The sequence below is a fragment of the Geotrypetes seraphini genome, chromosome 3 (genome assembly GCF_902459505.1).
Source record: "Geotrypetes seraphini chromosome 3, aGeoSer1.1, whole genome shotgun sequence".
Taxonomy (NCBI): domain Eukaryota; kingdom Metazoa; phylum Chordata; class Amphibia; order Gymnophiona; family Dermophiidae; genus Geotrypetes; species Geotrypetes seraphini.
Window position 1 is genome coordinate 198,445,757 of NC_047086.1, and position 144,179 is coordinate 198,589,935.

The window sequence follows — 144,179 nt, forward strand, 5'->3', positions numbered from 1 at the left end:
TCGCGTTGCATTTACGCATGCTCAGAGGCCCTCCAGACATGGCCCCGAGTTTGGGAGAGGAGAGGAGGGGGCTGGGCTAGGAGCAGAATGGGGTGGAGCTTGAGGCAAAATAGGAAGGGGCTGGAAGTGGAACGGGAAGGGACCATGTTTTCTCTGGAGAAATCTGGTAACCCTACCTTAACCCTTTCAGGACCAAGGGACATATTTGTCCCATAACTTTAAAATCCTATAAATTTTGATTGGGATAGTCTACAGTTCTAAATTTGATATGTACGGATTCCATATGATACTGCCTTTATGTAAACAAACTGGTTCTGACATTCATTCATTAGCGTCGTTGCTAGATTGACGAGAAGATTCACTTGCCACACTGTCCATAAGCCAGAAGTTTGATTAAAAAAAAAAAAAAATAATGATATTTCACAAAAAAAATCAATTTTTTGGCATCTGCAAGCCCTTTTTACCATAAAAATGTCGTCAAAACCACAAAAATTGGCATACGATCCTTATGGTCCTGAAAGGGTTAATCCCTAAACAGAAAAGTTAGCACATCATAACAGCCTCAACCTATCTATGAAACCACAGTGTTATAAATATTGCACTGAGCCCCAGAGCATTGATATATCTGCTGCTGGACAACTGAACTGTTATACATTCCTACACAGACACTACACGCTAGCAGAATCCTTCACCTCAGACACACATGCTGAACCTGGACAGACCCTCAAGTAATACAAAATAGGGAACCGCAATAAAACACACACATAAAAAAATGACATAGAGATCACCTCAAGAAAGCTATTTATTTATTTATTCAGTTTTCTATACCATTCTCTCAGGGGAGCTCAAAATGGTTTATATGAATTTATTCAGGTACTCAAGCATTTTTCCTTGTCTGTCCTGGAGGGCTCACAATCTCTCTAAGGCACCTGGGGCAACAGGGGGGCTTAACGGATCCTTTTACTAAGGTGCGCTAGCGGTTTTAGCGCCCACTTAGCGCGTGCTAAACGCTAAAGCCTCCATAGAGCTTGCCCTAGTATTTTTCGCTTAGTGCATGGTTAGCGTGTGCTAAAAACGCTAGCGCACCTTAGTAAAAGGAGCCCTAAGTGACTTGCCCAGGAGCGGCGTGGGTTTGAACCCACAACCTCAGAGTGCTGAGACTGTAGCTTTAACCAGTGCACCACACAAAAACTGGTAAAAGCGAAACAGAAATGCATTTTCTCTTGTATTCTGCAAATACAAATATAGAGAAAATGTACATTTCACAAAACAGGCACATCTTAGTCCTTAAAAATCATTAAATAAAAATATTTCTTTCTTTGTCGGTCTTCTCCTAAATTCTTTTCCAAGTTGGCTTTTCCATTTCTTTTCTCCTCTTGTCTTCTTCCTTTTCTTCTCTACATCTGTCACCGATCTTTCGTTTTATATTTTTTCTCACTTTTCTCTCCTTTGCATTTACCTCCCTTTCTCTCATCTTTTAGTCCCTAGTCTCCATTTCACTTCTGATTTTTACCATGTTTATTATTAGGATTTTATATACCGCCTATCAAGGTTATCTAAGCGGTTTTTACAATCAGGTACTCAAGTATTTTCCCCTCTCTGTCCCGGTGGGCTCACAATCTATCTAATGTACCTGGGGCTATGGAGGATTAGGTGACTTGCCCAGGGTCACAAGGAGCAGCGCGGGGTTTGAACCCACAACCCCAGGGTGCTGAGGCTGTAGATCCAACCACTGCGCCACACACTCCTACCATCTTCTCATTTCCTCTCCAGCACTCCCATTGTCCCTTCTGTCTCTCTCTTGCCCAACCTCCTCATCGGCGTCGGGCCTTCCTCTCTGCCGGGTCCCACCTACTTCCTGTTTATGCAAAGGCAGGACCTGGCAGAGAGGAAGGCTCGACGCCGGCAAGAACAGTGAATTGTGGACGTTGCACTTCCAACTGCAAGGTGACAAAGGGAGGGAGGGAGGGGGAGGGAAATGCTGCACCTGATTGGGGAGAGGGAGGGAGAAGGAAGACCAGGGAAGAGGAGATGAAAGAGAGATGCCAGACCATGGGGAAGGGAAAAAAGGAGATGCCAGGCCATGGAGGGTGCAGCTCTTAGGGGGTGCTCCTCTAATCCCTTTTTCTTAAACTATGATCACCCCCAGTTGTCACATACCCTAGGTACCCACTGGTATCCCAGATGTGATGAAAAACCAATGTATGATAGAGTAAACACTTTCAACACTGAATGTGAAGATGTCCAAAAATGCAAGACAGGAACAGCATAGACCTAACAATCCAAAAAATGAAGGAAAAAGCCTCAGAAAGGGCCCTCCCACCTCACCAAAATGGCTCAAAGAGGTGGTCGAGCATTCACCTCACTGGAATAAAACCTTCATTATGTGATAAAGTCTTATGCTGTGCTGTAATGTGCCAACGAAAATTAAATAATAGAGGAAATATTCCACTTATCTTCACTGATCGGTACACCAACGGTGGCCAGCGTTTCACAAATTCATGCTGCCTCAGGGTGTATCCCGACTGATCAGGTTTCTTTCAGAACAGGATGCCAAACCGCCTCTTGCTTCTGAAGCAAGAGGCGGTTTGGCGTTGGTGAGGTGGGAGGGCCCTTTCTGAGGCTTTTTCCTTCATTTTTTGGATTGAGTTAGGTCTATGCTGTTCCTGTCTTACATTTTTGGACATCTTCACATTCAGTGTTGAAAGTGTTTACTCTATCATACATTGGTTTTTCATCACATCTGTGGTACCAGTGGGTACCTAGGGTATGTGACAACCGGGGGTGATTATTGTTTAAGAATCCTGTATAAAAAGGGATTAGGTATGCCACTGCTCAGACTCCACTAACTTGGAACATGGGGATGTTGCTGGCTAGTCTTGTGGATGATATCCTGCAGGTGGGATGGTCGGATAGGCTGGAGAGAGCTTGGACAGGCAACTTCAGCATTTGGAGCCTAGGACAATGCCAGGTGGACTTTGCAATCTGTTTTCCGGGCGTATCAAAGAAGAGACAAGTTAATTTAATCATGGATTTTTGATGGGTATGACTGGTGGGCAGACTGGATGGACCGTTCAGGTCTTTTATCTGCCGTCATTTACTATGCTATTGTTCAACACCCAGCTAGTCTGATTTTGTAATAACATGCATAAGTACTCTATAAAATGCTAATAAGGTGCCTACTTTTTCATTGTGCAAATCCTAATAGGTGCAGTTATAGAATAAGCACAGGCTGATATGTTCATATGTGGGGAGAGTGTGGTACAGCCCCAGCACCTGGGGTTGTGGGTTCAAATCCAACCCTGCTTCTGGTGACCCTGGGCAAGTCACTTAATCCATGTCAAAAATACTCTCTGCACTGAAAATTTTATGTTTAAACCTTATTGTGGCATTGACATCGGTATAACAACACAATTGCTGGATTGGAAGGAAAACCTTAGGTCCCAGTTTGCCATAGCTATTTTAACCTAGCTTGCAAACCATAATGGGAGTATCCTCATTGGTTAAAGCCTTCCCCTTGCCATCTAACTTTTAATCTGCCATTTGGCTTTTAACATCTAAACTCTTAAAAAAGTGGTCTAATACTTAGCTTTAGCTTTCATGCTGGACTTTTGTCCTTAGTGTAAAGTTAGTACTTCTTAGTCAGCTGTCCATTGCTGATGCATTTCGCTTTGCTGTGTCAGGGAATTGGACAGAACGAACTAACTGAAACAGAGAACAAAGAATAACATTAAATCCCTGCTTCATGAAAGCGTAAAGTAATTTGTTATCCCCATGTGAATACTGCTTACCGTACTTCTAATCGGCAGCTATCCCTCTCTGCTGCAGCTGCCTCGTTACAAACTGGATGACATCTCTCAATTCAAACCACCTTATTGATGCTAACAAATGTGTCGATATGTGCACAAATTCCCAAATGCTTTATATCTAAAGCTTTTCTATACCTATTATGGTTTCTCAAAAAAACTTTTTTTATATTGATTTTATGTTTTTATATTTTTTAAAATATTTTTATGTTCATTTTTATGTTTAATTTTGTACTTTTTGTTTTGTTTAATTTAATTTTGTTTTGTTTTGTGACGCCATATTTATACTCATTCATATACTAGATCTTGTACTCGACCTATGTTCTCCTTGTCGTGCCCACCAGGACAGATAGGGAAAAATGCTTGCGTCCCTGAATAATCTGTAATCCACATAGAATTGTAGAATATGCAGAATATAAATAAATTTATTTATTTTTTAATTAAAAAATTTATATTCTGCTGTATCAACATTTCTAGGTGGATTACAACAAACATTCATAATTTAAAACAAATAAATACATTAAAACAGCAATTACTTAACATACTTTAAAACACTTGCTAAGAAAAAAAACCCCAACCTAGAAAATCAGCATGGATATGCCTACCGAAACAAAACGTTTTCAACAAAATCTTGAACCAGTCAACATCACCAAGCTCTCACCGTTGCTCGGGTAATTAGTTCCGTAACTGTGGTCCATGCACGTAGATTTCCTATGTTCTTCGTGGTGAATTTCACGAACAGATGGGCCACCAGAGCATTACTCAGAGGGTGTTGGATGCCTGGAATGCACTTCCAGAGGAGGTGGTAGAGCAGAGTACGATTTCGGGTTTCAAGAAGGGGTTGGACAGGTTCCTGAAGGAAAAGGGGATTGAGGGATATAGATAGAGGGGGTACTATACAGGTCAAAATGTCTTCAAAAGAGGATCATTTGCAGGTCACTGACCTGGGGGGCCGCCGCGAGAGCGGACTGCTGGGCACGATGGACCTGTGGTCTGACTCGGCAGAGGCGATGCTTATGTTCTTATGTTCTTATTACCGTTCAAGGAATGTAAGTTCTTTGTTTGTCGAGAAATGTAAAGGGAGTCAAACAAAACTGGAGATTTCCTGCCAGCCAATGTTTTAAAATAAAGTAGCAATAATTTATAACAAACATGATACTCGGCAACCAGTGCAATTCTTTAAGAATTGGCAACTATTGGCTCCGATTAAGCCTATTATTCAATGTAGTTAAGCACCTATATTGACTAGGCAAGCCAATGTAGGTGCCTGGCTTTAGGTGGGCTTTATAGAATCTAGGGGTTAGTGCAGGGGTAGGAAACTCCGATCCTCGAGAACCGTATCCCAGTCAGGTTTTCAGGATTTCCCCAATGAATATGCATGAGATCTATTTGCATGCATTGCTTTCAATGCATATTCATTGGGGAAATCCTGAAAACCCGACTGGAATACGGCTCTCGAGGACCGGAGTTCCCTACCCCCTGGGTTAGTGTGAAGGAAAACACTGAAGATGTTTTTATTCCATAAATATGTTTGGGGTTTTGGTTTTTGGTTTTTTTAATTAGTTATGTGTGGTAGATGTTTTGTAATTCCTATAAAATATGTACTGTATATCTAACTTCTTAAACCTGTGTAATCCGCAACTGAAGGTATCTGTGGAACTGAAGTTTGGTGTAACATAACATAATTCTGTCTGTTATTTGCTGCATTTTTCATCATTTTGATATTATTTATTTAATTCATTCATTCATTTTCTATCCCATTCTCCCCGGTTCACGGAAGTTTCGCCCCCCACATTTCGCCCCCAGCAATTCGCCCCTCACATTTCGCCCCCGCACATTTCGCCCCCCGGATGTTTCGCCCCCACACATTTCGCCCCCGCACATTTCGCCCCCCGGATGTTTCGCCCCCACACATTTCGCCCCCGCACATTTCGCCCCTGATTATGTGTACTGCACATTTCGCATTGGGCTAGTTTAGCGCTGGCCACTGCGGTATTAGCTCCAACGCTCATAGGGGAGCCAGAGAGAGAGAGTCGGGGAGGCAGAGAGCAGGTCACGGCAGAGAGCCGGGGAGCCAGAGAGAGAGAGTCGCACCCACCCCGACTCTCCCTTGTTGAGCCGCGGCCTGCCAGAGCCCGCCGAGACGCTCCCTTGGTTCCTGCGGGAGGGCCGCCGCACACGCCACGGGAGGGAGGGGTTGTGCGTCGCCGGAGGCCCAGTACCTTATCGCCGGGTGGGAAGGGGTGGTGTGGCTGCCGCCGTCTCATCTGCTCAGCGTGGCTGGCGTCTCATGTAAGCCGAGCACCTGCGGTTTCCTACTCTGGAGATGTAAGGGCTTGCGATAGAGGCAGGAGGAAGGAAGAGAGAATCCTTTGCCTCTTTGACTGTTCTAAGCAACCTGGTACAGTGGTGTAAAATCCACCCCACGCCGCCCTCACTTTGTGGGAGGTGGGGGCCGTGAACCCTGCACCACAGTGGCCGAGGTAGAGCCCTGCAAATGCGTCCTTCCCCTCCATGGGCGGCCCGGCTGTGTGGGAGGGGGGATTGGGGTTTCCGACCCTGGCGGCCGCGTCGCTGTCTCCCAGCCGCCCTGCTCCGGCCCCGGGCAGGGCGCGATGCACTGGAGAGCCGGGGAGCCAGATAGAGAGTTGGGGGAGGCAGAGAGCAGGTTGATTTCAGGGCTGCAGGGCTGGCAGGACAGTCGGAAAGGGTCTCCCCCCCAGGGCCTAACTAGGTACTGGATCCAGTGGGGGGGGGGGCCTTCATGGTAGGAGTACAGCACTCTCACTTCTGCCTTCTAAAATGGCTGTTGTCCTCTTGCAGCAGCTAATGGTATTAACAGGAAGTGCCGTGAGCAGCTGCGAAAGGTCATGGCAGCCATTTGGGAAGGCAGGAGCGAGAGGGCCATGCTCCTGCCACAAAGATCAATGCTGGACTGCTAGGTACTTTGATAGGTCTCAGGGGGAGGAGGGGGGGCATGGGACATGTGGCTCACAAGCTGTATGTTGCCGACCCTATCTTAGACGCAGAAAGGGGAGGTGGGAAGGGAGACAAAGTTAGAGTGAGAGAGAGAGAACGGAGGAACGCTCAGGGGCGAAATGTACAGTACACATAATCAGGGGCGAAATGTGCGGGGGTGAAATGTGCGGGGGCGAAATGTGTGGGGGCAAAACATCCGGGGGGCGAAATGTGTGGGGGCGAAATGTGTGGGGGTGAAATGTGTGGGGGCGAAATGTGTCTGGGGGCGAAATGTGGGGGGCGAAATGTGAGGGGCGAATTGCTGGGGGCGAAATGTGGGGGGCGAACCTTCCGGATCCCACCCCCCCCCCTAAAGAGCTCAGATCGAGTTACAGGTTAACATACATAATATACAGTTAACAGGTACAATTTGCCATAGTTACAGCGCAAGATTTATCAATACAAGTTTATATCCTAATGCAGCATATACTGTACACTTCTCCCTCCATATTCGCAGTTTCGGCACTCGCGGTTTTGCATATTCGCGATTTTTCGTTGGGTGACTCTGCCCCCCAAAAATTACATCATGATTAAAGTTCCTTTACTTTTGCTGTACTGTAAAAAAAAGTTTAGTGTTTACCAACATTCACTCTGCTTCTATGCTTTTTCCTACAAAATCGAAGTTTCAAAACTTTTACCCTAAAAATCGCTGGTTCACAATTATCTGCTTCGTCTCCTCCTCCTGCGGGAGTTGTACTGGACGATGAGGATGAAGACACTGCCTAATTATTGTACTGTACAGTTATTCCAATATTGAACTTTGAGTATTGAACATTTCTTTTTTTTCCTTGTTGAGAAAGAAGTGCTGTACTGTATTGAACTTTTTTGTTTACCCTGAGATTATTACTTGTATTGCTCAATAAATATTGCTACAGTATTCAATAATAATAGTACTGTATCGTTATTCCACCAACAATGTGAATATTTAGTAGTAGTCCTTTCACAAAACTGTGAATAACTATTGTATGTGTTATTCGCGGTTTTAATAACAAAACCGCTATCTTTTACGAAAAACCGCAAATAACATATACAATAGTTATTCGCGGTTTTTCCATATTCGCGGCTATAGCTGGATCGTATCCACCGTTAATACAGACGGAGAAGTGTATATCACTTTATTTATTGTTAATTCTACTGTGAAAACTACAAACTAACCCCCTCCCCCCTTTTTACAAAACTGTGCAAAATGTTTTTAGCATTGGCCGGCACGCTGAATGCTCTGTGCTGCTGGCTGGCGCTAAAAACCTCTAGTGCAGTTTTGTAAAAAGGGGGAGGGGTGCTAAATCAAACAATTTTCTGACTGGTTGCCATGTGTACTGTCAATTAATATCTTCTGCCAAGGGCAGGGCCAGAATAAGGCACTAGTTTTTTATGTGCCTTATTCTGGCCCTGCCCTTGGCAAGGCCAGAATAAGTTCTACAGGGCTTTGCCAGAGGTATTCAGGATTCATGGGGGTCAGGATTAACAACTGTCTGACTTTCCTGATTCCACAGATGGCTAACATGTCTGGACATTTTACAGAGTTAAAAACCTTTATCTGCAGATCCTCCAGTTCTCCTCCTTACATGAACCAGACTGCTCTGATTGCTTTCAAATATGTAACATAGATTATGGGTAGCAGCCAGCCAATGCAAAATTACTAAGGCAGGAACAGTAGAAGACAGCAACACGTATAAGCACATGTAGCCGCACAAACATGCCAGCCAACACACATACGAAAAGGGTTAGCAGCACATTTGAGAGAGGTTCATTCTCGTGGCATGCATATACAGTAAGTAACCCATTGGGAGAAATTGCAGAGACAAACATACGAGATGCACGGACACAAAACGGATAAACAATAAAGAGATATGCACATAAACACAGATAATGCAGATACAAACTCAGAAAAGTGTGTGTGATTGTACATACTCATGCAGAACTGCAAAGAATTCCATGAGCCATGCTCTGCAGGCTGTCACCACTTTTTCAGATGTATGGACCTAAATGTATGGTTTTTCTACCTAGATACAGTATTCTAAACATGGGACACTGCCTGGGAATACCAGGTGCTGTAGGCTGAGGGAGGGGCCTATGTTGGGCAACAGCGACATAGTGGAGCCACACACTGCGCGGGAGAAGGCAATGGCAAACCACTCCTGTACCCTGCCGTGAAACATCAGAGGCTGGATTCCTCACTGTGCGTGTTGCCATGAGTCGGTGGCTGACTCGGTGACATGATCCATCCATCATTTTAAACATGCTTATTCTCCCTATTATTGCTAAATTACTACTACTTATCATTTCTATAGCATTGCTAGACATATACAGCGTTATATATTAAACATGTAAGAGACAATGCCTACTCAGTAGAGCTTACAATCTAATAAAACAGACAAACAGGATAAGTAAGGGTTAAGAAATTTCTCACAGATGGAATTATAAGACAGACATGGGTACTTTATAAGTGAGTGGGCGTTAGGAATTAAGCCTGGTTTATAAAAACAGATCACTCTAGAATGAAAAGTAGTCATTTTCTTTTGTTTTTGATCATAGCTGCTTTGTTCATCCATCACAGAGCCGTGCTACAAGGTCTCTCATACTATGATGGGTTTAGCGCCTGCAGGGTTTCTACTAAAATGTTGCCAGTCAAGAAATACCAAACCGTTTGCCTCAGACTTTTATCCTACACTAACTGACCAGCCTGATTCTGTCCTTTGAAAACTACCAATGAGCTCTCCTGCCACAGGAGAACTGACTGTATGACCAGAAGGCATTCTACCGACCACAGGGACCTGTTTGACCTCTCTGGCAACTTTGCTTTTCAGAAATGTCAAAGTGAAACGAGACAAATTCAATGCATGCTACAAGGCAGGTAAAATTATATGCACTTGGTAAAGATTTGCAAAGAAAGTTATGCATATTGAATAGATTTTTGTGGTGAAAATATGTCATACTCTTGCATTCGATAAGAAGCAAAGTAACGAAGACAAAGATTAGAGCAAATCCATGAAGAGTTCAATGGCATATTTACTAATCTGCACCACACAAAGGTATGATTAATAACACCACCATTCTCTTTCTTTAAAATGAATCTTGAAATCAAACACATTTTTTATTTCATACTTTCTAGAGGTGTGTTAGCAGGCTGCTCAGTTTGCTAGAAGGCATGCCAAGCCCATAAGTGTAAGTTGATCTCCATAATCCATTGAGACCAAGCCCAGTTTTTCGAGCAAATAAAAGGAGAAGCCCGGGCACTTTTGGAGGGGTTTAGTCTCCTTCATTCTTTGCTCTGATCCTGCTTACCACAGCTTTTCTTATCTTTCTTTTTTAGTTTCTCGTCTTCCTGGGAAAACTCCTAACAACACAATGAATAGATCCAAGGGCTTTAGTTCTAGTTCCAGTGTAGCGGTTGGGGGCCGCTCTGGCTTTGGTTCAGGTGCTTCTATATCTCGGGGTGGAACTAAATTTAGTCAAGGGAATGTTAGCTCTTGGAGCCTCCATGATCTAGGGGGATCCAAAAAAATTTCTGTTGCTGTGGCTGGTAATGCCCCAAGTGGATTTGCTAATAGAGGGTCCAGTTACGGTGCAGGTAGCGGGTTTGGTGCTGGCGGATTTGGTGGAGCAGGTGGAGCTGGTGGATTTGGGTTTGGGGGAGGACTTGGGTTTGGAGGTGGTCCTGGGTTTCCAGTTTGTCCACCTGGTGGTATCCAAGAAGTTACCATCAACCAGAGTTTACTGGTACCTCTCAACTTGGAGATAGATCCCGCAGTCCAGAAGGTGAAACTTGAAGAGAGAGAACAAATCAAGACTCTCAACAATAAGTTTGCCTCTTTCATTGATAAGGTAAGTTTCTGAACCTAAGTAGTCCATGGCAAGAAGTGTTATGCGATGATATATCTTATTGTATGACATTTCATCTTTTAATAAATGGGGCAAAAACTGATTGATTTTGCATTCTCCAACATATCTTTTATGCTATGCAAATGTTCCTCCTTTGCAAGTGCTAATTTAACTCGTATCAATAACATAGAAAGCTATCTCAGGTGTGTCTTGTAAATATTATTTTTAAAATATAGCTTCTTTGTATGTTGTAATGTCTAACATTGAACTAGTGGGAATTATCAAACATTGTGTATTTGAGCTTCGTAGGTCCCTTCTATGGATCTCATGAACTAGAGACCTAAAGTCTCAGAAACCCAAATATAATAGTCTCTTGTAAAAAATATTATAACCTGCAGGTTTAAAAAATCCCAGGTTCTCCAAGACTAGCATGACTAGTGGCATTCTGTCAATTTTAAATTGGGAGGTATCCATGTCGAGTTTAGCCTATTCAAGTCCTCTCGTCAAGGTCATTCTATGAATGGAATAATGAAATGGGCGTGTCGCTCATCTTACAAACGACTGGGTGCGTTAGGACGGAAAAAAGAACTGTGATGTTTTACGGGTCCTTTTACTAAGGTGCAGGAGCCGATTTAACATGCGCTAATCGATGTAGCGTGCGCTAAACGCTAACACGTCCATAGAATACGATGGGCGCGTTAGCATTTAGTGCGCGCTAAATCGATTAGCGTGCCTTTGTAAAAGAAGGGGTTAGTGTTATAAATAAACTTTGCTCCATTTCTGTTACTTTTAAAACCAGCTGGCAATTAGAACTTGTAGTAAGAAAGAACAGCAAAATTGGGTTTTTTTTAAACTCTAAAGGTATCCATGAAGAAGCGTCTCTGCATCTGTCTTTCAATGTTCTCTTGGGTTTGAAAACTTTAGGAGAGTTTTCTTTCTGATGAGTGACAACCCGTAATCAGGAGATCAGAAGCGTTTATTATTTTATGCAATCAGTGCTCCTGCAAATATAATTTAGGGAACCTTCTCCCAAAGTTCCTTAAGATTTGCAGTTAACATGGCATAATGTGGAATGTTACATGGTGTTAACCGCATATGTATTGCAGCAATTAGTGGAGGTTGTTTAGAGCAGTGTTCTTCAATGTTTTGACACCTGTGGACTGGCGGAAATAAAATAATTATTTTGTGGACCGGCACCGGTCCATGAACTGGTGGTTGAACACTGGACTAAGTCGTGGGCCAGACCCCGCCCATCTCCACCCCAGACCTCATCCCCATAATAGTACTAATTGTAACACCATTTTTTCCATTCATTTTTCATATATACGCACAATATAATCTTATTAACAATACATAATGGTTAACCACAAAATTAAACTACACAAAGCACACTGTATGCTTCTCAACATTCATTCCTACCAGAACACAGATAACCCCTATGCAAATACAGGACCAAAAACTAAAAGTACTAATATATACAAACAAACCCTAAGATGCAAGACTCTGAACTCTAGAGAAATAGAAACAAATGCATTTCTTCCTGAACAGTACAAAATACAGACAGCAGATTTAAATCCTCAACAATGACACAATTCAATCACTAAATTCAAAACTAAAATCATTCCCCCCTACCTTTGTTGTCTCCCTCCCTCCATGCTGTACCTTAGCTTCTGGCCTGCTCCCGCCTGATCGTTTTATGCCGCCCCCGATATTATCTTCGGGCCGGCTCCCTCTTCCTCATTGCCGCAGTACACAAAGCTCCGGGCAGCGGCTCCTTGCGTGTCCCGCGCCTCATTTGGAAGCCTTCCTTCTGACGTTGCAATGTCAGAGAGAAGGCTTCCGGTTCAGGTGTAGGACGCGTGTAGGAGCCGCTGCCCTTGGCTTTATGCACTGCGGCACTGAGAAAGAGGGAGCCGGCACGAAGATAACACCATAAGCATAAGAACATAAGCAGTGCTTCTGCTGGGTCAGACCAGAGGTCCATCATGCCCAGCAGTCCGCTCCCGCGGCGACCCATCAGGTCCATGACCTGTAAGCGATTCTTTATATCCTTCCATCCCTTTTATCCTTCTTTATCCATATCCTTCTACTGTACCCTTCTTTATCCTATATCCCTACATCGATCACACCATGGACCGGCGGCTGAAGAAGACTATCTCGAGCCCGATGTATGTGCCTGCCCTGTGGACCAGCAGGAAATTTCTGCAGACTGGCACCGGTCCACAGACTGGCGGTTGAAGAACATTGGTTTATAGCTTTGTCTTCATTAATCTCAGTTCCCATTAATGAGCGGTACCCTCTTCCAGTTAATGCAGGAGCACTTACCACCTCCTATTTAGGAAGAACTAAACATCCTCTGTCTGCCCATGTCCTCTCTCCGCCCAAATTGCCACCTGAGTGAAAAATTCTGAAAAATTCGCTAATGCATGGTTTAAGAAGCATAAATGGGCAAACTACCACAAAACGTCTTAATGAGGTCACATACTAGCCTATTTCCATGCCTTAACTTCATGTTAAGTGCTTAAGTAGTTTAGTAAAAGACCCCTTAAGTAACCGAAGCATTATTTTGTCTATGGGATGTTTTTCTTCCAGGTTCGATTCCTTGAGCAACAGAACAAGGTACTTGAGACCAAATGGAACTTGTTGAAAGAACAGGGGGGTCAGACAACTACCTCCAGCAGGAACAAGCTCGAGCCCATCTTTGAGGCTTACATAGCCAACTTGCGAAAGCAACTGGATTGTCTACACAGTGACAAAAATCGCTTGGATGGAGAACTGAGGAACATGCAGGATCTCGTTGAGGATTTCAAGACCAAGTATGTGAAAATCCAAAGTGTGTAGAACTCTGTATTGCTTAAAATACTAGCACATGAAATCCAAACAATTTAGATTCCTAAAGAAACTACATGATGCGTTTGCTACATTAACTGTGGTACCCCAAAGTATCACAGGGTGAAATTAAGTGCAATTACTACTATTACTATTAATTATTTCCAGAGTGTTATTAGACGTATGTAGCACTATACAGAGGCACGAAGGAGACAGTCGATGCTCAAAATAGCTTACAATCTAAACAGTCAAGACAGACAAACAGGATTCCAAGTTTGGGGTACAATTAGGAGGATGGTTAATCTGCTGGCTAGGGTGGTGAGCAGAGGGCAATGGGGAGTAGGGTTATGAAGTGAAGGCTATCTCAAAAAGGTGTGTTTTCAGCCTACCTGTGAACAAGGGAAGGGGCATGAAGTATGGCTTGGATAGTTTATTCTAGGCATACAGGGCAGCGAGATGAAAAGAACAAAGTCTGCAATTGGCAGTGGAGGAGTAGGGTACTGATAAAGCAATTTCTCTGAGGAACGGAGTTCTCAGGGAGGTGTATAAGGAGAGATGAGAGATACTGAGGGGCTACAGAATGAGCACACTTGTAGGTAAGGAATAGGAGTTTGAATTGTATGTGAAGGCGGATAGGAAGCCAGTGAAGCGATTTGAGGAGAGAGGTAACATGAATGTAGCAAGGTTGGCAAAAGATAAGTCGTGCAGCAGAGTTTTGCACAGATTGCAGGGGGGGAGAGGTGGTTCAATGGGAGACCTGTTAGAAGTAAATTGCAGTAGTCTTACGTGTGAGGTTACAAGGATGTGAACAAGGGTCCGGCTAGTGTGCTCAGAGAGGAAGAGGTAAATTTTGGTGATGTGTACAGATAGAAGCAACAGGCTTTGGCAGTCTGTTGGATGTGTGTAAAAAATGAGAGGTCGGAGTCAAAGAGAGGTTTTAGGAAGAAAGAAGAGCAGCTCAGTCTTGGACATGTTTAGTTTCAGGACTTCCAGGCAGCAATGTCAGCCAAACAGACTGAAGCTTTTTCTGGGATTTTAGGTGAAATCTTGGGTGTAGATAGGTATATCTGGGAATCATAAGCCTACTGGAAGCCGTAGGAGGAGATCAGGGCACCAAGGGAAAATATGTAGAGAAAAACAAGGTCCTAAAACAGAACCCTGCTAGTGGAATAGCAGCAGCCAGCAGAGGAGGATCCACCAGTGCATACACTAAAGGTGTGACGGGAGAGGTAGGAGGCAAACCAGGAGAGGACAGATTCACGGAATCCAAGCAAGGACAGTGCATCAAGGAGTAAGCAGTGATTAACAGTAAAGCAGCAGACAGGTCAAGAAGGACGAGGACTGAGTAAAGGCCCTTAGTTCTGGCCAGGAAAAGGTCACTGCAGAGTTTGGTATGGGCAGTCTCTGTGGAGTGCAGTGGGCAAAAGTCAGATTGTAGAGCACAGGTGTCAAAGTCGGTCCTCGAGGGCCAGAATCCAGTCGGGTTTTCAGGATTTCCCCAATGAATCTGCATGAGATCTATTTGCATTCACTGCTTTCAATGCATATTCATTGGGGAAATCCAGAAAACCCGACTGGATTCCGGCCCTCGAGGAGGGACTTTGACACCCCTGTTGTAGAGGATCAAGAGTCAGTTGAGATGAAAGGAAGTCAAGGCAGCGATGGAGGACAGCATGCTAGAGGGAGATAGGGTGATGGTTGGAGAGGAAGGTGGGGTCCAGCGAGGATTTTTGAGAAGTGGCTTGACCAATGCATGTTTGAAGGCATTGGCGACAGTTGCAGTGGAAATGGATAGGTTGAGGATATGACAGATATCAGGGATAACAGTATATGAGATGGGGTGAAGTAGAGGGGTGGGAATATAACTTGGTCAATGAGCTGTGAGAAAGGTGTGCTGTGCTTTGTTTAGAATCTTTTCTAAAGATGGCCAAAATGATCTCAGTTTAGGGTCACAGTCCTAAGGCCAGCTCATCATGCTGAAATTTCCTACTAAATAAGGTTTGTTGGTTTACAACTGTGGCTTGAGTTAAATAAGTTGCATATATTGTACAAAAATTAGAATGCCCTAATTCCAGCCACTTGGTTCTTCTTAATGAACATGTATGAGCCGGTTAATATCATGCATTTTCATTTTCAAAAGGCATTTGGCAAAGTACCTCATGAAAGACTTCTGAGGAAATTAGAAAGTCATGGGGTAGGAGGTAATATCCTATTATGGATTCAGAACTGGTTGAAAGAGAGAAAACAGAAAGTAGGTTTAAATCAGGGGTAGGGAACTCCAGTCCTCGAGAGCCGTAGTCCAGTTGGGTTTTCAGGATTTCCCCAATGAATATGCATGAGATCTATTTGCATGCACTGCTTTCAATGCATATTCATTGGGGAAATCCTGAAAACCCAACTGGAATACGGCTCTCGAGGACCGAAGTTCCCTACCCCTGGTTTAAATGGTTAATATTCACAAAGAAGAAGGGTAAATAGTGGGGTTCTATAATTACTCTAAATAACCTCTGCACAGCTAGAAATCATATATCCATTCAAACCAAGCTGTGAATAAATCACTAGACTCAAACTGGCAGCGTGTAACAATCGTTAGATGAGGAAAAGCCTCAGAACCCCATTAGGGAAGAACTCTTCTCTAACTAGAGAGGGTAAGTAATGTCATCGGCTCAAAAACCTCCTCTCTCCTGTGTTATAGCTGATGTTTGAATATACATTGATGAGACAACTTCTTTAGTATTGTTAGTTGCTGAACTTTGCTTTTGCTAACAGCAACTAAATATGGTCCTTGGGGCCACAGTCTGTTCAGGTTTTCCACAATGAATATGCATGAGATCTATTTGCATAAAATGAAGGCAGGAAACATAAATAGATCTCATTTAAACATGAGACAGCACTCCCTAGCAATTCAGCATCAGTGACAAATCTTGCCATTGTGTCAACTGAGAACTAATGTTTCACAAACCCTCAATAGAACACAACCCAAGAAGGATCAGGCAGGAGCTCACTGCACAAGAAAGAATATTTTCCAGACTGGAACATCTTAATCCACAGTGAAAAAGGAAACACTAGACCACACTTAGACAAAATATTAGATTATTTTTAACACACCAGACAGCTATTTCCAACCCTGTCCTGGAGGACCACCAGCCAATCAGGTTTTCAGGATAGCCCTAATAAATATCCATGGGGTAGATATGCATGCAAATCTCTCTCATGCATATTCATTACGGCTATCCTGAAAACCTGACTGGCTGGTGGTCCTCTAGGACAAGGTTAGGAACCACTGATTTATGGAATCCATCTCTTGAAGAGACAAACAATAACCAAACACTATCTCCCATTTCTCGAAAGATATGAAGATGAGATCAATAAGAGAACAACTGCCGAGAACGAGTTTGTGTTGCTGAAGAAGGTGAGTTCTGTTGATATAAATGATAAATACAATCATTAATCAAGCATAATAAATCAAACCAAATGCAATCATTATAAATACAACTGAAAGTACAGTAAACGATTGTACACACACAGAAAAGAAGAATGCCTGGATTATAAAGCTAACTGATTAACTATACTGCTTATTTCTTCCATAAAGAGAACAGAGAACTTACACAGCTCTGTATTAATGTCTATGTTTCAGGATGTGGATGCAGCCTACATGAACAAAGTGGAACTGGAGGGAAAGCTGGACGCCCTGACAGATGAAATCAACTTCTTAACATCTCTCTATCAATATGTAAATACTTTCTTTATGCTAATAAATATCATTAAAACTTGTGCTTCAGGAATGTACATGTGATGTCAACTACATTACTACCATGACTAGAGTTAACAATTTTTGATAAAGAGAATCCTTCTACCTGGTCTTCCCCTTACCTCTCTCTCACCTTTCCCCCTACCCTTACTAGCCTTTCCCCTGCATGGTTTCTTCAGTAGGTGGAAAAAAATATGCGCAATGTTGAACACCATGCGTACTTTCACCTACAGACAGGATAGTCAAAAATCAAAATCTCAGTTTCCTCTAATGTTGTTTTACCTGAAGCTATGGTCTTTGATTATTGTCATAGTTAAAACCAAGCCTAAATGATATAGCTGGAGTGAGCTTTGACATCAGTTTCAGAGGTTAGGAAGTTAGGCCAATGCCAGGCAGACGCCTATGATCTGGGTCCTGGAAATAGCATAAAACAGATCAGGCTCAAGGCTGGAGGGGCTTCAGTGGCAGCTCCAGTAGTGGAGAAGTAGGCAGACTTCTATAGTCTGTGCCCCAAAATTGGCAGGGAGAGATAGAAATTAAGTATACCAGTGTTTGATCGCAATGAACTTGAACCTGTACGGAGTGCCAGTTCCAATTCTGGCCACTTTGTTGGACTGACTCAAGTCAGGGGCATAGCCACAGGACAGCAGCGGGAGTAACGTTAATTGCACACCATTTCCTGCTACACGACCAGTATCATGACATGTCATGTTAATACCGTAACAGCAGGAGATAAACTGCAAATAAATGCTTCTGCTGTTGGCGTGAGAGGGGGGAGTGGCCAGAAGGAGGAGATATCGCAGTAAAATGACTCCCAAACCCTTAGATTATATTGGATGTACTGTTAGGTGGGAATTTTTTTGTATTAGTTGAATATTTCCCTATTTTGTTTATATACCCTTGATCTTAAATAAAATGGATCTTATTTTATCAGAACTTGAACCTACAATGATGTATTGGAAGGTGTGGCTCATTGGTAGAGCTACTGCCTCTGTACCCAGAGGTTGTGAGGTCAAAACCCAGAGATTGTGAGATCAAATCCCACTGCTTTGAATGCCAAAGGCAGTATTCAAGTCCCTTTCCTCATCTTTAGAAAATATTACTCTTAATAGACTAAAAAAGCATAATCCATGCTACTGTCCCTTCATAACATTTGCCATGCTCTAAAACATTAGAATATATACAATTGTTAAAAGTTTGGGATTTTTCAGCAAATGTTTATTTGCAACAAAAAGCTGTTAAGAGATGAGGGAGCCTAGCAAATACATATAATGGTATATTTGTGTGTGATTTGCAGGAACTTGGAAACTTGCAGAACCAAATTGCCGATACATCTGTCATTCTTTCAATGGACAACAACCGCGCCCTGGATCTGGATAGTATTATCGACGAGGTCAGGGTTCAGTATGAGGAGATCGCGAAGAGAAGTCGGGCTGAAGCCCAAGATCTATACCAAAACAAGGTAACTAGGAGGACAAGTAAAGAAAGTTCTCTCACACACACATTCATACTCACACTCACACTCTGCTGGCTTACAGAGTACTCTGCCACAGCAAATGAACACTGCAATTTTATCAAGCTGTGCTAAAGGTTTTTAGCAAAAGTCGGCATGGTAAATGCTCCGACGCTAATAGAACTCCTCACTGGCCCACGCTAAAAACCTGTAGCACAGCTTGATAAGGGAGGGGGGAGGGGTAAATTAAGTATTAATTCAATAAAAAGATATCCCCTGATATTATTTTTCATTTCTTGACTTTATTTCTAGAGTAATCATGACAAAGATGTATTTTACAGCTGAATTAATATATAATAATTTAATAATATATAATATAGGAAATTATAATATAATATAGGAAATTATAATATAATATAGGAAATTATAATATAATAATATAGGAAATTATCCAAGAACCCAGATTTCTAAATGAATTAAGGATGATACCTGGGAATAAGCAACAGGATCCGAGGGATATTTCCAAATGCCCTAGACTGGAAACTATCAGCTAGGATGCTGGATGCCATTGAAAACATCCCACTCTCCATAGCAAGTTTTATGTCCTTAATACATAAGGCGGAAACAGTACAGCCTAAGAATTTATACACATTAACACAGTGATGACATCAGAAAATAACTTTCTATTCCTCTTTGAACACTCAAAATATCTATATGCTATTTAATACGCAATTTATATATAAAAATTGAGAGCCTTAAATTTCCTACAATATACCTCCATATAGTCCAGCTGCAACTAATTGCAAAATGATTTACAAGCTGTGGTAGAGGTTTCTTCCGAGGGGCGGTGAGGCAAATGCTCTGACGCTCACGGAATTCCTATGAGCCTTGGAGAATTTACCTCTACCAAGGCTTTGTAAAAAGGAGCCCTTAGGTATTTGCTGGAGATCATCAAAGGCCTGTAGGTGCAACATGTGAGAAGTTCAAACAATGGGGGAAATTCTATAAAGTGGTACTTAAATGTAGACAAAAAAGCATGCTTAGCGCCAGTTCTGTAACAGCATTAAGGTGCACCTCATCTGTTAGAATAGTAGCACAAAGCTTTTTAGACATGCCAAAATGTAGGCATAGTAGTTTATGCCAGGCATAAGCTGATGTGCCTAAGCTCATCTTGCGATATGCACATATCATGCTATCTGTGCATTGGTAGGTGGAACACCCATGACAACACACCCTGGTACAGGCCCATTTGCAGTCATGTACCATGGGGCTCATTTTCAAAAAAGATAGACGTCCAAAAGACAGCATAAACTGGCACTTGGACGTCTTACTAGTCAAGACGTCCAAGTGGGCATTTTCAAAACCGACTTTCTGGACATCTAGCTGGACTTCTTAGCCACTGCACATCCAGAGTAGAAATGGGCATTGGTAAGCATGCCATGGGCAGGGAATGGGTGGGCTTGGCCTTGGATGTCCTGCAGCTACAATCAAACCTTTCCCAGGATGTCCTTCCTAGATGGAACTTAGATGTTTTCAACTAGACCTGTTTGAGAAGCATCTAAGTGCCAAAAGGGTACCCAAACTGACCAGCTGACCACTGGGGGATTAAGTAATGAGCCCCATACACCCCCACAGTGGTCACTGACCCCCTCCCACTCCAAAAAATTTGAATGAGACAGTAAATACCTGGCTTTAGAACAGCAGCACTTGGTATGGGAAAGCCTTGTAGAGCATCACACAAGTGTCTTAAGTAATCAGGTGGGTAGGCTAGTGAACCAGAGAGGAGGAGCCAGGCCCATAAGAAACTCTAACCACAATATTAATAGCGGAAAGTGTGAGCCCACCAAAACCCTACTATACTGCCAGTAACAAGGGAGAATATGTGATAGAGGAGAGAATCCTACAAAACAGACCTGGACACACTTTGCAAGGGAACAGAAAAGTTTTACTTATTGGTACACAAGCCCTGCCTGTTCCTCACAGTCACAGGGAACAAAATAAATGTCTTATGGTTAGCAGCTGGCATGCCCCAAACGCAAAGTCAACAGTCTTATATCTTACAGCCAGGGCTGGTTCTAGCCAGACCCTGGAATCAAATTCATAACTCCATAGTAGATTATTTCAGCCAGCCATTTACCGAAGGTATGTCACACCAAGGTTTCTTTCTCAGCAACCCATTCCGGAAGGTGAGGACTTCCCAAGGCTTGTATCAGCCTACAGCTAGGGAAGCTTGCTATCTCTCTCAGGGACCGCTCTTCTTAGTGAATCAGTCTAGGTAGAAATACCTCCTTCGTGTGAGTCCCACCCGTGTGACTCAGCACTAAGCTCCATGGTCCAGTACATGCTAGGACCTGTAGTTCCACATTTGATTAGCGCCTCCGGCTAGCCAGTGGCATGTTTGCTGTATTATTGGGGGAAAACCCCTTACTCTTTCACACTGTTGTATAGGTGCCACCTGCAGCCATAAGGGCTATTGGGATGATGGACAAGGGAGCTTGGGGGGGAATTTTGGAGAGCTCACTATACATTATAAGGGGGTTATGGTGAGATATGTGAAGTTCACAGTACTTCTGGCACTGTTTATGCTAAGTTCACCCAATGTTCTGTTGGCATGTCTGAGTGGCCAGTCCATTAGAAAGTTGGCCCCTCCCAAATGGGTTTCATTTGGACGTTTTCAATGTGGATGGTATTGTGTTTGAAAATGGGGAATAAAGTTAGACGTCCTGACATCCAACTAGGAGATTAAAAAATTAAAAATAAAAAAATTGGACATCCAGCATTTTCGACAATGGACTCTTCTGGAAGTCCAATTTTGGACATTTTGTGGGAAACATCCAAAGTCGGACTTAGACTTCCTATCAAAAATGCCCCCGCATGCAACTAGCATGCCAATATCATATAACAGCACCTAGCACATACATGCATAAATGTCAATTTATGATGTCATACACATGCCTATTCTATAGATTAGTCTGCACAATTGGCCCCAGATTCTGTAAACATCATCTATATTGGCTAGTGCCTATAAAACGGTGCCGGCAGTGTGTTAACCACATTGAGCAGAATTCTAGTTACCAGCGCCCAAGAAAAAACGTAGGTGCCGGTAATGTAGGCCAGGGTTTTAAAAGGCCTACATTTCTGGCGCCCGTTTTTTTTTTTTGAGAATCGTGCATAGTGGCTCCTAGTGACGCCTGAGGTAATTTCTGCCCTAAATACCCCTACTTTGATCTTAGATGCCGCTAGGCGTCATGCTATGGACGCGATCCCAGTGTCTACCCTGGTAGGTGCCTGCCAGCACTTACTGTTTTTTAATAAGTTTGGAATCAATTTTAAATGGCACGGTCATTTACCACACTGATTAGAGCTGATTAATGCAATTAAGTTAGACACTGGCAGGGGCCTACTGGTGCCTAACTTTCAGCACTGTTAGTGCCTACATTTAAGCCCTCTATGTGTTTAAAATATGACTCTAAAAACAGGTAAACAGACTTCTAGGAAGTGCTTAAATAAGTCAGGGGTTGGAGGAGAGAAAACAGTGGATGAGATGAGGCGTGGGGGGTCTGCGATGTTGTTATCATTATCAGGGTCAAGCGTATTTTTAGGTGTTAACACGGGGCTGTGTTGGATAAATATTTGAGGAGCATTGCCTTAAAGCTATCACCTCATTCTTGCGCTTTAGCAGATGAGAAATTGCATCCTTGAACTAAGAAGAAGAGTTGTGGCTACAAAGTTGACAAGTAGGTTGGATGCATATTTTCATGCCTACCATGATGTTTCTTTCTGTCTCGTTTGCGACCACCAGTTCCAGGAATTGCAGCTACAAGCCGGGCATCATGGGGACAGTCTGAAGAACACCAAGACTGAGATTGCAGAGCTCAACCGCACGATCCAGAGGCTGCGGGCTGAGATCGAAAATGTGAAAAAACAGGTAATGTATGCCTTTTCCGTGTTCACAAAGGATATGTAAAAACTCAATTTTTTGCTTTGGGGTGCTCTTTCCCTGTCTCACAAACTCTTCCTTGTTAATTCTATAGCAAGAAGGGACTAAATTCAATGAAAGTTTTCAAGAACCATGGTGAATTCCTGCAAGAAAATAAAATGCACTTACCCCTCCCTTTTACTAAGCCGTGGTAGAGGTTTCTACCGTGGCCTGGAGTGCTAAATGCTTCGATGCTCATAGAATTCCTAGGAGTATCAGAGTATTTAGACCCCACCCATCCCCCCCGGGCCGCAGTAGAACCCTCTATCATGTCTTAGTAAAAGAGGACCTTAATGGCAAATTGTAGTGCTATTTAACAAGCATACAATGTGAAACCAGCAAGTCACTGAAATAATCTGTCTTAGTAAACTTAAAAAAGACTAAGGCTCCTTTTATTAAGGTGTGCTAGTAGTTTTAGCGCGCGCTTAGCGCATGCTACAATGCCGCACACGCTAACTCCTCCATAGAGCTTGCGTTAGTATTTTTTGTTTAGCGCGTGGTTTGCGCGCTAAAAACGCCAGTGTACTTTAGTAAAAGGAGCCCTAAGAAGTGGGGAAATGTATCAAACTTTAGCTCTAGCACACAGGTGTCGAAGTCGGTCCTCGAGGGCCGCAATCCAGTCGGGTTTTCAGAATTTCCCCAATGAATATGCATTGAAAGCAGTGCATGCACATAGATCTCATGCATATTCATTGGGGAAATCCTGAAAACCCGACTGGATTGCGGCCCTCGAGGATCGACTTTGACACCCCTGTCTAGCACATTGTCTCTAGTTTTACCCATGAATAAAATTCCAGAATTTTCAAAGATCAAAGTGCTGGGGTATTTTTTTTCTAGAACAAAAACTTTGATCGATGTGTTACAGAAAGTAAGTCTATTTGTGAACAATCCACAAGAATGTAAACGCTGCTGTTCTCCTTGGGAGCCATTTACAGTAAATGGGTTGCAGTTTCAAATGAGGTAAAGCTCTTCTTTGAATCCAAACTACCCTGATAATATACAACTTCGGTCAAGGTTTTTTAAACAGCAGCAGCAGTAGGTAAAAAAAATCCATATGTTCAGTGCTGGTATCTGGATACTAGTGCTGCCCGATTCAGGTAAAAATATTTCGATTCGATTTGGCCTATTGAACTGATTTTTCGATTTGATTCACTTTTCCTGCCCATTCGGGCATTTTTTTTTTCAAATGGCCTGGTGGGTTTATTTTTGCAGCCTCTTCACCTACCCTACTCCATTTGCTCTCTCCAACACCATACCAGTGCTGTGGTGTAAACAAAACAAAACAAAAAAAGGCTTTTTCTCTTTCTGTTAGGTCCTAGCTCATGGTCGCTATCTAACACCAGCTCTGGCAGGATACACATTTCAAATCTGACATATTGTAATCAAAATACAGAAAGTAAAATTATTTTTTTCTACCTTTTGTTGTCTGGTCATTTTATTATTCAAATCATTTTGGTCCCAGGCTCTGGTTTCTGTTTGTCTGCTGTTAATTCACTCACCAAGGTCTCCTGCCTATTTGATGCTTTCTTCTTTCTCCATGCTCACCATTCATGTTTCGTCTCTGTACCTTCTCTTCCCCTGAACTTCGGTCTGACACTAAGGACTCCTTTTACAAAGGTGTGCTAGCATTTTTAACGCACGCACTGGATTAGCGCTCACTAGCCGAAAATTTACTGCCTACTCAAAAGGAGGCGGTAGCGGCTAGCGCACGTGGCAATTTAGCACGTGCTATTCCACATGTTAAGGCCCTAGCGCGGCTTAGTAAAAGGAGCCCTAAGTGAGACAGCCATTGTCATCTTGCTTACCTGTATATGGATTTTATTGTTGGTTTGTTGTAATCATTTGGGACTCCTGATGCGGACACTTTAGCCGAAACATGGTCCGTGTCACATCCATGATTTGAACCTATGAGTCCATGATTTGAACCTATTATATGCCATATGTATGTGTGACTGTTTAAGACTACGGATTTTATTTGTTATTAATAAAGAGGATTTTGAAGACCAGGCATGCTCTGCTCCCTCTCTTGGATTTTTCTTCTCTTCCTCTGCCATATCCAACATTTCTATTTCTTTCCCACTGTCTACCATCTCCATCTCTCTCTCTCTCTGCCTTGTGTCCTGGGTCATACCTCTCTATTTTCCTCCATGCAACATCTCTCCCTTCCTCCCCTCCATTATCATGTGCACCATCTCTTCCTGCCCTCCACGCTATATCCAACATGTTTCTCTATCTCTTCTCCATGCATGTATCCTTCCCCTCCACCATATGCAAGATTTCTCCCTCTCACTCCCTTCTACCTCTTTGTAGCATCTCTCATTTAATCTTCTCTACCTCATGTTCAACAGTTCTTCCTTTCTCCTGTCTCCCTTCATGTGCAGAACCTTTCCATTGAGATCATCAAGTTTGCAGATGACACAAAGCTATGCCGGGCAATCAGATCACAGAAGGATAGCAAGGAACTCCAGAGTGACTTGTGTCAGTTAGAGAAATGGGCGGAGAAATGGCAGATGAAGTTTAATGTAGAAAAGTGCAAAGTAATGCATTTAGGCAGAAAGAACAAGTAACACGAGTATAGAATGTCAGGTGCAACTCTGGGTAAGAGCGAATAAGAAAAGGACCTGGGTGTACTGATAGATAGGACCCTGAAACCGTCAGCACAATGTGCGGCGGCGGAAAAGAAAGCAAATAGAATGTTGGGCATGATAAAGAAGGGAATCATGAGTAGATCGGAGAAAGTTATAATGCCGCTTTATAGGGCAATGGTCAAACCACACTTGGAATACTGTGTCCAACATTGGTCTCCCAACCTAAAGAAGAATATAAAACTGCTGGAGAGAGTGCAGAGACGAGCAACGAAGCTAATAAAAGGTATGGAGAACTTGGAATACGAGGAATGACTTAAGAGACTGGGATTGTTCTCCCTTGAGAAAAGGAGACTGCAAGGGGATATGATCGAGACTTTCAAAATATTGAAAGGAATCGACAAAATAGAACAGGAAAAAAAAATTATTTACAATGTCCAATGTGACACGGACAAGAGGACATGGACTGAAGCTAAGGGGGGGACAAGTCCAGGACAAATATCAGGAAGTTCTGCTTCACGCAACGAGTGGTGGACACCTGGAATGCCCTCCCAGAGAAGGTTATTGCGGAATCCATCGTTCTAGGATTTAAAAGCAAACTAGATGCACATCTCCTTACGAGAGGCATAGAGGGATATGGGTGACTAAAATTACGCCAGGTGTACACCTGGCTGGGCCTCCACATGTGCGGATCGCCGGACTTGATGGACCGAAGGTTTGTTCCGGAGATGGCAGTTCTTATATTCTTATCCCTCCTATCCCTATGTACAGCAGCTTTCCATCCCTCTCTCCCATCCCCCTGTGCAGTAGTTTTCCATCCCTCCCATCCCCCTGTGCAGCAGCCTTCCATTCCTCCTATCTCCCTGTGCAGCACTTCCTGATCCACACTTACCCCCATAAAACCTCAACTTTTGGGCCTCCTAAAACATCAGCAGTGGTGAAGAGGTTGCTCGCAGCCTGCCTGCCAGGGCTTCCTTCTGCCGCATCATCAGTGACGCAGCAGAGGGAAGTCCCTGGTGGGGCAGGCCAGGAGCAGCCTGTTCTCCACCTGCCTGTACCCGCCAGCCTCTGCTGCTTTAGGAGACCTGGCGTATGTCAGGAGACTCAGGACTCATTGAATCGGTGGTAATGTTTAGCCAGAAATTTTCTTAGACCAGTCTTTTTGCCTCTCTCCTTCCCTGCGGCTTGTCAGGCTATCCCCAAGTAATGTGTGTTATTTACCTATTTATCTATGTTTGCATACATTAGAGGTAGTACATGCAAATATATTTCTTGCATATTCATTAGAGATATAGAACCTGAGTCATTTGAATGGAGTCCAAGGACTGGTTTGGAGTCCAAGAACTGGTTTGAGCATTAAAAGTACAATGCTAGAAATTGGTGCCCCAGTCTTGACACCTCAATGCAGGACACCTAGGCCTGAATTCTCTAAACAGCCAATGTTTGCGGCCGCCTTAAAAGTGGCTGCTGATAGCATGTCAGTCATGCAATGGCGCCATTTAAAAAATTGCACCTCCAGCATAGGTAGGCGCCAGAAATGTAGGCCAGGGTTTTCAAGGCCTATATTTCTGGCTCCTACCTTTGATGTGAATCACACCTACATAGGTGCTTTATGGCACCTAATGCCACTTCTGGCGTTAGCCATCCTACAGTGGCCTATGAAGGCACAGTTCCAGCACCAGTTTTTTTAGGTGCCAATGAACACCTTGAAAATCATTTTAAATTTATGGATGTTTGGGAGCTATTGAAAATTCTGTAAGGAGTGATTGTTGATTTTGCCCTTTGATCATATATGTCCAGGATGGGTGGGGAGATACTTTTAATTAGAGTGCAATTGTTGGATATGTATAAAGGGGGGATGATATATGTACCTGGGCCATGGAAGAAGACGTGGCTTGTCCAAGGACAAAAGGAGTATCAGTGAGAAAAGGAGCAGGATTTGAACCCCAGTTCTCAGCCTGCTGTTTTACCTCAAGGCTACCTCTCCATTCTAGAATGGATAGAACTTCAATATATTTTCAACCAAATAAATCATGCTGTAATTCCTAACCTACTGTAAATAGGATTGCCAGATGTCTGGATTTACCTGGACATGTGCTTTTTTTTAGAGGACTGTCCAGGTGTCCGGACAGCTTTTCAAAACCTGGCACTTTGTCTGGGTTTTGAAAAGCTATGAGCTCAGGGTTGCATCTGGAGAGCATCTGCGCATGTGATGCAGTGATGTCACATTCATGTGCACATATATGTGACAACATAACATCACACCTATGCATGCTCGGGGGCCCTCCCAATGTAGCTCCGAGCTCAAGAAGAGGAGGTTTGGGAGGTGGGGCTGGAGTGAAATGAGGTGTAACTTGGGCAGGGCTAGGTGGAACTGGGCGGGGCTGAAGGGCAGGGCCACGCATTCAGATTTTACTCATGTAAAATCTGGTACCCCTAGCTTTAAAGGATGTTACATATATATTTACCAAATGTTAATAGTAGGGAGAAACTGCACAGATAACAGCATAAATGAAGTTCATTCAAGTGACTGCAATTAAGAGCATTTTTCTTGTTATTTCCAGTGCGCCAATCTGCAAAATTCTATTGTCAAAGCTGAAGAGCGTGGGGAGCTTGCACTGACAGACGCAAAAGCAAAACTGAAAGATCTAGAGGTTGCCTTGAGGAAGGCTAAAGAAGGCATGGCAAAACAGCTCAAGGAGTACCAGGAGCTGATGACTGTCAAGCTGGCTCTGGACATTGAGATCGCCACCTACAGGAAGCTGCTAGAAGGAGAAGAATCCAGGTTAGTTTGTGATGAAATAAATATCCAATGAGAAACCACTCTTTCTAGAGCAATCTGGTAGAAGTTCCACAATGAGTGACAGACTCACAGGTATCTTAAAGGTATCTACATACAGCTTTGCAGCTATGTAGATCAGTCTTATAGTAGGATGGGAGCAGAGGGAGAACTCATAACAAAAACTAAAATAGACATGTGAAGATGAGTCGCATCTAGTGGGAAAGTGCACAAAAAGTGCACAAAAAGGATGGAGGAATAGCGCTATATATAAAGGATTCCATACCTTCAACCAGGATGGAAACAACAGCAAGGGCGGATGACTTGGAATCACTATGGGTTAAGCTATCCGGAGGAACTGGAGCAGACATAAAATTGGGTCTGTACTATCGCCCACCGGGACAAACGGAAGAAATCGACCAGGATCTGGAGGCTGAACTGGGGCAGGTATGCAAAAGCGGAAATATGGTGGTGATGGGGGACTTCAACTACCTGGGAATAGACTGGAGTATAGGGCACTCAAACTGTATGAGGGAGACCAAATTCCTGGAGGTCACGAGGGACTGTTTCATGGAACAGCTGGTCATGGAACCAACATGGGGAGATGCCACTCTTGACCTAATCTTCACCGGACTAAGGAGACCCGCTAAAGAGGTGGCGGTACTAGCCCCACTAGGAAACAGCGATCACAACACGATCCAGTACAGGCTAGAAATTAGACCATCAAAGGTGAAAAGAACTACAACGATAGCACTGAACTTCAGAAAAGGGAATTATGATGCCATGAGGAATATGGTGGGAAAGAAACTCAACGACACCGCAAGGAATATGGAGTCCGTAGAAAAAGCCTGGACCTTACTCAAGGGCACGGTGCACGAAGCACAAAACCTGTGCGTCCCCAAGTTCAGGAAAGGGTGCAAAAAAAATAGAGCAAAAAACCCAGTGTGGATAACAAATGCAGTGAAAAAGGCGATAAGTGACAAGAAGGCATCATTCAAAAAATGGAAAAAGGAACAGTCAGAGGACAATCAAAAGGAGCACAAAAAACACCAAAAGGAGTGTCACCGAGTGGTTAGGAAAGCAAAAAGAGAATATGAAGAGAGATTGGCGGGGGAAGCAACAAACTTCAAATCATTCTTCAGGTACGTCAAGGGGAAGCAACCAGCAAGGGATGAAGTGGGACCCTTGGATGATAGAGACAGAAAGGGAGTGATAAAAGAGGAAAAGGAGATAGCTGACAGGTTAAACGAGTTCTTCACTTCAGTTTTCACGAGGGAGGACACAGCCAACATTCCGGAACCGGAAGAGATCGTAAAAGGAGATCAGGATGAAAATCTGGTCCAACTAGAGGTGAGCAAGGTGGATGTCCTCAGGCAGATAGACAGGCTAAAGAGTGACAAATCGCCGGGTCCGGACGGCATTCACCCAAGGGTACTCAAGGAACTAAGGAATGAAATAGCGGAGCCACTTCGACAAATATGCAACCTATCCTTAAAAACTGGAGAGATTCCGGAAGACTGGAAAATAGCAAATGTCACGCCCATCTTCAAGAAAGGCTCAAGGGAAGACCCAGGAAACTACAGGCCGGTGAACTTGACCTCGGTCCCGGGAAAGATGATGGAAGCGCTGATTAAGGACAGCATCTGGGAACACATTGAAAACACTGGGCAGCTAAAGCAGAGCCAGCATGGCTTCTGCAAGGGCAGGTCATGCCTCACAAACTTATTATACGTCTTTGAGGGGGTAAACAGCCAGGTGGATAAAGGGGAATCTATAGACATCATTTACCTTGACTTCCAAAAAACCTTCGACAAGGTACCACACGAAAGACTGCTAAGGAAGCTATGGAATCACGGGGTACAAGGGGAGGTCCACCGATGGATCAAAAACTGGCTGGCGGACAGGAAACAGAGGGTTGGAGTAAAGGGCCATTACTCAGACTGGCAATGGGTCATGAGCGGAGTTCCGCAGGGGTCGGTGCTGGGACCGCTCCTGTTCAATATATTTATTAACGACCTGGAGGCAGGAACAAAATGTGAGGTTATTAAATTTGCGGATGACACCAAACTATACAGCAGGGTTGAAAACACGGAGGACTGCAAAGATCTCCAAAAAGTCCTGACAGCGCTGGAAGAGTGGGCCAAAAAGTGGCAAATGAGCTTCAACATAGGGAAATGCAAGGTCATGCATGTAGGGAAAAAGAACCCGATGTTTACTTACAAAATGGGGGGATCACCGCTAGGGGTGAGTAACCTTGAAAGAGACCTGGGAGTGATGGTAGACACATCATTGAAGGCGTCGGCGCAGTGCGCCACAGCCTCAAGGAAGGCAAACAAAATGTTGGGCATCATTAAGAAGGGTATCACGTCCAGGACGAAGGAAGTCATCCTGCCACTGTACCGTGCAATGGTGCGCCCGCACCTGGAGTACTGCGTCCAGTACTGGTCGCCGTACCTCAAGAAGGACATGGCAGTACTTGAGAGAGTCCAGAGAAGAGCAACTAAGCTAATAAAGGGTATGGAGGACCTCTCACATACTGACAGACTGAAGAAGCTGGGGCTTTTCTCCCTGGAAAAGCGGAGACTTAGAGGGGACATGATAGAAACCTTCAAGATCATGAAGGGCATAGAAAGAGTAGACAGGGACAGATTTTTTAAATTATGGGGAACCACAAGTACAAGGGGGCACTCAGAGAAATTGAAAGGGGGAAGGTTTAGAACAAACGCCAGGATGTTCTTTTTCACCCAGAGGGTGGTGGATACATGGAACGCGCTACCGGAGGATGTGATAAGCAGGAGCACGCTACAGGGCTTCAAAGAAGGTTTGGATAGGTACCTGGAGGACAAAGGGATTAAGGGGTACGGATAGGAGTAGAGGTAGGTTATAGGGATAGGATTGGAGGATTAGAGGCAGTTAGAAAATTAGTCAGGGGCACTGTACAGGCAATTAGGCCTGATGGGCCGCCGCGGGTGCGGACCGCTGGGCAAGATGGACCACTGGTCTGCCTCAGCGGAGGCAACTTCTTATGTTCTTACCTGTAATATAGGTTCTCCATGGACAGCAGGATAAGTCAGCCACGTATGGGTAATGTCCCCAACAGCTCCTATTGGCCAGATAAGCTCTCCAATAACTCAGAGAGTTTTTTTTCTGAGCTTGTGAGTTGCTGGGTAAAGAATGACACGGGGACAAAATTTTCCCCATCCCCTTGGGAACTAATTTTCCCGGCCCATCCCCACAAGGTTATTTCCTGTCTCCACCCCATTCCTGCAAGCTCCTTCCTCATCTGCACAAGCCTCAAACACTTTAAAATCATAAATGTTCGAGGCTTGTGCGGTTAAGGCGGAGCTTACAGGATTGGGACAGCGACGGCGACAAAACTCACAGGGACGGGGTGGGGAAATTGAGTTCCTGCAGGGATAGGGACAAATTTGTCCCCATGTCATTCTTTATTGCTGGGACCCCTCTGGGTGTACCCAAGCAGATCCCCTTACCTTCTTCCTTCCCCCTCCTTCCTCAGGTTGTTCCTAGCTAAGACCAGTTCGGCCTTTAGGGGAGGAGGGTGGGCAATGTGGCTGACTTATCTTGCTGTCCACAGAGAACCTACGTTACAGGTAAGTAACTGCACTTTCTCCTAGGACAAGCATAATGAATCAGCCACAAATGGGCAACTCCCTAGCCATGGAATGCACGGCATGAACTTGATGCATTTTCACTCTGCATTCCTCACCCGGCTGTGGTAGGTTGAGCTGGTTAGAGTAAAAGGAGGGCATTATCAAGATGCAGGTAATCACTCTTAATTTTCTTGAGGCAGCATAGGTAAGGTAGAATAACATCCCTCTAAAAGGTAAACAACTAGTTCAGCCAAAAGGGGCCATAATGGTGTTTACTTCACACCCCGTATTATGTGTTAAGCATCTTAAACATTTTCTTTCTTTTGGTGGGTTTTTTTGTTGTTGTTGAGGTGGCCCTAGCTACTCCCAGGGTTTAGCCCTCTTACTCAAATCTGCCATGTCTCTTAAATGTCCAGCACGCTCTGGTTGTGTTCACACCCATTTGGTCCGGATGCTACTCCTGTGTTAGGGCAGGTTGTAGCAGTGGTTTGTCCGAATGTGTTGGGGGTCAGGAAGACTCTGTCCAGGCAATCATATCTGGCAAAGGTATGGGTCGGGTGCCCACAGGGTCGCATTGCAGATATCCTCTATTGCTGTGTGATGGGCATGGACCAAGGTGGTGGCTATGGCCCTGAGTTAGTGAGCATGGGACCCCAGGGGGGGACCATGTTGTGCTCTATTGTAGGTGAAGGATATGCATTGGGTTATCCAGTGTGAGAGCATGCTTTTGGTGACCAGGAGGCCAGGTCTGTTGGAGTAGTAAGAGACGAACAGTTGTGAGGTTTGCCTGACCTGTTGTGTCCTGTTCAGGTGGGTGCATAGGGCCCACAGACAGTCAAGGGTGTGTCTCTGACAGGGTTCTGTGCTCTCCCTTGGTTTGATGTAGAGTGCAGGGAGGATGACTGATTGGTTTAGACCACCATAGGTAGGAGTCTAGGCTGGGCCCTGAGCACCGCCTGGTCATAGAAGAGTAGTGTGTAGGGAGAGTGGTGGACCAATGCTTGAATTTTGCTGATGTGCCTGGCAGAGGCGATCATGGTGAGGAATAGTGTTTTCCATTTGAGGAATCTGAAGTCTGCCTCCCCTAGTGGTTCGAAAGGGGGTAGAGTGATTTGCTGTAGTACAAGGTAGAGTTCCCATGTGGGCGGTGGTGGTCTGACTGATGAGTAGAGTAGGCCTTTCATGAATCGTGATAGTACAGGGTGGCCAGATATGGGTTTATTGTCCACATGGTCATGATAGGCCATAATTGCGCTTAGGTGGACCTTGATGGATATTGGTTTGAATAGAAGATACTGGAGGATATTTGGGATGGAGCAAGCATAGAGCTCGAAGTGGGTGGTGGAGCACCAGAAGTGGAAACATTTCCATTTCAGTGTATACGCTTTCCTGGTTCTGGCCACCATTGGAACTTGGGAGATGCATTCTTTAGATAAGACATTCTTGCCTGGACCCCTTTTCTCCATTGCCAACTCCAGACTACATTTGTTTGAAGATAAAACACAAAAACAAAACTCCCTAGAGTACTGAATATGACTATAATGTTGAATTATTAAAATATTTTATGTGTGAGGAGATATGAGTAAATAATAGTGCATACCCAGCATTTTCGAATGACAAATCCATGCCAGAAACCAACTTTACTGTCACTACTAGTTCACATCATATGGCTCTTGTATATTTTTAATTCCATGAAAACTGTAGCGTGGTTTTTAGCGCCAGCCGTGGAGGTAACAACTCCGACACTCATAGAATTCCTATGAGCGTCGGAGCTGTTACTGCCATGGTCGGCGCTAAAAAACACACTACGCTTTGGCAAAAGGGAGATAAGTGACCCTTCTTCTAAATGTGAAAAAAATAAACTTTAAATTGGTTATATATCATTCAACCTAATCACCACTCATATCCGGAGAATAATGCTCAAAGCTGTCTCAATATAAAGGCTATGCCCCAAAATAAGGTTGAATTCATAACTTATCTGTGAAAATTCTTAAGTAAAAATCTGGCCTAATATTAAAAAAATGACTACGCTTGTTTCCAACCGCCAACCCCTCAGGATGGTGTCATTTCAGATTGAGCTACCGATGAGGTCTTTCTTTCGCTCTCTTCATCGGGGATTTTGCGTCTGAATCCTTGGCATCAGTGTTGTGTCTGACTTAACTAACTAACTTTATATGTCTAACTTTGGCTCCTCAGCTTTTAAATAAAGAGACAGGATTTTATTAATGGAGAGCCACCTTGGGGTGCGAATGAAGAAGCCCAGAATACTTAATCAGTTTGTTTTCATTCCCTAGCAGCTCTAGATCAGGGCTGCCCAAGTCCGGTCCTCGAGATCTACTGGCAGGCCAGGTTTTCAGGATATCCACAATGAACATGCATGAGAGAGATTTGCATACCAAGAAGGCATTGCAGGCAAATCTCTCTCATGCATATTCATTGTGGATATCCTGAAAACCTGGCCTGCCATTAGATCTTGAGGACTGAACTTGGGCAGCCCTGGTCTAGATTATCTATTACAGTGGTCTCAAACTCAAACCCTTTGCGGGGCCATATTTTAGATTTGTAGGTACTCGGAGGACTTCAGAAAAATTAGTTAATGTCTTATTAAAGAAATGATAATTTTGCATGAGGTCAAACTCTTTATAGTTTACAAATCTTTCCTTTTGGCTAAGTCTTAATAATAATATTGTAATTTATAGCTAAAGAGACACATGATCAAGAAACTGTTTTATTTTACTTTTGTGATTATGATAAACATACCGAGGGCCTCAAAATAGTACCTGGCGGGCCGCATGTGGCCCCCGGGCCGCGTGTTTGAGACCACTGCTCTAGAGCTAGTGAAAACTGTCTACTTTATTTTCCTATATTCTCAGGAGTCCATTACAAGAGACATTAGAGAATTCAGTTTACCAGGCTATCCAAACGTGGGGCGCCTTTTATCAAGCTGCCCTAGCCGGGTTAACGCGCGCGCCTTTTCATTACGCGTTAACCCCTGCACTGGCAGTAGCGGCTAGCGTGTCCGGCGGTTTAGCACACGCTATTACGTGTGTTAAACCGCTAGCGTGGCTTGATAAAAGGAGCCCTTGGTGTTCTAAACCCTGACTTATTATTCTTTTCAAAAACATTTGAAAACGCATTTGTTCAATAAATATTTATTATCATAATCTTTCATTGTATTTGGGGTTTTTCATACTTTAACATTCAACTTGATTGTACTCTGCTTTGAGCCTTTACTGGGAGTTTATTTATTTATTTATTCATTCAATTTCTATACTATTCTAAGAAAGCTTAGAATGTTTTGTATGAGTTTATTCAGGTACTCAAGCATTTTTCCCCGTCTGTCCTGGTGGGCTCACAATCTATCTAATGTACCTGGGGCAATGAGAGAATTAAGTGACTTGCCCAGGAGCAGTATGGATTTGAACCACAACCCCAGGGAGCAGAGGCTAAATCTTTAACCACTGCACCACGCTCTTGACAGAATGCAAATGCTACATTACATAACATTACAACAGATTTCCTGGGTCAGTGTCATCATGTTCCATCTCTGCCCTGGACAAATCCAGGCTAAAAGCCCACCTTTGTAAGGCTTCTTTTAAAGGTTAATCCCTTATTCACCTAACACCTCTACTTTTTATATCATTTCCACAATAAATTAAACTTCTTAGGGGGGGGAGGAGTTATCAACATAGGCTACCATGGGTTATATGTTAATGAAAAATGGAAGTACACAGACTGTATCTAACATAATTTAACTCCAACATGAGGGAGAAAAAAGCCTCAGAACCTCATTAGGAGCACATACCCATTTTCTGACTAGAGAGAATGATGACTTCATAGGCTCAAAAAAATCCTCTTTTTCTGGAACAAAACAAAAACTTAGGGCCTATTTTATAAAGCTATAGTAGTGATTCTCCCTTGGCAAATGCGCCAAAGCCCGTTCGATTCCTATGGGTTTTGGTGCATTTGCAAGCAGAGAATTGCTAGTGCAACTTTGCTATAGGGGCCCTTAAACTTCCACTTTAATGCCGCTGTTTTATTTTTATTTTTTTATTCTTTTGCTTTTTGCATAAATTTTTTTTTTTTTTTTTAATTTTAAGTTCCACCACAAAACGTAATGGATAATTAATAAATACGTGCAAGGACTTATCTTTTTTTCCCCATATATATATTTATTACATTTTCAAAAATACATAATATATATCAATCAAATGATCAAAGCTAATACAATAAAAACTAAACATTAGTTGGAAGATGCTTTAATAGTAACAATCACAAAATAATTTAATTTCAATAGTTAAGCAAAGATTCACATATTTTATTATATTTCCTCAAATTGCCACACTTAACTGCAAGAATTTTTTCATATTTTGCATATAAACACACCATATTCCACCAATTATTATAATCCAGCTTGAAAGAGTCTTTACAATGAAAAAGAATTAATTTAATAGTTATCATGACTAACCCCCCTCTTCTACAAAGCTGCACTAGTGGCTGCCGCAGTAACTACCCCGAAGCCCATAGAGATTTAAAGGGCTTCGGGGCTGTTGCTACGCGGCAGCCACTGGCGCGGCTTTGTAGAAGAGGGGGTAAATTTCTTAGAAGTTATCTTTTCAACTTCAGAGCATTTGTTGACTTGGTCCTGTCAACGGTGGTCAGCGCTTTGCTATCTGCTTCATCAGGGAAAAATTAGGACCACATTGATGCTGGCACCATTACAACGTGCTCAAGGATCTGCCGACATTATAATGGTGCCGACATCAGTGTTTAAACTCCACTCAGTGGGCCATCCCCAGATACTCAGTGGATTGAGATCAAGACACTTTGATTTTTTTAAAGGAGTAAACGATAAAGAGTCCGACAGTGTCCAGTTCGCTACTTCATTTTTACCAGCTGCACCGAGACTTGGGTTCTGCGAATCAGATGCGGCTGGAACTTCCAGTGAATGTGGTGAGATTAGCTAGAATTCGGCAGTCCATGGTGACCGTTCAAGGTGTACTGTTATGGAATTCGTTACCTATTGAGATCAAGCAGACTGCTAGTAGTTTAGAAAGGGTGTAAATACATTTTTATTTGAGAGAGAGTTCTCATAGTTAACTCAATTTAAATATGATAGTAGGGTATTTAACTGGGTAGTTATAATTTGAAGAGAGAATATTTATAGATGTTTTGATTTATGCTTGAGAGTGGGTTTTAACAGATATTTTGTATGCATGTTAATGTATACAACTGTGTTTGTTGTGAACCACACAGAACTGTGGGATGTCGCGGGATATGTTTTTTAAAATAAATACATTTAACTGCGTGGGATTGCTGAGTACTCCTCTGCTATGGCACTGTGCGGTTAGGGCTGTGGCAGTCCAGGGGTAGAGTCAGAGAGGAGCTGGCAGTTATACAGGCACCGGCCAGAATCAGTGCTGGTGCCCACATAGCAGACAGGGTCAACAACAAACACCAAAGGCAGCCCTATCCTTGTCTGCTTAGTTTCAAATTCGAGTTTCTTTATTTTTGATAAACAAAATGTCTAGACGGTGTACAATATAAAAAGATTGTAAGAAACAATTAAAATAGGTAAGTAAAAGCAATATTTTATCAAATATTACAAATACTGGACAAATTCAGATTAACGTACATGAAACGGAAGAAAAGTAGGGGAGGGAAAGGTTGTTTAAAATACATCGAAGTAAAATTAATGAAAAAAGGATGGGGTAAATGGGGAGTGGCAAAAACATTAGGAGGGGAATCATTTCAAAAGAAGCATTAGATGTTTCAAATCTTCACAAGCGCTGATTATTGGCCAGCTGCCGCATACCTTCTGGGTTGGCATCTGACTCAGATATTCGATGCTGGTGAGGGACACCCCGCCTCCCCCCTTCCCCTCCCCCGGGCACTCAATATCCAGGTTAGATTCAGTCCATAGCAGGCAGTGTCTTTTTTTATTTCAGAGTATACTTTTGTACCGGCCTTCAATGAATCTCTTCAGACAGTTAATAAATCCAAATACATTAATATAAAGGAGCTCTTAGCTGGCACTTGTTGTACCTGTTTCTGAGCAGATAGAAAAACGAATATCAGTTTACTTCTACGTATGTATATATTGCTGTTGTAAAATCAGAAGTACATTGATCATTTTCTGGACTGCCCATAACCCACCCACTTGAAAACTGTAAGTGCTGTGGCTTCTGTGATGGCACTTTTCCCTCCCTATTGTTTCCTCCATATATGGTTCTCCTCTGTACTTTAAAACACTGAAGGCTCCTTTTACAAAGGTGCGCTAGCGTTTTTAGCGCACACACCGGATTAGTGCATGCTACCCGAAAAACTACCGCCTGCTCAAGAGGAGGCGGTAGCGGCTAGCGTGCGTGGCATTTTAGCGCGCGTTAAGGCCCAAACGCACCTTTGTAAAAGGAGCCCTGAATTGTAGTTCTGTTCCCTCATACCTTGTGTATTAGTCGGTCTGTCAGTCTATTTGTCTAAGCCATTATTCTAAATTTTTTAATTGTATGTCTAAATATATGTTTATATTTTTATCAATTTTGTACCTCGCTTAGTAAAACTAAATAAGCGATTCATCAAACCAAAATAAAACTTGAAACTTGTCAAAGCAGCTTTCTAATTAGCTTGTGTGATGATTTTACCTGTATCGCTTTTCTTTTTTTCCTAGGATGTCTGGAGAGACTGCCATCCCTGTCAACGTTTGTAAGTGTCTCAAGTATTTGCTTCATTAAAAAATGTTTCTAATGGAAGGTGACTTGCCCAAGCTAATAGTAATTCATTCTCATCTACATACACACACTCTCTCTGGTTTTCATTTATATTTGTTCCCTGTTCATCTCTCAGCTTTTATTTAATATTAGAAAACGTTCTTCTAATATTTCCTTTGATTACTATCTCCTTGTTGAGGCGCTATTTCTGGATTAACTGTATAAATATAATATGGCTGGATGCTTCAAAACCACTCAATACCCTTCTTTGGTCTTAGAAGATGTTACGAGCTTTCTTCTCTATCATTCCCTCGGCTTCTCCCATTCTACTGCTGTACTTCAAGTCCTACACTGGCTCCCTTTCAAACAGTATAAAATTATTCTGCATTTCTATTTGTTTTTATGGCTGTGCACCTCCTTATTCATTGCATCATCCCGCCTTTCAAGCTATGCCCTCTCCTGCTTATTCTGCTCTGTAAACTGAACATTCCTTATTGTACTGTACTCTAGATATGATCTGTACTGTACTCTAGATACTGTACTCTAGATAAGATCCTTCCTATTTCTGGACCTTTTCTCTACCCCTCAAAATGGGGCGAGTTGTGCCCTAGAACAGTGTTCTTCAACCGCCGGTCCGCAGACTGGTGCCAGTCCACAGAAATATCCTGCCGTTACACAGGGCCTGCACATGCATCGGGCTCGAGACAGTGTTCTTCAGCTGCCGGTCTGCGGTGTAATCAATACGGCGTTATCTTTGGGCCAGCTCCCTCTTCCTCACTGCCGCAGTGCACAAAGCCACATCCGGCATCTGAACTGGAAGCCTTCTCTCTGACGTCGCAACGTCAGAGGGAACGCTTCCAGATGAAGTGCAGGACACGCGAGGTTATCTGTTTTCCAGTAGAAATGAATTTTGAGAAGCATACAATGTGCTTTGTGTAGTTTAATTTTGTGGTTATCTATTATGTGTTGTTAATAAGATTATATTGTGTGTGTGTGTGTGTGTATGTATATATGAAAAATGAATGGAAAAAATGGTATTACAATTAGTACTATTATAGGGGCGGGGTCTGGGGCAGAGATTGGGTAGAGATGGGCAGGGTCTTAGCCCAGTGTTCTTCAACCAGTGCCGGTCCACAAAATAATTTCCGCCAGTCCATAGATGTCAAAAGGTTGAAGAACACTGCCCTAGAAGACATTTATGAGACTTGTGGACATACAGGCACATTCTTCGGGGCTTTGCTGCTTAATTGGCTGCCCCTATTCATATGAGTCTTTTTTTAAATGCCTTGTAGTAGAAGCAATATCTGAAGGCTGTCCAGAAATTCATGTGACCATGCTGTTTCCTTTTTTTCACAGCTGTTCTCAGTAGTGGCGGCAGCACTGGCGGTGGGGCTATCTCAGGAGGAGGATATGGTGGAGGATTCGGTGTTGGTGGAATGGGCAGTGGTGGTGGCGTTAGTATTGGATTCAGAGGAGGTAGCGCAAGCGCTTCAGGTGGATTTGGTTCCAGAGGTGGGAGCGGCGGCAGCGGTGTAAAAATTATATCAAAATCTTCTTCAAGTTCCTACAGCCAGAGGTTGCACTAAAATCTAAAGCAAACATACCTTACCTTTTTTTTACCAAATGAATGTTTCACTGCTAGCTGACAGCATCATTAGCGTCCAAAAGTCACTTTGGATATGCAGTTATGGAACAGATATGTACGGCCTTAAATCCATTTCAGATTTGTGAAAACATTCAAATTTCATCTAAAGTTTCTTATATACTAGGTTTTATGAACTGTTTTACTGGCTAGTGAGAGCTAAGTTGGCCTATTCTACAATTTTTCTTACACACAAAAATCTCTCTCTCTTCTTTGTAAAACTCCTTTTTGAACTTGATTTCATTACTCACCTTTCCAAATTCAGGCGGCAAGTGAGTTAGAGTAGATATTTCCATGATCCAGAGGCTTTACAGTTTAAGCTTGAACCTGAGACAAAAGATGGTGATGTGAACTCCCTAAAATCACAAGAAGCATGAGAGGGCAAAGTAGGAATTAAACCCTGCCTTCCCTGTTTCTTAATCTGCTGCTGTAGTCATTAGATTACTTCTCTGCTTCTCTTGCAGATGGGAAAAAGGCATGCTTCTTGTTGCTCTAATAAAGCTTTCTCTGTGATGCCCCTTCTTCTCTGAGTTTTTCCAACAACATGGATTGTAATGTTTTAACGAATATATAGGTTGCCTAAGAATGCATTAGGTCAGCATGCATTGTCAATAGAAACTAAAAAGATACATGAATTGAGCTAAACACTATTTGGAAAATAAAAATGCATATCAGTTTCTATAACGGGTTATTGTGTTTGGTTTGTGTTTGTGTTTGGTTGGGGGGGGGGGCGACTCGTAACACAATGCCAGGAATTGGGGGTTGATAAATTCTAGTCGAGTACAAGCAAAAGGAAGAAGAAACTACCAGGATATGTTCTAAATATAAGTAAAAATCGATTATCAAGTTCAAGTTCAAGTTTATTATTTGATGAATCGCCTATATAAAACATTCTAAGCGATGAACAAATTTAAAAACAGCTTGTGAGGTAACAGACAATGTTAGAACAGTTTTCAAACAACAATTTTAGACAACAGATGTTATTAAGACACAAGTAAAAAGTCAAAATACTTATAAATTTTCTTAGCACATGTGGCTTAGTGACAAACATAATTTAAAAGGGAAGAGGGAAAAAAGTTACAATTTTATCAATCAGAAAAACAAAAAGTGATTGTTATTTAAATTCCTGGTGGCAAGGGACTGTCAGGTACTATGATGGTCCTTAAACCAGGCAGGTGGTCTGAGCACCTCACTAGGGAACTAGCATTGTTTGTTGCAGTTTATTAGCATATGAAATGTCAAATCCTGTGAAGATTTTGTGTGCATGGTTTCAAGCATAGACATTATATTGTAAGAGTTCCAATTTAAAAATATCCACGCTCTCTCATGTAAAGAGTCACTATTCTGAACATACCAAAAGAAATTAAAGCCAAAAGTGAAATTGCCAAAATCATATTTAGAGGAAGCAACTCATGAGTTAGGGTATATGCCATGACTCTAACATGCATTTATACCTATGCAGACTCACTAACTGATATATACAACCCCCCCTTTTTTTTTTATGAAGCCGTGTTAGTCCTTTTTATTGCCAGCCACAGCATTATTAGCTCCGATGCTCATAGAATTCTTATGAGCATTGAAGGTAATACTGCTGCGGCCGCTGATAAAAAAAACCTAACGTGGCGTTGGAAAAGGGAGGGGGGAGGCTAATTTCCTCATTAGCACCTGTCTGTGGTCATAGCAGAAACAAACAACTTTTGGATTTCTGACTAATGTTTCTGACTAATGTCCAATAAAATTCTTATAAACCGTAGACTGTTGCACACTAATTTATCTCAAAGATGGGTGAGAAATAATTTTTAAAAATATTTCCAAAATAAAATCGTTTTATCCATGGACTTGGTCTTTTTTTTCAACAATTTTATTGGTGACAGGGTACAAGAAATACAAGCAGCACATTAATATGCAATGGTCAAGTCATAACTGACACTGTTCTGCATCCATTTTATGTGAGCATTTTCTTAGTTCTTGTATAAATCAAGTATATAAGTGTTTATGCTAAGATGTGTAATTAAAGTGTGCTCTGTGGACTCAAATCCCCAGTAAGCTTTGCTTCTCCTAGAGTGCCAAGTTGCTACCAGACAGCTTAAGCCTGCCCTTCTTTAGCTTCTGGGAGAGAACAGAATCCATTTTGTAGACCGCATGGCTGCATGAATACTTGGGTCTAGCTTTGTCCTCTCACCAGGTTTTCACCCTTTATTTCTGCTAGCTTAATACTTCTTAGGGTCAATCTCTAGCACAGTGTTATTTCCCACAAGATTTGTGGACACACTGTCAGCTTTCCTTTGAATAGAATGTGCTGGTAGAGTAAGAAGGTTCTGTACACTGCCTTGACTGCCTTGAAATCTTCAAATTGTACGTGTTTATTGTTTACTTCAAGTTATTAAAGAAAGTTGTTCAAAGAACTATAGCATCTGGCTGATAACACTAAGGTTACAGAAGTAAGGGTTAACTGAAAGAGATTCTCAGAGAAGTGCCAATCTAATGCAGTGAGTTCTGCAGTGCATGGCCATGAGGAGTTCCTGCTTTTCAGTACAAAACCTGAGGAGATTTCAGCAAAATCTATGGTAAGACTGTTCAGTGAATCTGTAAGCTGCACCGAAAAACTTGGACCCAGCATAGACACAGAAACAATAACAAAAAGTACCATTATCAATTATTTTTCAAATCCCCCCAAACCTTCCCACCTCCCCACAAACCCTTGTCTTGTCAAATATATTCCAGAACTTGAGGTCTCTTATAACTTCTGTTCTGACAATGAAAGCAGGATAAACTTACCCATCTATTCCTCCTCACCTTCTCCCAATTAACACCACACATTGAGGTCTGCATTTCTCATATCCAAAATTTTCTCCTGCCCTCATTATAAGATACTCAAAATCAAACTGTACACTCTTTGGAGCAGTGACTGTAGATATGAGTCCCATACGAACAAAAGCCTATTTTTTTCGCTTGTAGGTGAGGCTTGCATCTCTAGCCTCCCATCCCACCAGCTGACAAATCTGTTCGCCGCTTCCAAATGATGGCGAATCTGCAGAGGTCCATTCCTGCAAGATGCATTTCTTCCTAAAAAGTCCCCATTTTCAGCCTGGATCCCTTCCCTAGGATATGATTAGATACAGGTAGCTCTAGCAGCAAAGTTGCAGGAGTACAATTGACCCTTTGGCCAACCAGCTGAGATGCCTAAGCAGAAGGACTGTATTGCTGAGCAGCTTCAAAAGGTATGAAATATCCATTACTGCAAACATCTGTTGTTTGTAAAAAAAAAAAAAAAAAAAGCAACTATCCAACTTTAAAGAGCAGCAAAGATGTAAAACAGGCCCTATGCACAGTTCTGAAATAACATTCGTGTAACGGTGCACTATGAACCACTTGAGGTGTGCCCCTGATACTTGCATCCATATCCCAACCCACCAGTGAAGTTCCCAAATCCTCTTCCCTTCTTTGTTTTACAACACCAGAATCCTTCCTCCTAGCCACAAAAAGCAATGCTCCGTGGATCCCTGAAATAGACACCTTATCCGGGGCTAGTCCATCAAAAAAAGTGAATGTTTTTTACCTAAATGGAGTTGCAAACTATCTTTATCTAAAGATAACAAGTAATGTAATGTAATGTAATTTATTTCTTATATACCGCTACATCCGTTAGGTTCTAAGTGGTTTACAGAAAATATACATTAAGATTAGAAATAAGAAAGGTACTTGAAAAATTCCCTTACTGTCCCGAAGGCTCACAATCTAACTAAAGTACCTGGAGGGTAATAGAGAAGTGAAAAGTAGAGTTAGAGGAAAAATAAAAATAAAATAAACATTTTAACAAGACAGCATTGATCTAAATACTTTGGAAGGTAGAAGAGAGGAGAGAAAGGAATAGAAGCAGAAGGGGGAGCCGTTGAACAGTAGAATTCTGGAGAAATTTAAATGATAGAAATAGAACAAAACAAAGACAAAAGGCAAAACAATAGATAAGATTAAAGATAAATCATAAGCTGGAAAGAAAAATAAAATAAAACTTTGTCTTCAATCCACGGTTTCAGCGTCAGTGATGAAGTGGAGCAAGTAAGTTTAGGAGGAGCGATTGACGTTTCCAGAAAGGGCTTCTTCAGGGAAGAGACTTGGCAGACAGTCCCAGGATGCCTCTATGTCTCCTCCCCTGCGATGTTCTCCCATCCATGCATTCCCTCCCAGACACACTGCCCGTGCCCCAGCCGCTCCAAGGAGGCTGCCCCAGATGAGGCCCACGGTGAATGCAGGATTCTCTCCTCTGCGGGAAAGCCGCCCGGAGCCGACAGTCGATCTTCTTAGCGGATTGCATGGGGGGAAGAGTTCACACTCTTGGTAGGATCGGGTCTGTGTGCTCTCGGTGGTTGTGGCTGGTCTCGTTGCTGCTTAGGTGTAAAAGCAGTTGATCTCCACTGCTGCTGATATTTAAAAGCAGGCAGATTGATCTCTCCAATGGACTGCAGGGGGAGGAGTTCACACTCCTGGCAGGATCGGGTCTGTGGGCTCTTGGTGGTTGCGGTAGGTCTCGCTGCTGCTTGTATGTAAAAGTAATGTTGCATTTGGCAATTTGCATATTGGTCAGCCCATCTGGTTGAGACCCTAGTACTGAATTCAGGGTGCGTGAGCAAATTCTCGTATGCATCTAATAGACGTTCCAGTAATAAAAGTCCCTCTGCCTCCCTAAGTGAAAAAAAGACTTGTTATCTGAATTCAACATTGCCTCAGATGGGTAATGGATCAGAGATTTTAACATCACTGCCCCAGTTGACAAACAGAAATCCCCAGGCCTTTCTCAACAAGTGAACAAGCACACTGCCACAAATACGCAGGTAACAATCTCAGAGGAACTCTTAGCAAAGAGCTAATATGATAGGGGGGTTAAGAATGTCACCTCAAAAAATAATTGGGGTATATGCTTGTTGATCCCTCAGCCAATCACTAATGTGGCAAAGGAGATCGACATAATTATAAATCTTCATATACGGCAACCCCAAGCCACTAGAATGCCAATTACCGTACAAAATTTATTTATTTCATTTGTTTTCTATCCCATTCTCCCCAAAGAGCTCAGAACAGATTACAGGTTAAGGGTACCTGTGTCCTTGGTTTCTTTTCTGCCCAACAAAATTTCAAAAGCATCTTTATTCAGTTAGGCTATGGGCTCCTTTTACAAAGGTGCGCTAGGGCTTTAACGCACGGGATAGCGCGTGCTGCATTGCCGCGTGCGCTAGACCTTAACGCCAGCATTGAGCTGGCATTAGTTCTAGAAGCGTAGCATGCGGTAATTACCTGCATGCGCTAAAAACGCTGCGCACCTTAGTAAAAGGAGCCCTATGTCTTTGGCTTTGGGTTTTAGAGGGAGAATTTGGAGGATATACAGCCATTTTGGAAATATTATAATTTGGAAGAAACTATTCTGCCTGGTAGAGATAATGGAAGCATCTGCCACACTTCTAGTTTCTGTTTTGTTACCTCAAGCAGATGTTTAAGGTTACTACTACTTCTACTAATCATATGCAGTACTGTACATCAAAACATAGAAGAGCAGTCCCTGCTCCAAAGAGCTTACAGACAAACTGGACAAGAAAGTGCATCTATACACTCTGCTCAGGTGGGGGAATTACAGAGGAAATGGTAAGACAGATACTGGTGCTTAGTAGGAAGGTTGGAGTTTGGACTTTAAAGCATCCTCAAAGAACTGGGCTTTGAGTCTGGATTTGAATACTGCCAGAGACGGAGCTTGACATATCAAGTCAGGCAGTTTGTTAAAGGCAGCAAAGGAGGGGTTGGAAGTGGGGAGACCTTGAGAAAGGAGTTCAGTGTGGCAAAGAGGCTGCGAATCTTGAAACCAAGAGAGTTAAGCGTGTGTAGTAATCTTCTTTGGCAAATGACAGAGCAGATTGGAAGGAGGTCAGCAGGAATCTGAAATGAATGAACTCAGCTTGAGTATGGGATTTGAGCCAGAGATGTTCAGCAGACCTGGCACAGGAGCCTAAGTAGTGGATTTTACAGTTTAGCCAGGGCTGGGTTTTGAGGCGCCTTGAAAAGCATGGGGAAGGGAAAGTGAGGGTATTTAGAACAGAGGAGAGAGTAGTGTTATAGGAGAAGACAGCCTTGTTTACAGACTTATGTAGCACAGTGTTAGAGAGGAGGGGTGAAACGATGGTGGAGAGAGTGCCAGTGTCAATGGCCTGAAGATTCCTAAATGTACAGGTGGAGATTGGCTGGGTCTGGAGGGAAGGGTGATGGATTGTGAAAGTTATCAGATGATGGTCACAGAGGGGAAGGACTTCTTTTTAAAGAAGCCTTTGACTGACAGTTTACTTTTACAATAATATCAGTTAATTTCTTTTCCCTTAAATATTGACTATAAACACTCATTCTTATGACCTTTCTTGGTCTCTTATTTTTTCCCCTTATTTCCCTAATTTGTTTCCCTTTTATGTACCTTTTTAACAAATATTGTATTTCTTCCCCGCTTTCCCATTGTCTCCAGTTTTCTTCTTGTCTAAAGGATGTAACCCTTGTTCGTTTAGTAGAATATTATGTATAAGTGAGTCCATTTTAAATTCTGTTTTATTTTATGTAAAACGCTTTGTAATTGGAAAAGCGTTTAATCAAACAATTTAATAAACTTGAAACTTGACTGCCATGGAGAAATTTGTGATAGAGCAATTGGAGAAGAAGTGGATAGGGGTGATGGTGGGGGTGGCACAAGATGAGAGGTGGCTGTGGGCCTATGAGAGTGCTGTATCCTTTCACTTCAGTAATTATTTTGCGGGTGGGTGGGTAGGGGTGATGGAGCATAGCTGAAGATCAAATAAGGATGTTAGGGCTAGAAGCATAAGAGTCAGAGGGGTTGATAGCATGAATGTTGAAATCACCAAGGATGATGGAGGAAGATGAATGTTCAAGAAAGAGGGAAAGCCAGGAGTCGAAGTTAGTGAGGAATGAAGAGAGAGACTTATCAGGGGGTTGGTAAAAGCTACGTGGAGGGGTAGAGATGCAAAAAGATGGATAGATTGGACTTCAAAGGAATAGAAGTGTTGAGACAGAGGTAGAATAAGGGGTTGAAATCTGCAAGGGATGAGAACAGTAGCCCAACACCACCTCCTAACCAGCTGGGCGATGCATATGGAAGAACAGGTAGTCTCCATGACTCAGGATGGCAGACAAAGTAGAGTCATCCAAGCAAATCCAGGTCTTAGTCAGTGCAAGCAGATGGAAAGATTGAGAGATGATAAGGTTATGGACATAGGCAAGCTAATTGGAGACAGAGTGGGCATTCCACAGAGTACATGAGAAGGGCAAAGAAGAAGGGGGAAGGGGGGGGACAGAAATAAGATTGGTGACATTGCAGTGTGATCTGCATGAATAGGGTGGGAGTTGTGAGGACCGGAGTTGGGGTTGATAATCCCAGCAGAGAGAAAAAGAAGGAGCAAGAAGATACGGGTGAGAGAGGGGGGAAGTGAAGGGGGACTTGCTGCATCGCAGGCAAAATGCTCACAGGGAGAATGGGGATGGCTGAATGAGAGGGAGAAGTGTTGAAGTTTTAGGGCTGAGAGAATGGTGATGGACAAAAGAGAAGGTGTGGTAATGGGTTCAAAAAGTGAGTGATGTGGTATTGAGGAGTTCATTGGTTTGGGGTGAAGAGAGATGTTGGGGAAAGTCAGTATCAGGAAGAAGGAGATAGAGGAACAATGGGAAAAAACAGGCTATGAGCTAATCTCTAAACCATGAAGGTAAGAAGGTGGTAACTTACCAGGAAGATTCACGTGCAAAAGGCATGGTTATGTCAGTGTCACAGGAATGCTATTAGAAATGAATTAGAGCAGTGATGTGTTTCTTTTTAAATCACCTCATCATGTGATCACTTGAGGGTCCTTTTATCAAGCCGCGCTAGCGGGGTTAGCGCGTTGGACATTTCATCACGCGCTAACCCCTGCGGCCGGCTAAAAAACTAACGCCTGCTCAATGCAGGCGTTAGCGGCTAGCATAGCAGGTGGTTTAACGCGCGGTATTACGCACGTTAAACCCCTACCGCAGCTTGATAAAAGGACCCCTTAAGCACAGTGCCCAGGAAAAGAAGAAGGAGAATCAAGCAATTCAGTTCACTCGGGCTATTTAGGAGAGGGGAATAGAAGAGGTTAATCGAGTACAATTTTTGGATATTCCCAGGAGCTATATATCTAAATATCTGAAGGAACTCTATGTTTAGAGGAAGGATGAGTTTTGTGATTATACAGTATACAGGAAATTTTGGGGAGGGAAATAGTATAGGGAACATCAATTATCTGTTTTTTTCCTAGCTTAGAAAGTATTTTAGGCAACCGTGGGGTTATTAGATTTAGGATAGGGTTTTTCTTATTGATTTAGTTTTAGTTAGAGTAGTAGGTTGGTTCCAGGGAGAGAGAGATCTACTAGCAACAGCGCGCCAACGTGGTACCCCTACACAGAAAGGACAGAAAGCTTCCAATACACTAACCCAGGGGTCCCCAAAGTCCTTCCTTGAGGGCCGTAATCCAGTCGGGTTTTCAGGATTTCTCCAATCAATATGCATGAGATCTATGTGCATGCACTGCTTTCAATGCATATTCATTAGGGAAATCCTGAAAACCCGACTGGATTCGGCCCTCAAGGAGGGACTTTGGGGACCCCTGCACTAACCCGAGGAAAAAGGAGAATTCGGAGAAGCTGGAGGCTGCAAGATAAATTATTTAGTTCTTAGACCCTTCAGTTAGTCATTTCTGTTGGTGATCGAATCAAAAGAAAATTTTATTGGAACATTTGGAGAACTGTTTAGGAAGTGAAGCTGAAGCTGAATTTCATTACCTAGGGTTGGTATACAGTATCTGGTTATTAAATTTTATTTCTATATTCAATTTAGAGTCCTTAGTGCTTATTTTTATCTATTTTATATTATGCTTAATTAATATTTTTATTTTCAAGGTTATATTTCCAAAAAAATTTTTTTAATGTAATTCACTCCTTCTCCTGGGGAAAGGTTTCAATTTAACCCTCCGTGTTCACAACTACGAACTAATTTTGTTTCAAGAGGGATACTTTTTACCTCAGTCTGAGAAAGAGGGGTTTACAGTAATATAGTCTGGCTGCTAGATATTGTGGTTCCAAGAGATGAACGATTTTGTGTCAGCAACAAGATCTTGAATTGCGCTCTGCTTTCAATTGGGAGCCAGTGTAACTCTTTCAGTAGCGACAGTGGCATAGCGAGGGTGAGTTGTGCCCCTCCCCCACCCTCCCACTCCTTCCCACCCCCCCCTCCCCTCGCCATGCGCACGCCCTCTTCCCTTCCCCTGCACCTTTTTAATTTTCCAGGCATGAGCAACATTACAAACTTGCTGCCTGCGTTTTGTCGGCTATCCCTCGGACGTCACTCTCTAGGTGCAGAGCAGCAAGTTCGTCATGCGCAGGGAAAATTAAAGCAGTATGAGGGAAGGGAAGGGGCACACATGCGTGGCAGGGGGGGGGTCAAAAAGAAGCAAGGGGGGGGCGGAGAGGAGGATGGGTGCCAGCGCTCCTACCAAGACCATGCCTTCCCCCCTTACTACGCCCCTGAGTAGGGAAGTGGCACACGTCTGTCTCAAGTTTCCCAGCTGAAATCTTGCTGCTGAGTTTTGTACCATTTGAATCTGCCTGATCACATACTTTGTAATGCCTAGCAGTAGTCAAAGATTGAGAGTACCAGGGTTAGTGTTACGTTGGACATTGATTGGTGGGTGAGCTAGGGTTTAAATCCTCTAACCCATAAGCATTTTCCATAAGCATTTTTCATGATGTGTTTGATCTATAATGTCATGTCTAGGTGTGGGTTCAACCATACCCCTAGGTTCATCACCCCTTCCGTGGATGATTTTATTGCGGTTCAGAGTTAGTTAGTATCTTGAGCTATTTCGTCCCCATTTGTTAAGATGGATGTTTCTAGCTGTAGCTCTGGTAGAATCTGAAAGGCTGTAAATAGTCTGCATTTTGATGCGCCTCAAACATCAATGACCCCTTGCTACTTCCCAAGTTGTATTGGCTCTGGTGTGGGTATGTGCACACACAGACCTGCATATGTTCAACTCTTGTTTAAATACAAGGATGTCAGGAACATAACTACCATTGAGCAAGCCCAACAGAATGCCCAGAGCTGCCTAATGTTAGAGGCCACCTGCTGTTGCTAGCTTCCAAACAGGTTTTGCAAGACCAGCATTTCTCTCCTTTTCTCTCTCTCCCCCCCCCCCAGTATCCTCCTGTGACCTTCAGAACCCATGGCAGGTACGAGGGAAGGGGCACACATGCACGGCAGGGGGTCAAGAGCAGCAAAGGGGAGGCAGGGCAGCAAGGTAGACGGGCACCACTAGGACTTTTCCACTGCCACATCTCGCACCTCTGATGCCACTTCCTGTGGGCAGAATATACCAGAGACCCTGGTAGCATTAGCCAGAGGTAGTCTGTCTACTGCTGCCTCTGCTTGCCATGGATTTCAAGGGCCATGGGAAGGTAGAGAGAAAAGAGAGGTTAGGAATATGGCAGGACCTGTGGGGCTGGGAACAGTATTGGACCTGGGGGAGAGAGGAGGAGAAATGCCAGGAATTTCTGGGGGGTTAGAAGGGAACAGATGCTGGGACCTGGGGAGGGGGGGGGGGAGCAGAAAAAGTAGATGATAAACAGATGCCAGACCATAGGGGGTGGAGGCAGAAGAAGAGAGGGATTCCAGGACCTGCGTGGGTAGTGGTGAGAGAGGGGGATAGATACCAGGACCTGCGTGGAGGGACGAGGACTCAAGGCAAAGGAAAAAGAGATACACCTAGGGAAGAAAAGATGAAAGATGATGCTGGATCTAAGGGGCTGAGTGGAGGGGGAGAGAGATACATTGGACCAATGGAGAGAGAGTGTGATGCCTGATTGTGGAGGGAGAGGGAAGGGAAAGAGAGGGAGAAATGCTGGGCCTAGAGTGGAGGATATGGAAGGAGAAGAAGAGATAGTTGCCAAGCTGGACAAGTGAAGAAATGCTGAATGTGGAGGGATCATAGAGACAGGGACACAGAAAAGTGATGCTAGACACTAAGAGGGATAGAAACATTGAGGGGGGGGGTAGATGCTGAACATGGAGGGAGGGTGGATAGAGACAGGGATAGGGGCACAAACGGTAGATGATGGAATAGGGAAGCAGAGGAAAGATGGATAGCAGAAATAAAGGGAGAAGTGTCAAAAGGACAGAAGACCCTGAAAAGAGATTTAAGAAAAGAAAACCAGACAAAAGCTGAAGAGACCAAAAAGGTAGAAAAAAAAGTCTTGTTTTCTAAATGTATTAATTGTAATGTGTCAGCTTTGGGAAACGTGCCACTCAGATATCTTGCATTTCTGTTTCTATTTCTGTTACTATGGCAAGTTTTCTATATAGAGTACAGCTTAAATGTATTTGCCTGTTGCAAGGCTTGTATACTGGAGCTCCGAAGAGATTCCTCCTCTTCCCCTTCCCCTTCCCTTAAGTTCCCCTTTTTTGGGAGAGTGTTATTGTAAGGGGCCCACCCAGTTCTAGCTACACCACTGGTAGAAGTTATGTAAATTTATTATCTCTGACTACTATTGTTAAATGTCTTGTAGAGTCTAGTTTATAAAGCAAGACCGTTCCAGAAAGAAAAGTAGGGATTTTTTGTTTGTTTGTTTTAATATCTACTTTATACCTTTGGTGCATTTTTTTCCACCACAGTCATGTTGTACAGTCACTCATCCAAAGATGAGTTTAGTGCCTGTGGGGTTTCTATTAAAATGTTGCCAGTCAAGAAATACGAAACCATTGGCTTCAGACCTTTCCGCTTTACTATCTGCTCCCTTACCAGCCTGATTCCATCCTTTGCAGAAATACCAAACAGGAAGAAATGAACACTCCTGACACGGGAGGTACTGACTGCATGACCAGAAGATGTTCTATTGACCACAGGGGAAAGGAGGGGATTTGGGATTTTACCTTCTGCCTCTCTGATACTCTCATTTGATCTCTTAAGCACTTTGCTTTACAAAAATGCTCAAGTGAAGCAAGTTACATTCAAAGCATATTTCACATGCATTTATATTAAGTTGGTGAAGATTTGCAAAGCGCTAGGCACATTGAATAGATATTTATAGCAAAATGTGTCATACTCTTGAATCTGATGAGAAGCAAAGTAATGTAGACACAAAGATTAGAGCAAATCCATGCAGATTTAAATGGCAAGTCTAATAACCTGCTCCATACAAAAGGCATGAATGAAAACACCATTTTCTTTCATTACAGTTAATCTTTGGTTTTCATACTTTCTAGAGGTGTGTTTAGCAAGATGCACATCTAGATTGCTGAAAGGCATGCCAAGCCCATAAGTGTAAGTTGATCTCCATACACTGCTGAGACCAAGCCCAGTTCTCCAAGCAGATAAAATGAGAAGCCCAAGCAATTTCGGAGGGGTTTAGTTTCCTTCAGGCTTTGCTCTGCTTCTGCATACCACAGCTTTGCAACTTTTATTTTTTATTTCTTATCTTCCTAGGGAATACACACAACAACAATGAATAGATCCAAGGGCTTTAGTTCTAGTTCCAGTGTAGCGGTTGGGGGCCGCTCTGGCTTTGGTTCAGGTGCTTCTATATCTCGGGGTGGAACTAAATTTAGTCAAGGGAATGTTAGCTCTTGGAGCCTCCATGATCTAGGTGGATCCAAAAAAATTTCTGTTGCTGTGGCTGGTAATGCTCCAAGTGGATTTGCTAATAGGGGTTTCAGTTACGGTGTAGGTAGCGGGTTTGGTGCTGGTGGAGCAGGTGGAGCTGGTGGATTTGGGTTTGGGGGAGGTCTTGGGTTTGGAGGTGGTCCTGGGTTTCCAGTTTGTCCACCTGGTGGTATCCAAGAAGTTACCATCAACCAGAGTTTACTGGTACCTCTCAACTTGGAGATAGATCCCGCAGTCCAGAAGGTGAAACTTGAAGAGAGAGAACAGATCAAGACTCTCAACAATAAGTTTGCCTCTTTCATTGATAAGGTAAGTTTCTGAACCTAAGTATGCTGATCTATGTCAAGAAGTGTTATACATAAAGATATGAGGGACCGCTGAAAAGTTCTCAGCTCAACCAACAAAGTTGGGGCAGTCTCCATAGAGGGCTATACACTCACGTCCAGTGATTTTCCACCTTTTTTGTTCTGTATTTTTCCGACATAATGAAAAAAGTGGCAAATCACTGGACTAAGTGCATAGCCCTCGATGGAGACTGCCCCAATTTTCTTGGTTGGGCTGAGAACTTTTCAGCAGCCCCTCGAATAACTTCTTTGTAGGTTGTGATATCTAACATTGCACTAATAGGAATTATTCAAAGTTGTCTGCTCAAGCTCGGTAGGTCCCTTCTTTAGATCTCATGAACTAGAGACCCTAATGCCTAAGAAACTCAAAAACAAAAATTTTGATAAGTTTACCAAATTAAAAAAAAATATTACAACCTGCAAATTAAAAAAAAAAAAAAAGATTACAGTTTTCTCCAAGACAAGTATGACTAATGGCAATCAGTCTTTTTCAAATTATAAGAAATCCATGTAGAATTTAGCCTATTCAAGTCCTTTCAGCAAGGTCATTCTGTGAATGGAATGATGGAGGAATGGGTGTGTCACTCGCTTAAAAACTTGACTGGGTGCTTTAGAACAGGACAATGAATCTGTGATACCTCTGTGTTATGAAAAAATATATATTCCATAAGAACATAAGAAACGCCTTCGCCAGATCAGACCTAGGTCCATCTAGTCCGGCGATCCGCACACGCGGAGGCCCATTTAGGTACTCCTTTATGGAGACCCGGATTTCCCGTATCCCTCAATATGATTAGCAAGAAGGTATGCATCCAACTTGCATTTGAAACCCAGAACAGAAGTTTCCATCACAACCTCCTCCGGGAGAGCATTCCATGCTCCCACCACTTGCTGTGCGAAACAGAACTTCTCGACATTAGTCCTGAACCTGCTACCACTCAGTTTCAGGCTATGACCTCTTGTCCTTGTCACATTCCATTTCTATTACTCTTAAAATCAGCTATTGATAAGTACCTGTAGTAAGAAAAATAGCCAAACGCTTTTAACTCTGAAGGTATTCGTGAAGAAACATCTGCGTGTCTAACATCAATTTGAAAACTCTAAGAGAGTTTTATTTCTAAAGAGTGACAACACATAATCAAGAGATCAGAAGCACTAATGATTTTTTTTGCAGTGTTCCTGCATATAATTCAAGTAGCTGAAGCATTATTTTGTCTATGGGATGCTTTTTGTTTCAGGTTCGATTCCTTGAGCAACAGAACAAGGTACTTGAGACCAAATGGAACTTGTTGCACGAGCAGGGGGGTCAGACAACTAACTCCCACAGGAATAGGCTTGAGCCCATCTTTGAGGCTTACATAGCCAACTTGCGAAAGCAACTGGATTGTCTACACAGTGACAAAAATCGCTTGGATGGAGAACTGAGGAACATGCAGGATCTTGTTGAGGACTTTAAGAACAAGTATGTGAAAATCCAAAGTATGTAGAACTCTGTATTGCTTAAAACTTGGTTCTTCTGCTTCTCCAGTTCTACTGAACCCCCCTCAACATTAATTATCCTTGTGGTAAGAGGGATTTGCGATGAGTAGCAATAACTTAACCTAACTGTATCTTGCTAATTAAGGACTTCAGTAGAGTCAAACAAAAAGGATTGCTGTTTAAAAATCTGCTCCAAAGGATACAGGAATCCCATATCATGTTTCTGTCTTTGTATGGTTTTCTCTTCTTTCACTCTGTTGTAATATATTGTAAATCTGTAAATGTAGCAAGATGGAAACTAGAGGTATAAAGGGTGTGCAATCCCTTACATCAGGGGTGTCAGAGTCCCTCCTCGAGGGCCGCAATCCAGTCGGGATTTCCCCAATGAATATGCATGAGATCTATTAGCATACAATGAAAGCAGTGCATGCAAATAGATCTCATGCATATTCATTGGGGAAATCCTGAAATCCCGACTGGATTGCGGCCCTCGAGGAGGGACTTTGACACCCATGCCCTACATCATCACCATATTATGAAAATGAAAACCTCCGAGGCCAGATTTTGGGGATTAGCAAAAGGCATGGTACAAACCATGTAGAAAGCCTGCTAGTCAGTTTGTTTAGCCAAGTCTGAAATAGCACATCTTTTATGTAAGATCCTGAAATTCCTGTAGCAGAAAAAAATTCTAACCATATAATAAAATACCCCTGTTGAAGTCAACTGTGTTCTAATAGTGCGCCTCAAATTAACCCTTGGGAACTCAGAGTCCCATAGTGCTTATGGCACAGTTCTCTCTTCCATTATTTGCGTAATTTTCTTTCGTGAAATTCCTGGTTCGGAAAAGATAGCGCTATCAAAGAATTGCTGCTTTTGATGGTAGAGGACATGGAGATAGTCTATGTTCATTCAAGTGCTAACAGAAATTTGTCTTCCTAGCATATGCAATTAACTGTGCCAAACTATACCAAGAAGCTGTACATGGGGGGTTCCCTAAATTCAGTCCTTGGGGTCTCAATCGTTCAGGTTTCCACAGTGAATAGGAGGGGCCGCTGAAAAGTTCTCAGCCCAGCCAACAAAGCTGGGGCAGTCTCCATTAAGGGCTATACACTTAGGGCTCCTTTTACAAAGGTGCGTTAGTGGTTATAGCGCACACTATCCGCTACCGCCTCCTTTTAAGCAGGCGGTAATTTTTCGGCTAGCGTGCGCTAAAAATGCTAGCGCACCTTAGTAAAAGGAGCCCTTAGTCCAGTGATTTGCTACTTTTGTTTCATTCAGAAAAATGCAGAATGAAAAAAGTGGAAAATTGCTGGACTAATCCCCACTTTTACGAAGCCGCATTAGTCTTTTCTTTTTTTTTTTTTTTTATCACCGGCAATGACGGTATTAGCTCTGACGCACATAGAATTCCTGTACCTAATATCTAATACCTGTAGCTAATACTGCCGTGGCCGGAAATAAAAAAGCCCAACGCGGCTTCGTAAAAGGGGAGGTAAGTGTATAGCCCTTGACGGAGATTGCCCCAACTTTGTTGGCTGGACTGAGAACTTTTCAGCAGTCCCTCATATGCATGAGATCTATTTGCGTAAATTAAAGGCAGAAAACATAAATAGATCTGATGCGTACTCATTGTGAAAAACAGCCTGGATTATGAGCCTTGAGGACAAGGCTTGGGGAGCTCCGCTGTACACGCCGTGTGCAATGCTGCCAGACCATATTCAGACTTCAGACAATGCTCCTTGGAAATTTGGCATCAGTTGTGACCTTTGCCATTGTCTCGACTTAGGACTAATGGTTTCCAAACCCTGAATAGACTGCATCACAAGAAGAATCAGGCAAAAAGATATGCTTGAGCTCACCACACAAGAAAGAATATTTTCCAGGTTGGAACATCTTAAGTCTACAGTGAAAAAGGAAAAATAGTACAGTACAGAACACTAGGCTACATTTAGAAAGAGCATTTCATTTTTTTAAATACACCAGACTGTGATAACTTTTCTTTAGTGACTATTTATCGAATCCTTTCCTTGAAGAGACAAGCAGTAACCAATCACCATCTCCCATTTTTCAAAAGATATGAAAATGAGATCAATAAGAGAACAGATGCAGAGAACGAGTTTGTGGTGCTGAAGAAGGTGAGTTCTGTTTTTATAAATAATAAACACAATCATTAATCAAGCATAATAAATTACACCAAACACAATCATTATAAATAGAAATCAAAGTAAAAGATCGTATTTACATAGAACAGATGTATGCTTGAATAATAAAGCTAACTGAATAGCTATACTTCTTTTTTTCCAAAAAAAAGAGCAGAAGTTTTCACAGCTAATGTGTTTGTCATTAGAACATAAGAATAGCTTTACTGGGTCAGACCAATGGTCCATCAAGCCCAGTAGCCTGTTCTCACGGTGGCCAATCCAGGTGACTAGTACCTGGCCAAAACCCAAAGAGTAGCAACATTCCATGCTACTGATCCAGGGCAAGCAGAGGCTTCCCCCATGTCTTAATAACAGACTATGGACTTTTCCTCCAGGAATTTGTCCAAACCTTTCTTAAAACCAGCTACGCTCTCCGCTTTTACCACAACCTCTGGCAACGCGTTCCAGAGCTCAACTATTCTCTGAGTGAAAAAATATTTCCTCCTATTGGTTTCAATAGTATTTCCCTGCAATTTTATCAAGTGTCCCCCTAGTCTTTGTAATTTTTGATGGAGTGAAAAATCGATTCACTTGTACCCGTTCTACTGCACTCAGGATTTTTGTAGACTTCAACCATATCTCCCCTCTAAGGATGACTCGTTACAACAAGCTGTTTGTCCACGTCTGTGTTTTAGGATGTTGATGCAGCCTACTTGAACAAGGTTGAACTGCAGGCAAAGGCAGATGCCCTGACCGATGAACTCAACTTCCTGAAAACTCTTTACGAACAAGTAAGCACATTCTTTGTGTTAATAAGATATTACTGGATGTAAATCAGAACCCAGGAGGTCAGCTTTTTTAAACACCAGCTGCTGTAGGTAAAATTCCAGATGTTAAGAGTAGAGAGTGACGTAGGGACAAATTTGTCCCTGTCCCCGCAGGAACTTCATTTCCCCGTCCCATCCCCGTGAGTTTTGTCGCTGTCTCTGTCCCTACCCTATGTCTGTAAGCTCTGCGTTAACTGCACAAACCTCGAACACTTATGATTTTAAAGTGAAAGGAAAATATCCACTGTACCTGAATGTGAACCACCTCAATTGCCTTCAGGTTTGCAGGTGTCTTTAATATTTAGCTACAATGGGACTGATATTGAGACCAGCAGTCAGCACTGAGCCTAGATATTCAATGCCGGTCCAATGCTATTTCCAGTGACCGGCATTGACTATTCAGTTTATTTTTGACCACTATAAACGTAGCCATGTGATATTCAGTGCTGGCCAGTTAAGTTTCTGGCCAGATGATATTCAGTGCTGGCCAGTTAAGACACGCTTCGGACTGTCAGGTACTATAAAGTACTGTCAAGCTCTATTAGTTACTGCAGTGTCATACCAAACTCATAACATCACCACCCCATGCTGTATGAGGTCTTCTACTGTCATAGCCTATTAAGTATTTTTGAATACTGTCATGCTCCTATATGTACTGTCCTATCACGTCATGACCTACAATGTACTTGCATGCTCTACATTACTACCGGTATACCCTGTGACGTTCTATTATTAAGGTTATCAGATTTTCCGTTTGGAAAATCCGGACTCCTAGACCCGACCCCCCCAGGCCTGTCCAGTTCCACCCATATCCTCCCCATCACACCCCGGTCCCCTCCCCCAATCCCAGTCCCGCCTTCCCCCCACGCACACTGCCTGCCCTCGTTGGGCAGGACATCTGCGCATGCACGGATGCCCTCCTGCCCGACTAATGTGGAGAAAAGCTTTTCAAAACCCAGACAAAATGCCGGCTTTTGAAAAGCCATCCGGACACCCGGACAAGTCCTCAAAAGGAGGACCTGTCCGGGGAAATCCTGATGTCTGTTAACCCTATTTATTATGTATGTAAACTTGTAACCTGTTTTGAACTCTTCTATGAGAACAAGATATAAATCCAAATAAATAAATAGGCCAGTTATTTTACGTGGACCCAATTTGGCCGCAAAATTTAACCAGCCACTAGGAACTAATATTCAACAGCTATCTCCCGCTGAATATATTAGTGCTTAGCCACCTAAGTGTTATTTAACTAGCCAGGAGCTGTTCATGACTGGTTAAATAACACTGAATATCAGCTGGTATAGGTATATCTCTGTTTCGGAAGGGCTCACAATTTAAAGGTTTAAAAAAAAAAAAAAAAGAGTCAGCCTAGAATTTGAACCTGGGTCCTCTGGTATAAAGCCCATTGAACAGGCGACTAGGCCATCCATCAGACTTGTATTCAAAATGCTCATGATACCAGATGTTGTCAGGGAGCCAAGTTTCCCTTTCCGGTGTCACTTTCAGGTATGAGGTAGGGGACAGTAATCACTGGGGAATTAAGGAGGGGTCATACCTTAATCTCTCCAGGGTTTAACTACTCCTTTTTATACACTGGGCATGACTGAAACAGGTTTAACTTAGGATGCCCTTCTTTTTTTGACTTGAACGTTTCTTCCTGTTCAATTACTGGTCTTGGTTGTCCTAAATTTAGACCCTCCCTAGTCCTCGCCTAAACATGCCCCTTTGCCTACCAGCTGAGTGTAAGACATCAATATGTGGCTTTTCAAAAATTACGATTGGGAATTAAATTGGCCGAGAGATGTTCTTTTCTCATCTAGAAGCTGACCATAAAAACACAATCCTTGCTATTTATTCATTCATAAAATTTGCCATGCATTAGAATATGGACAACTATTAAATTTGGAATTTTTCAGCAAATACGAATATCTGCAACAAAAAGCCATTAAGAGGAGAGGGAGACTAACAACCATATCAGTAAATGGTGCATTTGTGTGTGATTTGCAGGAACTTGGAAACTTGCAGAACCAAATTGCCGATACATCTGTCATTCTTTCAATGGACAACAACCGCGCCCTGGATCTGGATAGTATTATCGATGAGGTCAGGGTTCAGTATGAGGAGATCGCGAACAGAAGTCGGGCTGAAGCCCAAGATCTATACCAAAACAAGGTAACTAGGAGGACAAGTAAAGAAAGTTCTCTTACACACTGCATGCACAGCATACCCCCAACTCACACTCACAAACACACTCTCACTCTGCTGGCTTACAGAGTACTCTGCCACCGCAAATGAACACTGCAATTTTGTTAACCCACTAGGAATTTGTGACCATCTTTGAGGAAACATAAAGTCGCGGATCCAAAACTGAAAATGGCTGATTTTCATGTCTTGGATCCAAATCAAAGTTGACTACTAAGTTCTGCACTCGGGCCCTGATTCTATAAACAGTGTCTAATGCCTAGATGCCATTCGGCGCAGTTGTCAATTATCCACTAGATGCTATTTATAGAATCATGGCTAGCTCCAGGTGGTGATGGTTTCACTGTAGAGTTTTACAAGTCATTTCAAAATACTCTATTACCTCATCTATTAAAATTATATCAGGCTCAACTGACTAAAGAATGCATTACAGTTACTATGGCAGAATATGCCAAAGCCAAATAAAGATCCCACATTGGTATCAAATTACAGGCCTATTTCTTTGATAAATGTAGATGGAAAATTATTGGCTAAATCACTGGCTTTGAGACTGGCCAAGGCTCTCCCTTATATCGTGGGTATGCATCAAACGGGGTTTTTTGCTCAAAGACATTCTTCAAATAATACCAGATTGGCTTTTCATATGTTAAATTTAACAAAAGCCATGGAAGAACCGACCTTCTCTGTATCCTTGGATGCAGAGAAGGCCTTTGATCATGTGGAATAGACCTTTATGTATCAAGCAATGGATTGGTTTGGTATTGGTTCTGGATTTATACAAATGATTCAAAACTTGTACAGTTCCCCTTCTGCTAGATTATATATTAATAATAATTTTTCAGAACACTTTAGTCTGGAGAGGGGAGTTAGACAAAGGATGTCCTTTGTTGTTAGATATTGTACTGGAACCCTTATTATTGGCTATTCAACAAGCAAAGGAGATCCAAGATATTCCTTATACAGGTCGGGAATATAAAGCCTCTGCGTATGCAGATGATATTCTGCTTCATTTGAGAAATCCTGAAACTATCATTCCACATCTACTGGATTTGATTAATAAATTTGGGAAATTTTCAGGTTATAAAATAAATTGGAGCAAATCAGAGATTCTTTCGTTAAATGTTCATTGTCAAAAAGGGTTATTTGATTCATTCTCCTTTCTATGGAAGGAAGAGGGTATCAAATATTTAGGCATTTGGATTCATAAAACTTTGGAAGAGTCGATGACGGTAAATGAAAAATCTTTGTTGCTAAAGGTCATGGAAATGTGTGAGCAATGGAATTCTTTATATTTGTTTTGGTGGGGGAGAGTACAAACTGTCAAAATGATGATCTTGCCTGTCGTTTGTTATCAAATGGATATGTTGCCAGTTTTTTTTCTGGGGTCATTTTACAAGAAATTAAATAGTATTTTAACTAAATTTATTTGGTTAGGCAAAGCAGCGAGAATTGCCTTAGTATCTTTACAAAAACCAATTGCGGAGGGAGGGGTAAATTTTCCTAATTTTTATAGGTATCATCAATCCTATATTATGCGTCAAGGTATGTACTGGATCCTCCCGGAGCTCATGGAAAATCTTCCAGATTGGTTGTGGCTGGAATGGCAATTCATGTCTCCTTTGAGATTATGTCATATTTTGAGTCTCAAAATGCCTACGTTATATAAGGACAATAGAATTTTAGTAGGTACCTGGAAGACATTAAAATTTATTGATAATTTAACACCTATTCCAATTCATAAGTCAAATTGTCAGTCCCTTTGGCTGAACTCCAAGATTCAAATTGGCGGGTTTAAGATCATCTGGAAGCATTGGATGACATACACACTTTGGAGGATGTCATATCAGATGGTAAACTGCTGGACTTTTCACAATTGCAACATAAATTTGGTCTTTATAAATCACAAAGTTTTAGGTGGTTGCAATTGAAGCAGGCCATCAGGAGGGGTTCCCTGACTGGAAAAATCTTAAAACTCAATGCCGTTCCTGTGCTTCCAGACAGATTTCCTGGGTCACCAGGCAGCTCAGTGATATAAATTAATGTCTGGATTTTTAAATAAGAAACCAAAAAATGGTCTTCGTGATATTTGGAACATTGAGATAAAACATCAGATTAATGCGTCTCAATGGCCGCGAATCTGGACTTGGAGGATGAGATGTACGTTGTCGGCATCTATGAGACAAACTTGTTTTTTCTTGTTGCATAGAGCATTCTGGACCCCAGTTTGTTTACAAAAATTAGATAGCTTTAAGTCTAATAGATGCTGGCATTGTCATCTTGAAGCTGGGACATTAGATCATTTACTATTCTATTGTCCATTGATACATAGTTTTGGGATTCCATTTGGAGTCAAGTAAATAATTTATTAGACAATCCGGTGGCATTATCATATGATACGGTATTATTTAGCACATCAATGAGAGCGAAGAGCCAAATATTGTCTAATAATAATAAATTACTACTTATCATGGCATGGGTTGCCATACAGCACATTACAAAAAATTGGAAAAATTGGGATCAGCTAAGTCACAGATTTGGGTGGAATTCTTTATGCCACATCTTTAAAATAGCTATTCAACAGGGGCATTTTAAGAAATTTGAGGATGTTTGGGAGCCATTAACTAATTACTGTAAAGAATGAATATTACTTTTTCCCTTTGAATATACACGTCTGAGAGGGGGATGGGGGTGGGGATGATTTTTTGTTTTCTTATAATTGAAGTTAATTGTTTGGGCATTAGGGGGGTGGGATACTTGATTTGAATTAGTTTCTGATAGAATATTAAGTGATCTTAAAGAATAAAATGTTTTTATCTTATATTGTACTTATTGAAAGTTTTAAAAATGAATAAAAACTTTAAAAAAAAAAAAAAGAATCACGGCTAGCGACCCCTAAACTTTCATAGGCAACAGTAGGCACTGACGGGCAAATTCTATAAGAAGCGCCCAAAAGTTAGGTGCCAAAATAGGCACTGTTCAGCGTGATTCAAGTAAAATTGGGTGCTGTTTAATGAATCACGCTGAGCAGCACCGCTCTTTCTTGATAGGCGCCTATGTTTCAATTTTTGTTGATTAAAAAGCTTAATTGAGCTTATTAATCAATTTAGATAGGCGCCTGTCTAGATGGGCGCCTCCAAAATAAGTGCCTAACATTAGGTGCTTGTTACAGAATTTGGGCCTGAATTCTTAGGTGCAATGCCATTTAGGCCAGAATTTTCTTAGTTTAAATGAGTGCACCTAAGTCAATCCACACCCAAACTCTGCTCCAAATCCACCCTGCTCTGTCCCTAATCATGCCCACTTGCCAGCAGGTGCCACATTGAAGTGATAGACACCTACCGAGTTAGACACGTGGGCCCAAATTCTCTATAGTGCGTCGTACGTTAGATGGCGGTAGGCGCCCTACCACGACTACTACTGCTATTATTTCTATAGCGCTACCAGATGCACGCAGCGCTGTACATTAAAAATGCAAGGGACGGTCCCTGCTCGAGAGAGCTTACAGTTGAATTATGAGAGACACACAGGACAAAGGGTGAATCAATATATGCTGCTCATGAAGGGAAATATAAAGGGATGAAGAGGTAGGGAGAGTAGGGGCTACAGAGAGAATGAGAAACAGATATAGTATATTACAAGTTGGAATGGTTAGAACCTAAACACAGATTCGAAAAAGTGGGCTTTGAGCCTGAATTTGAATATCGCCAGACATGGAGCCTGGCATACTGATTCAGGCAGGTTGATCCAGGCATACAGCGCAGCAAGGCAGAAGGGGCAGAGTCGGGAGTTGGCAGTAGAGGAAAAGGGTACTGCAGACAAGAGAGTCTTACCCGAAGAAAGGAGTTCCCGGGGGGAGGGGGGGGAGGAAGATATAAAAGAGGAGAGATATTGAGCAGCCGCAGACTGCTGCCTAACTTGTTTTAATTAGTGATAAACAGCGCAGTAATTGACCGTGTCATTTAAAACCAATTAAAATTTAATTTAAAAATGTAGGCGCGCGCGAGTGCCTACAAACGACGCTTATCAGTGCCGGAAGTGCCGGAAGTGGAAAGTAGGCGCCGGAAATGTAAAACTTTGGCCTACATTTCAGGCGCTTACTTTCAATGTGGCCGTGATACTCTAAACGGCGCTGTCGTATGATTGACATGCAATCGGCACTGCTTTTGCAAGCAGCCACCGTTAAGGGTATCATTTACAGAATCCTGCCCTTACCGGATCATTGATTTTTTTAAATGTTTTTTTAATTGATTTTTAATAGTGCTTTCAATGATCAGTGCATAATTAAGCCATTTGAAAAAAAAAATGAAGTGTTTAGACTGGCTAGATGCGCAGATCTGGGCACCTAACCTCCAGCGCTGTTTATAGAATCTGGACTTACAAAGCCTAAGGGCAGTGCCACATTTGCCGCACTGGGATCCACTACTGTGGCTTTTGTAAAAGAAGGCCTTAGCTCAGGGATTCTTAACCTGGGGTCTTTAGACCCCCCCCCATAGTGGGTCCATGGATGGGTTTCAGGGGATCTGTGAGGGTCAGATAAAAATGAACATTTATATTCACTATACAATCCGGTACTGTTGATTTTTCTCACGTGAACTGTGGTAGTAGAAAATGTAGTAGCAGATCTGTTTTAATTAGCACAAGAGGATTGTATTTCATAATTATAACAAACGGCCAGTACTTTTTGCATAAAAAGAGAAGTTTTTTAGATTGTTTACTTTAAAGTTTATTAATACTTTCTGTATGTCATATATGTATGAGACAATCAAATCTCAATAAATAAAGTAGATTATATTCATTGCATGCAAAGTTGTGTTCATGTGAATATTTCTGGGGAAGGGATCCATAGCTTTAATCAGATTCTTAAAGGGGTCCATGACTCAAAAAAAGGATAGGAATTAGAGAATGACACGGTGACAAAATTCATCACCGTTCCCGTCCCCGCGGATAACTGCGGGAAACCATCTTCATGTCATTCTTTAAGGAAAGAGGGAAGAATCAGAGTATGAATGGCAACAACCACTGACCCGCTAGCTTTGCTTTGAATAATTCTGGTGAAGGACAGAGGACGAAATAGACACAAGAAAATGACATGGGTTTATTTCCCGCGATTATCCGCGGGGACGGGGACGGTGATGAATTTTGTCACCGTGTCATTCTCTAATAGGAATCACTGCCTAACCTCCCCCCTCCCCCCTTTTTACAAAACTGCAAAAGCAGTTTTTAGTATAGGGCCGGCAAGCTGAATGCTCTGCGCTGCTCCCGATGCTCATAGGAACTCTATGAGTGTCGGGAACAGCACAGAGCATTCAGTGCGCTGGCCTGCACTAAAAAGTGCTTTTGCGGTTTTGTAAAAGGGGAAGGGGTGAGTTTGTTATCAAAACTGTGATTTTTATTTATTTATTTATTTATTTTTTACCTCATGTATAATATAAAGGAACTCAAGTGTTTTTATGAAGTACTTGTGGAGAAGCTGTTCCGGTCATGTTTTTCCAGAGGCAATCACGTTTTTAAAAAAAGCTTGATTATAAGTTTCTAGACCATTTATCTTCAGTTTCTTTATAACATTGCCTAAATTCATGTATTAAGTAAATCTGATAATAGTGTCAACATTATTTTAGGGCTCCTTTTACTAAACAGAGGTAGAGGTTTCTACCTTGGGCTGGAGAGGTAAATGCTTTGACGTATAGGAACTCTATGAGCATTGGTGCACTTACCTCTACCAAATAATTTAAACCTAGAATAATGTATTGTGCTGAATGATAAATCAGTGAATTAAGGGTGGACCCTAGGAATAAGCAACAGGAAACAAGTCTCCCCTAGGGATCTGCTGGATATTTCCAATTGACCTAGACTGGCCACTAACTACTAGGAGCTGGATGTGATGGAAAATGTCTAAACCTACATGGCACTTCTTATGTTCTTTTTTTTTAATAATCTTTATTCATTTTAAAATAATTTCAATAAGTGAAGAACAATAAATAAAACATTTACACTATAGACATCACATAAAATATTACAATATTCTTACAGACCAATAACCCTCCCACCCAAATTATTCTTTATCATTCAAGAATCTATAGATCTATCATAATTCACTACATATTTTAAACATAAAATTACACATTTATCCACTTAGACATATTTTAAACTTATAAACCACCCTGCTCCCATTATGTTCTTAATATACTTGTATATGAAAAAGAAGAAATAGTACAATCTAGGAATTTATACATAACACTACAATGATGACATTAGAAATAACCTCCTATTATAATCTGAAAACTGTAAATATATGTATGCCATTTAATATACAATTTATATGATGCAAGACCTTTAAGTTTGCTATAATATGCTTCCACATAGGGCTCCTTTTACTAAGGTGCGTTAGCGTTTTTAGCACACGCAGGATATTACCACGCGCTACACCACATGCTATGTGGCTAGAACTAACCCCAGCTCAATGCTGGCATTAAGGTCTAGCGTCATGGCAATTCAGCGCGCACTATTCCACGCATTAATGCCCTAACGCAGCTTAGTAAAAGGAGCACATAGTCCAGCTTCAACTAATTATAAAATGACTTAGATATTTGCTGGAGATCATCAAAGGCCTGCAGGTGAAAGTGAACATGTGGAAAGTTCAAAATATGTGGTTTATGGTTTTTATTTATATCCCGCTTTATACAAAGCGGGTTCCAAAAACACATACATAATATAAAACACAAAACACGCATTACAAAACACATATATACAAGCACGGACTTGCCGTAACGGCCTTGTCCTACATAAAAAATACATCAAAAACAATCCACCCCACCCTCACATACAATACTCACCCACCCGCCACAAATACCCACCCCTGTCTCATGGTATCATTTATACATTCAAGTTATAAAACTGTATTGTCTTATCGCTTAGCACCCATATTTCATCTGACAGAACAAATAATGACTAATCTTAAAACCTTTCTATTTAAAGATGCCTACGCCAAATCTTAATCTTTTTGTCCACTTGTTTATCCCTTTTTTTATATCTAATCTTTATCTTCAGCGCATTTCACTCATATCATGCACCCCCGCCCTCTATGTTATATCCCTTCCCTCTATCTCATTTCTGCTAAGATTATGTAACTTTTTCCCTACCTCCCCATTTACCCTCACTGTCAGGTCCGTTCGTATGTCTTATATGTTGTTATCTTTCCCACTAATCTTCCTAAAACTCCATTAAATATTTCATTTCTTCCTATTTAAATTTTATTGTCAGATATCATTGGCCCCCTTCTGTCTCCCCTCCCCCAAGCAAAGCTGTCTGCCTCCCAACACACCCCTCCCCCCAAAGCAGCCTCCTTTCCCTCTCGGCCTCCAGTTCCTCCCTGACTGTCTCTCCATGGCCCCCCCTTCTGTCTTCCCACCAAGCAAAGCTGTCTGCCTCCCAGCACACCCCTCCCCCAAAGCAGCCCCCTTTCCCTCTCCCCCTCCAGTTCCTCCCTGACTGTCTCTCCGTGGCCCCCCTTCTGTCTCCCCCCAAGCAAAGCTATCTGTCTCCCAGCACACCCCTCCCCCAAAGCAGCCTCCTTTCCCTCTCCCCCTCCAGTTCCTCCCTGACTGTCTCTCCGTGGCCCCCCTTCTGTCTTCCCCCCAAGCAAAGGTGTCTGCCTCCCAGCACACCTCTCCCCCAAAGCAGCCCCCTTTCCCTATCCCTGACAATAAAAATTAACCGGTCAGATATTTGTTTTATGGTCGGGATATAAAAAACCAATAAACTAAACTATAAACAAATGTTTAAATGAAGTGAGATTCCCTTGCTGATGGATATGTTTAAATGTGTTTGAAATATGACTCTCACAATAGGCAAACAAACTCATAGGAAATGCTTAAATATCTCTGACATCCTCTGTAAACTATGTCAGTGAGGATGGAGGCTGTGAGTCAAAGAATGTTCACAGATCATATACCTAATATGACCATTAATTTTTTTCCTCAGAACAGGACAGGACCCCCCCCCCCCCTCCCCGGTACCTTTTTTTAATCCCAGCAGCTGCCTCCTGTCCTGATGTTTTCCGGCAGTGACAGAGCGGCACTCAAGGCAGGCGCAAGCTTTTCACGTGCCTGCCTGGTCCAGGCGCCGCTCACTGAATGGCTGCTATCGGTTCTCGCAGGACTCGTGAGAACTGACTGCAGCCATTCAGTGAGCGGCGCAGGACTAGGCAGGCACGCCGCTCTGCTGCTGCTGGAGGACATCAGGACAGGAGGCAGCCGCTGGGATTTAAAAAAGGTACTGCGGGGGGGGGGGAGAGGGGGGCTGTATTCGCTATAGTACTTGTTTCTTCAGCCATTCAGTGAGCGGCGCAGGAATAGGCAGGCACGCCGCTCTGCTGCTGCTGGAGGACATCAGGACAGGAGGCAGCTGCTGGGATTTAAAAAAGGTACTGGGGGGGGAGAGGGGACAGGATTCGCTAAAGTAGTTTCTTCAGCGGGCCCCTGAAAACAGGACATTTCGGTGTCCCGAAGCTGTGCTTGGGGACAACAGGACAGGCTACCTAAAAACAGGATGGTACTGTTCAAAATGGGACGTAGGGTCACATTAGTCATTCTCCCCCCCCCTTCTAGGATTAGCTTCCTGTCAGACTCAAAATTCATACAGACCACTAGGGTCAGTGAGCATTAGGGACAGGATCGGCTTATGAGACTGTGGTGCTCTGAGCCAACCTTTGCATCAGCGCCCCCCCCAACCCATGATCCAGTAGTTCCCCTCTCCTATCTAGAACTTCCACACCCCCTCCACTGCTGGTGATAAAGAGAAACAAAGTCCGGCACCCAATCTGGCATCTCAGGGAAGAGAAAGGGAGAGATGCCACCAAGGGGGAGTAGGGGGCGGTCCACCCCGGGTGCATGCCCCAAGGGTTTTCACAGCCGGCCACCCTCCCTATTCTACCACTGCTGCTTTCCTTAACCAGCAGCAGCGGCAGTAAACAGAGGTGTCCGCGGGTGCTCACTCCAGCGTTGTACAACTTCTGGCCGGCTCCCCTGCTCAAAGCCGCAGGCGTCAGCAGCTCGCGCGATCCACAGCTGTGTCTGAAGCGTTCCTTCTGAAGTCATGACGTCAGAGAGAAGGCTACCGACGCAGCCACGGATCGCGTGAAGTGTAGATGCCTACTTCTTTGAGCAGGGGAACCAGCCAGACATGCTGGGCAGGGAAGACAAATGTTGCTGCTGCACAGGGAAGGGGGGTGTAGAAATGTTGCCGCTGCATAGGAAAGGGGGAGGATAGAAATGCTGCACAGGGAAGGGGGGAAGGTAGAAATACTGCACAGGCAAGTGGGAAGAAATGCTGCAAAGGCAAGGGGGAGACATGCTGCTGCACAGGGAAGGGGGGAGGGTAGAAATACTGCACAGGCAAGGGGGAGAAATGCTACTGCTGCTGCACAGGGAAGGGGGTGAGTAGAAATACTTCACAGGCAAGGGGGGAGAAATGCTGCAAAGGCAAGGGGGGAGATATGCTGCTGCTGCTGCACAAGGAAGGGGGGAGGGTAGAAATGCTGCACAGGGAAGGGGAGGGTAGAAATACTGCATAGGCAAGGGGGGGAGAAATGCTGCAAAGGCAAGGGGGGGGAATGCTGTTGCTGCTGCACAGGGAAGGGGGAGGGTAGAAATACTGCACAGGCAAGGGGGAGAAATACTGCTGCTGTTGCACAGGGAAAGGGGGAGGGTAGAAATACTGCACAGGCAAGGGGGGAGAAATGTTGCAAAGGCAAAAGGGGAGACATGCTGCTGCTGCTGCACAGAGAAGGGGGAGGGTAGAAATACTGCACAGGCAAGGGGGGAAATGTTGAAAAGGCAAGGAGAGAGAGACATGCTGCTGCTGCTGTATAGGGAAGGGGGAGAAATGCTGCTGCTGCACAGGGAAGGGGGGAGAAATGCTGCTGCTGCAGCACCCAATTGGGGAGAGAGAGAGAAGAAGGGAGAAGGAAGACAAGGGAGAGGAACCAGAGATGCCAAGTCCAAGAGAGAGAGGGAAAGGATAAAGGAAAGGAGATACCAGACCATGGAGGGGGAGGAAGAGATGCCATGGCATGGGGGGAGGAAAGGAGATAAAGATACCACACCATGGTGTGGAGTGGGAAGGAAGGAAAGGAGAAGAGAAAGAGAGAGATGCCAAAACATAGGGGAGGGGGTGGAGATAGAAAAATGGAGAGGGGGTGAAGCTGAAATGAATCATGTGCAAAGGAGAGAAGGAACCCCGGATATACAGTTTGTTGAAGGGACATAGAAAGAGGGAAGATGCCATATGGAAGAGAGAGAGGGTGGACAGTAGATGGAAGGGGCAGAGAGAGTGTGGGCAGTAGGTGGAAGGAGTAGAGAGAGAGGGCAGAAGCTGGGTGGAAGGGGCAAAGAGAGGGCAGATGTTGCATGGAAGGGAGAGAGGAAAATGCTGTATAGAAAGAAGAGAACAAAGAGAAGATGATTAAAGCAGAAACAACAAAAGGTATAAAGATTTTTTTGTTGCTTTACTTAGAATCAAGTAGTATTGTAACTGTATTGATAAAAGTATAGAAATAGGAAATAGAAATAAAACAATTTTTTGGACTAAACCCCTTTCCTCAGGACAGGATACCATAACAGCAGTATACTGTACTGTTCTGAAGAAAGATTTGGCCTCTGAAAGCTAATTGATAAATGGATTAGTCTAATAAAATGGTATTTTCTTATTTCTCATTATTTGTTTTATTTTTATTTGTTAATTTGTAAAGTGGTGATTGTTATGTATCAGTTTTTTCAAATTTACATCTACTGTCTTTATATTTTGCACAGTATTAGGGGACGTGCCACTGTTTTTGTGGTGTTGTGGTGTTGCATTATATGCAGAGTCTGGTTTCTTGGTGGTTCAGTTTAACTTTTGTCTACATATTTCTATTTTTAATTTGTGATTATTCCATATTGGGCAAGGGTGTATCACTGTTCTGTGTGTATGAAAAGGACATAGTTTTCAGTTGGCATTGACTACAGGATGACTTGACTGTGTAGGATCTGGCTTGTTTAGTTTTACAATGTATGTGTTGGTGTTCTAGTGCTCACTGCAGTGTTTAAGATGCTGCTTTTTCCTAGGTACACTCTTCTTGCGCGATATGTGGATTGTTACTAAAAATCATATTTTTTATATAGATTGGGGGAGGGGGTCAAAAATGATGGGCCCCGGGTGTCACATACTCTAGGTACGCCACTGGATGCCAGAATAGAATTTTGGTGTCCTTTACCTCTGGCACTTTGGGTCCGTGCCTCACTTGGTCCATTAGCAGGCCCTAATTAAGGATATGTTTGTTTCAAAATATATGGAAAATGTCAACTAAGTTCCCATGTCAGTTCAAGTTGATTTTACAAGTCATGAAAAAAGCTTCATGTTTTCCTTATGCCAAAAACAGTGCATTCTCTTTCACAAATATGCCATACTTTTTCCAACATTGCCTCTGAAATGAGCATACCCTTCCCCCCACTCCCCAAAAAAGATGATAAAAAATGTCCTGTGAATACATGGAGAAGTAAACAAAATGAAGAATATTGAGTTGTACACACTGATATCCATTCTGAGCTGACTGGTGCTATTGCTGTTACTGTCGCTGCTCCTTTTGTGCTGTTGTGGGGGGGAGGGGGAAGGAAGAAGTGGATGGGGAAGAGAAAGGGTCTGCTATTTTGTTATTATCATCAGAGCCATGCACATTTTTAGATGAAAACATAGTAGATGACAGCAGATAAAGATCCGAATGGTCCATCCAGTCTGCCCGACCTGATTCAATTTAAATTTTTTAATTTTTTCTTCTTAGCTATTTCTGGGCAAGAATCCAAAGCTTTACCCGGTACTGTGCTTGGGTTCCAACTGCCGAAATCTCTGTTAAGACTTACTCCAGCCCATCTATACCTTCCCAGCCATTGAAGCCCTCCCCAGCCCATCCTTCACCAAATGGCCATATACAGACACAGACCGTGCAAGTCTGCCCAGTACTGGCCTTAGTTCAATATTTAATATTATTTTCTGATTCTAAATCCTCTGTGTTCATCCCACGCTTCTTTGAACTCAGTCACAGTTTTACTCTCCACCACCTCTCTCGGGAGCGTATTCCAGGCATCCACTACCCTCTCCGTAAAGTAGAATTTCCTAACATTTCCCCTGAATCTACCACCCCTCAACCTCAAATTATGTCCTCTGGTTTTACCATTTTCCTTTCTCTGGAAAAGATTTGTTCTATGTTAATACCCTTCAAGTATTTGAACGTCTGAATCATATCTCCCCTGTCTCTCCTTTCCTCTAGGGTATACATATTCAGGGCTTCCAGTCTCTCCTCATATGTCTTCTGGCGCAAGCCTCCTATCATTTTCGTCGCCCTCCTCTGAACCGCCTCAAGTCTTCTTACATCCTTCGCCAGATACGGTCTCCAAAACCGTATCTGGCGAAGGACGTAAGAAGATGGGGTCATGTTGGATTAACATTTGAGGAGCATTACCTTAAACTTCTCTTCTCATTCTTGTGCTTTAGCCAATGAGAAATTGCATCCTCTAACAAAGAGGAAGAGGTGTGGCTACAAAGCTGAGAAGTAGGATGGAAGTTTATTCCCATGCCCACCTTGACGTTTCTTTCTGTTTTGTTTGCAACCATCAGTTCCAGGAATTGCAGGTACAAGCCGGGCATCACGGGGACAGTCTGAAGAATACCAAGACTGAGATTGCAGAGCTCAACCGTATGATCCAGAGGCTGCAGGCTGAGATCGAAAATGTGAAAAAACAGGTAATGTATGCCTTTTCCGTGTTCACAAGGGATACATGAAAAGCCAATTTTTTTTTTGCCTTGTGCTGTTCTTTCTCTTTCTTATAAACTCTTCCTATAGAGCTTGTTAATTCTTTGGAATGAACTGAGTTCTTGCAAGAAAATGTATTTATAAACATGGAGTACAATTCTATATATGGTGTACAATTCTGTAATGTTATTATTTCGTCACCCAGGTCTAGAATACAGTATACAATTAGCACAATACAAGTTAGACATTTAGGCCCAGATTCTGTAAACTGCATCCCGATTGTAGGCAGCTGTAGGCGTCCTACAGTTGTCTAATCAGCCAATCGGGAGGCACGTTTTCTTTAAAAAATTCTCTCCGGGCAGTCTGCTCTGGGAGCCTAGGTAGGTTTGCAAGCCCATCTAAGTATTAGGCTTGGGCGAACCTAGGCGGCCCTACACATCTCCCTAGTAGAACGGCAAAATGCTGACCTACATTATAAGTAGATGCGGCCGCTATACTTAATCGCGGCAAGCGATCTCCCTACTGTGATTAGTATAGCAGCCGCAGCTACAGCCGGCAGTTTCCCTTCTCCTCCAAACGAACAAGGCAGGAGGGATGCCCAATCCTTCCTGCCGAAACCCCCCCACCCACCCCCGACGATCGCCGGCAGTAAGGTGCTCAATCCTTCCTACTGGTAGACCCAACCCCACTCCAACGATCGTGGCAGGAGGGTACCCAGCCCCTCCTGCCAAAAGACCCCCACCTGCCCCCGATGATTGCCGGTAGGAAGGTGCTCAACCCTTCCTGTCGGTAGGCCTCCCCCCTGAAGATCGCCAGCAGGAGGGCGCCCAATCCCTCCTGATGGACCCCTCCAACGAACCCTGACTGCATGCCTTTATAGAATAGTCTCTTACCAGAAGCCTAGTTATAGGATTATTCCTCACATGGTAATTGTCAGCCTAGAGGCCTCTGGGAGATTATATCAATCTGACCCTCGCATGGGAAGGCAGATAGACCCTTAGTGCAGGGAAACTGTTTTAAGTAGCCCTGATTGATATATTTTAAGTTTGAAAGTGGCCCCCACAATATTAGGTGGTAGGGGTTAAGTGAAAGGCGTACTGACAAACGCTGGTCCCAGGTTCAGTTCCCTCACAGATGACTCACCAGGAAGTAGAATAATAGACACAACCAGAGGTGATTGCATAAAGAATATATTATAGAAATAGGCTTACAGAAAAGTAATATTCATAAGCATTACAATTAAGCATTACAATTAAATAGAGAGCAGAGCAGTTTCCCTGCCATACAGTGTCCAGAAGGAAGCGTGAAGTTTCAGGGAAAGGCAGAGAGGGAGAGACAAGGGGGATGGTCTAAGCTTCGTTGTTCCATAGATAAAGAGAAGGATAGACAGAGAGAGGGAGAGCCAAGAGAGAACCAGAGTGCCAAGCCAAGAGCCAAGAGATAGCTAGATAGAAAGAGAGAGAGAGGGCCAAGACCCCTCTCCTGATAGCTTGATAGAAAAAGGTAGCGAGCCCTTGATAGAGCAGAGAGCAGGCTTTTATACCTTGACTCAATATAGAAACCTGTATGCCCCAGTATCTTTCTGTTTAGAATTTGTAAACTGTTTGAAACAATGGTTAATTTAATTGCTAAGGAGGGTGAGATACCTGTAAGCATGGTGATGGGATTAAGTCTCTGGCTTGATCTGTGCACCATTGTCCTAAGCACCCTCTTAATCAGACATTAACACCTTTTAGCTAGCCATGATTCAAGCAGGGCTACTTGAAACTTAAAATATATCAATCAGGGCTACTTAAAACAGTTTCCCTGCACTAAGGGTCTATCTGCCTTCCCATGCCAGGGTCAGATTGATATAATCTCCCAGAGGCCTCTAGGCTGACAGTAATCTCTAGTGTAAAACCAGTGAGTCATTAGAGAAATTTATCAACATTTTGTTCCAGCACACTGTTGTTAATTCTATAAGGATCCACCTAGTTTTAGGGAGCACCAAGGGATGTAGATGGTGGTGTACATGACATCTTATAGAATACTGACTAGTAGAAAAATACACACCATGCTTTGTTAGCACATACTTTGCCAGTGAATATGGATATGGGTGAAGTTTGAACAGAGCATGGATGGAGTACACTAAACTAAACCTTAAGTTTATATACCGCATCCTCTCCATGAATATAGAGCTCGGCACGGTTTACAAGAGCTTAAAGGAAGGTATAACACATTGGGTTTGACCTAGACTGGCCACTGGTGGTTGAGAATAGGGGGGAGCAGAGCATTACATTTTTTTGAAAAGCCTTGTTTTCAGGTGCTTACGGAATAGTTGGAAGGAGACCTGATTCCGTAGTGGGGTAGTAAGGTTATTCCAAAGCCCTGTGATTCTGAAGTATGTGTGTGCATATATATATATACTAGTATTTTAGTATATATTTTACATTAACGGGTGCTAGAAGTCTGATCGGCTCACGTAGTCCCTTGCCGCCGCCCCCCCCCTTCCCTTTCCGCAGTCCCGACTCCAAACCTGCCGATTCCAGCAGCGTCTGCAACACTGTACACACGCTGTTTTGGGGCCTTCTACGGCCCCGAAGCAGCGTGTGTAGAGTGATGCAGTCGCTGCTGGAGTCGGCAGGTTTGGAGCCGGGACCGCAGGAAGGGAAAAGAAGGGGGGGGCGGCAAGGCGAAGAACTTACTTTTACCAGAGCAGGGAGTCCAGCGCTGGCGGCCAGTCCTGCTGGCGAGTGTAATTAGGTGCTGTAAGGCTGGGGATCCGCACATGCGCACTCCTGCCACCACGGACCTATCTCATGGAAGAGGGAAAATGGAACACGCAGGTAGGAGTGCACATGGGCGGCTAGGGTTTTATTATATAGGATATATATATATATATATATATATATATAGTCATTTATCTACCTGAGTATGAAAGAAAGTAGCAAGCATGTTGAAACAAGCCAGTGCATATTGTGACATGTCTCAAGGTTACTTGTGCATTTGCAGTGCAGTGCGAGTCTAACATTCCAAGAGGCAGGATGTCAAGATAATTCTTGTGCAAATCAAGTAAGAAACTGCTAGATTTGGAGCACTGTTCAGTGATAAAATTTCTCACAAAAGAAGGGAAAAAGCCAAAGGAGATAGATCCATGAACACATCGTGAGTCTGCCCATAATACAAAGTAAAATTTTTGGAGCAAGAAGTTTAAGTGGGGTAGAGAGTCCATTGAAGATGACCCTCACACTAGATGGCCTGTGGAAGCAACTTCCACAGAAATGTGTATGAAAGTCAAGGATTTAATTTTGTCAGACAGATAAGGTTTCCCAAATAGCCGAAGAAATGGGCAACTCAGCAGGAACAGTTTGGGAAATAATTCATAAAAAGTTGGGCATGTCCAAGTAGTGCAAGATGGCTTCCAAGAATGCCGACATCATGTCAGAAGGCCACGAGGCTCCAGTGCTGTCAGGAGAACTTGGAGATGAGGACCAAGTGAATTTTTGGTGACTACAGATAAGACTTGGTCTATTACAGAGATCCTGAGCCCAAAATGGACTCAATGCAGTGGAAGCACAAGTCACAAGGAGCATTAATGGAAGGATCAGAATTTGAACCTTGCCTTCCCTGGTTTTTAGTCTGCTGCTGTGTCACTAGAGTAATTCACTACTCTAGACTGATAGGACTTCAACATATTTGCAAACTGCGCAATCATCACAATTCCTAAGCTGTTGCAAAGGACACTGTATTTATTTTATATCAAATTTTATTTGACAGAGTGAAATGGTATGGTGGCCGTGTTAGTCCACTTTTCAAGGTAATGTTTAGAAAATCACACAGGTACCAGAATAATGAAGTTCAATCAAATGACTTCCATTAATGTTCTTTTCTATTACTATTTCCAGGCTGCCAAACTACAGACTGCCATTACTGAGGCTGAAGAGCGTGGGGAGCTTGCACTGAAAGATGCTAGAGAAAAACTGGCTGAACTAGAGGCTGCCATGAAGAAGGCTAAACAAGACATGGCACAACTGCTCAGGGAGTACCAGGAGTTGATGAATGTCAAGCTGGCTCTGGACATTGAGATCGCCACCTACAGGAAGCTGTTAGAAGGAGAAGAATCCAGGTTAGTGCAGTATGCTAGGTGTCATGCAATAAATTCCAAGAGGCCAATGTAGAAAGCCATGTGTCAGAGGTCTGCACTGAAGCTCAGGTTTCCTAACATGTAAAAAAAGAAATTGCACCCAATGAAATAATCAAATAGTATGCTAACAAACTGTGTGCAAAATCTGTGCATTAACGTGAGAGAGCTCATCATATGAATGTGGATACTAGTACTACTACTACTATTTGGATGTGGGAGGGGCCAGTCCTATAATTGGCCTGGCAACCAAGACACGGCAACAGAGCAGTGGGGCTGTACATTAAACACAAAAGAGACGATTCTTGCTCTAAAAAGCTTACAATCTAATTATGACTGATACATAGGACACAGGACAAACAGTCGATCAATATATGCTGCTCATGAAGGGAAATAGAAAGGGGTAAAGAGGTAGAGAGAAACAGCTTTGAAAAAGTGGGCTTTGAGCCTGGATTTGAATACCGCCAGAGATGGAGCCTGGCGTACTGATTCAGGCAGGTTATTCCAGGCATGCAGCGCAGCAAGGAAGAAGGGGCAGAGTCGGGAGTTGGCAGTAGAGAAGGGTACTGACAAGAGAGACTTACCCGAAGAATGGAGTTCTTGGGGCAGGGTGTAGGGAGAAATAAGAAAGGGGATGAGAGGGAAAACCAGGTTGCTTTCCTATAGCAGGTGTTCTGCACAGCAGGGGTGATGTCACTGACAGAGCCTATGGGGCCCATAATAAAAAGACATAGACGTCACACTTGGACGTCCTAATTGCCAGGACGTCCAAGTGCCAGTAATCAAAACTATCTTTATGTACGTCTAACGAGCCTTTGCACGTTCAGAGCATGAGATGGGCATGGTGGAGGTGTGTTATGAGTGGGCTTTGGACAGTCTCAAGGGTGGGTTAGACATGGATATCTTGCAGCGATAATCAAATATTTTGTAAGACATCAAACATTTTGCAAGACATCCTGTTTGGAGCTAGACCTGTTTTAGATGGGTCTAAGTGCCACAAAGGTGCACAAACTGACCAGATGATCATTGCATGCATCAAGGTAAGACACCTCCACACTCCTCCAGTGCTCACGGATCCCCTCACACCCCTAAAGATTAGAATACAAACGTTCATACCTGTCTCCAGAACATCAGCACCTGGTTTAGGAAAACCTAGTACAGCTGTACACAAGTGTCTTAAGTAGCCTGGTGGTGGGTAGGCTAGTGAACCATAGAGAGAAGTAGCAAGTCCCATAAACCACTCTAACCACTACATTTATGGTGGAAAATGTGAGCCCACTAAACCCCCCAAAACCCTACTCTGCTGCCATTATAGGTGCCCCATTGCTCTGTTGCTGTGTCTTGGTTGCCATTCCAATTATAGGACTGGCCCCTCCCACATCCAAATGTCTTGTTCTGGGACTTGGATGAAATTTTTGTTCGAAAATGTGGTATAAAGATAGACATCCTGGCAGTCTGGGCGTCCCAATGCCTTGATCTTGTCTTCTTCTCCAACTGCTCTATCGCCAATTTCTGCACCTCAGTTCTTCCCCTCTCTGACAACTTTCACAATTCATCACTCTCCCCCCTAGACCTGGCCAATCTCCACCAATACATTGCGCTCTCTCCACCACTGTTTCAACCCTCCTCTCAACCACCATATTATGGAAGTCTGTCAATGAGGCTGTCTCTTCCTATAATACTATTCTCTCTTCAGCTCTAGATACCCTCGCGCCTCCCATTCCTCGTTCTATAAGGCATGCCAAATCGCAGACCTGGCTGACCTCTAAAATCCACTTCAGTACTTACGTTCCTGTGCCCAGTCTGTGGAACGTCTTTGGCTCAAATCTCGTACTCATGCTGACTTCATACATTTCAAATTTCTGCTGACCTCTTTCCAGTCTGCTCTTTCTCTTGCCAAACAAGACTACTACACCCATTTGACTAAGGGCTCCTTTTACAAAGCTGCGTTAGGGCATTAACACGCAGAATATCGTGCACTACAATGCCCCGCACGCTAGACGCTAATGCCAGCATTGATCTGGCGTTAGTTCTAGCCGCGTAGCGCGGGGTTAGCGCGCGCTAACCTGCTGCCTGCGCCAAAAACGCTAGCGCACCTTAGTAAAAGGAGCCCTAAATCTTTTGTCTCCAACCTTTGCCAGACTAAACTCTCTACTCAAAGTGCTCTCACCTCCAATTCCCCCTTCATTTTCTCCCCAGACTATGGTTGAGTACTTCTGTGACAAGGTTCATAAGATTAACCTTGAGTTCTCAACCAGGTCATCTCCAGTCCATTCTGTCAACCTTCCTTCAATACCTGCCACATTTTCTTCCTTTTCTGAAATCACTGAAGAGGAAACTGTACATTTTCTTTCCTCCTCCAAACTCACTATCTGTTCCTCTGATCTAATTCCCTACTGTCATTCCTTCTAACTGTCATATCCTCAATCTGTCACTTTCCACTGCATTGGGTAAATCTCTCTTATACCCTTCTCTACTGCCAACTCCAGACTCCGTCCCTTCTATCTTGCTCCACCGTATACCTAAAACAGACTGCCTGAGCCAGTATATCAAGCTTCATCTCTGGCTAAGCTAAAAGCCCACTGTTTCAAGGCTGCTTTTAGCTCCTACTTGTAAAGTATCCATGTCTATTCTGCAAGAAATTCCCTAACCCCTATTTGTCCTGTTTGTCTGTTTTAATTAGATTGTAAGCTCTATTGAGCAGGGATTGTCTTTTACATGTTAGTGTGTAGCGCTGCGTATGTCTAGCAGCGTTATAGAAATTATATGTTGTAGTAGCAGTTTGATGACCCGATTGTTTCATAGAAGGTAAAAATGCCAACAACCGGATTTTTTATAGTATAAATGTATTGGCATCATAAAATCAGAAATACATACATGCCTTTCTGGCCTTTCCAAATTTTGCCCTAACCCTCCCTTGAAAACTGTGTGCAATGAGAGTCTTTCTAATTAGCTTGTGTGATGATTTACCTGTATCGTTTTTCTTTTTTTCTAGGATGTCTGGAGAGACTGCCAACTCTGTCAACATTTGTAAGTGTTTCAAGTATTTACTTCATTAAAAAATGTGTATAATGGAAGGTGTTATAACCAAGGGGAGTAGGGACTCACCCAAGATCATAGTAATTTCCCTCTCACAGAAAGGTTTTAAACCTTGGTGTTCTCATCGGGTCTCTCTCTCTCTCACTCTGTTTTGTTTCCTGGAGGGAGTGGGCAATAGGAGACGTGATCTATAAAAGTTAGAAGAATGGGCTAATGCTTGACACTTGACAGTTAAGGTTTAATGCTAAGAAGTGCAGAATTGTATGTGAGAAGGGGCGAGAGAGGCTGATAGACTGGTAGAGGGATCTTGGGGTGATAGTAACTCAAGGAAGTAGAAACAATATGACAAGGCAGTGGCCGCAGCTAGAAGGATGCTAGGCTACATAGAGGCATAACAACAAAAAAAGAGGTATTAATGCAACTGTAGAAATCATTGGTGAGGCCCCACTTGGAGTATTGGGTTCAGTTTTAGAGGCCATACCTTGCTAAAGACTTGAAGTGATTTAGAGGAAGGTGGCAAAAATGGTATGGGGTTTGTGGCAAAAGACGTATAAGAAGAGATTTGAAGATCCAAGTTTATTAAAATTTGTTTAAACGCCTATCAAAAATTCTAAGCGTTTTATAGTAATTAAAATAGGGGGCACGAACAAAGACTAATTATACAATACATAATATTGACGTACAATAAAACAAAAGGTAAGTAGGGAGAATTACAATATTTAAAAGGGAAAAAAAAGGAAAAAACAAGAGGAAGGGTAGGAAAAGGCTTATTTAATGTTGAAACTAAAGAAAAAAAGGTAGAAAAAAGAGGTCCCTTTGAAGAGGAAGCATTTTAATCCTCCTTTGAACTTGGAAAGGAGAGTTAGGGGAAATATGATACAGATATTTAAATACTTGAAAGATATTAATACAGTACTTCCCCGATATTCGTGGGGGTTCCATTCCAGGAACCCCCCGCGAATCTTGAAAAATCGCAAATACGGTTTTTAGCGGGGGAGACAGGAGAAGGCAGCCGGAGAGGCAGGAGAGAGCAGCCGGAGCGCCGGCGAGTGAAGGAAATCAGTCGTGATATGCTCCGACCGCCTCTTCCTGAACTAAAGTCAGGCCTCACTAATCAGGAGCTGTTTTGACATGCAGCTCCTGATTGGTGAGGCCCGACTTTAGTGCAGGAAGAGGAGGTCAGAGCATACCACGAGTGATTTCCTTCACTCGCCAGCGCTCTGGCTGCTTTCTCCTGCCTCTCCGACTTCTCTCTCCTGCCCGGTTATTTGCGGTTGGAAAATACCACGAATGAACGGGACCGTGAATCGCCAACCGCAAATGACCGGGGGAGCACTGTATATAAACAAATCTTTTCCAGAGATGAGCAAACAGTAGAACTAGGAAGCATGAACTGAGGTTTCAGGTTGATGGATTTAAGAGTAACATCAGGAAGGGAATACTCTTTCATGGAGAGGATGGTAAATGCCTGGAATATCCTCTTGGGGGAAGTGGTGTAGACAAAATCAGTGACGGAACTCAAAAAATGCAATTGATAAACACAAAGGATCCCTAAATAGAAAGAGGAAGGAATCAAAACAACTTAAATGACCTCATGGCTGTTGATGACTTATGATGGGCTGGAGTGAACTTTGACAGCAATTCTAGTAGTTGGGCAGTAAGGTCAGTGCCAGACAGACTTCTTCAGCCTGTGTCCTGAAAATGGCAAAGACAGATGAGGATCAGGTATGTGTATTTTATATACAAAGAAAAACTGCAGACAAGAGTACAAGATGCAGACTAACCCCCTCTTTTACGAAACTGCACTAGCGTTTTTTTAGCACAGAGAGCTGCACTGCTCCCGACGCTCATTGAGTTCCTATGAGCGTCGGGAGCAGCGTGGGCCATTCAGCACGGCTCCCCGCACTAGAAACTGCTAGCGCAGTTTCGTAGAAGAGAGGGGTAAGTATATTAAAACAGATATATGTTGCGGTTATTGTCACCACCTTTTGGCAAACCAGGGGAACCAACACGGTCCGTGTTTCGGTTAACACGCCTTCATCAGGGGTCCCTAATTTGAAAGGTATCGAATAAAACCGCAACTAGAATAAACTTGAGCCTGTGTAAAAAAGTAAAACTAGTCGCCATAGCAGTAACTCCGTAAAGGTTTTATTTATTTATTTAACACATTTATATATAGTCTAAAATCTAGTCAGTTTCCAATATCAAGTACATTCATAAAACTTTCATAAGACCATTGACAATTTTGTTGGCTTGTTGGTTAATCATCTATTGATAAGGAATGTTACTATACTGTGGCCATAAAATAAAATCACTCCAGACTATTGGCATGCCGTTGTGGAAATTTACTGTAGCTTGTACATGGTATTGTGTTCCAAGATTGCATCATATGGATAGGCCATTCGGCTTTTATCTGTTTCTTCTACATATAACTGCCCATTTATGATATGCATGGTGGATAATTGTCATCTACCCTGTTTGTGATGCCAGTGTTTAATCATGAAAGACTGTAATCTACATAGAGTGGCAGGTGGCCATCTTGTTGAGCAGACTGAATGGACTATGCAGCGGCATAGCGAGAGAAGGAGGCAACCGGGGTGGTGACACCCAGCATTGCCATGCCATGTGCCACCCCGAACTCTTCAATGCCACAGCACCTGCCTCTTCCCCTGAGTACCAAGAACCTCTTCAAATCTTCACTGACAGCAAGCAGCTGTTCACGCCGGCCTCAGCTCTCCCTTTGATGTCACTTCCTGGTCCCATGATCAGGAAGTGATATCAGAAACACTATTGCCAATATAAAAGTATATCCTGTGATTATTCAGCAGTGGCAGTGAAATATCAGCAGTGGTGTGAAATATCCAGGTGTAACCTGACTACCAACAGTTATCTGGATATCAGAGATATTCAAACCAGTAGTAGCTGGATAAGTACCCAGAAAACTTTATGACAACCTCTTTACTGTCCAAGCTTTATCTGAGTGATTACCCAGTTTGTGGATTGCATATTGCTTCTAACCAAGTAACTGAGACTCTGCCCCTGGATTCCCTTGACACTACTTGAATAGTGCCATGGTGGATTTTCAGCCGTATTGCCAGGATAATGCCACTGAAAAATCCAGGTATGGCCTCAGTGAGAGGGATTTATCTAGGTAGGAGCTATCCCTATCTGAATAAGTTCCACTGAATATCAGCACACGCTGCTTCAGTGGCATACCTAGCATATGTGACACCCGGGGCCCATCATTTTTTGACACCCACCCCCATCTATATGAAAAATATGATTTTTAGTAGCAATCTACATATCGCACAACAAGAGTGTACCTAGGAAAAGGCAGCATCTTAAACACTGCAGTGAGCACTAGAACACCAACACATACATTGTAAAACTAAACAAACAAGATCCTGCACAGTCAATTGATCCTGTACAGTCGATGCTATCAGAAAGCAATATCCCTTTCATACACACAGACAGATACACCCTTGCCCAATATGGAATAATCACAAACTAAAAATAGAAATATGTAGACAAAAGTTAAACTGAACTGCCAAGAAACCAGACTCTGCATACAATGCAACACCACAACACCACAAAAACAGTAATACGTCCTCTAATACTGTGCAAAATATAAAGACAGTACATGTAAATTTGAAAAAACTGATACATAACAATCACCACTTTACAAATTAACAAATAAAAATAAAACAAATAATGAGAAATAAGAAAATACCATTTTATTGGTCTAATCCCCGTAAGCTCGGTCCTCATCCCCACAAACCACCTGATTCCATCCACACAAGCCTTGAATTGTTATATTGAACTTATTATATTAAAGTATAAAAAGAAACAATATTCTGTACAATTGTCAATTTATAAATCAGCGTCTTTTCCCCACTCTCTTTTCTCCATTTCCCTTCAGCATCCTCAGCCCACTCTCTCCACTTTCCTTCAGCGCACACACATAAAAACAAGCAAGTAATTTTATATCATTTTCATTCTATTCATTCATAGAAATTAAAATCTAAATAATGCTAGTCACATAACAAAACATGATTTTACAAAAATAATTCCCTGCACAGTCAAGCCTGCAAGGAATATTAGATGTCTTTCAGCAGCTCCCCTCCCTCCCTCCCCCTTACCTTCATGGCCAAGTCAAAATGATCTACCAACAATAAAATTTTAAAAACACAAAGCACACTGTACGCAGAGAAAATGTTAATTATCATTTGTATTCCGCGGGTTTTCAAAGAGGTCAAGGCAGATGACTTTATGCAATGTCACCTCAGTAACAACTATACAAAAATAGACAAATATACTCCCTCCCTTTTTACTAAACCGTGATAGCGTTTTTTAGCACAGGGAGCTGCGCTGAATGCCCCATGCTGCTCTCGACACTCATAGGCTCCTGCGCTAAAATCTGCTATTGCAGTTTAGTAAAAAGGGCCCATAGTGCAAAATATAGACAGCATATATAAATTCTCAAAATGAACACATTTTGATCACTAAATTGAAAATAAAATCATTTTTCCTACCTTTGTTTGGTAATTTCATCAGTCTCTGACTGTGCATCAGTCTTCTGACTGTGCATCCAATATTTTTTCCCTTCTTTCTGCCTCCTGTATGCTTCCTCTCCTCCAGACCTCATTCCCTCCCCCAACTTTTTCTTTTTTTCATCCTGTCCCCTTCTTTCTTTCTCTCTCTCTCCATGCCCCCTTTTTTTCTGTATGTCTGTCTTTCTCTCTCTCTCTTTCTGTGCCCCATTTCTTTCACCCTGCCCCCTTCTTTCTCTCTCCATGCCCCCTTTCTTTCTGTATGTCTGTCTTTCTCTCTCTCTCTCCATGCCCCATTTCTTTCTTTCACCCTGCCCCCTCCTTTCTCTCTCCATGCCCCCTTTCTTTCTCTAGGTCTGTCTTTCTCTCTCTCTCCCCATGCCCCATTTTTTTTCATTCTTTCACCCTGCCCCCTTTCTTTATTCCTGGATCCCTGCCCCCCCCCCACTTTCTTTCTTTCTGGCTCCCTGTCTCCCCCCCCTTTCTTTCTTTCTCCCTTCCCTCCCACATTCCACCGCCGCCACCACCACCATGCTGCCACCACTGCTGGGGAAAGGCTGCCACTGGCCATCGGAAACAGGCCGGTGTCGAATTTGCCCTGCTTCTTTTCCCGTCTGACGGCTATAGTTGGTCGGCTCGTGGGAAAAGAAACAGGGCGAATTCGGAGGGAGGGAGAACTGGCGCCGGCTTCTTTCTGATGACCGCAATGGAACCTTTCCCCGGTGGCAGGCCAGCTGTGCACCGCCTTGGGCTGTGCACCCGGGGCGGATCGCACCCACCCCCCACCCCCCCAAGTACGCCACTGCGCTGCTTATTTCTATTTGTGTTTATGCCTGTGCATCTCCTTATTCAATGCATCATCCCCCTTTTCAAGTTATCTCCCTCCTGTCTGTCCCACTCTGGAAACCAAGCATTCCTTATTTTACTATATGGTACACCAATTGGCGCACTGACAATCATGTACTGACATCTGGGCGCAGGATGAGTGCGCGCAGCTGGTTATTCCGCTTTCATACCTTACCCTTAGCATTCTGAGGGGGGAATCCCTCCAATACACTTAGAACTAGTTGGCATTCCCGTTGGGGGGGGGTTGGGAGGGGGAACCCCGCAGTACAGTGAAAACTTCCATTCTCTCAGGAGCTTTCAGTGTAGTAGGGGGTTTTCTCACCCCCCCCAGCAGGAGCACAAATAGTTATAAGTATAGTGGGGGAGTTCCCCCCACACACCCGAAGAGAACGCTAACGGTAAGGCGGAAAAGCGGCGGAACTAGCAGCACGCATTCATCCTGTGCGCAGATGGCACGCGATTGTCAGCGCGCCAATGTCCGACATGCTTTTGACGTGCCACGGTACTGTATTCTAGATAAGTTCTTTCCCTTTTCTGGACCTTCTCTCTAACCCTCCTAATGGGGTTTGTTCTGCTCTAGAAAACACATATGAAACTTGAGGACCAAAGTATATATATAGTCTGCCATCTCTATCTTCCCTACCAGAGTTCCAACTTTATGTGTGTTGCCAGAGGTTGTGGTAAGAGCGGATAGTGTAGCTGGTTTTAAGAAAGATTTGGAGAATTTCCTGAAGGAAAAGTCCATAGTCTGTTATTAAGAAAGACATGGGGGAAGCCACTGCTTTTCATGGATCGGTAGCATGGAATGTTGCTACTCTTTAGGTTTTTGCCAGGTACTAGTGACCTGGATTGGCCACCATGAGGACGGGCTACTGGGCTAAATGGACCATTGGTCTGACCCAGTAAGACCATTCTTATGCTCTAATATTATGTCTATCTATCTATTATGTGTAATCTTATATCACTCCAAATCCTCACAAATTGGAGCTCTAGGTGAGTTATAAGCAGTGTATGACTTCATAGAATTATACATAGAATCATACCTGCTACATAAAGTTATACATGATAGATAAAATTATACATGTAATGTAGGATAAGGCATCTAAAACAGTAAGTAACCACTTACATTGTCATTCTATAGAGTAAACATTTATTACAAAGTCTGAGTCTCCTTAAGCCCCTAACAGGGATTTCTTGAAAGCCATGTTTTCAGACTTTTGTGGAACAGTGCATATATAATGGTTGCATGAATTGTGATTGGAAGTGAGTTCCATTCTTTTGCAATTTAGTAGTTAAATGATTTGCTATGAGGTATCTTGTATGTTAGGTCTTTCAGAGTTGGAAATGACAGGATCAAGCAGTCAAACTTACAATGATAAGCAGATCTAGAACACTTGAATCAGTAGCAACATGGATGAAAGACCACAAACTAAAACTAAATCCTGACAAAACAAACTTCATCCTACTTGAAAATAACAAAATCCCAACCGTAACAAACCTTGTCATAAACTCTACAACATACCCCATTCAACCCACTTTAAAACTTCTGGGAGTGCTGATAGACAGAGACTGTACAATGCAACCACAAATCAACAAAACAATTCAAAAAAATCATTCGAAGTCATGAGAAACCTAAGGCAAGTTCAAAAATTATTCGACAGAAAACAATTCCAACTCGTGGTACAATCCCTAATCCTAGGTCTAATAGACTACTGCAACATACTATATCTCCCATGTCCAGCAACCATGATAAAACAACTACAAACAATATAAACACAGCCCTAAGACTGGTCTACTCGCTGAAGAAATTCGACCACATCACAGAGGCATACCACAACTCACACTGGCTCCCAATACAAGCAAGAGTACACTTCAAATTCTACTGCCTACTATTTAAAGCAATAAACGGAGACATCCCAGCCTATTGGAACAATCGACTAATTCAATCCACCTCAACCAGACACAGGAGAACCCACGCACCATTCACAAACCGTCCAACCAAAAATGTCAAAAGAAAAAAACTGTACGACAACCTCCTAGTCACTCGAGCTGCAACACTCGACCTCCAACACTCGACCACAGACTACAAAACCTTCAAAAAAGAAATAAAAACCCTTCTATTCAAAAAACACATAAAACCGAACTAACACAGTCAAAACGGTCCCAAGCATCACCTGCAACTACTCCTTATATACCTCTAATGTCATAACAATTCAGATGTAATCCTTAGCAACTTAAAAAAAATGTACAAACAACTCCTTATACACTTCTAATGTCCTGACAATTCATTTGTAATCCGCCTTGAACTGCAAGGTAATGGCGGAATAGAAATCACTAATATAATGTAATCTACCAAATAGTTCAGTAAATCTGAGGAAGCTATTGGGGGTGTCAGTATTTAGAGGTCCTTTTATCAAGCCGCGGTAGTGGGGTTAGCGCGTTGGACATTTCATCACGCGCTAACCCCCGCAGCTGGCTAAACAACTAATGCCTCCTCAATGCAAGCATTAACAGCTAGCGCGGCAGGCGGTTTAATGCGTGTTAAACCCCTGGCACTGCTTGATAAAAGGACCCCTTAGTGTTTTGAGTATAGTTTGAATTCTATTCGCTTTTCTATCGATAGCCAGTGTAACTCCATAAGCAGCGGTCTGACATGGTCAAATCTTGATTTGTAATATATAAGTTTTGCTGCTGTGTTTTGTATCAACTGAAGTTTTTTCGTTTGTTTCATGGAAATTCATGAAAGAAATGAATTGCAGTAGTCCAATATAGACAGTATACTCGACTATACTAGTATCCTGTAGTGTTGTTGGAAAAAGTAGAATCTGACCCTCCTTAACTTCTGTAGAATAAGAAAGAATTTCCAAACTAAATTATTACATTTTATTAAATTTTATTTTTATTAAAATGAACCCTCCCCCCAAAAAAATTATTAACATGATCTTCTAAAGTGACTCCCAGAACGTTTGCAGACCTCTAAATGTTGAAGCTAGTGCTGTTTGTCAGATCAAGGGTAGATGGAATTAGGTGTGTGTGCGTCACCCAAACCATAATAGTTTGTTTTTTTTATAGTGTTTAGTTTGAGATGATATCTTACCGACCATTCGTGCACTTTTGTTAACGCCCTGGAATGTATGGTAGCCATGTTTGCTTGGTTAAGATCTGCAGGAATTAATAGAAAAACATCATCTGAATAAAAAAAAGAGCAATTTCCTAGGTCTGAGAGCAATCAAATTTAGTGTGGTCATAAAAATGTTGTATAATAGTGGAGTAGACCAGTAGCCAGAGAAGGATCTACCTTTTAATACTCTATAGCGTCTTCTCGTCAAAAAGCCTTGAAACTATTTTAATACCAGTCCTGAAATTCCTACTTCAGAAAGTCTATTTAGCAATAGAGTGTGATTTACTATATCAAATGCTGCTGAGACATTGAATTGTAATAGCATTTGTTAACTTGTACTTAATATTGATTGTACCCTGTACTGTGTAGGTTTCTAAACCCACCTTACAGCAGTGATTCTGAACCCAGTCCTTGGGACTCTATTAGCCAATGATGCTTTCAGAGACACCCCTGCTAGCTTTGCCTATCTGCTCTCATCTGCCTCCGTCCCTTGAATCACATGACACGTGATTTAAAAGATATTGTCAATCTGGTGGGGACGGTGCGAGCAGAAAAATTTATTTTATCCCTCATCTTCACTGCCTCTTTACAACACTGATACTCTACCTTCACGCATGTCCCTCTGCTCTCTAGACTGGTCCACAACCAAGCTTTTTCCCAGTTTCCCTTCCCCTTTCCACTGTTATGACTCCCTTACTTCCCTTCCTTCTGATATTAACCATCCCAATCTTTCCCTTCTCCCTAAGCCACTGAGAACCTTAACACTTCACTCTTTAAACCCATTGCCTCTCCCTTTCTCTTATCCTGTACCCTCTTTTCCACCCTAAAGATCCTACATGTTCTCCCCTCTCATTCGGTCATCCCCTCTCTCTCTGTGTGCACCTCACCCATGTCGCAGATGCCCTCACTCATACCTCCTCCTTCTCTTGCTTTCCGCTGGGAACATCAACCCCAATCCTGGTCCTCCCAACCAACTCCCACCCTACTCTTATAGTCCACCTAACCTGCATTAACACCAACCTTATTTCTATTCCTCTCCTCCTCCACTCCTCCCTATCCTTTTCTTGTGCCTTATGGAATGCCCGCTCTGTTCCCAACAAGCATACCTACATACATGATCTCTTCATCTCTTGATCCTTCCACTTGCTTGCACTAACAGAAACCAGATCTAAGTGCCCAGAAGGTATCCAAAGTGACCAGATAACCACTGTAGACAAAAAGTAAAGTCCCCCACACTCCCTCCATGTTCACTGACCCCATCGCACCCCCACAAAGTTCAGAATAAAAACGTACATACCTGCCTCCAAAACATCAGCACCTGCTATAGAAAAGCCTAGTAGAGCTGGCTTAAGTAGTCTGGGGGGGGGGGGGGGCTAGTGAACCAATGAGAGGAGGACCCAGGCCCATAAGCCACTCTAACTAATACATTTATGGTGAAAAATGTGAGTCCACCAAAAAAAAAAAACAAATCCCAAACCCTACTGTACTACTATATAGGTGCCACCTGCAGCCATAAGGGCTTTTGGGGTTTTAGACAGGTAGATATAGTAGGTTTGGGGGGGCTCACCATGACCTATAAGGGAGTTGTGGTGAGATGTTTATGTGGCACCCTTTTTGTGAAGTTCACAGCAGTGCCCTGTAAGGTGCCCCACTGCTCTGTTGCCATGTCTGGGTGGCCAGTCCATCAGAATGCTAGCCCCTCCCATGTCCAAATGGTCTTGTTCTGGACGTTTGGGGCTTGGCCAAATTTTTGAACAAGAATGTGGTTTAAAGATAGATGTAGTAGCAGTCTGGACAATCAAACGTCTGGACTTATAGATAGATGATTTTGGGGAAAAAAAAACATTTTGGACGTAGTTTTCAAGAATGGACATTTTGCCACTGCCGACTTTGGGTGACTAGCACCTTATGTCTAAATCGGACATAGACATTTCTCTTGATTATGCCCCTCCACACATAATTAAAAGGTGAAAACATAAATATCTTAGAAACAGTAGCCATCCAGTTGTTTCAAATTGTTGTATTTGAACTCATCAAAATAAATAATAAATTGCACACATTTTTCTGTGAGGCAGATGACTTCCAAAAAAAAATTGTAGAACAGTTTACTGTAGTACATACTTTATAGAGATTACTCTCATGGTTCAAAAACTTCTTCTTTGGTTTTTGCACCTTTTTTTATTTAAACTTTTGCAAAGTGCTCATGTCAACCTGAGCTTAAAATTAGTGACCGAGGGGGTAATTGTGATTGGCTCTTTGGTATTTTTTTTTAACCTTCAAAATGAAAACATTTATATTTCAGGGCTTTGCTGTTTAATATACGAGTTTGTTTATATATATATGCATTGTAAAATAAATAATACCTGAAGGCTGTTCAGAGAATTCATATGACCATGCTTTTTTTCTTTCTTTTTTCACAGCTGTCATCAGCAGTGGCGGCAGCACTGGCGGTGGGGCTATCTCAGGAGGGGGATATGGTGGAGGATTCGGTGGAGGATTCGGTGTTGGTGGAATGGGCGGTGGCATTGGATTCGGAGGAGGTAGCGCAAGCAGTTCCGGTAGATTTGGTTCCAGAGGCGGGGGCGGCAGCAGTGGTGTAAAAATTGTATCGACAACTTCTTCAAGTTCCTACAGCCAAAGGATCCACTAAAATCGAAAGCAAACATGCCATCGCTTCATTACTAAATGATATGTTTCACTGCTGACAGCAGCATTAGTATTAAAAACCCACCTTGGATATGCAGTTGTAGAAGAGATACTTACAACCTCTAATCCACTTCAGATTTGTGAAAACATTCATGTTTTATCTAAATTTTCTTATATACTAGGCTTTATGAACTACTTCCTTAGCCAGAACGATCTGCCTTCTTACAAGTTAGTCTATTCTGCAATCTTTCTTATGTACAAGAATCTTTCTCTCTCTTCTTTGTAAAACACCTTTCTAAATTTGATTCAATTACTCACCTTTCCAAATTCAAGCTTAAAGTGAGTTACATAGAGCAGTGGTTCCCAACCCTGTCCTGGAGGACCACCAGCCAGTCAGGTTTTCAAGATAGCCCTAATGAATATGCATGGAGCAGATTTGCATGCCTGTCACCTCTTTTATATGCATTTATTTCTGCACAGACTCACTGACTGATGTATATAATTTCTTTATCACTGCCTTCTCTTTGTGATCATAGCAGAAAAACATTGGCTTTGTAATGAATGTCTAATAAATTTCTTGTAAGCCTTAAAACTTTTGTACAGTCATTTATCTCAGAGATGTGTAGAGAATAATTTTCAAAAGTATTTTACCCACGGAAATGGGTTTCTAAAAACTGCCTGATATGTGGGTAAGTGTATATATGTGTACAGCCTCTGTGCATATAAGTTTGCATAGACTGCGCAAAGGTGTTCTCTGGAATGGCCTTTCCTCCAAGAACTTGTCTACATCAAGTTCTGCTAGAACCTGAGTTTTTTTTCCTTTAGATCCAAATATTCCCAACAAATGCAGCAGTTTCTTTGATGCAATCTCTAATTGCAAATTAAACTAGCTGTATGAAGCTACTTTCTTATCTAGGATGGGCAATAGGAAAAAAACAAGCTCCGATCCACATAGGGAGGAGCGAAGACAAATCGGCCAAAGCCTTGGGGCCAATCGGCAAGGAGTAGGGGGAGGGGGTAGGATAGATTAGGGGTGAGCGGATGGGAGGTCGCCCCTCTAAAATAAACATAAAATAACATCAGGGGTCTACTTTTGTGTTATCGATGTAACAATTTACAGCAGGGTTACGGACGGATACGGGGTTTATAGCCCCCCAATAGATACTGAAGGACCTTCATAAGACCTTATAAGACCTTCATAATGAGGGTTTACATTACCTCAACACCGGCTACAGGACATTATGTCCGAGGCTTCCCTTACGGTTTACATTACCTCCAGAGCTGCTACACACACACATTATGTCCGAGTATTTACTGGTCTCACATTCTTGGATTATGGGGTTGACGGGATAATTAGGGTTATAGGTACAGTGAATACATAGATTCACTGTACATAGTATCATAGTATCAGTACATTGGGTTGGGTTTGAGTTCATCATTCCATTATGCTCAGCAGTACAGTAGTCTGATGAAGTTCACCAGTACACTGATCCGGATATGCTCCTCAGTACATTGGAAATGCTCATCTGTACATTGGATAGGCTCATCAGTACATTGGATATGCTCATCTGTACATTGAATATGCTCATCAGTACATTGGTTTGGTGAACTTCATCAGTACACTGGTTGGGATATGCTCATCTGTACATTGGATATGCTCATCTGTACATTGTACATTGTATAAGCTCATCAGTACATTGGTTTGGTGAATTTCATCAGTACACTGGTTGGGATATGCTCATCAGTACATTGGTACATTGGTTTGGATATGCTCACCAGTAGCTTGGTTTGGTGAGGTGCGTGAAGTTCATCAGTACATTGGTTTACCTTGGTCGGTGAAGCTCATAGTACATCGCTTTGGATACGTTCATCAGTACATCGGCTTGGATATGTTCATCAGTACATTGGTTTGGTGCATTTATCAGTACATTGGCATATATTGGTTCAGTGAAATTATCAGTACCCTGGCATATATATTCGGTTTGGTGAAGTTATCAGTACATTGGGTTTATATATATATATTTTCAGTACACTGAGGCGATGTTGCTTCACGGTGGCCGCAGCTACAGCACTTGGGGGGAACCCGCGATAAGCGATAACCCGTTATCCCGGGTAGTGGAGGGTAAGCACAGCATATGAGTCAACGACATACACCTTTACAGTGCTTATGAAATGGGGCATGTCACCTTGCTTGGATGGCAGGGAGGCCAGGCCATGATCTTCACAGCAACGTACTGCTGATGAGAGGACACATCCTTGAACGGGATAGGTCCAGCGAGCAGGGGAAGCTGGTACGGCACCCCACGTTGGGAGAGGATGGAGAGGCATATGCTGTGCACCTGATCATGTGGTGGTTATATCTAATAAGTGTTATACATAGAGTGTTATGTCATCTTCAGATGTTCAGTTTCGATGTACAGTTGATCACATTTCATGATTTGTTATTCTGCTCAGTTGATGACAGTTGTGATGTAATAGTGCTGTTATGGCTGCGGCCATATAAAATTCTACACTAGTTGAAAACGCTTGAGTATCGTCATTGTTTTCAGGACAGATCTCGGGGGATAGAGCAACAAGTGCTGAGTGCACGATTTGTTAAACATGAGGAACTGGTCCATCGTTTAGTAGCCAAAAGTTATGAAACTTCAGCAAGAGTTAGAAGTGTGAAAGGCAAGAGACTGTTTGAAATGCTGATTTTCTCTCATATCAGAGATAGACAGAGAGGGAGAGCGCTATTTATTTATTTATTTGGTTTGGTTTTTGGTTTAGGTTAGAATAGAGTTACCAGATTTCTTCATTGTACAAAGAGGACATGTGGCCCCGCCCTATTCCCCCCAGCCCTGCACCCTACAAAATCTTGTAGATCTGATGTTTTTAGGGTTATAACTAGAGAATGACACGGTGACAAAATTCATCACCGTTCCCGTCCCCACGGATAACCGCGGGAAATAATCCCATGTCATTTTTTAGTGTCTATTTCAGCCTCAGTCCTTCTACACCAGCATTCTTCAAAGCAAAGCTTGCGGGTCAGTGGTTGTGGCCATTCTTACTCTGATTCTTCCCTCTCTCCTTAAAGAATGACATGAAGATGGTTTACCGCGGTTATCCGCGACGACGGGAACGATGATGAATTTTGTCACCGTGTCATTCTCTAGTTATAACTGCCTCTCCATGCAGATGAATCCCACTGCTGTCTTGCTATTTTGAGTTTTAACTATGCTATCATTGCTGCTTTGTGCAGATTATCTTGTTGTTTAATTCCCATTCTCTTACCAATATGCTTATTCAATGCTTTTTTGAATTCTGTTACTATTTTTGTCTCCACCACCTCCCCGGGAGGATATTTCAGCCATCTACCACTTTTTCCATAAAGAAATGTCTTCTGATATTGTTACTGAGTTGCTGCCTTGAAAGTGCTGGGATAGCTATCAAACAGGCCACAAGGTCATAACTTGGCTTATGCCATCCACATTCTCATCTGCATCTCTTCTTCCTGTTCAAGCCAATTTAACATATCTTGGAGCCCTGGGCCAAAAGACTTTAAAAATTTTCCAGCAATAACATTTCATACATGTTCCTATGGTTTGTTGTCCATTGTAGTATAAGCCATGCAGATTTCAAATGTTGCAGTATACTGTATTCCAAGGACCAAAACAGTCAATGGTGTTAAGCTGGATGAGTTTATTGCATAATCTGAAGGTGACGGAACACGATTTGTGTTTCAGTTGCTAGGCCTGCATCAGGAGTCTAAATACATAAAAACAAAACAATTCTAAAAATATAAAAAAATTACATCAAAATCAATATAATGAAATAATAAATACATTACTCCAGCATATAATCATAAAGACAGAAAAAATGTTAGTACAAGATAAATTTATATGGTAAAAACATCCTAAGAAAAGTTTAGAATACTTGAAATATAACAAATATGTTAATCTATATTTAAAACCTGTGTAAAGATGACTAAAAGAACAGTAGTATGTGATCTACTGTGGAGTTGATTCATAATAAATATATATAAAAAGTATGTATAAACAACAGAGCAAATAAAATCAATTACTGTAGAACATAAGAACCTAAGAATTGCCGCTGCTGGGTCAGACCAGTCGTCCATCATGCCTAGCAGTTCGCTCACGCGGTGTCCCTCTGGTCAAAGACCAGCACCCTAACCGAGACTAGGCCTACCAGTGCCCGTTCTTGTTCAGTAGGAACTTGTCTAACTTTGTCTTGAATCCCTGGAGGGTGTTTTCCCCTATAATAGCCTCCGGAAGAGCATTCCAGCTTTCTACCACTCTCTGGGTGAAGAACTTCCTTACGTTTGTACGGAATCTATCCCCTTTTAACTTTAGAGAGTGTTCTCTCGTTCTCCCTACCTTGGAGAGGGTGAACAACCTGTCCTTATCTACTAAGTCTATCCCCTTCAGTACCTTGAATGTTTCGATCATGTCCCCTCTCAATCTCCTCTGTTCGAGGGAGAAGAGGCCCAGTTTCTCTAATCTTTCGCTGTACGGCAACTCCTCCAACCCCTTAACCATCTTAGTCACTCTTCTCTGGACCCCTTCAAGTAGTACCGTGCCCTTCTTCAAGTATGGTGACCAGTGTTGGACGCAGTACTCCAGGTGAGGACGCACCATGGCCCGGTACAGCGGCATGATAACCTTCTCCGATCTGTTCGTGATCCCCTTCTTTATCATTCCTAGCATTCTGTTTGCCTTTTTTGCCGCCGCCACACATTGCATGGAGGGCTTCATCGACTTGTCGATCAGAACTCCCAAGTCCCTTTCCTGGGACGTCTCTCCAAGTACCGCCCCGGACATCCTGTATTCGTGCATGAGATTTTTGTTACCGATATGCATCACTTTACACTTATCCACGTTGAACCTCATCTGCCATATCGATGCCCATTCCTTGAGCCTGATTATGTCACATTACAGATCTTTGCACTCCCCCTGTGTCTTCACTTCTCTGAATAACTTCGTATCGTCCACAAATTTAATCACCTCGCTCGTCGTACCTATGTCCAGATCGTTTATAAAGATGTTAAAGAGCATGGGTCCAAGCACCGAGCCCTGCGGCACCCCACTGGTGACGCGCTTCCAGTCCGAGTATTGTCCATTTACACCCACTCTCTGTTTCCTATGCTCCAGCCAGTTTTTAATCCACGTGAGTATTTCACCCTCGATTCCATGGCTCGCAATTTTCCGAAGTAGTCGTTCATGCGGAACCTTGTCGAATGCCTTCTGAAAATCCAGATATACAATGTTGACCGGATCGCCCTTGTCTATCTGTCTGTTTACTCCCTCAAACAAGTACAGCAAGTTCATCAAACACAATCTGCCTTTGCTAAAACCGTGCTGACTGGTCCTCATTAGCCCGTGTCTGTCAAGGTGATCAATGATGCTGTCCTTTATCAGTGACTCTACCATCTTTCCCGGTACCGAGGTCAGACTCACAGGTTTGTAGTTTCCCAGATCTCCCCTCGAACCTTTCTTGAAAATCAGCGTAACATTCGCTACCTTCCAGTCTTCTGGAATCTTTCCCGATTTGATCGACAGATTGGCTATTAGTTGAAGCAGTTCTGCTATGGTCCCTTTCAGTTCCTTGATGACCTTCGGATGGATGCCATCTGGTTCCAGGGACATATATAATACTAAAAAAACTGAATTGATAAAATATAAAAAAGGAGCAATATTAACAGCACTGATTTATTGATGAAAGAATGTGATCCATATTGAAAGCATCAACATCTGTTAAAAACTGACAAAAGAAAGGAAAAAGAATATAAATGCTTAAGACTGAAAAGAGGAATTACAAAACAATGGGCTCCTTTTACTAAGCTACATTAGGGCATTAATGCACTGAATTGCCGCTGTAGCGGAGCCGGTACCTGTGGTTTCACGCTAGCCCGGCCACGCTCACATATGCGCTTCTCCGACGTGCCTCCCTAGAAGGAGGGAGGTCCTGCTGGATAATATGCACTGTCTTGTCAGCAAATCAAAAAGACAAAAAGAGTCACTGCTTTAATCCTTAAATTTTCCCTTTATTAGGGGATATGATTAAGGTGCCTCCTTCAATAGAGTGACACCCTCACAGTCTTATAACACAATCCTTTTTATCAGGAAACTCAGGCTAGGGTGGCCCAAAACAAAAGTGGCCAACCTGAACCTTTAGTCAGGTAAGTCATCACCAAAAGAAATCTTCAATCAAAAAGAAAAACATTCACCAGTTCTCTTTAGTGGCACACAAAGTCCATAAGCACAGCGTTGCTCCAAAAGAACCAATGCACAAGCCTTAAACTCCTTCTGGCTTGTTTCCCAGCCAGCTCAACAGGAGCTGCTGGGGGAGGGGAAGGAAGTCAGCGAATCCACTAATTAAATAATCTGATATTCAGACTTGCCACTAATGGCCCCACTAACCCAACCTGATGTACAGTGGATTCTCCCCTACTGCCTTCCCTCAAGACCTTCACCATCTGACAGCCCCAGCCAGCTTAACTATAGCTGACACTATTACACTTGCAAACAAAGAAAAAGAAAAACGTTTTTTTTTTTCCTTCCTGCTTCTCTCAAGCAGGACAGGTGCTGCCAGCACAAGTCCTTCAAAGGCATCCAGGAATCAAACACTCTTTCCTCACACCGTGCAAACCCAAACCCAGGAGGTTTATAAACCTTACAACTCCCAGCCCTGCCACTTAGCTGATTTCCATTTGCACATCTTCAGGCAGACTGAAAGTTTCTCCAAACTCCATAGGCTCCTCCCTGGGTAACTGGTTGGCCAAAGGGTCTGTGTCAAGCTCCTGCATTTCCCAGTCCCGAGACTCTGGAACACCTTCAGCAGGAGAGACCCTTTCCAGGGCTGGCCCTGGATAGACTGCCTTCCTCCTTTTCAGAGCAGTCTCTAAAGTACACAGGGGAATCTGACCTGCCCTTGGAGGGGGAGGAGCTTTCTGCCGATTTCCCCTAGCTGACTTTGGGAGCCTAATCATTCCCTTCAGCTGGGAGAAGCCAGGGGGAGGGAGATCTCTCTGGGGCTGTTGTAAGCTGTTCTCAACCTCCTCCTCTCCTCCCTGGAGATCAGCCCCGACTGAATTAAAGGGCAAGCTAGGTTTTTCCTTAGGCTTGGTCACAATCCTATCCCCATGGTTGGCCCTCTGAATCCCTGGGACAGGTTTAATTAGCTCCTGCCCTGGTGCAAGATGCACTTTAGGGATAGGATTGTGACACCGCGCACGCTAGACCATAGGCCTCCCTTCCTTTTTCTTTCCCCCCCCCCCGTCTCTGCCCCTGTCCATCAGCACCTCTTTCCTGTCCCCCTGTCCAGTAGTAGGCCTCCCTTCTTTTTTCTTCCCCCCTTGCCCAGGCCTCCCTTCCTTTTTCTCCCCCCCCACCCCGTCTGTTCCCCTGTCCAGCAGTACCCCTTACCTCGCATCTGGCCTCCGGTCAGCCGCCGCGGCCTGCAGCCACCGCGGCCGACAGTCTCCACCTGCATTGCCCCCATCGCGCCATCTTGTAGAGTGTCGAGCGGTGACGGAGGTGACGGTGGATTCTCCACTGGAGGAGGAGACTGGCGGGGAACAGAGAACAGGTTCAGGGCTGCCAGGGGGGAGGGAAGAGGGGAGGAGTGAGCCCGGCTGAGACTGGCAGGAAGAGGAAGGCGGGGCAGGTGAGGCTATCAGGCAAGGGAGAGAGGGGATGTTTGGGGGTCATGGTTGAGAGTGGCAGGCAATGGGAGGAGAAAACAGCCGCCGCAGCCGACATCCGCCTCGGGGGAAAGAGAGACAGAGATTCGCGCGCATGCGCACTCCTACCTGCGGTGCCCTACAGCTCACAGAAAACGGGAGCACGCAGGTGGGAGTGCACATGCACGGCTTAGGGTTTTATTATATTAGATTCAACAGCAGTGGGCCGAGAATCGACCCCTGCGGAACACCACTTGTGTCCCTCCTCCAGTCAGAGTAGTAGCCCTTCACTCCTACTCTTTGCTTCCTACCCGCCAACCAATTTTTGATCCATCTACTTCTCATATGGTTTTCTCACCTGTTTTTACTACGTGAATTGTAGGATTCGAACTAACCGTTTTGCATCACAATGTTTTGTAATTCCTCTTTCCAGTCTTAAATATTATTTATACAGTGGTACCTTGGATTACAAGCATAATCCGTTCCAGGAGCATGCTCGTAATCCAAAATGCTCGTTTATCAAAGCAAGTTTCCCCATAGGAAATAATGGAAACTCACTTTGATAGGTTCCCACCCCCCACCCTCCCCCCCGAGGCCAGCAGCGCTGCTCCCCCCCTCCACGAGAACCAGCATTGCTCCCCCCCGAAGGCTCCCCCCACGAACCGGTACCCTTCCCCCCGCGATCTGCACCCCCCAACGCCATCGGGCACCCCCCCGCCGTGACCTGAGGTTCCCCCAACCCACCCGAACCCTCTTCTTACTTTGCTGTAGCCTCCGCAGCGGCACCGGCACCAGCATGTCCTGTGTGTGGTGCCGGTGCCTGAAGATCTGCTTCCTGTGCTGGGCCTTGAGAGTTCACGTTCGACGTGAGAGTTCACGTTCGACGTGAACTCTCAGGCCTTGAGCATGCGCACATGCTCAAGGCCCAGCACGGGAAGCAGATCTTCAGGCACCGGCACCACGCACAGGACATGCTGGTGCCGGTGCCGCTGCGGAGGCTACAGCAAAGTAAGAAGAGGGTTCAGGTGGGTTGGGGGGACCTCAGGTCACGGCAGGGGGGGGTGCCCGATGGCGGCGGGGGGGGGGTGCCCGATGGCAGCGGGAAGGTGCCCGATGGCGGCGGGGGGTGCGGATCATGGGGGGAGGGTGCCGGTTCGCGGGGGGGGGGCGCTCACAAATCGAAGCGCGCTCGGTTTCCGAGGCACTGATTTTGCGAATGTTTTGCTCGTCTTGCAAAACACTCGCAAACCAGTGCACTCATAAACCGAGGTACCACTGTATTCTTATAAACATTTTTTCTTTTCTTTTGTAAGTTTATAGCAGATGCTTTCAATATACAGTAGATCACATTCTTTCATCAATAAATCAGGTATTCAGTGCTAACGTTGCTCCTTCTATGTTTTATCAGTTCAGTTTTTTGAGTATTATACACGTTGCAGTAATTGATTATATTTGCTTGTTGTTTACACATACTTTTTTAAATATGTATTTATGTTTACACATTCTTTTAGTCATCTTTATGCAGATTTTATGTATGTATGTATTTTATTTTAGTATTTACTGTATATACCACTTATAGCCTAAGGGCTCCTTTTACAAAGGTGCGTTAGGGCTTTAATGCATGGAATAGTCCGTGCTAAAATGCCGCATGCGCTAGCCGCTACCGCCTCCTCTTGAACAGGCGGTAGTTTTTCGGGTAGCGCACGCTAATCCGGTGCGTGCGCTAAAAACGCTAGCGCACCTTTGTAAAAGGAGTCCTAAGTGGTTTACATTCAGATAATCAAGCATTTTTCTCTGTCTGTCCCAGTGGGCTCACAATCTATCTAATGTACCTGGGGCAATGAGGGGGGGGGATTAAGTGACTTGCCCAGGGTCACAAGGAGAAGTGGGCTTGAACCCGCAACAGTTCTTAGAAAATTGTTGAGTTAAGCCCCACTCCTTCTGCTGACTATGGGTGTGGAAGAGCAGAGAGAAGAAAAGTAGGGCTCCACATTTTGGCTAATCCATGCCTGAAGCCATGCTCTTTAATACAGCAGGTAATGCAGGATTGTAATTGTGTTGACCTAGAAGTCTGAAACTCGTCTTTTTCACCTTTCTAGATTTGTTTTATCTCTGCCAAAAAATCTGAGATTATGCAACAGTGTTTATACTGTTGAAATCTGTAACCTATGCAACTCAACACATCCTCACAGCTGTCTTTTGCACAAATTAGTGTTTAACAAGCTCAATTATATATGTTGCCGTCAGGCATGTCAAGTGCATGATCTCGGAACTCATTTGCCAACAAGCGTAACTATTTAAGTTGATTAATAAGCATCTCCATGTGTTATACCATTAAAGTTCAGCTTTCTTCACTCCTTATTATGCTACAGCTGCTCAAATCTTACTTCCTTGATCCTGTACCGAACATTCAATATACAGCATTATATTCCAATTCCTGCTTTAATTCTAGAGATACTGAGTGGGGTTTCACAGCTTTTATCCACTGCATCCGAAGGTAAAGTGGATGGTCTAGGCCCGTGGTCTCAAACTCAAACCCTTTGCAGGGCCACATTTTGGATTTGTAGGTACTTGGAGGGCCTCAGAAAAAAATAGATAATGTCTTATTAAGAAAATTAACAATTTAGCATGAGGTAAAACTCTTTATAGTTTATAAATCTTTTCTTTTGGCTAAGTCTTAATAATAATATTGTAATTTATAGCTAAAGAGACATATGATCAAGAAACTGTTTTATTTTACTTTTGTGATTATGATAAATATACTGAGGGCCTCAAAATAGTACCTGGCGGGCCGCATATGGCCCCCGGGCCACGAGTTTGAGACCACTGGTCTAGGCAGATTAGTCCTGGCTCAGCTAGGGTTACCAGATTTTACTTTAGTAAAATCCAGACCCCCTAGACCCTCCACAAGGCCCGCCCCCTGGCCCTCCCAGTTCCACCCATCCCCGCCCTATTATGCCACACTCCCACCCTAGTCATGCCCCCTACTGCCTGCTCTCGTCGGGCAGGGGGGCATCCGCGCATGCCCTCCTGCCCGACGGGATTTCGAGGAAGCTTTTCAAAACCCAAAGTGCCGGGTTTTGAAAAGCCATACGGAACCCCGGACATGTCCTCGAAAAGGAGGAAATGTCCGGGGAAATCCAGACATTTGGTAACCCTAGGCTCAGAAAGTGTACTTTTCATAAACAAGTTGAACATGAAGTCAGACCACTGAATTCAGCAGTGAAGCTAGAGTAGAGTTTGATACATCACTTAAATAAAATGTTGACTGTTACAAACCAGAGGGCCTTTTTACCAAGCAACACTAGAAAGTGGTCTGCGGTAACCCCATTGTGGGTCTTTCACACATACTAAGGCCACTTTCAGTTTTTTCTTTTTTTTATGATAATGGCCACGTGCTAATTTGCCACTAGTGCATGGCCATTAGTGAGGTGATCCCTTAACGCCACATATTTTGTAGGCTGTAAGGCCTGGATTCTCTAACTGGTGCCGATTTTTTAGGCTCCGGTAGGTGCCCAAGCTCAGTAAAAAATGAAGTTTAAACAACATTTTTAACTGAGTTTCAAGGCTCCTACCGGCGCCGGAATCACACCTCCGTAGGCACTATAGGCTTCCTAATGGCACTGTGGATGTGGCTAATCCTGAAAGTGGCATTAGGTGGCCTAAAGCACCAATGGAGGCGCAATTCACATCAAAGGTAGGTGCGTGATTCTGTATCCAGCGCCGTCACGTGATTGACACGCGATCGGTGACCATTTTTAAGACAGCCGCTGACAACAGTGCCTAAGGGCTCATGCACTAATCCTGGCTCATCAGCATTAAATCTCATTTCTGGCTCGTTATCTCCCCTACATGTTCCTCAGTGCCTTTTTGGTACTTAGGCCCTGATTCTATATAGTAACAATAATAATAATAACTTTATTTTCTATACTGCCAACACCCAAAAAGTTCTAGGCGGTTCACAGAGTAAGAAGGACTGGACATTCTAGTGATAATACAAAGCAATCAGAATGGCAATACAATATTTCAATAATGAAAAAATACAGTATGGATTCCGGAACTTAGAGCTTGGGTAGATGGCTGGCTAACGGCTGAGCTCCCTCCCATGAGCATTATTTATTTAAATTAAATAACAATTTTTTCTTCTAATTTAATTTAAAATACGAGAAAATGTCCTCAACTAAACAAAAGATACAAGAATCTCATACTAAATCAACAGGAAAAACCAAAAGATTAAAAGAAGATCTACAGTCTTCCAGTGAGGTTCCTCTGCCTATGGATGCCTTGGACATAATTGAGGTACTGGAAGAATTAAGGAAAATCAATTTAAATATAATAGAAATGAAACAAGAAATGAATATTATGAATAGCAAATTTGATTTATTAGATAACAGAATAGACAAGATAGAAAATAGAATCGAAAAAATTGAACACATACAACAAAATAACAAAGAAGATCATAATAAATTAATGGAATTGAATAAAAAAATGATAGATCTGGAGAATAGGTATAGAAATCAGAATTTAAGAATAATTGGATTAAAGGAAGGAATTGAGGGGAAAATATGATTGCTTTTTTAGAAGAAGTAATACCAAAAATTCTTCCAATTAAAATAAAAGGTCCACTAGAAATTGAAAAAGCACATAGGATTGGAATGAGGAAAACTCAAAACAAAGATAAACCAAGAACTGTAATATTCAGATTATTAAGATTCCAACATATAATGGACATTTTAAGAGCATCAAAAGTAGTTAAAGATTTAACATATAAAGATTCCAAACTCATCTTTCTCCAAGATTTTGCAAAAGAAACTATCCAAATCAGAAAGAAGTTTTTACAATTTAGATAACCTCTGAAAGATATGGGAGCTAAGTATGGATTGTATTACCCTGCACTAATGAGAATTACCTACAAAGAAAAATTTTATCAGTTTGATGATCCAGAAAAACTTAAGGAATTTTTATCGTCACAAGAAACACCTATGAATTAGAGTTTAATTTATTTATGGAATTAAAACTTTGGATGGAGGGCAGTGTGTTTGAAATTTTGTTTTTCAGTTGTTTTATTTGAATGAGAACAGTTTGGATTTGGAGGAAAATATAGGAATTTTTCTTTTTCGTCATATACTTTAATTGATACAAAGATGGCTGCTGTAACTGATTTAGTAACTGTATTGGAATGATTAGAATAGTTTCAAATCAAACTGAAGAAGATTCTATAATAGAATGGAGAAAGCAAAAGAGTAAATACATTTTTAATATATTCCTGCTTGTCTGACGTCAAAAGGAATCTAAAGGATAAGGGGGAGGAGTATAAAATGAGGCCTTGAGAAGTTCCTTCTAATACACAGCCAGGAAGTTTCCTAGTATCAATAACCTGGGAAGTACTGATGAAATGAATGATTTTTGAGAGACAACCTGTACCAAATGCAACCAGTGACCAGCACTCATCGGGGCCCAGCACCGGAGCATTAGAGCACTGCTCCGCTCCCACCCCCCTGAACCTGCAGGGGATCCTGCTAAAAGAACCAGCATCGAATGCAACCAGCGACCAGCATTCATTGGGGCCCAGCACCGGCGCGTTAAAGCACTGTTCCGCCCGCCCTCTTTGTCTAATAGATGTTGGCACTGTCATCTCGAAGCAGGGACTTTAGATCATTTATTATTCTATTGCCCATTTATTATGAATTTCTGGAAATCAATTTGGGACCAAATTAATTTTTTATTAGATAACCCAGTGGTATTATCATATGATACTGTGCTATTTGGTATGGCAATGAGAGCAAAAAGTCAGATTTCTATGAACAATAATAAATTATTACTCATAATGACTGGTGTTGCCATTCAACAAATTATGTATAATTGGAAGGATTGGAGTAGATTAAATTATAATTTTTGGTGGAATTCTTTATGTCATGTTTATAAAATGGAGAGATTTATTGCAATACAGCGGAGATGTTTCAGGAAATTTCAAGATGTGTGGGAGCCATTAACAAAGTATTGTACTGACTAGATGACATTGTTTCCCTTAAATTTACAAGTTCAATAGTGAGGGGGGAGAGGGGGGTTATTTTACTATTATATATTCTATAAGATATTTGATTATATGGTAGGAGGGGGTGGGAAAGGGGGGTGATAAGAATTTATGTTTTGTACCAATGATAATTATTAAGTGATGTATTTATTGTTAATTTGTTTGAACATATGTCATACTTATTGTAAGTTTGAAAATGAATAAAGAATTATGAATAGCTTTACGAATTAAAAAAAAAAGAGATGATCAGAAGAAGAGATCGTGGGGTGTGGCATTGTAAGAAAGGAATCCGCAAGGGGGGCAGAGAAAGAAGATTCGGAAGAATACAATGTTCGATAAAAGGATAAGAATTGAGAGGAGACAGCCGCAGATCCAGTAAGAAGAGCGCCGGCAGGGTCTTTAATAGAAGGTATAGAAGTTTTATCCTATACTCGACTATTGTAAGTTGGATCTTTGACATTTCCCCTTTCTGTAATACTATTAATATTTCTGCTCTTTTTCACTGTATATCCTTTGGCACAAATTTGGTTATGCTACCCATTGTATTACTGGTACATCGCAAATGTAATAACTTCTCTTATCTCTTTGTGGTTGATTAACTCATACTGCTATACTAAATATGTATGTATAACTTCTTATTATCTTCTCCTTTCTCTTAATATATTGTCCATTCATTCTCATCTTATCTGCTGCTGCATGGCTACCACTATCTTATTTTTGATGCGCTCAACATATGTCAATGTTTATTGTTATTCTGTGTTCCCCTTGGGAACACACATATTGTTGGTTTTCTCATTTGTATTCCATAAAATTAATAAAATTTATTGAACTGAAAAAAAAAAAAAATACAGTATGAAACTATAACATAGTCATCAATTAAGAACAAATTTTCTGAACAAATAGGTCTTAACCGATTTTCTAAAAGTGCAATAAGATGCAGATTGTTGAATCGGATCATCTAGACATAGTTGAAGTTTACCTGCTTGATAAGCCAAAGATCGATCAAAATACTTTTTGTAACGGCAATTTTTAGGATTAGGAAAAGTGAATAGACCAGAACATCGAGAAGATCTAATCGAAAAGTACAGTTCAAAATGAGAGAAGAGATATAACGGAGCTAATCCAAATAACATCTTATAGGCACCTATATTGGTGGCTAATTTAATTGCATAATAGACTTAATTAGTGCCAATACTGGCACTCATAACCTCACAATCAACCTTAATTGAAAGTTAGGCACCTAACTCAAAAGCCTCGTTTCTATAAAAACGTGCCTACAATAAAAGCGGGTGTGGTTAGGCGATACAGTGGCATATCGAGGGTGAGAGGTGCTCGGGGCAGTGGCATCCCTCCCCCTGCCCTCATCTCCACCCCCTTCCCCCATATCTCTAGTTGTTCACTGCTACGACCAACAACTTCAATGTGTTCCTTGCAACCGCGTCGGCTCTTCCTCTGACGTCACTTTCTAGGTGCAGCACCCAGAAATGACATCAGCGGGAGCCAAAGCAGTCATGAGGAGCACATTGAAGTTGTTGCTCGCAGTGATGAGCAACTAAAGGTACAGGGGAGGGGAAGGGGGGATGCATGCGCGGTGGGAGTAGGAGTGGGAAAAGGCGGGGGGGGGGTGGAGAGGAGGAAGGGAGTTGCAACTTCAATGTGTTGGTTTGTGACCGCGTCGGCTCTCCCTCAGATGTCACTTCCTATGTGTGGCACCTGGAAGTGACATCAGCAGGAGCCGATGCAATCTCGAGAAGCGTGTTGAAGTTGTTGCTCGCAGCGGTGAACAACTAGAGGTATAGGGGAAGAAAAATGAGGTTCACGTGTAGTTGGCGAGGAGTGGGAAGAGGCAGGGGCAGAGAGGAATAGGGGTGCTGGGGCACCCACCATGTAGGGGCCTGGAGCAGATCGCCCCCCCCCAAAAAAAAAAAACCCATACTACGCCACTGAGGGGGTGGATCTTGGGTGTGTTATCAAGTTAGGTGCCTCTTTGTGAATCAGGCGCTGTTATGCTCTGTTATTGGCATCTAACTTTAGGCATCGAAACCCCTGGCACACATTGGAGATACCTAAATATTAAGACACTGAGCATGTTTCCATAATGGGCGCCTAGGTTTTACCGAATCTGTGCTGATATTGGCACCTAACTTTAGGTGGACTTTATAGAATCAGGACCTTAGTCATTATTGACATTGGTCTAGCTAAAAATGACCTGTTTTTTTACCCTGGATGTTTTAACAATATTCAATTATTGCAAAAAAAAAATTCAAATTATAAGCCTGCCCTAGCCCTGTCCAAAGCACGCCTCCGACATGCCACCTTGAGATTTAGTCAAACTGCTTAGAGCACAGGTGTCAAAGTTGGTCCTTGAGGGCTGCAATCCAGTCGGGTTTTCAGGATTTCCCCAATGAATATGCATAAGATCTATTAGCATACAATGAAAGCAGTGCATGCAAATAGACCTCATGCATATTCATTGGGGAAATCCTGAAAATCTGACTGGATTGCGGCACTCGAAGACCAACTTTGACACCCCTGTCTTAGAGAAACATCTTAAAAATGAGTTTTGAAACTAGTGATTTTGTGAAGAAACATCCATCCGCCACTGTGTGCTGTTTTGGGGGGTGTTTTTCTGTTTTGAAAATTACCCCTAGGCGCCTACTGCTTTTATCAAATAGCTTGAAAAGAAATGCCTGCCAATCTGTCATAAAATTGCCCTCTGTATGTATGGCTTTATACTGTATTATCCAAGTATGGTGGGAGAGAAACGGAACATAATGCGACCTAACATAATTTTCTCATCGATAATGAAACGCTGGTCTCAAAAGTCATGACAGATTCTGGGTGACAGAGCAGTGGTGGAGAACAATGTTCTCATTGTAGGAATAAAGAACTACAAAACTCCAGTCATACTATAATTCAAAACAATAATATTATCATTGAATATAATTACAGTATATTGTTTTAGAATTATAGCTGGAGTGTTCTACTGTAGTTCTTTCTTTATTGTTTATTGGAAGCTTCTATACCGCTACTAATGACTGGGCAGTAAGTTTTGAGCGGTCTGCATGAGCTTCAGTAAAGGTGTTACAAAAATTGAGCTAAATATATGTAAATCTTACTTATGCATACCATCTGTATATTGTATATTAGTGCTGCCCGATTCAGGAAAAAAAATTTGATTCGATTCGATTCAGCCTATTGAATCGATTTTTCAATTCGATTCAATTTTCCTGCTCAATTGGGTGTTTTTATAAAACATCCTAGTGGGTTTATTTTATAGCTTCTTCACCCCCTTTGCCCTCTCCTACCCACACTGGCGAGACTTTTTCTCTCTCTGTTAAATCCTAGCTCACGTTTGCAGTCTAACACCAGCTCTGGCAGGATACACATTTTAAATCTGACATATTGTAATCACAGAAAATAATATTATTTTTTCTACCTTTTGTTGTCTAGTCAATATTCAAATCTTGTTGGTCCCAGGCTCTGGTTGTCTTCTGATAACTTGCTTGCCAGGGTCTCCTTCTTTCTGCATGCTAACCATCCATCTGCCATCTCTGTCCTCCCCTTCCGTTTCCCTTCCCTCCCCCATAGGTCTGGCATCTTTCCTTTTTTTCGTCTCTATCCACAGATCCACCTTTTCTCAACTACCTTTCCATCCAGCATCTCCCCCTCCTTCCTCACCACCTCAAGGTCCACCATCTCTCCCTTTCTTTTCCCAATTACCCTCCTATCCAGTATATCTATCCCACCCTCCACACCATCCGTTGTGTCCAACTTCTCTCCCTTTCTGTTCCTTCTCTCCCTAAATCCCATTGTCAATCATTTCTCCCCTCTCCTCGATTTTCAGACCCCATTATTTATTCCCTCCAAAGTCTGCCATATGCACGTCACTTTGAACCCCCCTTCCCTCCCTCTCTCTCTCCGTGTACTTCTACACCAGGGCCCCCCTCCCCTGAAGGTCTGTCCCGCCCCTGGAGGCCTGCACCCCACCCCTAAAGGCCTGTCTGTCCCCCATGAAGGCCTGTGCCACCATCCCTGAAGGTCTGTTTCCTCCTTGAAGGCTTGTCCCCCCTTAAAGGCATGTACCCCCCTTAAAGGTCTGCATCCCACCCATGAAGGCCTGCCTGTCCCCCCTGAAGACCTGTCCCCCCCCCTTGAAGGCTTGCATCCCCCCCGAAGGCCCTCCTGCCTGTCCCCCCCTTGAAGGTCTGTCCCCCCTGAAGGCCTGTACCTCCCCCTGAAGGCCTGTCCCCCCTTGAAGGCCTCTGTCCCCCCCTTGAAGGCCTGTCCCCCCTTAAAGGCCTGTCCCCCCTTAAAGGCCTGCATTCCACCCCTGAAGGCCTGTCCCCTCTGAAGGCCTGTCCCACCCCCCACCCCGAAGGACTACTCACCCCCCCCCACCTCCCCGGAAAGCCTGCGTGTTCCCCCTGGCCTCCCACTGGTGTCTGGCTTCCCCCGTGGCCTCCCCACACCATTTACCTTTGAGAAGCAGCCTGCAGATAAGATTGCAATGCTAGCGATCTTTGCACTGCTTCTGAGCTGTTTCCTCTGCCGTGGTCCCGCCCCTCCTCTGCTGTCAGAGGAAGGATCGCGGTGGAGGAAACAGCTCAGAAGCAGTGCAAAGATTGCTAGCACCGTGATCTTGTCTGCAGGCTGCTCCTCAATGGTAAACGGTGCAGGGAGGCCGGGGGGGAAGCCGAACGTCAGGGGTGGAGAAAATGGACACCAGGGTAGAAGCCGGACAGCAGCACTTCCTGACTGACCCTCCCCCCTTGCCCTTTAAAGCAGGTGTGGCAGCGGCCGGCCAGCAAGAGCAGCGCTGCCGCTCCTGCTTTAGGGGGTGAGGGGGGAGGGTCAGTCGAATCGGGAACCAATTTTTTGTTTTGTTTTGAATCGATTCGAATCGATTCACCCAAAGTGAATCAGTGAACCGATTTCGAAACGTGAATTGGGCAGCACTATTATATATACTCGAATATAAGTCAAGACCCCCATTTCCCCCAAAAAAGGAGGAAAAATGGCACTTAATATTCAAGTGCCATGCCCTGCCAGAATCTGCACCCAGTGTCCCCTCCCTCACGCCCTCCCCCGCCAGACTCTGCACCCAGCCCCCTCACTACTTACCAGATTCTGCACCCAGCCCCCTTCCCTCCCTGTCCTGCAAGGTTCTGAACCCAATCCCCTTCCCTACCAGGCTCTGTACCCAGCCCTGTTCCCTCCCTGCCCTACCAGGCTATGCAGCCAGCCCCCTCCCTTCCAGGCTCTAAACACAGCCCCCCTCTCTACTTACCAGGCTCTGCACTATGTCCCACCTTCCTGCCCTGTACCCTCTTCCCCCTCTGGTGGTCTATTGGTAGCCCAGGACAGGAGGGATCCCTCCCATCCTGGCTGATACTACCAATTTTTTTACCCCCTCGTGTACCTCTTCTCGCATCCCTGGTGGTCCAGCTGTGTAAGGGGAGGGCAAGAGTGAACTTTCTGCACTCCTGCCTTGTGCTGCACCCTTCCTTCTCGCCCTGTGATCTCATGGCAGTGGCATGCAGGAGCAAGCTTTTCGAGCTCCCTCCTGGCCCTGCGCCACTCGCTGAATGGCTGCTGCTAGTTCTCGCGAGTCCCATGAGAACTGACGGCAGCCATTCAAGGAGCTGCGCAGGGCCAAGCCAGAGCTTGAGAAGCTTGCTTCTGCATGCCACTGACAGCAAGATCAGAGGGCGAGAAGGAGGGGCACAAAAGTAGGGGCGCAGCGCAAGGCAGGAGCGCGGAAAGTTTGCTCTTGCCCATAGATTGCTGGACCACCAGGGATGCGAGAAGAGGTACATGGGGAGACGGGGGTAAAAAAAGTGTTAGTATCTGCCGGGACAGGAGGGATCCCTCCTGTCCTGGCCTACCAGAGGACTGAATCAAGTCTGGGAGGGGGGGCCGAGTGATGACCTGAATATAGGACGAGACCCCCATTTTGGGGCCATTTTTTGGACCCAAAAATCTCATCCTATATTTGAGTATATACACTAGAATTATCGTTTCTGTATTGTCATATACGCATCTTTCTTTTAGATGAGAAACAAACTCTTGGTAGGAATGGCAATAGCAGCCAATGCTACAAGTGACTATGAAATTCAGTACATGAAAGGTTGCGGAATCTAGAGGAACTACTTCTACCAAAAACCGATAAATATACAGTACAGTATACTAACCTACCATGGGGAGGAGATCTTCTGCAGTTTTGCCAATGTACTTTCTCACTGAAACCTACTATAAATCTGGCATCTGATTAAATACTGTAAATTGTAGATAGCTGACAAAGAGATAGCCACGAAGAACTGGCAGAACTCATTTTCATACCACAGTAAGGCTCTTGTTTCTGAATATTTTTCCCAATTAAGTTCATGATCCGCTGGGATTATTACAGGTGACGCCGCCCTACATGTATGAACACATCCTAGAATTCCTACATTCCCTTTTTAGCTGTAGGGGCTATTCCTGCATGATGCATTCAAGCATTCAAACTCTATAGAAGAAAGGCCTCATATTACACTGTGATGCTTATTTTATTTATAAACTGTTTATTCAATGCAAAAGAAACTTACAAGTCAAAAATGCAGACAACTAGAATATTTACAGAAGAAATAGCCAAGGCAAACAGGCAAAGAGACAATAAAGTTGACAAAAGCAAAACCCAGGTCTTGGTTCTTATGACCTGGATTCTGGTATAATACTATAGGAAAAAATGAAGATAGAAAGTGATGTAAATTGGAAAACTCCACGGCAAAAAATCAACCTCACTCATTAGGATTTGGTTATAAAGTAAGATGGTAGCAAAACATGCTGACTCTATACGTTAATATATTACTTTAATACAATAATAAAGAATCAACAGCATATGAATCTTTTTACTTATCCTTTATTGCAGTATCATATGCTTTCCCCATCATTTGCATGCCCCAACGGGACCCGTTTCGCCTAAACAGGCTTTCTCAAAGGTTCAAACAAGGAGCACTTATTTCGGCATCCTCTTTATTTAGGGGCTGGAGCTGCTCTTAAAACGTCAAAACTTTTAATTCTTAAAAAGTCTCTTAATTCTTAAAAAGTCAAAACGTTATGACTTTTAATTCTTGTGCTGCACTGCTGGCTCGTGATTATATCTACACAGGCATTTGCTTCATACCATTTTTATTGCGGTTAATTCTAAACCTTATTAACTATGGACCCCTGAAGAAGGTGTGTTCTCCGAAACACGGATCATGTTGGGTCCTTTGGTTTGTAATAAGGTGATATCAATAACTGCATTAATATTTGGTACAATAAATATAGCCTGCATCTTGTACATATTAGTCTGCAGTTTTTCTTTTGGTTTTTGCTTGCTCACACTGTACTGCAAACCCTGTTGGATTTTTTTTGTTGTTTGCTTTAGTTTTTCTATAAACCAGTGGTTCCCAACCATGTCCTGGAGAACCCCCAGCAAGTTAGGTTTTCAGGATATTCATGAGATTAGCAGTGGTGCATGCAAATCTGTCTCATGAATATTCATTGCAGATATGCTGAAAACTCAGGGACAGGTTTAGGGACTATTGTCCTAATCTTGTGTTGCTCCTTGGGCTTTATCATTCTTAAATTAAATCCGGTGAAGCTAAAAATTGCTTATTTCTCAATTATCAATTATTACTCCAACCTACTTAATTTATGGTAGTCTTTTCCTTGCCTCATGCCAAATGATACAGATACTGAAAAAGGATATGGAAGATATGGAATACTTGACTATTTGCAGAGCTTTCGTTACCTGATTGTTTTAAACTAGTAGATAACAGAGCAATCCCTTGTGAATTGAATAGTAGATGATGACTTTTTATTTTGTTGCTTATGTTTTGATGAATTTGTAAAGTTTATCTTTTTATGTATGTATCATTTGTTATCCGCTTAGGATATAAGCAAGATAGAAATTTTAAAAATAAATAAATAAAAGAGCGGGGGGGGTGCGGTCCACCCTGGGTGCACGCCCCAAGTGGTTGCACAGCTGGCCACGCACCGGGGAATAGGCTGCCGCAGGGAAAGGCTGCCACTGCCGCCATCAAGAACATGCCAGCGCCGAGTTCTCCCTGCTTTTCTTCCCCGTGGGGCCGACCAATTCTCACCACCCGACGACAATTCTGACATCGGAGAGGACGTTCTGGGCCAGCCAATAGCTCCTGGCTGGCCCGGAATGTCCTCTCCGATGTTAGAATTGACGTTGGGCTGCGAGAGTTGGTCGGCCCCGCAGGAAAGAAAAGCAGGGAGGGAGAATTCGGCATCGGCCTGTTACCAATGGCGGCAGTGGCAGCCTTTCCCCGCATGTTTCCCAATGGCAGTGGCATGGGAGATGGCAGGGAGAAAGAAAGAAAGAAAGGGGGCAGGGTGAAACAAAGAAAGAAAGAAAAAAAAAATGGGGCATGGAGAGAGAGAAAGACAGACATAGAGAAAGAAAGGGGGCATGGAGAGAGAAAGAAAGAAGGGGGCAGAGTGAAAGAAAGAAAGAAAGAAATGGGGCACAGAGAGAGAAAAAACAGACATAGAGAAAGAAAGGGGGCATGGGGAGAGAAAGAAGGGGAGAAGGTGAAACAAAGAAAGAAAGAAATGAGGCACGGAGAAAGAGAGAAAGACAGACATACAGAAAGAAAGGGGGCATGGAGAGAGAAAGAAAGGGGGCAGGGTGAAAGAAAGAAAGAAATGGGGCACGTAGAAAGAGAAACAGACATAGAGAAAGAAAGGGGGCATGGAGAGAGAAAGGGGGCAGGGTGAAAGAAAGAAAGAAATGGGGCATGGAGAAAGAGAGACAGACATAGAGAAAGAAAGGGGGCAGGGTGAAAGAAAGAAAGAAATGGGGCACAGAGAGAGAGAGAGACAGACATAGAGAAAGACAGACATACAGAAAGAAAGGGGGCATGGAGAGAGAAAGAAAGAAGGGGACAGGATGAAACAAAGAAAAAGTTGGGAGAGGGAATGAGGTCTGGAGGAAAGGAAGCATACAGGAGGCTGAAAGAAGGGAAGAAATATTGGATGCACAATCAGAAGAATAAAGTGCAACCAGAGACTGATGAAATTACTAAACAAAGGTAGGAAAAATGATTTTATTTTCAATTTAGTGATCAAATTGTGTCCGTTTTGAGAATTTATATATGCTGTCTATATTTTGCACTATGACCCCCTTTTACTAAACTGCAATAGCGGTTTTTAGCGCAGGGAGCCTATGAGCGTCAAGACCAGTGTGGGGCATTCAGCGCAGCTCCCTGTGTTAAAAACCACTATTGCGGTTTAGTAAAAAGGGAGAGGGTATATTTGTCTATTTTTGTATAGTTGTTACTGAGGTGACATTGCATAAAGTCATCTGCCTTGACCTCTTTGAAAACCCGCAGAATATAAATGATAATTAACATTTTCTCTGCATACAGTATGCTTTGTGTTTTTAAAATTTTATTGTTGGTAGATCATTTTGACTTGGCCATGAAGGTAAGGGGGAGGGAGGGAGGGGAGCTGCTGAAAGACATCTAGTAATCTTTGCAGGCTTGACTGTGCAGGGAATTATTTTTGTAAAATCATGTTTTGTTATGTGACTGGCATTATTTAGACTAATTTCTATGAATGAATAGAATGAAAATGATATAAAATTATTTGCTTGTTTTTATGTGCGTGCACTGAAGGAAAGTGGAGAGAGAGAGTGGGCTAAGGATGCTGAAGGGAAATGGGAAAGAGAGAGTGGGGAGAAGATGCTGATTTATAAATTGACAATTGTACAGAATATTGTTTCTTTTTATACTTTAATATAATAAGTTCAATATAAAACAATTCAAGGCTTGTGTGGATGGAATCAGGTGGTTTGCGGGGATGGGGCCGAGCTTACAGGGATTAGTCCAATAAAATGGTATTTTCTTATTTCTCATTATTTGTTTTATTTTTATTTGTTAATTTGTAAAGTGGTGATTGTTATATATCATTTTTTTCAAATTTACATCTACTGTCTTTATATTTTGCACAGTATTAGGGGACATGTGTCACTGTTTTTGTGTTGTTGTGGTGTTGCATTGTATGCAGAGTGTGGTTTCTTGGCGGTTCAGTTTAACTTTTGTCTACATATTTCTATTTTTAGTTTGTGATTATTCCATATTGGGCGAGGGTGTATCTTTGTTCTGTGTGCATAAAAAAGACATAGTTTTCAGTTGGCATTGACTACAGGATCAATTGACTGTGCAGGATCTGGCTTGTTTAGTTTTACAATGTATGTGTTGGTGTTCTAGTGCTCACCGCAGTGTTTAAGATGCTGCCTTTTCCTAGGTACACTCTTGTTGTGCGATATGTGGATTGTTACTAAAAATCATATTTTTCATATAGATAGGGGGGTGTCATAAAATGATGGGCCCCGGGTGTCACATATGCTAGGTATGCCACTGCGTGGAACAAACACCTTTAGAACATGAAGGTTATAATTGGAAGAACCATGGCCGGTACTGGGCAGATGTGAACAGTTTGTGTCCTGTATATGGCTATTCGGCTTAGGATGGGCTGGGGAGGGCTTGATGGGAACTCCAGTAATTTGGGATGGTGTAGATAGGCTAGAGTGAGCTTCAACAGCAACTCCAGTAGTTGTAACCTGAGCGCATTACTGGGCAGACTTCTATGGTCTATAACCCAGAAATGTCAATGAGCAAAGACAATTGAACTTACTCATGGATTTGTTATGCAGGTACCTATTGGGAAGACTGAATGTACCTTTCAGGACTTTATCTGCTGTCATTTACTATTTTGTGACAGAGGTATTATAACATTCTTAGTCTTATTAACTATTAAAAAAGGGATGGTTAACAAGACTAAGAATGTTTTAATGCCCCTGTATCGCTCCATGGTGTGACCTCATCTGGAGTATTGCATTCAATTCTGGTCTCCTTATCTCAAGAAAGATATAGCGGCACTAGAAAAGGTTCAAAGAAGAACAACCAAGACGATAAAGGGATGGAACTCCTCTCGTATGAGGAAAGACCAAAAAGGTTAGGACTCTTCAACTTGGATAAGAGACGACTGCGGGGGAATATGATTGAAGTCTACAAAATCCTGAGTGGAGTAGACAAGTGGATCGATTATTCACTCTGTCAAAAATTACAAAGATTTGGGGACACTCAATGAAGTTACAGGGAAATACTTTTAAAACCAATAGGAGGAAATTTTTTTTTCACTCAGAGAATAGTTAAGCTCTGGAACGCATTGCCAGAGGTTGTGGTAAGAGCGGATAGTGTAGCTGGTTTTAAGAAGGGTTTGGACCATTTCCTGGAGGAAAAGTCCTTCGTGTGTTATTGAGACAGATATGGGGAAAAGCCACTGCTTGCCCTGGTTTGGTAGCATGGAATGTTGATACTCCTTGGGGTTTGGCCAGGTACTAGGGACCTGGATTGGCCACCGTGAGAACGGGCTACTGGGCTTGATGGACCGTTGGTCTGACCCAGTAAGGCTATTTTTATGTTCTTATGTTTTAAGAGAATGGAAGCAAAACAAAACTTAGTGGTGCATAGACGGCAACTCTGGAAATTATGCTTTATTTAGCTTAATATACCGCCATTTCATGTATACACAGCAATGCAGTTTACAGTTCTAAAAATGACAGCAACATTGCACACAGTCTATACATTAAAAGAGAGAAATAGGAACTCTATTGCAAATTAAAACTTAAAAGGATAGTAAAAAAAACCCAAAGAAACATAAAAATTCCAGCAGACCGCCAACTAAAAGGTGCCCTAGACGTCTCCTTAATTTGAGGCTAATTGAATTAAACCTAGGAAAAGAAAGCTCAGTGCAAAGGGAATAAGGTAAATAAAGCCTGCACTAGGCAGATTTGTACGGTCTGTCCCTGAAAAGGACAGATCAAGAATATACGGTATATTTTATATTGCAACACAAGTTATGAGCTTATCTAATTAGGCAGATTGGATAGACCTGCAGGTCTTTATGTGCCATCTTCTACTATGTTACTATGTAAGAAGCAGAACCTGCGCAGAAAGGCAGATTCAGCTCTGGCCACCTTGGGTAGATTAGATGGACCATGCAGGTCTTTATAGAAACATGATGACAGATAAAGGCCAAATGGCTCGTCCAGACTGCCCAACTGCAGTATCTACTATCTCCTCCTCTCCCTAAGAGATCCCACCTGCCTGTGTCACACTTTCTTGAATTCAGACACAGCCTTTGTCTCTATCACCTCTACTGGGAGACTATTCCATGCATCTACTATCCTATCTGCCAACATTTACTCTGGGGCTGATATTCAAAGTGATTTAGCTAACTGCTGACCGTTAAATTGTTTGGTGGGAGCTAGCCACTAATTTTTATCAGCACTTAATTGGTTAAGTGCCATTGAAAGTCATGGTTAGCGCCTAACTCAGTGACAGCCATGTTGTGGCATTCCAGGGGTACAGTCAGCACTTGGATGCTTATGTCTGTCCTATTTTTATGCATTGGCGGCTAGCCCATGGTCGCTTAAGGGCTGAATATCAACTTAAGTGGCTATGGGGTACTTTTTCTAATGCCGTGGCAAAAGTAGCTTTAACACGCCACTTACATGTGTCTTTCCCATGTGCTAAGGCTACATGCTGCAGCCGGAAAATGGCCGACTTTCCCATTCTTAATTAATGGCCACATGTCAATTTCACCACTGGTGAGTGGCCATTAAAAAGTTATCATATGAGCACTTACCAACACCTATTTTATAGATATTAAGGGCCCATGCGCTAACCTCATGCTAATCAATAAGCACTTGGCAATATCTCACATGCTAACTGATTAGCGCCGTCACACCCACTCTCCACCCCGAAACACGCCCCCTTACAGAAAAATTATTTTAGCACTTGGTGTCCACCTGCAGATAGGCAATTTTACCAGAGCACATCCCACGATAAGCCCTTTTCACGTGTGGTAATCGCGTGCTAGGGCTTACCGCAGTTTAGTAAAAGGATCCCTATGTGTTAACCTGCTTAAAAAATAAGTGGATGTTCAAATCTGAAGCATGCACAGGTCTCAGTTTTGAAAATTCAGGAATAACTCCGTTGATGGTGAGTAAAATGCTCACCACCGCCAACTAAATATCGGTCCCTATGATAATACTGTATATTCCATATGCGCATGAGTGCAAGGAAAGCATCTAAGTGCTATTCTGTAACAGCACACATAAGTAGCATGGTGTAGTTTGCAAGAGGGGTGTTCACATGAGCAGAGCAGAGATGGGCAATGGGCAGGCTCCAAAGAAAGAGTAGAAGCATTGTCTAGCACAGGGCTGCCCAAGTCCGGTCCTCGAGATAACCGGCAGGCCAGGTTTTCAGGATATCCACAATGATTATGCATGAGAAAGATTTGCCTGCACTGCCTTCTTGGTATGCAAATCTCTCTCATGCATATTCATTGTGGATATCCTGAAAACCTGGCCTGCCAGTAGGTCTCGAGGACCGGATTTGGGCAGCCCTGGTCTAACACCTTGTTATGACATTTACTGTTCTCTGTCAGGAGAAGCTAATTCCAGTCCTCGACAGCCACAGGCAGGTCAGGTTTTCAGGATATCCACAATATGCATGAGATGGATTTGCATGCACTGCTTTCTTGAGATGCAAATCTATCTCAAGCATATTTATTGTGGATATCCTGAAAACCTGACCTGCCTTTGGCTCTCGAGGACTGGAATTGCCAACCCCTGCTCTATGTTATCTATTGAAACATGTTTGTACATCAATGATTTTTGTTACAAACTATCAAAAAAAATAGAGGGACCAGAGTATATAAAATGCAAATTTATTTATGAGGTATATTATAGGACTCCTGATGCAGGCACTCTTGCCGAAACATGGCTCATGTCGAGTCCGCAACATGCCTAGATGATATTCTATATTTGTTATATTGGTTGCTATTAAAGTGCGGTTCGTTTGAAGACCTGGCTCATTCTGCTCTTTCTTTGGATTCCTCGGGGCTTGTGCAGAGTGCATTTTCTCTGGCAATGAACAGGGCTCCCACATACACATGCAGTTTACAGAATACTCTTGCCATATTTACATGTCTCCAGTTACATTGCATCTATGTTGGTGTAACCGCAGGCACATAAATGTAAGATATGCTGATGCTGTATTCTGTTAAAGAATCTGAACACCCACGAAGCCATTTTTGAATAGGCTTTCATCATGCATCACTGGGAAATATAAAAGGACACGCCTAGTTGTAGAATTGTTTCCTTAGGGCTAAATGTTCAAAAGCATACCTATTTGCAAAGCTAGGTGCATCCATTTAACACCAGACAAAACAAGCCGCTTTTCAAACAGAAGGTACCTGCCAAAAATAAAATATAGAAATCAGCTGGTTATTAAAGTATATGCATGCATGTATATTTAGGAAATGTAAAGATGCTAGGAATTATTTTAAAAAGGGATGGTTAACAAGACTAAGAATGTTATAATGCCTCTGTATCGCTACATGGTACGACCTCACCTAGAGTATTGTGTTCAAAAAACTGGTTTCCTTATCTTAAGAAATTATAGCGAAACTAGGAAAGGTTCAAAGAAGAGTGACCAAGATGATAAAGGAGATGGAACTGCTCTTGTATGAGGAAAGACTAAAAAGGTTAGGGCTCTTCATCTTGGAAATGAGACAGCTGAGAGGAGATATGATTGAAGTCTACAAAATCCTGAGTGGAGTAGAACGGGTACAAGTGGATCGATTTTTCACTCCGTTAAAAATTACAAAGACTGGGGGACACTCGATGAAGTTACAGGGAAATACTTTGAAAACCAATAGGAGGAAATAATTTTTCACTCAGAGAATAGTTAAGCCCTGGAACCCATTGCAAGAGGTTGTGGTAAGTGCAGATAGCGTAGCTGGTTTTAAGAAAAGTTTGAACAATTTCCTGGAAAAGTCCATAGTCTGTTATTGAGAAAGGCATGGGGGAAGCCACTGCTTGCCCTGGATCGGTAGCATGGAATGTCGATACTCCTTGGGTTTTGGACAGGTACTAGCGACCTGGATTGGCCACTGTGAAAATGGGCTACTGTGCTTGATGGACCATTGGTCTGACCCAGTAAGGCTATTCTTATGTTCTTATTTTAACTAAAAAGTGAAGAGGGACTAAGCAGTAGGGAGGGGTGAAGAGGACAAGGAACGTACGCAGGTAAGGCTAGTCTCAGTTAGGGCACTGGTCTTTGATCTAAGGGTCACAATGGGAGCGAACCTCTGGGCATGATGGACCACTGGTCTGACCCAGCAGCGGCAATTCTTATGTTCTTATGAAACTCGGACACATGGTCTAACCCATACCATTCTAACCCATACCACACCCTGTTTCGCCTCCAGCTATGCCCCATTCTTCCTCTAGCCCCGCCCCCGCAAAGCCTCATCTTTGTTTTCCGACCTCCAGAGATAGGCGGGTTTTGGAAAGTCCAACTAACGGGTTTTGTAAACTCCGTCCAGGCACTCGGACACGCCTCTTAAAAGAGGACATACAGTGGTGCCTCACACAATGAACTTAATTCGTTCCAGGAGCAAGTTTGTTATGCGAAAAGTTCGTTATGTGAAACGCGTTAAGCGCAGTGACTAACGACTGCCTGCAGTGCCTGCGCGGAAGGATGCAATACATCGGCAGCGATCGTGGAAGCTCGGGCGACTTCATTGTGTGAAACGAAGTTCGTTGTATGAATCATGACATGAAGTTCGTTGTGTGCAGCGTTCGCTGTGCGAGGCGTTCTTTATGCGAGGCACCACTGTATCTGTTTTTTTCTGGACGTCTGGTAACCCTAGCTAGAACAGAGAGAGAATATGATGCTGACAAGCTGCCAGAGGGAACAAAGAGTGGCAGAACCCAAACTTTTGATCTGTCCACATAACCTTCCCTTTAGATACAGGCTGGCTATTCACTACCAGATGTATTTTGGTTTTCATTTTTTATTTTCTTTGCCGGGTGAGGGGAAATTTGTTGTGACTTATGAATTCCGCCCCAATCATTTTCAAACATTGGTTCCTATGCTAACTATAGTAAAAGCACCTCTCAGTATTCTAGTTATTAGTGCATCAAACAGTAAGCAACTCTTCTCTCTCCTTTATCCCCGAAAATATGGGGATGAAATTAACAGGCGCTCAACTGCAGAGAATGAATTTGTGGCTCTCAAGAAGGTTAGTAGCTGAAACATACATAGTAACATAATAAATGACAGCAGATAGAGACCTAAACGGTCTATCCAGTCTCCCCAATATTCACATTCCTTATACATTCATGTTTAGATTGTCTTTTCTTTAATATTTCTGGGTAATAGACCATAGAAATTTGCCCGGTATCGTCATTAGGTTCCCACTACCTGAGTTGCTTTTGAAGTTCACTCCAGACTATCCTAACCATCCTGTCATTGGAGCTTCCATCAAAGCCCTCCCCCAGTCTATCCTAAACCAATTCACCCTATACAGGACACAGACCGTGCAAGACAGCCCAGTTCTGGCCTTAGTTAGTTTTATACCATTTATTTGTTAATTAGAGATACTCTGGGCTCCTTTTACAAAGGCGTGCTAGCGGTTTAACGCGCATAATACCGCCAGCCACGCTAGCCGCTACTGCCTCCTCTTGAGCAGGCGGTAGTTTTTAGGCCAGCGCGGGGGTTAGCGCGTGATGAAAAGTCGCGTGCGTTAACCCCGCAGGCGCGGCTTAATAAAAGGAGCCCTCTGTGTTCATCTCACCACTTCTCTTGGGAGGGCTTACAAAAGTTAATATTTTATTAAGGATGTAAGAAACCCTATCAGCTAATCCTTCCAACTGGGAATTATCTTTAAAGAAATAATTGGAATTCTTTTGAAAGAGTTATTCTTTAGAAACTTTAGCAACCAGTCATGCCCTGACAACACAGTTATGAGCATCAGAATGAGGGATTTACAGTATGAAATAGAAACATGATGGCAGATAAAGGCCAAATGGTCCATCTAATCTGCCTATCGGCAGTAATCATTAACTCTTTCTCTCTCCAAGAGATCCCACGTGCTTATCCAGGGCCATTTTGAATTCAATAGAAATATAGAAACAAGCTAAATAAGTAATAATGCTTCAGAACAGCTGGGGCTGAAAACATCTGGAAGCCGAGTTTACTCCTGGGAGAAAGCTGGATTTTTGTAGATCTAATTAGTTATATTACTAGCTAGTGTTCCGGTAGAGCAGTACCAGTAGCTCCAGTGGGGACTTGTTCTCTGTCTCTTCCGGGGATTAGACAAGACGTTATAAGCTTAAACTGCAGTAGATGAGATTTAAGTAAGTCATTAGGAAGCGTTTTCTAGCTGTGAGGGTGGTTGGGTACTGAGATCAGTTACTGAGGGAGTTGTTGGACTCTCTCACAGATATTTTAAGAAAAAATAATTGTCTTCTCTGAAAAGTGAGTTACGAAATGTTTTGGCAAATTAGTATGACATCCTTTATTGAATATTCTTAAGGACAGAAATAAAAGTATTCAAAGTAGTTTAGCTTGTGAGTCAGATAAAAATAGATTGTAATCCAGTACTGTCATAGTCAAGGGCAGGATTAATTCTTCAAGGGGCCCTAGGCCCACAAGTACACTGGGCCCCTTGCCTCGCCCCCATTTATTTACCTGTTTTCTTATTTACTTATTTATTTCCACTTGTATTTCTTTTATTATAAAATTCCAAAACAAACAACAAAGATTACCATACCAGTGCCAGTGTACAGTTTTAGTTCTATGCAAGCCCCAAACATCTCTGAACAAATCCCCCCTTCCTTCCCCCCTACTTACCCAGGACTTTAACTCTATAAAGCAGTAATACTATCCAAAACATAAGTCTATATTAATAACCAAGTTTGCAACTCCTCTCAACTGCCTCACTCTGTCATCCAACTTTAACCCATATCTATGTATAAACAACCAAATCTGTAACTCCTCTGGGACGTTCCACTCCTTGTATGCTCATTTGTAACAAAACAACAAGGCAAGCGGTCCACCAAAGAATTCAACGTGGAATAAAAGAAGATCGGCAGACAATAAGGAGATTCAAATCAGGTTTATTTAAGGGGCTCCCAGGAACCATGCCAAACAAGGCTGGTCAATGCTAACAGAAAAAAAACAAAAGGAATTGACCCCAAAATATCCACAAAGAAGAAAAGCTAACAGAAAACCATGTCTTTCATACACACAGACACAGAACCACCCTCATCTAATATGAAATAAGTAATCACAAACTATCTCTCCCCCCCTCCGCTTTTCCAGATTTGGATAACTGAGACCTGTGTGAGAGAATCTTATTTCCAGAGAAAGGAAAGTGGTAAAACCAGAGTACATAATTTGAGGTGGAGGAGTGGTAGATTTAAGAGCAATGTTAGGAAATTCTACTTTACGGAGAGGGTGGTGGATGCCTGGAATGAGCTCCCAAGAGAGGTGGTGGAGAGGAAAACGGTGACTGAGTTCAAAGAAGCGTGGGATGAACACAGAGGATCTAGAATCAGAAAATATTATTAAATATTGAACTAAGGTCAGTACTGGGCAGACTTGCACGGTCTGTGTCTGTATATGGCGGTTTGGGGGAGGATGGGCTGAAGAGGGCTTCAATGGCTGGGAGGGTTTAGATGCGCTGGAGTAAGTTTTAACGGAGATTTCGGCAGTTGGAACCCAAGCACAGTACCGGGTAGAGCTTTGGATTCTTGCTCAGAAATAGCTAAGAAGAAAAAAAATTAAAAATTTAAATGGAATTAGGTTGGGCAGACTGGATGGACCATTCGGGTCTTTATCTGCCGTCATCTACTATGTCACTGTGGTTTGAATAAAGACTGTTCATGCATTGAATACATAGAGGGGCATAATCGAAAGGGATGTCTAAGTCCGTTTACGTCCATCTCGCAAGTCGTCCAAAGTTAAAAAGAGCCTAAGACACATTTTCAAAAGAGACATCCAACTTTTTTTTACTTTCGAAAATCGTCTAATTATACGTCCTGCTGATCTGATAGTCCAAGCTGCTAAATCATCCATCTTTATACCACATTTCTGTCCAACTTTCTGTCCAAGTCCAAAACGCCTAGAACAAGCCCTGTTGGACTTGGGAGGGGTCTGCAAAGTGATGGACTGCACACCCAGACATGCCACCTAAATAGTGGGGTATCTTACAGGGCACTGCTGTGAACTTCACAAAAAGGGTGCCATGGCTTCTCCTCCCTACAGCTCCCTTATAGGTCATGATGAGCCCCCCAAACCACCTCAGAATCCCCTAGACCCACTTATCTACCACCCCAATAGCCCTTATGGCTTCAGGAGCCACTTATATGCCAGTAAAAAAAGAGGTTTGGGGTGTATAGGGGAGTGCACATGTTTAAGTATCAATGCAGTAATTACATGGGCTTATGGGTATGGGTCCTCTTCTCTATGGGTCCCTAACCCACCCCCAAGATGACTTAAGCTGCCTCTGGGCTGGACGACTAGGCTTTCCTATGCCAGGCGGCCAGATGATGATGGTCTGGAGGCTGAAATTTAAAGTTGTGAATAAAATTTTTATGGGAGCGGGGGTGGGGTTGGTGATCACTGGGGTAGTGTTTTGTGTTATGTGTTTGAAGTGCTTATCTGGTGAGTTTAGGTGGGTTTTTGTGACTTAGACCATGTTTTACATGGTCTAAGTCACAATGTCCAAGTTCCTTCTAAGCTCTGTTGTAAAACTTTTGGTTTTACATGCTGTATGACTAAGTCTAAGCCGTCCCATGTCCCGCCCAACTCCCACCTTCGACACACCTCCCGAAATGCCCCGTTTAGCTTTGGACGTTGAGCGGCACTATGAAGGCCTAGATAATTTTTAAATACAGTGGTACCTCGGAAACCGAGCGCGCTTCGATTTGCGAGCACCCCCCACAAACCGTCACCCTCCCCCCCGCGATCCGACAGCCCCCCGTCACCATCGGGCACCCCACCGCCGCGACCTGAGGTCCCCCCAACCCACCCGAACCCTCTTCTTACTTTGCTGTAGCCTCCGCAGCGGCACCTGCACCAGCATGTCCTGTGCGTGGTGCCGGTGCCTGAACATCTGCTTCCTGTGCTGGGCCTTGAGCATGTGCGCATGCTCAAGGCCTGAGAGTTCACGTCAAACGTGAACTCTCAAGGCCCAGCACAGGAAGCAGAGAACAAAAATCCACCCAGTGCTTAGGACCAAGGCACTAAAGACACCAATTGTGCAGATCACTGATTGAGATAGTCCAGTTGCACCGAGTACACTTCTTTAAGTCACTAGAAGGCTTTTGACATTGATGGAAAAACCACCACTGAAAGGTTGATAGACTCAATTGTTCTGGAGGCCAATTGAATGGTTGATTGAAAAAGGCCCAATGTAACTGGCCTGAGAACAGGCTGAGGGAGGGCCAAAGGCCCAAAAAAATAAAAACAAGACAAATGAGAAATTTAAAATAGAGGAATGAAAAAATAAAGAAAACAAGGAAAATACTGAACGAGAAGGCACAAAAAAGGTAGAAAAAGCACTCTTGGAGAGACTCTAAAAATATGACTTAGCTCCGTAGAAGAGTAAGAACTGATGGTCCCACAGGCGGGAAAGCACTGGTGCTTGCACGGTATGGGAGAACTCGAGACTTCCAATGAAGTTAAAGTGACAGTACACTTTTGCACTGTCCGTACCGGGACTCTGTGGATAACATCACCCATCCGTGAGAATATGCTGCCTGCTTGTCCTGAGATAATTTATGTTAAATCTTTATCAGATATGTGTGCTGCTATAAGTAGACCAGATATGTTGTTACTAAATCATACTCAGTTAATGGAATATTACTAAGTGCTTCTATTCTTGTCTATTAAGACATGTTATTGCATACTGTCATTATTTTAATATATTACCTTGATATATATTATATTGTTTATTGTTTCAACAGAATACCAATAAAACTTGCTGAGCTTAAAAAAAAAAAAAAGAAGCTGATATCTTGAGGATCTTAGACACCATTACAGATTTTAACAATGGCAAGGGTATACATATAACTATAATGCCTACATGCTCACACCCACAAATATATCCATCCCCCCCCCCCCCCCCGCCACACACACACACCCTTCTAGAAAGACAAATAATCTGGATCATGGAATGCAATTACACGGATACACCCCAGACTGGTTTTGCTTTGGTTTGAAACTTTTCAGCTATCACTTAGGGAGGTGACGATGTTGTCATAATTTAGTCATTGCCCGCTGCTTCTTAAACATAACATGAAAGGCAGCTCCTGCCACAGTCTTGCCCTGGCGGCTACGCAATCCCCATCGTGGATGGTGGCAAAGAATGTCTTAAGGATATTCAATTGATGTTCTACCCTCTTTACTTTGTTTTAAAAGCTAGATAAAAATGCAGGAAAATAAAAGGTGCAGGAAAAGGTTGTGCAGGGACTAAAGAGATGATAAAGGATTAAAGGTTTGCACTTCTCTAAATCTGTGGCTGTAATTCTTTCAGTTTCCTTTATTTAGAAATGTGTGCCTAGTGCATTCAGAAGTCAACATAAGTATTGTACTTTCTCTGTCTCGGGTTCAGTGATGTGCTCGAAAGAGACCTGGTTTATTAACAGCGGGACCTGGAGTGACCCGCTTCTATATAACACTTTACCCCTTTCCAACATACCTTCCACCTATCTCAATGAGACAATACACTTTGTTGGTAGTATCTGGCCGCAGCCCTGTTTATTGAATATTAAACATATTCATATAACATTTTAACATAAATATTTATATATAAATTAACAGCCATAAATAACACATTAACAATAACCCATAACAATGGTATCACCATTGTGACCTTGATCCCGAGCTACCAGGACCAAGACTGTTAGGGTCCTCCGAGAGCCTTGCCTTTTCACCCTTCCCACCCACAATCCACTTCGGCTGCGACGCCTTCTAGCGGACCGCCCCCCCTCGGACACGCTACCCCGACCCCTCCTCTAGCCTAACTAGTCCCACGGGCGACACAGCGGGCCACCCAGCCCCGCGTTAATGTCGCCCATCTAGACTAGCTCTCGGGCTTTTTATTATTTTTTAGGGATACACAGAGTGAATCGCCAAGAGTACTAGAGCTAACAAGAACCCTTCCATAACAAACTGACGGGCTATTATTACTCTTTTTCCAAAGGATAACAAAAAGTGAATATTTTGTAAAGGCACCCAGAGAAGAGAAAGATTGGATGCTACCAACACACGACATGATGGTCCCATAGAAGCATAAAGTTCTCAGTGAGAGATTAGAAAAACTGGGCCTCTTCTCACTTGAAAAGAGGAGACTGAGAGGGGACATGATTGAAACATTCAAGATAATGAAGGGAATAGACTTAGTAGATAAAGACAGGTTGTTCACCCTCTCCAAGGTAGGGAGAACGAGAGGGCACTCTCTAAAGTTAAAAGGGGAAAGATTCCGTACAAACGAAAGGAAATTCTTCTTCACCCAGAGAGTGGTAGAAAACTGGAATGCTCTTCCGGAGGCTGTTATAGTGGAAAACGCCCTCCAGGGATTCAAGACAAGGTTGGACAAGTTCCTGCTGAACCGGAACGTACGCAGGTGAGGCTGGACTCATTTAGAGCACTGGTTTTTGACCTGGGGGCCGCCGCGTGAGCGGACTGCTAGGCACAATGGACCACTGGTCTGACCCAGCAGCGGCAATTCATATGTTCTTAACCCAAAAAGTTGGGGCATTCTTCATTGAGCGCTCTACAAGGGGCTGCTGAAAAGTTCTCAGCCCAACCAAGAAGAGAATGATTGTGGAGCCATGAAACTCACAAGTTATTCCACACTTTTCTTGACACTTTTCGTTTCATTTCATGTCATTTAAACGAAAAGTGTCAAGAAAAGTTTGAAATAACTCGTGTTTCATGGTTCTACATCATTCTTCTCTCGGTTGGGCTGAGAACTTTTCAGTGGCCCCTTGTACGCTTAGTCCAGCAATTTTCCACTTTTTTCATTCCATATTTTTTCGATGGAACATAAAATGTGGAATTAAGTGTATAGCCCTCGATGAAGACTGCCCCAACTTTGTTGGTTGGGCTGAGAACTTTTCAGTGGCTCCTCATAATGTACATTTACAATACAGAATAAGTTACCTACCCTGACTAATCCGTTTCAGACAAACTGATGGGATTCCTTGTTTTATCAAGGATTGATGTATGCAAAATTAAAAAAGTTCTGTTTTAATAAAATATGTTAAAATACTTTATAATGAAAATATCAAAAAAAGGTAAAATCACAACCAAGCCATCGGATAAGTCAACAAATCACAAGATGTAATAGCCTTCCTACATAAACAGGGGCAAGAGTGCCAAATGTTGACACACAGGTTTTTTTTTTTCCTAACTTCATAAAATGGAATTGAGCCCTTGACAGTCATAACCTAGGGCAGACACATGCATGCATTTGAAAACTGCTCAAGGCATCTGGAGTATGACACAGTGGTTAAAGCTACAGCCTCAGCACCCTGAGGCTGTGGGTTCAAACCCATGCTCCTCCTTGTGACCTTGGGCAAGTCACTTAATCCCCCAATTGACCTAGGTTCATTAGATTGTGAGCTCACCAGGACAGGCATGGAAAAATGCTTGAGTATCTGAACAAATTCATATAAACCATTCTGTGCATCCCTGGGAGAATACTATAGAAAATTGAATAAATAAATTTTGTATAATAAGCTCTTAGTCCTGTGGTCCTATTTAACACCCAAAAGAAAAAAGAAAAGATAAATTATCTAAGAAGTTCCACTCCAGTAACATTTATTCTCATTATAAAATACTTCAGCCCTCTTATGAGTAATACAATAGCGGAAAGCTTCCAAACCCACCTGTGGTTTAAGCTTTGCTTGCATGAACAGATTCCAAAATTCCACTCCCTTCCCCCCACCCCTGCTAAACAAACTTTAATCTCTATTACAAAATCACAGACAGAAAAAAAAAACTATAGAGAGAAGATACATGTTAATAAAAACAAGAATAAAATAGTTGCTTAATAGCTAAATGTTCCCAGTTTGCAGAAATTCCAGCTGTCCACTTAATTCTCTGAAAGTCAGGATGACAAGAGGGTGACTTGTGAAATGATCAGCAGAGAGACAAGCCCATCGCGTATGTCCCAACCAAATTCAAACTGTTCAGGCTGTGGAATGTGGATCGTAATATAGCATGCTCCAGAGGATGGAGTTCTTGGCACAAAGAGTTATTGATGTTGGATAAGCAACTTTGAAGGGAGTTATTGCAGCAACTTGTTCCCTTTTGTCGACAAAAATTGTTAGCACACCACTGAAACTTACAAAGATGCCTTATTGTCTGCAAACCAGGGTCAGAAAACTGGAGGCAAGAAAGTACCAATGTATTCCAAGTAACTCAGGGCTGCCAGAAATGCAAATGCTTGCGTTTCGGATCACACCATTGGTTTATTTCCGATGAGCTCAGTGTTTAGATTGCTACAAGGCATGCCAAACCTGCCTGTAAAAGCATCATGATAATTTATACTAGGTACAACCTCTGTGACCAAACCCATCTCCCCAGACAGATAAAAGGGAAAGGTCCGACCCCAAGAAATTCATTCTCCTCCTCTCCGGGCTCCACACAAGCAATACTTTTTCTAATTCTGTGGCTACCATGTCTTTCTATCACCAGTCGACTTCTGGAAGCACCAGGAAGGGCTACAGTGCCTCTTCTGCAATTATTCCAGGCACCCGAACCAGCTACAGTTCAGTGTCCATGTCTCGATCTGGAGGAGGAGGAGGAGGAGGAGGAAGCTTTAGACATGTTGGTGGCGGTGCTCAGAGCTATGGCAGTAGAAGTCTTCACAATGTAGGAGCAAATACCAGAATTTCTGTTGGTGGAGGCATGGGATCACGGTACGGATCTGGAGTAGCTGCTGGTGGGTTGGGGTGGGGTGGAGCTGGGGGATCCTTTGGGGGATCGTTCGGCGGCAGTTCAGGGTTTCCTGTATGCCCTCCTGGGGGCATCAAAGAAGTCACCATCAACCAGAGCCTCTTGGCTCCGCTCAACGTGGAGATCGATCCTGCCATTCAGAGGATACGGACGGAAGAACGGGAGCAGATTAAAACGCTCAACAACAAATTTGCCGGCTTTATTGACAAGGTGAGTTCATGAAAGTATCTCTTTCCAGAAAATGGGTGCGCTGCTTGCGTATTTTCATAGATGTCAGAAGATGTTTCTTTTATCGGTATTAATCAACCGATAGTATTAGCAAAGATCGTTATGGTGCTAATTTTTAAAGCACATAGACTTAGAAAGTTGCATAATAACATATGCAGCTTTGTAAGTCTATATGCTTTAAAATTGAACCTTAAAAATCTGTATTCTACTATTAAATACACTGTTGAGTTTTCTTGTTTTGAAGTTGTCCTGCACTTTATATATATTTTTGCAACCAATGGTATATGAATCCCATAAAAAATATTTTCCCCTCCAAATGTAAGCCCCATAACTGGTGATATTACTTTGCAGGTAGATGCTTTCACTGAATTTTTTGATAGTTTACTGGTATTTTCTTTTTCCGTTGGAATGTAGGTCCGGTTCTTAGAGCAACAGAACAAGGTGCTGGAGACAAAATGGAACCTCTTACAGCAGCAGGGGCACAAAACAACCAAAGCCAGTACTGAGCCCATGTTTGAAGTTTATATAAACAACCTGCGGAGACAGCTAGATAACTTAGGAAATGATAGAATTCGACTGGAGGCAGAACTGAGGAACATGCAAGACAGCGTTGAGGACTGGAAGAACAAGTAAGTGCAAAAAACAACCAAACAAACAAAATACCCCACCGACTTTAGCGAGATACAGCATAAATGCAGCAGTGTCGTAACTGCTGACAGGGTCACACTACTGGCTGCTCAGGTTGCATTTTTGAATGTTCTTGCAGAACTGTGAAAATGAAAGACTTAGAAATATTATTATTTAGTTATTCAATTTTCTATACTGCTCTCCCATGGGAGCTCAGAACAGTTTATGTGAAATTTATTCAGGTCCTCATGCATTTTTCCCTGTCTGTCCTGGTAAGCTCACAATCTAATGTACCTGGGGCAATGGGGGGGGGGGGGATTGAGTGGCTTGCCCAGGGTCACAAGGAGCAGTGTGGATTTGAACCCACAGCCTCAGGGGGGCTGAGGCTGTAGCTTTAACCGCTGTGCCACACCCTCCCCCTGTTACTATGAGCAGGTATTGCAGGTTATTCATAAAAACGTTTCCTCATGAAAGGCATCTTTGAAGTTGCATTATGCTCCATGAAATTTGTATTTTCTAATGTCATCACCATAATCCACAGAAGCTCTATTTCTGAAGGGTAGTTAGGCCCTATTTATTTATTTAATTTAAATCATTTTCTATCCCATTATCCCCAAAGAGCTCAGAAGAAGTTACAGATAAACAGCTCTAGTCCTGGTCTTATCCTATTGTGTGCCTGGATTGATGTCTTGTGCTTTTCTTAGGGAAATCACAACCACAAATCTGCATTGCGTGGCTTGTGTAATCAAGCAAAGATTCAAGGCAAGCACAATATCTAGCCAGTATTCTCACAGTGCAGGAAGATACTCATAATATTAGACCTACAGGACAGGAAAAACTGTTACAATGGGGGTAATTCCATGTTATACCTCAGCACATGCATGAGTAGGGGAAGAATATAATTCCCAAATCTTATTATCCTCCATCTACCCTCCACCCTGGTTAAGTGCTGACAGATTTAGAATATAAATGCATGCACATACTTTGGTTTGGAAAATACCCTGAAAATTTATGCACTAACACACATGTTCTAGGTTCTTTTACATGCACACGTGTACTGTATTTCAAATGTGGTTTTTTAAAAAAAAATTCTTTATTCATTTTCAATAAGTGCAATACAAATTAAATACATTTTATATTTAAGACATCACTTAATGATACATAAGACATGGCTTTTAAAATTATCGTTTTATGCTCCTACACTTCTCCCTCCGTATTCGCTGTGATAGGGGATTAACAGAACCGCAAATACTGAAAAACCGCGAATAACTTTTTTATATGTTATTTGCTGTTTTCTATTAAAAACCATCGTGAATATGGTGAAACCGCGAATAACATGGTGGGAGACCTGGCCTGTTCCTGAAGGAGAGGCAAAACACCGTGAACAAAGTGCTGGGAATCAGCGATTTTCTCTGTAAATGCTTGGAATCAGCGATTTCTCTATGCAAGCTGATGTAATTTGGGGGGGGAGGAGCCAGCAAGCTACAAACCGTGAATAATTGAAACCGCGAATGCTGAAACCGCGAATATGGAGGGAGAAGTGTACTACTATTTATTATTTCTATAGTGCTACCAGATGCACGCAGCACTGTACATTAAACATGCAAGAGAAGGACCCTGCTCAAAAGAGCTTACAGTCTAACAGACACAGTAGACAAAACGGTGCATCATTATAAGCTGCTCATGTAGGAAATACAAAGGGATGACAGGGCAGCGAAGGTAAAGGACGAATGATAAATGTGGTGCTTTACCAGTTGGTAAGGTTAGGGCTTAAACGCAGTGAAGAGAAGAGGTTATCATCAAAGCAATCTAAAACTATTATATGTGTTAAACATTATATGCTATGTTGATGCAGGTAATTTGTATCGTTCTACTTCAGTTTTGATTTCTAAATTTGGAATGTAAATATTTCAATGAAATTAAAGAGACAGCTGCTCAACAAAGGAATTAGCAACAGAAAAAGAAACTTTACAGGGAGGGACATGTGTTGTTTTTTTTTGTTGCAGCATATCTCCTCCTCCCTCTGCAAGAAGTTCCCCATATCTATATGTCCTGTCTGTCCAAATTAGATTGTAAGCTCTTCTGAGCAGGGCCCATCTATTACATGTTAAATATACAGCACTGCGTACGCCTTTCAGCCCTATAGAAATGATAAATAATAGGTAGCCACAGTTCATCTGTTCATAGTAGGGATAGCCATGTTCATCTGGTGTAACAAAAATGACAGAGGCAGGTGGCACTGTGGTCCTCGAAAGCTCATGCCTCAATAAATTGGTTAGTCAATAGAGGCCACCCGCCTCTATTAATTTTGCTTGATGAAAGCATCTCTTTTCATTTTTAAACTGCTTTTATAGTTTATTCAGTCTAGCAAAAGTGCTGTAGCTTATCAGATATCTTGCAACATGTGCTAACTTTGGCAGTGAGCCTGTAAGTGCATTATGCTTTTATTTGAGAATGGCAGCTGTCATATCTGTCATGCAGATTGGAATTCACTCGTAAACTCAGCCTATTCTATTCCAAACAGGTATGAAGATGATATCAACAAGCGTACAGCTGCGGAAAATGAGTTTGTGGTGCTCAAGAAGGTGATAGCATCTAGTTGATTGATTTCTTGGGATTTATTTCCTGCCTTTTTGTACACCCAAGTTGGTGTACATCAAGAATAACCTGGAATATAAAATAGGCTTTTGAAGTTAAAATGATTAGAATCTTTGAAACTAAGAAGAAAGGACATAACAAAGATTTGGATTTCTTATACATTACAAACCATAAAATTCCACTACTTGTTACCTTCTGCTCACCCCAAAGAACCAAATTCTAAATATGGCACCAAAATATCGGTGCCAAAACAGCACTCCAAGTTGGGCACCATTATTAGTAGCCCTTAGCACTGGGATCCACGCCTAACTGCTAGGCACAAGGATTTATACGAGGGGCCGCTGAAAAGTTCTCAAGCCAACCAACAACATTGGGGCAGTCTCCATTGAGGGCTATAGACTTAGTCCAGCGATTTTCCTTTTTTTTTTTTCATTCTGATACAGAACGGAAAAAGTGGAAATTCGCTGGACTAGTCTTTAGCCCTCGATGGAGACTGCACCAATTAATTGGTTGGCCTGAGAACTTTTCAGCGGCCCCTCGTACCAACTGCAACCAAGTATAAATCCTCATGACTAAATTAGGCGTGGATCTGTCATATTCTGTAACAGTGCACGCAAATTCTTGAAACTCCCATAATCCACCCATGCTCTTCACATGGTCACGCCCTGTTTTCAGATCTGCACATATAAATTTATCATTGCACCTAACAAGATGTGTGCATAAATTCTAATTATTGTCAATTGGCACTGATAATTGATTATTAATGCCCAATTAGCCATGCTGATTGGCTCATTACTCAATTAAACTGTGTATACATAGTTTTGAACGCCATATCTAGAATCTGAGGAAAATGCATTTAACTAGTGTAACAAAAAAAAATGTATTATTTGGGGGATTTTAAAATTTGTTTTATTTTTTATTTGTGGGACTTTTTTGGTTTATTAATGGAAATAAAAGAAGAAACAGATACATTAACACAAGACTTTATACCACTACAATTTAAAATCTCAATAATCTTGAGTCCTTTTTTCATAAAATATTGAGAGTGAAAGACAACTTTGTCTTTCACTGAGCAACTGCATTGTTAACACCAGTGTTTAAATCTGGATTATACATCTGTGCTAATACATCCCACTATGTTTCAGGACGTGGATGCTGCCTATTTGAACAAGGTGGATTTGGGGTGTAAGGTGGATGCCTTGACAGATGAGCTTAATTTCCTAAGAAATTTTTATGATGCGGTAATTATCTTCCCAGTTTTATACTTTTTTCTTTCAGAAAACATATGAGGCTCTGGATCCTGAGAGGTAGGGGTGTCACTCCAAACAGTTTCACTTGGTTTAGTTTTCCAGATTGTTTATAGGAATTTTCATTTTGCTTGGGATTTTTAAATAATTTTCATTTTGGGAGCTACATAGTAGTGTGAACTCTTTTAGAAAGATTACACAATCCTTTGAAAGAGTGTGCACTTTTGGGAAATACTATACACTCATTCCTGATTGTGCACTTATGTGCCCTGAAGTATTAAAATTTCCCAGGTCATTTTAAACAAATGCACATCTTTATTGAGGAGACAGGAGACTTTTGGATTCAGCTGTGGTACAATTAAATTAGTGATGGTTCAGATTTCATTTTGGTTTCTGCATCTAATTTGCTTCAAATTGAAACACTTCTGATTGTTTCCCCCCCAAAATTCTTGATCATTTTGCAAATAACAATGGCCTGAATTTCAAAATTATTTAACAGGGCAGGACAGATTCCCGCCTGATTAAATCACACTGGTCAGACAGTGCTGCTGAATATTAGCAGACACCACTGCAGTACTTTCTGGTCAGTATTTGAACAGTCCAGGGGCAGAGTCAGTGTGGTCTAGGAAATTATACAGACACCATGGATATTCAATATTGATGCCCAGATAACTGACCAGGTATGTTGTACCCAATGTCATAGTAAGGGGGGGATTACCCCAGGCGCTGTCTTCGTTGGGGGTGCCGGTGCCTCTCCTCCTCTCCGCCTCCTGTGTACCTCTTTAAATGTTCACCGGTGAAAACAGCATCTTCCACTTGCTGCTCATGCCAGCTTCAGCTCCCTTCTGACATCACTTCCTGGCCGATTGACCAGGACGTGGTGTCAGAAGAGAGCTGAGGCAGGTGCGGGCAGTGAATGGAAGGTGCTGCTCGCACCGGCGGACATTTCAAGAGGTTCGTGAGGGCAGGCGCTCAAGTGACGGGGAAGAGTGGAGAGGGGGGGGGGGCGCACGGTGCAGTGATGCCAGATGCCACCACCCCAGCACCAACCTGCTTCACTATGCCACTGGCTGGACTACAGAAAAAGCAGTCCTAGCTATGTCCATTTAGCTATGTGGATACAGCACTGAATATACCTGCTTAACTTCTAGGCAATGACAACGACACTGATATTCAGTCCTGGCTAACTGTCAGCACTCAATATCCGGGACTAGTTTTGACCACTGTAAGCTAAATATCAGCTGAAACATTGATAAGTTGTGCCCATCCCATCCTCTTCGGAACGAGAAACAACTTTGTCAAGGAAGTCTAAACCTATAGGAATTTGAGTGTGAAACCTATGGCAATTTTGTGGCCATTGCTTTCATTTTTTTAAAATATTCTTTTTCATTTTTTTTTATATTCTTTATTCATTTTTATAATTTACATCAAGTGTAACAAAAAGTAACATCATTTTAACTTAAATACATCACTTGAAATTCTATAATTATTCATATTCAATATAATTTATCCCTTTGCCTCCCCACTCTTCAACATATCATAACACACATATCATATAATAAAGACATTCCTTTCATTCAAAGCACCAAGTGAAATTTCAAAAAATTACCCCCCCTCCCCATTATTTCATTTGTACTAACCAGTGAAATAATACTTATTCATTGCATTGCAATAATTTGTTGATGGCTCCCACACATCTTGAAATTTATTAGAATTCCCTTTCTGAAGAGCTAATGTTCTTTCCATTTTATAAATTTGACACACTGAATTCCACCAAAAACGATAGTTTAATCTACTCCAATTTTTCCAATTGCATGTTATTTGTTGTATGGCGACTCCTGTTAAAATAAGCAAGAGTTTATTATTTTTGGAAGATATTTGGCTCTTAGCCCTCATAGACATGCCAATTAATACTGTTTTCATAATTTACAGGAGCTACAGCAGATGCAGTCACAGATCTCAGACACCTCAGTCATTCTGTCCATGGACAACAACAGAAACCTGGATCTGGACAGCATCATCGCTGAAGTGAAGGCTCAATATGAAGACATCGCTAACCGGAGCAGAGCTGAGGCTGAATCTTGGTACCAAACTAAGGTGAGTGATCTGGCACTAGAGTTTCACAGGAAGAATCCTTAAAAGAAACATCTGAAGAGGGATCCATGAGATCTCAAGAGCTTATGTTGCTCTGAAAGGATACTTAGGATATTAGGATACCTTGTGTTAGACCAGTGTGTTGCAGACTTTTAAAGCCGTGGCACACTAACCTTGGAGCTGCGGCTGGAGGGCACCCAGAAATGCGCAGACGTTGATGCGATGATGTCACATGCATGTGTGATGTCATTCCATCAATGTCCATGCATGTGCGGATGTCCTCCAGCCGCGGCCCTGAGCCTCCTATTACCGCCGGTGGGAGGACGCTGCAGGAGAGATGAGAAGAAGGAGCAGAGGCGCCAGCAAGGAGGAGAGGCGCTGGTGCAGGATGACTGACTACAGGATGTATCTCTCACCGTGAGAGGTATGTCCTGCAAGGAGCGGCGCCTCTCCTTCTCGCTGACATCTCATGACACACCTGGAATCTGCCGCGGCACACTAGTATGCACACAGTTTGCGATACGCTGAGTTAAACCAACCAAAAGAAAGTATACGTACATGATACTAGCATTAGCAGCTCATATATTTCCTTCCTCAAATGTCCTTGCAATGGTCAAAGGAAAGACAGATGTTTTTTTGGAAGAAATACAGATACTGATATTTAACGGCACCGCATGAAGATATCTGCAGCAGCTGGAATCGACGCCTTCGAGCTGTGGTGCTGGAGAAGACTTCTACGAATCCCATGAACAGCTAGGATCACCAACAAAGATGTTGATCATACAAACCCAGAGTTGCCCCTGGAAGACAAGATTACCAGACAGAAACTGGTCTGTTTTGGACATGTGATGAGGGCAAATTCACTAGAAAAGGAGGCGCTGGCTGGATTCCATCAAGAATGACATGGGAATGAACATCAAGCAATTGAAAGAAGCCATGGAAAACAGAGAAGCATGGCCAGGACTGGCCTACAGAGTATCCAAGGGTCAGACACGACTGAATGGATAGTAGTAGTAGTATAAAGATAGTTAGTTAGTTATCTGGATATCCTTAAGCAGGCTTTCAGCCAGGCTGTCCTTATAAGTTGGATCAGAAAACTTAAATGCTTAAGTTACTTAGTTAAACTTAGGACAGCTGTTCATGCAGAAAAGTCATCCAGATAGCAGAATATCAATACTATCTCCCGAATTCTATATAGGGCAACTAAAATTGCATGCACAAATTTGGCCATGCACCCACACTGTGTGTGCAACTAATTCTTTATATATATATATATATCTTTATTCATTTTGAAGCCCAAAATAAGTGCAACCTATTATACTATCATATTACAGTATAATAACACTTAAAATCAATCAAGATTATAATCTATGACAAATATATATATCACCCCCCATCAACATATTTGAAAATTGCACTCAAAATTAAACATTAAAAATATTTTCCCATCCACCAAAAGCATAGGAATAGTGGTCTGACACAACGTCTTCCAGCCGATATAAAGTTTAATCAAGACTCTTTTTCATCCAATGCAAAGTTTAATCAAATCAAGACTCCACACTGAGCTGTATTTCAGTGGACACCCGCCTGTATCAGGAGTCACAAATTCTTATATCATGCAAACATTAACGCTGGGTTTTACTAAATGGCGGTAGAGGTTTCTGCTGCGGGCCTGAGAGTGAAATGCTCTGACACTCATAGAATTCCTACGAGCGTTGGAGCATTTAGCACACTGGTGTCGGAGTATTTAACTCACTGGCCCACGGTAGAAACGTCTTTCGCCATTTAGTAAAAGGAGCCCTAAACGATCCCAATAAAAACTGGAAAACCCATTTGAAAATCTCTCACTGTGCTTCTCAAAGAAGCATTCTGCAATGGGGCAATCCTTATTTTTTACCCTGCTATTTATTTTTTATCCAACAAGCCAACTGGCACCGATAATTGGCCACTAAACAGCAATTATCAACACTAATTAGAATTTGCATGGACAACTTTCTAAGCGTATTCTATCAAGTGGGTACATGTAAATTCTAATAATATGATTTAAGGTATTCATAATTGAGAGGTGGGTGGGGGAAATGGTTGTTTTCTTTTCTATCTTTGTATTATGGTACATTTTATGTAATCTTTTAATGTCATATTATTTGTAATGCACCGCTAAAGTTTGGAAAATTAATAAAGAATTTAAAAAAAAAAAAAGAATTTACATGGACCACTTTCTATGCGTATTCTATCAAGTGGGTACATGTAAATTCTAATGGGTGGACCTTAAAAGGGGGCATGACCATGGGAGGGGCATGGGTGGGTCATAAAAATTATTGCTCAGTGTTATAGAATGTGCCCAATCTGTGCAGAATTTAGGCACGGGCATTTATACTAGGTTTTAGTTGGCACCTAAATTTTAATGCCGGGGCCAGCCACTATGCTTATACTATAAACTGCTCCTAACTTTAGGCACAGTTTATAGAATACTGTTAAGTATATTTTTATTCTGCGCCAATTTTTTTCCTGCACTATATATAGACTTTAGTCCTATCTGTACAGCTTGAGGCCCCACCTCTGGAAAGCATCTGGTTCCTCCTCAGCATGTACAGCTTTATAATGACTTACACAGCTGCAAATAATTTATACGGCAGCACCTAATTTGGGGACTTGTATACTGCCTTTTTGTAGTTTTACAACCACACACAAAGCAGTTTACATACAGGTACTTCAAGCATTTTCCCTGTCTGTCCCGGTGGGCTCACAGTCTATCTAATGTACCTGGGGCAGTTGAGGATTAAATTACTTGCCCAGGGTCACAGGGAGCAGCATGGGGTTTGAACTAGTGCTGCCCGATTCAGGGAAAAAAAATTTGATTCGATTCGATTCAGCCTACTGAATTGGTTTTTTGATTCGATTCGATTTTCCTGCCCAATTGGGTGTTTTTTTTTTCAAACATCCTGATGGGTTTATTTTATAGCCTCTTCACCTCTTTTATAGCCTCTTCACTCCCTTTGCCTTCTCCTAACCACACCGGCGCTGTGGTGTAAACAAACAAAAAAGACTTTTCCTCTCTCACTTAAATCTAAGCTCACGTTTGTGGTCTAACACCAGCTCTGGCAGGATACACGTTTTAAATCTGACATTTTGTAATCACAAAATGGAAAATAAAATTAGTTTTTCTACCTTTTGTTGTTTGGTCATTATTCAAATCTTGTTGGTCCCAGGGTCTGGTTGTCTTCTGATAACTTGCTTGCCAGGGTCTCCTTCTTTCTTCTTTCTCCGTTCTAACCATCCATCTGCCATCTCTGTCCTCCCCTTCCGTTTCCCTTCCCTCTCCCGGAGGTCTGGCATCTTTCTTTTTTTTTGTCTCTATCCACAGATCCACCTTTTCTTAACCACCCTTTCATCCAGCATCTCTCCCTCCTTCCTCACCACCCCAGGATCCACCATCTCTCCCTTTCTTTTCCCAACTACCCTCCTATCCAGTATCTCTATCCCCCACACCATTCCTTGTGTCCAACTTCTCTCCCTTTTTGTTCCTTCCCTCCCTAAATCTCATTGTCCATCATCGCTCTCCCTCTCCTCTATTTTTAGACCCATTATTTCTTCCCCCCCCCAAGTCCGGCATATGCACATCTCTTTGAACCCCCTTCCTTCCCTCCGTGTTCTTCTACATCAGGGCCCCCCTCCCCTGAAGGTCTGTCCCCCCTGAAGGCCTGCACCTCCCCCCTGAAGGCCTGTTCCCCCATCCCTGAAGGCCTGTCCCCCACTTGAAGGCCTGCCTGTCCTCCCTGAAGGCCTATGCCACCATCTCTGGCCTGTCCACCCTTAAAGGCCTGTCCTCCTCTTAAATGCCTGCCCCCCCCTTAAAACCCTCTCTGTCCCCCCCCTTAAAGGCCTGCCTGTCCCCCCATTAAAGGCTTGTCCCCCCATCCCTGGCCTGTCCCCCCCTTAAAGGTCTGCACCCCCTCTTAAAGGCCTGTACCCCCTTAAAGGCCTGTTCCCCCCTTGAAGGCCTGCACCCCCCCCCAAGGCCTAACCCACCCCCTGAAGACCTGCCCCCCCCCCGAAGAACTGCGCACCCCCCTCCCCCGGGAAGGCCTCCGTGTTCCCTCTGGCCTCCCCGCAGCATTTACCTTATAGCTGCATCCTGCAGCGAAGATCGCGGTTACAGTGTCTTTTAAACTTGCTTTCAGCTGTTTCCTCTGCTATCCTCTGCCCCTCCTCTGATGTCAGAGGCAGGATCGGGGCATAGGAAACAACTGAAAGCAAGTTTACAAAGACGCTGTAACCGCGATCTTTGTTGCAGGCTGCAGCTATAAGGTAAACGCTGCGGGGAGGCCAGAGGGAACACGGAGGCCTTCCGGGGGGGTGGGGGGGAGAGAGGAATGCGATGTGCAGTCCTTCGGGGAAGCCAGGGGGGAAGCCGACAGAAGCACTTCCCGACTGATCCTCCCTCCTGCCCTCTAAAGCAGATGCGGCAGTGGCTGGCCAGCAAGAGCAGCGCTGCTGCTCCTGCTTTAGGGGGCAAAGGGGGAGGGTCCGAATCGGGAAGCCGATTTTTTTAAAATTTAAATCGATTCGAATCGATTCACCCGAAGTGAATCGGTGAACCGATTCAAATCGCGAATCGGGCAGCACTAGTTTGAACCCACAACCCCAGGATGCTGAGGCTGTAGCTGTAACCACTGCACCACACTGTCCTCCCAATTTGGAGTGCAGGAATGCTCTTTATTTTCATTAATTGGCATTTTCCATAAACTCTTTTTATATCGGTAGGAACTTGAATCAACAGTTGGCAGACAGAGGTTAAGTACATCAAGGCAAAAAAGGAAGGGATTTAGCAGAGAAAAGAGAGGAGTCTGATCTCTGTCTGTGTGTAAGAATGGGGATCAGTCAGTGTAAGGAATGTAGGAAGAGGCTGAGGAATAATGGCACTTATTGTTCTTCTGATGCTCTTGGCAGTCACTGTCTGGATTTCATGCTCACTTCCTCCTAGTTGCAGTTGGTTTTGCAATCCTACTATATATAATCCTACAATTACAGGCTGTCTCTCTTTTTCTTTGTGGGAGAAATGCTTAGTAGAAAAGGGTACATAATTATATTAGTTACTGTTTAGGCTTTGTTTGTATGTTATACATAATTTTATATATATAGATAAATGGATATGTTTTAAAGCTAAAGCCTGTTTTGTGGGGATTTTGCACTACAGTATGAAGAACTGCAAGTCAATGCTGGCAGACATGGCGATGATCTCCGAAATACCAAAACTGAAATCGCTGAGCTGAACCGTATCCTGCATAGGTTGCGATCGGAAATTGACAATGTGAAGAAACAGGTAGGATGTGCGTCACCCGCCACAATCCATTAGGGGTGTGTAATAATCTCAAAAATTTTGCTTGTATTATTTACAGTGTCATTCATGGGAATTTTCTTCATTCAATACAGGAACAATATTGTTAATACATTTGGGGTCCTAACTGATTTAGTGCGTACTAACAATTAATGCTCACTAAATGCTAATGCATCCATAGAATAAATCGATTAGCGCACGCTAAATCAGCTAGCGTGCTTTAGTAAAAGAGGGGGTTTGTGAGCAGTGAACTTTCCCACATCAGTTTTCTGCCAAAGTCTTCTGCCTTCCTGAGTTACAAACTGTACCGACCAATCAGAACCTGCTCCAGTGAAACCAAACACCTCAAACCCCAATCAAGTTTGAGAACCCATTCAATAAAGACAGGCTGCACACTCGGGAGAACAGCATGAAGGCTGGAATGTCAGCTGCACTTACTCAGACAAGGCTTGTCTGCCGCAATGATCATGACGCAGTCACAGAAGCCTTAAAAAAACAAATATTGGTCCCCTTCTATCAAGCCGCGGTACTATGTTTTAGCATGGGCCTGCTCTAAAATGCTCTACCATGGCCTGATAAAAGGGGCCCATTATTTATTTTTTTTTTTGAATATATTTTTATTGTAGGAACCAATCACAAGAGATACAATCAGCAACCAAGCCAAAAGGGAATAACACTATAGAAACAATAAGCAGATAGGAAATACAGCTAGGCAAGAGAACAAGCAATCAAACAAAGCTCTCTCATGAAAGTCCACAATTTTCAATTTTTAAACAGAACAGCAAGAAAACAGACCTCCCTCCCTCCCACCGCCCCAAATCCGCCCACCCCCCCCCTTGCATCCTTAGAAACCGACCCAGCTTAGAACGAGTTCCAGCACTCCAGATAAGCCACTGATTGCCAGCTAGTGGCACCCTTCTTGCGTTGCCTTAATGTGCGTTCTTTCAGAGAAGTGTACACTGTTTCAAAAAACTGAGGGCCTGATGCTCCAAAGTCCCTGTTAAAATCCTGTTTGCTGTTGTAGTGCCGGTAAGATTTCCAATTTCTAGACGATGAGCGATGCTCAGAAAATTTAGCATGCAAACGAGGTTCACAGAAATTCCATTGGATCAGTCGTTGGAGAAAGTGACTGACACATGCAAAGAATGGTTCAAGGAAAGAGGAATAAATGTGCTTATGCACCAGGAAAAGCTACATCATAGGCATGCAAGATATATAGTATATGCTATTTTTCTACACTACTTCAGCAGGACATAGGCAATCGGTAGCCCCCAGACCTGCAGGTATATGCTTTTAAAGAAATATGCTTTTAAACAGGTGTATATTATATGGTGTCCCCCATAAGAACATAAGAATTGCCGCTGCTGGATCAGACCAGTGATCCATCGTGCCCAATGGTCTGACAAGGAGCAGCGCAAGGTTTAAACCAACAACTTCAGGGTGCTGAAGCTTAGAGTGGATTCCCATGGCAACCCCACCTACCCACACCCCCACCCTTCAAAACCCGCCAAGAAACAGACCCATAATTGGAGGGAAGGGAAGGGAGGGACAATTTTCCCACCAACCTAATCTTCCCACACTCCCTCCAAAACCCTAATGATTCACTGCCCGCCAATTCTCCTCACAAAATTCTTCAATCCCAAAGCCCGTTTTCCCAACCAATCCTAACTCATTTACCTTTACACCTATCCCTACCCTTCTAGCTTTCACTCCCTCTCCCCTTACCTAACTTGTCTAACAACTCCCAATTACGCACTTACCTACTATTATTTAATTAACCCTTCCCCCCCCCCAGCTCATCCAGTGTTATCAGCCCGCAGATTAACACTGGAATTTGCACATCGTTCAGATTGTCCAAATAACCAACTCACATATAGTGGCAAAAAATATAGTGCAGCTAAGTCACAAAATTTGGGAACTACTCGGTGTTGAACTAGCTCCTCTTCCAAAATTCTCCCCCATTCCCCAATTCCCTTTCAGCAAGACTCGCGGTGCCGCAGAGTCTGGCCGCCACCCATGGCGGTGTCGCACATGAGTAGAAACAAAATTAGTCACCAAATCTGTTACATAGCCACACTGATCCAAAATTGTTTCCCCACATATACTTTTTCTGCCACATGTAGAGACAGCTTAGCTAGTCACTGCACCCCCCCCCCACACACACACACACAAAAGCTGTGGCTCTGGGGGTCAGTACAACAGGCCTCCAACAAATCCTGCACTGAACGCAAAAAGATATCAAGCCCAATGGCAGACAAATGTACCCCATCTGCCCTATACAATCCCACCAGAAACAGGATCCGCCAAAAAGAGCAGAACATGGCGCCAACCAGAGCGATAGGATTTTTAAGTATTCACAGCCAGCCTATTCCGCAGCAGCTCTGTTAAGAATCCAGCACTCTGCTCCACAGCTCCACCGGCATCACAGTAGGTTCTTAGTCTGCCATGGGGGCAAAAGCCCGAAAACGAGCCCACTGGAAACGAGATAAAGCATCGGCAATCTCGTTAAGCAAGCCGGAAATATGCTGAGCAGTCAGAATAATATTTAATTGCAAACAACGGAGCACAATAAGACGCAGTAACTCCACCAGCAACGGACAATGAGCTGATTGCGCATTTACAGCTTGCACCACCGCTACATTGTCCAAAAATAGCAC

General features: G+C 42.9%; 3 protein-coding genes across 3 annotated transcripts in view; all 3 read left to right on the forward strand.

The window, feature by feature from the left end:
- The first annotated feature begins 10,084 nt into the window (after positions 1-10,084).
- Positions 10,085-41,654, forward strand: LOC117357622 (keratin, type II cytoskeletal 5-like). The gene is made up of 9 exons (XM_033938462.1): positions 10,085-10,649; positions 13,239-13,462; positions 16,827-16,887; positions 17,113-17,208; positions 18,524-18,688; positions 22,482-22,607; positions 27,808-28,028; positions 38,301-38,335; positions 39,697-41,654. Exons 1-9 carry the CDS (start codon positions 10,173-10,175, stop codon positions 39,924-39,926), a joined length of 1,635 nt encoding a protein of 544 aa, XP_033794353.1. The 5' UTR covers positions 10,085-10,172; the 3' UTR covers positions 39,927-41,654.
- A 10,789-nt stretch (positions 41,655-52,443) lies between these two features.
- On the forward strand, positions 52,444-91,367 carry LOC117357790 (keratin, type II cytoskeletal 5-like). Its single transcript, XM_033938902.1, has 9 exons — positions 52,444-52,998; positions 54,272-54,495; positions 56,587-56,647; positions 57,349-57,444; positions 59,488-59,652; positions 72,331-72,456; positions 76,351-76,571; positions 79,582-79,616; positions 90,563-91,367. Exons 1-9 carry the CDS (start codon positions 52,531-52,533, stop codon positions 90,790-90,792), a joined length of 1,626 nt encoding a protein of 541 aa, XP_033794793.1. The 5' UTR covers positions 52,444-52,530; the 3' UTR covers positions 90,793-91,367.
- A 37,635-nt stretch (positions 91,368-129,002) lies between these two features.
- LOC117357049 (keratin, type II cytoskeletal 6B-like) overlaps positions 129,003-144,179 on the forward strand; it is a 21,093-nt gene continuing 5,916 nt past the window's right edge. Inside the window, exons 1-6 of the mRNA XM_033937197.1 lie at positions 129,003-129,600; positions 130,033-130,247; positions 132,770-132,830; positions 133,989-134,084; positions 136,023-136,187; positions 141,382-141,507. Of these exons, the coding sequence (XP_033793088.1) occupies positions 129,112-129,600; positions 130,033-130,247; positions 132,770-132,830; positions 133,989-134,084; positions 136,023-136,187; positions 141,382-141,507 (1,152 nt within the window). The 5' untranslated portion in view covers positions 129,003-129,111. The remainder of the gene's footprint in view (positions 129,601-130,032; positions 130,248-132,769; positions 132,831-133,988; positions 134,085-136,022; positions 136,188-141,381; positions 141,508-144,179) is intronic.

Coding starts and splice junctions, on each gene's coding strand:
- LOC117357622 (XM_033938462.1), top strand. CDS start 10,173: ATGAATAGATCCAAGGGCTTTAGTTCTAGTTCCAGTGTAGCGGTTGGG. Junction 17,209..18,523: donor TAACATCTCTCTATCAATAT/GTAAATACTTTC, acceptor TGTGATTTGCAG/GAACTTGGAAACTTGCAGAA. Junction 28,029..38,300: donor CTAGAAGGAGAAGAATCCAG/GTTAGTTTGTGA, acceptor TTTTTTTCCTAG/GATGTCTGGAGAGACTGCCA.
- LOC117357790 (XM_033938902.1), top strand. CDS start 52,531: ATGAATAGATCCAAGGGCTTTAGTTCTAGTTCCAGTGTAGCGGTTGGG. Junction 52,999..54,271: donor TTGCCTCTTTCATTGATAAG/GTAAGTTTCTGA, acceptor TTTTTGTTTCAG/GTTCGATTCCTTGAGCAACA. Junction 56,648..57,348: donor AGTTTGTGGTGCTGAAGAAG/GTGAGTTCTGTT, acceptor TCTGTGTTTTAG/GATGTTGATGCAGCCTACTT.